This window comes from Amblyraja radiata, chromosome 36 (genome assembly GCF_010909765.2).
Source record: "Amblyraja radiata isolate CabotCenter1 chromosome 36, sAmbRad1.1.pri, whole genome shotgun sequence".
NCBI lineage: Eukaryota > Metazoa > Chordata > Chondrichthyes > Rajiformes > Rajidae > Amblyraja > Amblyraja radiata.
In genome coordinates this window covers 1,146,431-1,290,609 of record NC_045991.1, presented here as the reverse complement: position 1 = coordinate 1,290,609, position 144,179 = coordinate 1,146,431, and the positions used below count along the sequence as shown (strand labels likewise).

Genomic DNA, 144,179 nt, shown 5'->3' with positions numbered 1-144,179 from the left:
CGGGACTTTTGATCTAAACAGTCAGACCTAATAAAGCATTTATTCCTTCCAAACACAGTCGGACTTAATAAAGCATTGCAGTTTCAAGCACAGGCAGGGCAGCAGGCCAAACAACTCATGGCATTGTCATTAAGGGCTAACAAATCATTTATTGCAAGTACATTGCAGACTCACAGTTCAGTTGATTCACAGCTTAGAATGTGAATCGTGGCTTCTCCCTCGCGATCTTGCAGAGTGACTGAGTCACGTCCAGGCATTCAGGGTTTTATAGACCTGGCCCCCCACCCCCACCGGAATCATGGTGATTGACAGGCGAGGGGATCTCAAGGTTTTTTAAACACTCATAACATTTTTATTTTTCATCGATGGGAATAATCCTCGGGGCCTGCTCAGCAGAGGAGGACTGTGAGTAAGATGGCCAAAAATCATAGCGATATATGGTAGCCTTTTTTTTCTAAAATCAATATAATCAAATCAAGATGAGACTTTTAATTATATAGATATAAAATTCTTACGGGATTGGACAGGCTAGATGCAGTAAAAATGTCCCCGATGTTGGGGCAGTCCAGAACCAGGGGCCATATTTTAAGAATAAGGGGTAGTCCATTTAGGACTGAGTTGAGGAAAGTCCTTTTCACACAGAGAGTTGTGAATTTGTGGAAATCTCTGCCACAGAAGGCAGTGGAGGCCAATTCACTGGATGTTTTCAAGAGAGAGTTAGATTTAGCTCTAAGGGCCAACGGAATCAAGGGATATGGGTTATGGGGAGAAGGCAGGAAAACGGGATTAGGAGGCAGAAAGCCATGATTGAATTACGGAGTGGAATCGATGGGCCGAATGGCCTAATCCTATTCCAATATCTTGTGATCTTGTAAACATGAACCGCCTGTTTGAAGACAAAAGGTGATTCTATATCTCCTTCTCATTGAAACAAGATACTATATAAACATCCATGATAGACACAAAGTGCTGGAGTAACTCAGCGGGTCAGGCAGCATCTCTGTGGAGAACGTGGACAGGTACAAAGTGCTGGAGTAACTCAGCGGGTCAGGCAGCGTCTCTGTGGAGAACATGGACAGGTACAAAGTGCTGGAGTAACTCAGCAGGTCAGGCAGCATCTCTGGAGAACGCAGACAGGTACAAAGTGCTGGCGTAACTCAGCTGGTCAGGCAGCATCTCTGTGGAGAACGTGGACAGGTACAAAGTGCTGTAGTAACTCAGCGGGTCAAGTAGCATCTCTGGAGAACGTTGATGGGTACAATGTGCTGGAGTAACTCAGCGGGTCAGTCAGCGTCTCTGAAGAAAAGTAATAGGTGGTGTTTTGGGTCGAGACTCTTCTTCAGACAGAGTCGGGGAGAGGGAAGCGAGATATAGATGGCATAAATGAATGAAAGATATGCAAAAGCAACGATGATCATGTAAAACGTCGAGCCCACAATGGTCCATTGTTGGCTCTGGGGTAGGTGATAACGAGTTATACAGGCAATTAGGATTAGGAGGCAGAAAGCCATGATTGAATTTCTTGCACTAAACATTATTCCCTTATCTTGTGTGTGTACACAGTGGATGGAACTATTGTAATCACGTAGACACAAAAAGCTGGAGTAACTCAGCGGGACAGGCAGCATCTCTGGAGATAAGGAATGGGTGACGTTTCATGTCGAGACCCTTCTTCAGTCTATAGGAAGAGGTTAAGGACGCTAGGATTCTATACTTAGATTTAAGATGAGGGGAGAAGATTTAATGGATCCTGAGGGGTAACTTTTTTTCATGCAGAGGGTGGTGGGTGTATGGAACGAGCTGCCGGAGGAGGTAGTTGGGGCTGGGACCATTGCAACGTTTAAAAAACAGTTGGACAGGTAACATGGATAGGACTTGTTTGGATGGATATGGGCCGAAGTAGGGGAGGTGGGACTGGTGTAGTTGGGGGTTGTTGGCTAGTGTGGGCAAGTTCGGCAAACCGTTGTAAGACTCAATGACTCCAAAGATGTTGCCTGACCCACTGAGTTGCTCCAGCACTTTGTGTTTTAAGGAACGTGAGGAGTGACGATACATAGAGGGAGGCATTGAGTATTTCTGGGTAGAGACACCAATATAAACCAACAATGTCAGGCAGAGGTCAGACAGGCTACATACAGGTAGGGAACACAAAAGATTGTAGATGTGGGCGGCACGGTGGGTAGAGCTGTTGCCTCGCAGCACCAGAGACACGTGTTCGATCTTGACCACCGGTGCCTGTCTGTACGGAGTTTGCACGTTCTCCCCGTGACCTGCGTGGGTTTTCTCTGAGATCTTGAGGATGTGTGTGTGTGAGTGTATGAGTGAGTGAGTGAGTGTGATAGAGAGCGTGTGTGGGTGCGTGTGAGAGAGAATGTGTGTGGTTGAGTGAGTGTGTGTGTTTGAGTGAGTGCGTGTGATAGAGAGAGAGCGTGCGTGTGTGTGTGTGTGTGCGTGATTGTTTGTGAGAGAATGTGTGTGTGAGTGAGTGTGTGTTTGAGTGAGTGAGTGTGTGTGTTTGAGTGAGTGTGTGTGTGTGAGTGAGTGTGTGTGATAGAGAGCGTGTGTGTGTGTGTGTTTGAGTGAGTGTGTGTGTGTTTGAGTGTGTGTGTGTGTTTGAGTGAGTGTGTGTGTGTTTGAGTGTGTGTGTGTGTTTGAGTGAGTGTGTGTTTGAGTGTGTGTGTGTGTTTGAGTGAGTGTGTGTGTGTGTGGTGTGAGTGAGTGTGTGTGTGTTTGAGTGAGTGTGTGTGTTTGAGTGAGTGTGTGTGTGTTTGAGTGTGTGTGTGTGTTTGAGTGTGTGTGTTTGAGTGAGTGCGTGTGAGTGCGTGTGTGTGTGTGTTTGAGTGAGTGTGTGTTTGAGTGAGTGTGACAGAGAGGGCGAGTGTGTAAGAGAGAGTGAGAGGGTGTATATGTTTTAGAGAGCGTGTGTGAGTGATGGTGTTCATGTGTGGGGCAGAGAGAATGTGTATGTGTGTGTGTGAGAGAGGGAGTCTGTGTGCAGGTGTGAGTGAGTGAGTGTTGTGTGTGAGTGAGTGTGTGCGCGGTGAATTCCAGCATTTTTCATGGGCCCATAATCCATCTGCCTTTAGAGACATGCCAGTGTGTGTCTACTCACATTCTACAGTGAGGGTCACATCCCTCTCTGCTGTCCCGTGTTCATTCTCCGCCACACACTGATAGACCCCAGTATCCTGCCGTGTAAGCTGAGGGAACTCCATCCACAGCTCGTTGTTGGAACGTGTTGTGTTCAGCGTGACACCGAGATGTCTCCACGTCAGGTTAGATGCTGGGAAACTCTGGACGGAGCAGAGGATCACTGCAGAGGTTCCTTCCTTTACACTGACCCAGGAACTGTTCACGTCATCGGGGGAAGTGATTGATAGATTCTGGGGGGCGTCTACAAACATAAAATTCAGCAATCAGTTTTGTGGCACTTCCATGATCCTTGGATTGTAAAAGGCTATAGTCTTCAGGCTTTAGAGATACAGTGCGGAAATAGGCCCTTCAGCCCACCCAGTCCGCGCCGACTATCGAACACGCGTTCACACATTAGTCTATGTTTAGGGAAATGAGAGATATAGACAATGGTGTAGAGAGATAAAGAACAATGAATGAATGATATGCAACAAAGTAACCATGATAAAGGAAACAGGCCATTGTTAGCTGTTTGTTGGGTGAGAACGAGAAGCTGGTGCGACTTGGGCGGGGGAGGAAATAGAGAGAGGGAATGCCGGGGCTACCTGAAGTTAGAAAAATCAATATTCATACATCTGGGGTGTAAGCTGCCCAAGCGAAATATGAGATGCTGATCCTCCAATTTGCGTTTAGCCTCACTCTGACAGTGGAGGAGGCCCAGGACATAAAGGTCAGTGTGGGAATGGGAAGGAGAATTAAAGTGTTTAGCAACCGTGAAATCAGGTAGGTCCTGCATCTCTCTACATCATCGTCTATATCTCTCGTTTCTTTTTCCCGTGACTTTCACTCTGAAGAAGGGTCTCGACCCGAAACATCACCCATTCATATAACCATATAACAATTACAGCACGGAAACAGGCCATCTCGACCCTTCTAGTCCGTGCCGAACACGTATTCTCCCCTAGTCCCATACACCTGCGTTCAGACCATAACCCTCCATTCCATTCCCGTCCATATAACTATCCAATTTATTTTTAAATGATAAAAACGAACCTGCCTCCACCACCTTCACTGGAAGCTCATTCCACACAGCCACCACTCTCTGAGTAAAGAAGTTCCCCCTCATGTTACCCCTAAACTTCTGTCCCTTAATTCTCAAGTCATGTCCCCTTGTTTGAATCTTCCCTACTCTCAGTGGGAAAAGCTTATCCACATCAACTCTGTCTATCCCTCTCATCATTTTAAAGACCTCTATCAAGTCCCCCCTTAACCTTCTGCGATCCAAAGAATAATGCCCTAATTTGCCCCATTCCTTCTCTCCAGAGATGCTGCCTGTCCCGCTGAGTTACTCCAGCATTTTGGTGTTGATTTGATTAGTACGGATGTCAGAGGTTATGGGGAGAAGGCAGGAGAAAGGGGTTAGGAGGGAGAAATAGATCAGCCATGATTGAATGGCGGAGTGGACTTGATGGCCTAATTCTGCTCATATCGCCTATGACCTTATGTACCAGCAGTGCTAATGGATTATTGCTGTTCCTGCACAATAAACGATCTCCGTACTTACATTGAACAGCCATTGTGAGGATCTGCTCGGATGAGACAGTTGGGTATGTGACTCTGCAGGTGAGGTTTTGCCCGTGATGTTTGAGTGCTGGGGTCAGGGACAGAACAGAAGTATATGTCAGAGTGTCTCCCCACTGAGTTACGCTGCGTGAGGCTGACGGTGGTTCATCAGCGGGGGTGACCCAGGTTAAGGTGGGGGCTGTTCCATCACATGTGGTGTTGAAGGAGCAGGTCACGTTCACAGGCTGACCTGCCACCATTTCAGCAGGGAATATCGTGGGTTTATCTGTGAAATCTAACACACACAGAAACAGATACTGTTAGTTAAATATAACAGGATACATCAGTTCACATGGTAATCCCAGTCCCACACGAGGAAGGATGTTTTTACAAGGTACAGAAGTGTGAAAACACACACCTCCAGATTATCAAGGACCAGTCTCACCCCCAGTCACTCCCTCTTCCCCCCTCTCCCACCGGGCAAAAGGTACAGAAGTGTGAAAACAAACATAGAACACACACATAGAAGACTAAGGAGGGTCGGTTTGTCAAGGAGGGCTCTGTCTAACTTCTACAGGTGCACAGTAGAGAGCATGCTGACCAGTTGCATCGTGGCTTGGTTCGGCAACTTGAGCGCCCTGGAGAGGAAAAGACTACAAAAAGTAGTAAACACTGTCCAGTCCATCATCGGCTCTGACCTTCCTTCCATCGAGGGGATTTATCGCAGTCGCTGCCTCAAAAAGGCTGGCAGTATCATCAAAGGCCCACACCATCCTGGCCCCACACTCATCACCCTGCTACCTTCAGGTAGAAGGTACAGGAGCCTGAAGACTGCAACGACCAGGTTCAGGAATAAGTTAGACAGCAACAAGGCTACTTCTCCACAGCCATCAGGTTATTAAACCTGGCTCGGACAAAACTTTGATTATTAATAGTAAGATTAAACGAGAACTTACCAGTTTGAAGTTTGATCTTTATTTTATGAGAAGTTATGATGAGGGACTACGTGAAGAACCCCGTACAGCCGCACGTGCGTCAATCTTCAAAGCAGCAGTGTGAAATCATAGATAATAGTGACTGAAGTATAATAGTAAGATGAAAGAAGACTAGAACTACCAGATGACCTTTATGAGGGCTGGGAACGGAGGGCACGTAGTCCCTCATCGTAACTCCTCATAAAATAAAGATCAAACTGGTAAGTTCTCGTTTAATCTTGCTATTTTACTTCGGAGTCACGTGAGTGACTACGTGAAGATTTCAAAGCTCTGTGATTTCATGCCGTGAGAAACAAGTCTACACAACCACAACTGCCCCATTGACAAATGAGGGAAAACATTCATAATGCATACAATCATGACATAGATTTAAACATCTGTTGAATCTGTAGAACATAAATTGATTTTATCATGCAACGGCTGATTTCCCGAGCCACAGGCTGAACCAGCAAGTTACGTTTAAAATAACCATATAAGGTTGCATTAATATTATTATTCCCGACAAATTGGGAATCAAACTACATAGGCCAATCCCACAGCTGGAACCTAAAGCGGGCTCTTGATGACTCTATTTCAAGATCCGACTCATAAAGCAAATATGGAGGAAGACATAAAATACCATTCCTCATGCTTGTAGCTAGAATGTATCGTTCGCCACTGTTATGCCACATATTTTTGCAACCTGTGAATTAGCATGAAAACAATATATCTATATTCGGTGTTGCATTGAATTAGAATTTAATAAATACTGTGGTCCAACACCCATTCTGTGTTGTCATTGACCTGTACTTAATGATACTCCAGTGGCAAATGAGATTATGTACCGTTTACAGGATTACTTGATTGCACCCCCGTGCTTATCATATGCCATCATCATAGTCTATCAACATGAAGTTGAGCATGCAGCTATGCATATTCGCTCAATCACTCTTTAACCCATAAAATGCACGTAGGGTCTATAGATAGTTGATACCAATAACTGAAGAGTTAATAACTCATGCAAATCTCCTCCACCTCCAACTAGAGATGACATTCGCAATTTCCCAACTTAGGCCATTAGCATCATTTTGCAATATAATGACATATTTATTGATCAACTACTGGAGCAATGCTGAATACTGTTTGTCCAGCATAGTGACTTTAGTAGCTTCAGTTGGTAATAGCAAAGGTGTGTTATCAATGACCTTCATGGCCCTTTATAGTTTGCCATTAAGCATACTGTCAGTTCCCCCACTTGCACAGCTGCATCACATCTATTACATTGCCAATTAGTCTAACGAAAAGAAAGCTGCTTTATAACAACAAGGCTGTTCCAGGTTTCTATTGATTCCAATCTGTTGCCCAGGGCGGAGTCACAGGCCAACTATCCATTTGATAACAACTTAATTTAACTGGATAGAGGAGAACAATTTCTCAAGTAGCTTGAGACTGAAACAGTGGATTTTAGCCAAATAGAGCGTCAAAATATTATCCAGACAATACATCACAGGTGTTTTTGAACTCCGAGTAGTCCTTTGAATTATTTATTGTCATCATACTGTTAAATTGCCTCATCATAGCAATTCCTTCAAACATCTCTGATGATCATTGTACATGGAAACACCCTATGAAATCAGTTTGATCACCCTTCTTTCATAATGAACAGGCCACGCCTGCCATCATTTCGTGTCTGCCCTGAACGGCAACTCTCAATCAATCAATTAATCAATCAACCTTTATTGTCATCTTGCAAGCAACAGTTGTACAGTGCAAAATGAAAAGACGTTTCCCAGGGAATAGCGGAGCATCGCACGTGAAATTTAAAACATTTCACACATAATAACACTAAAAACAATCCAGTCCCTGATGGAACAGTATAAATAGTTAAAAGCAGGTAAAACACAACTTTAAAATACAATAAACCAATCATAAAAATGTCCGGGGCAGCTGATTTGAGTGGCCAGTGCCAGTTATTAAAGTGGCCAGTGCCAGTTATTAAAGTGTCCAGTGCCAAGCCGCAGAATCAGGTGACTGTGAGTACAGAGTGACTGTTTAGCAGCCTCACAGCCTGTGGTAGGAAGCTGTTTAGCAGACTTGTAGTCCGGGCTTTGATGCTTCGATATCTCTTGCCTGATGGCAGGAGATCCAGGTGTGTGTGGAGGGGGTGCAGTTTGTCCTTAGCAATTCTCTGAGCTTTTTTCAGACAGCGGCTCTGGAACAGTTCTTGTACCGAGGGTAGGGAGACGCCAATGATCCTCTCTGCTCCCCTCACTACCCTCTGCAGAGCCTTCCTGTCCGAGCAGTTGCAGGTGGAGTACCACGTATTTATGCAGTACGTGAGTACAGACTCCACCGTGCCCCTGTAGAAAGTCCTGAGGATGTTGGTGGGGAGTGAGGCCTGTTTTAGTTTCCTCAGGAAGTGCAGTCGCTGATGGGCCCGTTTGACGGTCCCAGTGGTGTTCCTGGACCAGGTGAGGCTGTCTGTAATTTGCACACCAAGAAACTTTATGCTCTCCACTCTCTCCACTGTGGTGCCACTGATATTGAGGGGTGTATGCTTTGGCTGCGCCCTCCTGAAGTCGACAACCATCTCCTTCGTTTTGTCGACATTTAGTTCTAGATTATTTTCGCCGCACCAGTCCACTAGTTGTTTTACCTCCTCCCTGTACATTGATTCGTCGCCTCCGCTGATGAGTCCCACCACTGTTGTGTCATCCGCGAATTTTATGATCTTATTGTCCCTGAATCTGGCAGCACAGTCATGTGTGAGCAATGTGAACAACAGCGGGCTGAGCACACAGCCTTGAGGGGAGCCGGTGCTCAGCGTGATCGAGCCTGAAGTGTTCTTGCCAACACGGACTGACTGCGGTCTCTCTGTCAGAAAGTCCAAAATCCAGTGACACAGGGTGGTTACCGATAATTCTCACATGTCCCAAGACAACTCTTGCCATAATTCTGACCTTGCCTTGAAAGACAATTCCCCATATCTCCGAGCCTGTCTCGAAGGCAAACCTGGCTAAAATACTGAACCTGGCTCAACACACTTCTGGCCAAATTCCAACCTTCTTGGAATACTAGTAATGTCCAGTTTTACCTGGTTAAAATGCCTCTGAGTAGATGACAATGTCTCAATCATTTGAGTATTGTACAACCAATTGTAAATCTTACTAACTTGTTCGTGGTCACTTAGTTGTAAAGTAACTCTGGTCAGCTTTCATGTTGCCACCAGCTTCAGTGAACCGTTTACTGCCGATGAAGCCGTGGGGTGCATTGTCCTCAAAACTATGAAGCCTTGCTCGTCGTTGGCCTAATTGGTCCAACAGTTTATGCTTCGTCCTTCAGGTTTTGCCTGTGGAATAGGTCTTACCTGAATAGAAGATTCGGCGGGTGGCTCTAACGTTCCCTGATAGTGGTGTTCACTGCATTGTGTTGGGATGGCAACCTTGCTGCCATGAATCGTACCTCTGTCACATGCCCTTCATGCAAAATGAAAACGCTTCTGAAGCTCCATTTACCATTTAAATAATCGTAAACTATCAATGAGTTTTGAAATAAACCTTACTCAGATGCAAGCTAAGGAATGGGATAATTGTTAGCTGTTATTTGGACAAAATTAGGACATTTTATTATTTGCCAAAATATATTTCTCAATGTTTCTTGTTTAAAGCCTGCACAATCAGTAAAATTTATTTCAAAACGCATTGATAGTTTACGATCATTTAAATGGTAAATGGCGCTTAAGAAGCTTTTTCATTTTGCATGTTAAAACCCACCTGAGAACCATGGGCGATTTTGCAATTTTACTGACGGATTTTTCACTTTTAAAACTTTTCATATAACAAATGAATAAAGATAAAACGTCAATAATGCCTTACTTTTGATGAAATGCAGCGAGCAAACGCGATAATTCCCGATATTTTCGATCTTTAAATCTCCACGGCGAATGTCCGCTAACCACCCGCTGTTGTTGCCCCTTCAGCTCCCTCTTGAATTTACCTTAGTTTCTATCTTTTTTTTGGACTGTAAATGTAGGTAGCTGTGCCTCACGGTCACCCCGACTGGCACAGTAAATTGCAGCTCAAAAACTGACCGTTTTCGATGTTTTTAACGGGTGTGAAAGTGCGTGTTTTCCCATTCACTAACATGTACCGGAAGTGACGCATGTACTCCAGTTAAATTTTGCGGTCACGTGTGTGCGGAACTACGCTCCAGTGACCTTTAGTGAAATCACCCTATATGTATATCGGGGGAAATCCTCCCGGCATCTATATTTATATCGGAGGGAAAACGCTCCCGCCACCCGGTCTACTGGAGGTCCCCTCCCCGGGAACCCCAGCATTAATATTCATATCGGAGGGAAAGCCCTCCTGACACCCGGTCTACTGGAGGTCCCCTCCCCGGGAACCCCAGCTTCTTAAGGAAACCCTCCCGACACCCAGAGCGCCTGCAAATCACTGACCACCCCGTCAGCGACCGACTTCACGAAACCCGACATTCTCCAGCTATCCGCTCCCGCGGCGAGAACCGGGTTTCCCCACATCTGGTTCCCTGGTCGGTCGTCGCGAATCCTCCGGCAGGAAACCTCTGGAACAAGAGGTTCCTGCAAGGAACAAAACAGGTGAGAAATACAAACTTACCTGAAGTTGAAACTTACCGCACTGGAGGAGCTCCTGCTGCTTCAACCGGTCGCCTGCACCAATACGCCCGACATAATGACGCAAGTGAGGCTGTACGGGGTTCTTCACGTAGTCACTCACGTGATTCCGAAGTAAAATAACCAATTATCTGTTATTTGCACTTTGTCATTTTATTTATTCATGTGTGCATATATTTATATTATGGTATAAGGACACATTGATCTGTTTTGTAGTAAATGCCTACTATGTTCTGTGTGCTGAAGCAAGGCACGAATTTCATTGTCCTATCAGGGACGCATGACAATAAACTCACTTGAACTTGAACTTGATCACCAGGTTATGAAGGATGAATCTCACCCCGGCCACTCCCTCTTCTACCCTCTCCCATCGGGCAAAAGGTACAGAAGTGTGAAAAGCACACCTCCAGATTCAGGGGCAGTTTCTTCCCAGAGCTGTTATCAGGTAACTGAACCATCCTACCACAACCAGAGAGCAGCCCTGAACTACTCTCTATCTCATTGGTGACCTTCAGACTATCCTTGATCAGACTGCTGGCTTTATCTTGCACTAAACGTTATTCCTTTATCCTGTATCTGTACACTGTGGACAGCTCAATTGTAATCATGTATTGTCTTTCCGCTGACTGGTTAGCACGCAACAAAAGCTTTTCACTGTACCTCGGTACACGGGACAATAAAATAAACTAAACAAGGATGATCCCTGAACAAGGAGGTACAATTGTCAGGGGAGGTTGCAAAGGTTGGGGATCAGGAATGTCATGATGACCTGTGATCGGGAAGATGGGGACAGAATTCTCCCCTAAGGGCAGTAAGGATAAGACAGTCATTGTTTAGTTTAGTTCAGGCTGAGTGAAGTGTAGATGGAGTCGATATTAGGAGCATATATGGGCAATGAAAAGCTGGTAATAACAGGGCAAAAACTGGAAGTGTCACGATGATCCAGAAATGAACTAGAAGGATCCTGATACTGTGGTATGTGTGTGTGTGAATGGCAGGGGCGGAAAACCCCGGGGGGGGGGGGGGAAGAGGGGACACGTCCCCTCCATGTTTTGAGAGGTGGGGGACATCCCCCCCAAGTTTTTGTAATCTGGATTTTAAAACTCGGTGAAAACTCCGCTTTCTGCGAGACAGTGGGGGGTGGGACTGAAGATCGAGGGCGCTGATTGGACGAGAGAGACATCGGTCAGCAGGCAATGGGGGCGGGACATGATAAATCAGCACGATGATTGGAGGAGGGAGGAGTGGGGGGGTGTGCCTGAGGATAGAGTGCGGTGATTGGAGGAGGGAGATGTGGCACAGACCTGCGCTTCATCCCGATCATGTATTGTCTTTCCGCTGACTGGCTAGCACAAAACATAGAAACATAGAAATTAAGTGCAGGAGTAGAGGCCATTCGGCCCTTCGAGCCTGCACCGCCATTCAATATGATCATGGCTGATCATCCCAACTCAGTATCCCGTACCTGCCTTCTCTCCATACCCTCTGATCCCCTTAGCCACAAGGGCCACATCTAACTCCCTCTTAAATATAGCCAATGAACTGGCCTCGGCTACCCTCTGTGGCAGAGAGTTCCAGAGATTCACCACTCTCTGTGTGAAAAAAGTTCTTCTCATCTCGGTTTTAAAGGATTTCCCCCTTATCCTTTAGCTGTGACCCCTTGTCCTGGACTTCCCCAACATCGGGAGCAATCTTCCTGCATCTAGCCTGTCCAACCCCTTAAGAATTTTATAAGTTTCTATAAGATCCCCTCTCAATCTCCTAAATTCTAGAGAGTATAAACCAAGTCTATCCAGTCTTCCTTCATAAGACAGTCCTGACATCCCAGGAATCAGTCTGGTGAACCTTCTCTGCACTCCCTCTATGGCAATAATGTCCTTCCTCAGATTTGGAGACCAAAACTGTACGCAATACTCCAGGTGTGGTCTCACCAAGACCATGTACAACTGCAGTAGAACCTCCCTGCTCCTATACTCAAATCCTTTTGCTATGAAAGCTAACATACCATTCGCTTTCTTCATTGCCTGCTGCACCTGCATGCATACTTTCAATGACTGATGTACCATGACACCCAGGTCTCGTTGCATCTCCCCTTTTCCTAGTCGGCCACCATTTAGATAATAGTCTGCTTTCCTGTTTTTGCCGACTATTATCTAAATTGTGGCCGACTAGGAAAAGGGGAGATGCAGCGAGACCTGGGTGTCATGGTACACCAGTCATTGAAAGTAGGCATGTAGGTGCAGCAGGCAGGATTGATCCCGGCCGGGTCTCCGGCGCTGTCCTGTCCCCTCGCGTGTACCCCCCCCCCCCCCCCAAGTGGCCAGAGAGGTCGTCAGACGGGCGCGGTGCCCCCAGGCCCACAGCCAGCACAGAGAAACAGCGCTAAACCAGCTCACCTCTGCCTGTCCCGCCAGGTGAGCCTATAGCCCTTCCTGGACTTGTGGGACATATGGCCAGCGTGAAGAAGCAGCGCTGGTGTCCCGTCAGTCCAGACAGGACTGCAGTTAACCCGTTGAGACAGGCAGTTGAGCTGTATTTAGCGCTCGATTGAGCCTCCGAAGCCTCGCACGCGTGTGTGTGATAGCGAGTTCCACTCTTGGTGAATGGGGAACGTGTACAGTCCAAAGTCCGATCAAGGATAGTCCGAGGGTCACCAGTGAGGTTGATGGCAGTCCAGCACTGCTCTCTGGTTGTGGTAGGATGATTCAGTTGCCCGATAACAGCTGGGAAGAAACTGTTGAGCGAATGAGTGAATTATACAGAACACTTACCAGTAACACGGAGCTGTGTTACAGGGTGGTAGTTGTAACCATTTCTATTTCCAAAATCAACTCTGAAAAAATAAGAACCCGTATCTTGCTGAATGACGTTGTCTATAACCAGGGAACAGTCGTTGTGTCTCAGGACTCCTGACAGCCGGGTCCGACGCTGAAACTTTCTTGATATTACACTGGGATTCCTGGAGTGGAAGGCTACAGACTGTGTATCACTGTTATACCAGCTTCCAGTCCGTGGTTCATTGTTCAGATACGACGGGTATTTGTAGTGACACGGAATCCGTGCACACAAACCATTCTGCGCTGTCACAGCTCCGGGATTGTCCGCACTCCACTGTCCCGACACCACGGCTGAGGAGAGAAGGAACAATCTTTAGCAGTGAACACCCTGTCAGTTCACTGGACTCACTCTCCACACATTTTATCCTGCGCTGTGGGCCTGGTGTGTACAGAGCGGAGAAGAGCGGCGTGGTGGTGTAGTGGTAGAGCCTCACTCCTCATCCCCCCTCCCACAGTGTGTCACTCCCTCCTCACCCCCCCCCCCCACAGTGTGTCACTCCCACCTCACCCCCTCCCACAGTGTGTGTCACCCCCTCCCACAGTGTGTGTCACTCCCTCCTCACCGCCCCTCCCACCAAAGATCCTATAGCAGAGCAAGATAGGCCACTCCTGCTAAATACAATGGGCTGACGTGTAGTAGCTACGGAGGGGATCCTGGGCATTTTTCCCCGCCCATTTTAGTAACCTGAGCCCACCTGACCCGACCCGACTCGCAGTGTAATCAATGTTGCGGGTCAACAGTTTGTGTGTGTGATATAGGGTTAGATTCATAATTCTGTCAGTTCATAATTCTGTTAATTCTTGTAAAAGAATAAAATGTTTATAAACACACATACATGAATGTGATATAAATGTATATAATCATATAACACACACAACACCGGAAGCAAGATGGCGGAGCAAGATGGCGGAGGCTGGTTGCTAAAATGAGTCCTATAATCACCCATGAATCCGCCCATGAGCGTACTACACGTTTGCGTGAGAGTAACCCATCTTGCTCTGCTATAAGATCTTTGCCTCCCACAGTGCATCACTCCCTCCCACAGCGCATCACTCCCTCCTCACCCCCCCTTCCACAGTGCGTCACTCCCAGGGACCAGTAGAGTGTCCCTAGTAGCCAGGGTCCGGAGGGCAAGAAGCACCGCCACTCCACCTCGGGCCCATAGGGGGAGGAGTGACTCTGCTGTCAGCGACCGAAGGACTGGTGATGGGATCTAGGGAGTTGGCAGGGCCGAAGATGGCCTGGCTGGGTTGCTCCTAGGCCTGGCCAAGCTGGCCATCCGCGAGTCACGGTGCCAGGCGGAAGAGGGCTTTGCCTGAACAGTTGCTTGCATCTTTGCAGTGACCGATTAGGAAAAGGGGAGATGCAACGAGACCTGGGTGTCATGGTACACCAGTCATTGAAAGTGGGCATGCAGGTGCAGCAGGCAGTGAAGAAAGCGAATGGTATGTTAGCATTCATAGCAAAATGATTTGAGTATAGGAGGAGGCAGGTTCTACTGCAGTTGTACAGGGCCCTGGTGAGACCACACCTGGAGTATTGCGTACAGTTTTGGTCTCCTAATCTGAGGAAAGACATTCTCGCCATAGAGGGAGTACAGAGAAGGTTCATCAGACTGATTCCTGGGATGTCAGGACTTTCATATGAAGAAAGACTGGATAGACTCGGCTTATATTCACTAGAATTTAGAAGATTAAGGGGGGATCTTATAGGAACTTACAAAATTCTTAAGGGGTTGGACAGGCTAGTTGCAGGAAGATTGTTCCCGATGTTGGGGAAGTCCAGGACAAGGGGTCACAGCTTAAGGATAAGGGGAAAATCCTTTAAAACCGAGATGAGAAGAACTTTTTTCACACAGAGAGTGGTGAATCTCTGGAACTCTCTGCCACAGAGGGTAGTTGAGGCCAGTTCATTGGCTATATTTAAGAGGGAGTTAGATGTGGCCCTTGTGGCTAAAGGGATCAGGGGGTGTGGAGAGAAGGCAGGTACAGGATACTGAGTTGGATGATCAGCCATGATCATATTGAATGGCGGTGCAGACTCGAAGGGCCGAATGGCCTACTCCTGCACCTATTTTCTATGTTTCTATGTCTATGTTTCTATGTGTGATCTGTAGTCCCATATGAAGTTTGTAATAATGGAGTCTCATTTTTTTAAGACATTTTTTGTTAAGTATGTTGGTATTGATTGAAATAGGCATTTATTCTGCCTAATAAGGACATCGGCAGTGTTTTCCAGAATTTAAACAACGCGTTCAATTTAGTTAATAAAGGCATGAAGTTTGCATTAAATAGTGATTTATATTTTCTAGTCATTTGGATACCCAATTTTTCTGTTGCAATTTTAAAGGGAAATTTTAACAGGTGTGTCGACTCTTGCGGTTTTAGCGTCATAATTTCACTTTTGTTCCAATTTATTCTATATCCTGAAAAGGAGCCAAATTTAGTATATTTGGTATACTAATTTGCGAATTTGTAATGTATATTAATACGTCGTCTGCGTATAGTGAAATTTTATTATTTGAATCTTTGATATTATATCCCCGAATATTCGGATGGCTTCTTATATTTTCTGCTAAAGGCTCTATCACAAGGGAAAATAGCAGGGGTGATAATGCACACCCCTGTCTATTGCCCCTTGATAATTGAAATTTTGAAGATAACATGTTATTAGTCAGTATTCTAGCAGTGTGATCGTAATTAAATAAATTATTGTTGATTAAAAAAAACAGTCCGTCGCTCCCTCATTTGTTGCACTATATTCCATCTGCCACATCCCTTCCCACTCTCCGAACCTGTCCAAGTCCTTCTGCAGAGTCCCTGCTTTCTCTACACAACCTGCCCCTCCAACTATTTCCGTATCATCCACAAACCTGACCACAAAGCCTTCAATCCCCTCGTCCCAATCATTAATATATAACGTGAAGAGCAGTGGTGTGCAGGAAGGAACTGCAGTTGCTGGTTTGAACTGAAGTTTGACACAAAAATAGGGAGAAACTCAGCAGGACAGGCAGCATCTCTGGAGAGAAGGAATGGGTGATGTTTCGATTCAAGACCCTTCTTCAGACTGAATGTCACGGGAAAGGGAAACGAGAGATATAGACGATGATGTAGAGAGACACAGAACAATGATTGAAAGATATGCAAAAAAGTAATGATGGCAAAAAACAAGCCATTGTTAGCTGTTTGTTGGGTGAGAACGGGAATCTGGTGCGACCTGTGTGGGGGAGGGATGGAGAGAGAGGGAATGCCGGGGTTACTTGAAGTGAGAGAAATCAATATTCATACCACTGGGGTGTAAGCTGCCCAAGCGAAATATGAGATGCTGTTCCTCCAATTTGCATTTAGCCCCACTCTGACAGTGGAGGAGAACTAGGACAGAAAGGTCAGTGTGGGAATGGGAAGGGTAATTAAAGTGTTTGGCAACCGGGAGATCAGGTTGGTCCAGGCAGACTGAGCGAAGGAGTTCAGTGAAACGATCGTAGCAGCCCCAGCACCGACCCCTGCGGAACTCCGCTAGTCACTGGCAGCCAACCAGTAAAAGCTTCCCTGCCTGTAAACACTTCCGAGTTGCTGCTGATGGTACCTTGGAGAAGGGAGAGGAGGAAGCACGCTTTCCCGATCATTGTCCAATCCTAGATATCCCGTCAGTTACCCGATCTGGAAGAGAAAGTAATTGCAGTAAAACTCCAGCGACCAATATACATAAAACGAAACGGATGTAATGCTGAGGTTCTACAAGGCAGTGGTCAGGCCACATTTGGAATATTGTGAGCAATTTTGAGCCCCATATCTGATGAAGCATGTGCAGGCTCTGGATGGGATCAGAGGAGGTTTACAGCAATGAGTGGGTTTACATACGATGAGCGTTTGACGGCACTGGGCCTTTTCTCGCTGGAGTTTAGAAGAATGAGGCGGGACCTCAATGAAACTTACCGAATAGTGAAAGGCTTCGAGAGTGTGGATGTGGAGAGGATATTTCCACTAGTGGGAGAGGTCATAGTCTCAGAATTAAAGGACGTTCTTTTAGGAAGGTGGTGGTGAATCTGTGGAATTCTTTGCCGCAGACGGCGGTGGAGGCCAATTCAAGCTTTCAAGGTTAGTTTATTGTCACATGTACCATTTAAGGTACAGTGAAATTCGAATAACCAAAAAAAAGCAACAAGAGACACAACAACATAAAAGTCACCATAAACATCCTCACTGGGACCGAAGGCAATAAATTCCAAACTACTTCTTCCTCTTTCATTCTCCCACGGTCGGGGCAATCGAACCATCCGCAGTCTGGAGATTGAAGCTCCCGCAGCCGGCGGTGGAAGACCCCGCATCAGGGCGATCTAAGACCCCGCATCAGGGCGACCGAAGACCCCGCGTCGGGGCAATCGATGCTCCGCGTTGGGGCGATCGAAGACCCCATGTCGGGGCGATTGAAGACCCCGCGTCGGGGCGATCGATGCTCCCGCGTTGGGGCGATCGAAGACCCCGCGTCGGGGCGATCGAAGACCCCACGTCAGGGAGATCGAAGACCCCACGTCAGGGAGATCGAAGACCCCACGTCAGGGAGATCGAAGACCCCACGTCAGGGAGATCGAAGAACCCACGTCAGGGCGATCAATGTTCTGCATTGGGGTGATCGATGCTCCGTGTCGGGGCGATCGATGCTCCGCGTCGGAGCGATCGAAGACCCCGCATCAGGGCGATCGAAGACCCCGCGCCGGGGCGATCGATGCTCCGTGTCAGGGTGGTGGAAGACCCCACGTCGGGGCGATCGAAGACCCCACGTCGGGGCGATCGAAGACCCCGCGTCGGGGCGATCGATGCTCCGTGTCAGGGCTGTGGAAGACCCCGCGTCGGGGCGATTGAAGACCCCGCATCGGGGCGATCGAAGACCCCACATCGGGGCGATCGAAGACCCCACATCGGAGCGATCGAAGACCCCGCATCGGGGTGATCGATGCTCCGTGTCAGGGCAGTGGAAGACCCCTGCATCGGGGCGATCGATGCTCCGCGTCGGGGTGATCGATGCTCCGCGTCAGGGCGATCGAAGACCCCAAGTCAGGGCGATCGAAGACCCCACGTCAGGGCGATCGCAGCTCCTGCGGTTTGGAGTTTCCCGAAGTCGGTCTCTAACCAGCGACCACAAGCTCCACGATGTTAAAGTCCACAGGCACCCATGGGTGGAGCCCCAAACTTGACCCCGACAGGGATCACAAGCTCCGTGATGGTAAGTCCTGCAGGCACCCAGGGTACAGCTCTCGAAGTCGGTCTCATGCAAATGCCACCAACTCCTCGATGTTAGACCGCAGTGCGGACGGAAATATGATACAGAAAAAAATTGCATCTCCGTTGAGGTAAGTGATTACAAAAAGTTTCCCCCAACTCTCCCCCCACTCCCTACATAAAACAAGCTAAAGAACACTAAAACCATACATTTAACACACACAAACAGACAACAAAAAAGGAAGGGACAGACAGACTGTTGGCGGGGCAGCCATTGCTAGCGCCACCTGGTGGTTAAGTCAGTGGATATTGTTAAGGCAGAGATAGAAAGATTATGAATTAGTACAGGTGTCAGGGGTTATGGGGAGGAGGCAGGAGAATGGGGTTAAGAGGGAGTGATAGACCAGCCATGATTGAATGGGGGAGTAGACTTGATGGGCCAAATGGCCTAATTCTTCTATCACTTATGACCTCATGAGCAATCTAGTTGCCTTCTTTTGGTTTTTAAAAGCTTCCCAATCGTTAGACCTCCTGCTAATCTTTGCCAAGTAACATGATGGCGCACGGTGGCGCAGCGGTAGAGTCCCGACTTTGATCCTGACTACAGGTGCTGTCTGTACGGAGTTTGTACGTTCTCTCTGTGATCTGCGTGGATTTTCTCCGGGGCCTCTGGTTTCCTTCCACACTCCAAAGATGTATGGGTTTGTAGGTTAATTAGACTTCAGTAAAAATAAAATATTTGTCCGAAGTGTGTGTAGGATAGCGTTGGTTACTGGTCAGCATGGGCCGAAGGGCCTGTTTCTGCACAGTATCACTAAACTAAACACAGAACTTGTTTGTGAACGGGTGAGCGCTGGTCGGCACGGACTCGGTGGGATGATGGGCCTGGCTCTAGCCCAAGTGGGAGGAGAGAAGTGAGTCAGAGGGGTGAAAACAATTGAAAAGTAGAGGCCAAGGACAGGCAGACTTTACTCAGAACTGCTGTAGCTTTGGGAGCAACAGCAGCAGGAGCTGAGCAAGAGATACGACTGATTGGCTATAGCCCAAGTGGGAGGAGAGAAGTGTCAGTGGCAGGAAAACAGTTGAAAACTGAGGAATTTGGTTTGTAAATTGGTAAATCAGGCAATTTATCAGTCAATTTAAGCAAGACTGCTCTTGGGGAGCGGCAGTGAGGGAAGTGCCGTGTGAGAAAAGTGTGAGTTTTTGGCGAGGAGGCTGCTGAGGAGAGGAGACCACGCAATACGCTTGAGAGGTAGAGACGAAAGAAGGAGATGTCAGGCAAGCTGATTCAGTGTGATGCTTGCAGTATGTGGGAGGTCAAGGACACCGCTGGTGCCTCTGGCTGCTACAAATGCGAGAAGTGCATCCAGGTAGAGCTCCTGAAGGGCCGTGTTGGGGAACTGGAGAAGTAAGTGGATGGCCTCCGGTTCGTCCGAGAAACGGAGTCGTTCCTCGACAAGTCCTACAGTACGATTGTTACACCTAAGATACTGGAAGAGAGAAGGTGGGAGACAGTGAGAAAGGGAGGGAAGCATGGAATGCCAACGTCCCCGGGTGTTGTACCTCTTGTGAACAGGTTCACCCACTTAGAAGCTGTCGGGACAGAAGACGTGTTTACACTGAGCGGCGGACTGGCTTGCGATGCGAATAGGGCTGTTGAGCCAGAACCAAAAAGGCCTAAGGCAGGCAACGCCATTGTAGTGGGAGACTCCATTGTGAGAGGTACGGACAGGGGTTTCTGCGGCAACAGACGGGATGCGAGGATGGTGTGCTGCCTTCCTGGTGCCAGGATCCAGGATGTCACGGACAGAGTGCAGAAAATCCTCAAGGGCGAAGGTGAACATCCGGAAGTGGTAGTGCATGTCGGCACAAACGATGTCGGAAAGAAGGGGATGAATATTCTGCAGCGTGACTTTAGAGAGCTCGGAAAAATGCTGAAAAGCAGGACCTCCAGGGTTGTTATCTCCGGTTTGCTTCCAGTTCCTCGTGCTGGCGAGAGCAGGAACAGGGAGATACGGGACCTGAACGTGTGGCTGAGGAACTGGTGCACGGGGCAGGGATTTAGATTCTTAGATCACTGGGATCTGTTTTGGGGTAAGGGGGAACTGTACAAAAGGGACGGATTGCATCTTAACAGGTGTGGGACCAGCATTCTGGCAGGCAGGTTTGCCACTGCTACACGGGTGGTTTTAAACTGAATAAGGGGGGTGGGGTGTCGAATGGGATAGTGGAGGATGGAGTTAAAGGGAAAGGGTTTCTTAAATGTGTGAGCGTAGAGACAGAGGGGTGTAAAATGAGGGTAGAAGCAATAGGTAGCAAGGTGAAAAGTAAAAGTGGCAGGCAGACAAAATTAGGGCAAAAATCAAAAAGGGCCACTTTTCAACATAATTGTATAAGGGGTAAGAGTGTTGTAAAAACAAGCCTGAAGGCTTTGTGTCTCAATGCAAGGAGCATTCGTAATAAGGTGGATGAGTTGAATGTGCAGATAGCTATTAATGACTATGATATAGTTGGGATCACGGAGACATGGCTCCAGGGTGACCAAGGCTGGGAGCTGAACATCCAGGGATATTCAATATTCAGGAGGGATAGAGAGAAAGGAAAAGGAGGTGGGGTAGCGTTGCTGATTAGAGAGGAGATTAACGCAATGGAAAGGAAGGACATTAGTTTGTAGGATGTGGAATCGGTATGGGTAGAGCTGCGAAACACTAAGGGGCAGAAAACGCTGGTGGGTGTTGTGTACAGGCCACCTAACAGTAGTAGTGAAGTTGGAGATGGTATCAAACAGGAAATTAGAAATGCGTGCGACAAAGGCAAAACAGTTATAATGGGTGACTTCAATCTACATATAGATTGGGTGAATCAAATTGGCTGGGGTGCTGAGGAAGTGGATTTCTTGGAATGTATGCGGGATAGTTATCTAAATCAACATGTAGAGGAACCAACGAGAGAGCAGGCTATTTTAGACTGGGTATTGAGTAATGAGGAAGGGTTAGTTAGCAGTCTTGTTGTACGTGCCCCCTTGGGCAAGAGTGACCATAATATGGTTGAGTTCTTCATTAGGATGGAGAGTGACATTGTTAATTCAGAAACAATGGTTCTGAACTTAAAGAAAGGTAACTTTGAGGGTATGAGACGTGAATTGGCCAAGATTGACTGGCAATTAATTCTAAAAGGGTTGACGGTGGATATGCAATGGAAGACATTTAAAGACTGCATGGATGAACTACAAAAATTGTTCATCCCAGTTTGGCAAAAGAATAAATCAGGGAAGGTAGTGCATCCGTGGATAACAAGGGAAATCAGGGATAGTATCAAAGCGAAGGATGATGCGTACAAATTAGCCAGAAAAAGCAGCATACCGGAGGACTGGGAGAAATTCAGAGACCAGCAGAGGAGGACAAAGGGCTTAATTAGGAAAGGAAAAATAGATTATGAAAGAAAACTGGCAGGGAACATAAAAACTGACTGCAAAAGTTTTTATAGATATGTGAAAAGAAAGAGATTAGTTAAAACAAATGTAGGTCCCTTGCAGTCAGAAACAGGTGAGTTGATCATGGGGAACAAGGATATGGCGGACCAATTGAATAACTACTTTGGTTCCGTCTTCACTAAGGAAGACATAAATAATCTGCCGGAAATAGCAGGGGACCGCGGGTCAAAGGAGTTGGAGGAATTGAGTGAAATCCAGGTTAGCCGGGAAGTGGTGTTGGGTAAATTGAATGGATTAAAGGCCGATAAATCCCCAGGGCCAGATAGGCTGCATCCCAGAGTACTTAAGGAAGTAGCTCCAGAAATAGTGGATGCATTAGTAATAATCTTTCAAAACTCTTTAGATTCTGGAGTAGTTCCTGAGGATTGGCGGGTAGCAAACGTAACCACACTTTTTAAGAAGGGAGGGAGAGAGAAAACGGGGAATTACAGACCAGTTAGTCTAACATCGGTAGTGGGGAAACTGCTAGAGTCAGTTATTAAAGATGGGATAGCAGCACATTTGGAAAGTGGTGAAAACATTGGACAAAGTCAGCATGGATTTACAAAAGGTAAATCATGTCTGACGAATCTTATAGAATTTTTCGAGGATGTAACTAGTAGTGTGGATAGGGGAGAACCAGTGGATGTGGTGTATTGGACTTCTAGAAGGCTTTCGACAAGGTCCCACATAAGAGATTAGTATACAAACTTAAAGCACACGGCATTGGGGGTTCAGTATTGATGTGGATAGAGAACTGACTGGCAAACAGGAAGCAAAGAGTAGGAGTAAACGGGTCCTTTTCACAATGGCAGGCAGTGACTAGTGGGGTACCGCAAGGCTCAGTGCTGGGACCCCAGCTATTTACAATATATATTAATGATCTGGATGAGGGAATTGAAGGCAATATCTCCAAGTTTGCGGATGACACTAAGCTGGGGGGCAGTGTTAGCTGTGAGGAGGATGCTAGGAGACTGCAAGGTGACTTGGATAGGCTGGGTGAGTGGGCAAATGTTTGGCAGATGCAGTATAATGTGGATAAATGTGAGGTTATCCATTTTGGTGGCAAAAACAGGAAAGCAGACTATTATCTAAATGGTGGCCGACTAGGAAAAGGGGAGATGCAGCGAGACCTGGGTGTCATGGTACACCAGTCATTGAAAGTAGGCATGCAGGTGCAGCAGGCAGTGAAGAAAGCGAATGGTATGTTAGCTTTCATAGCAAAAGGATTTGAGTATAGGAGCAGGGAGGTTCTACTGCAGTTGTACAGGGTCTTGGTGAGACCACACCTGGAGTATTGCGTACAGTTTTGGTCTCCAAATCTGAGGAAGGACATTATTGCCATAGAGGGAGTGCAGAGAAGGTTCACCAGACTGATTCCTGGGATGTCAGGACTGTCTTATGAAGAAAGACTGGATAGACTTGGTTTATACTCTCTAGAATTTAGGAGATTGAGAGGGGATCTTATAGAAACTTACAAAATTCTTAAGGGGTTGGACAGGCTAGATGCAGGAAGATTGCTCCCGATGTTGGGGAAGTCCAGGACAAGGTCACAGCTTAAGGATAAGGGGGAAATCCTTTAAAACCGAGATGAGAAGAACTTTTTTCACACAGAGAGTGGTGAATCTCTGGAACTCTCTGCCACAGAGGGTAGTCGAGGCCAGTTCATTGGCTATATTTAAGAGGGAGTTAGATGTGGCCCTTGTGGCTAAGGGGATCAGAGGGTATGGAGAGAAGGCAGGTACGGGATACTGAGTTGGATGATCAGCCATGATCATATTGAATGGCGGTGCAGGCTCGAAGGGCCGAATGGCCTACTCCTGCACCTAATTTCTATGTTTCTATGTCTCCGCGCTGTATCTCTAAACTAAAGAGAGAACTAGTGTCTGAACGGGTGATCGATTGTCGGCGTGGACTCGATGGGCTGAAGGGCCTGATTCCGCGCTGTGTCTCTAAACTAGAAAACTAAACTCAACTGACATGAACGGCTACTGTTCTGCCATGTGGCTACGTCCCACAAGGTGCCTGGTTCATGAATTAGGGAAGGTATCTGAGGAACAGCCTAGGGTTCTAAGCTGATCATTACTAAAGTTGAAGTAAGAGGCTATTCATACAGAGGTTGATGAGGGGTTGTGTGGATATGTGGAACAAGCTGCCGGAGGAAGTAGTTGAGGCAAGTACAATAACAACATATAATTTAGTTCAGTTCAGTTTAGAGATACAGAGCGAAAACAGGCCTTCGGCCCATCGAGTCCGTGCTGACTATCGATCACCTGTTCACACTCTAGTTCTATGTTTAGTCTAGAGATACAGTGCGGGAACAGGCCCTTCGGCCCATCGAGTCCGTGCTGACTATCGATCACCCGTTCACACTCTAGTTCTATGTTTAGTCTAGAGATACAGTGCGGGAACAGGCCCTTCGGCCCACCGAGTCCACGCTGACTATCGATCACCCATTCATACACTAGTTCTGTGTTTAATTTAGAGATACAGCACGGAAACAGGCCCTTCGGTCCACCAAGTCCGTGCCCACCAGCGATCACCCGTTCACACACTAGTTCTCTCTTTAGTCAGTGGGTGGTGAATCTGTGGAATTCTTTGCCATAGCAGGCTGTGGAGGGCAAGTCAGTGGATATTTTTAAGGTTGAGATAGATAGATTGTTGATTAGTGCGGGTGTCAGGGGTTATGGGGAGAAGGCAGGAGAATGGGGTTAGGAGGGAGAGATAGATCTGCCATGATTGAATGGCGGAGTAGACTTGATGGGTCAAATATCCTAATTCTGCTCCTATCACAAGACTGTAAATATCACCAACAACATACCCTGCATCAACTACATTGAAGCTGTGGTCAATAAAGCACGCTAATGTCTCATCTTCCTCAAAAGATGAAGGAAGTTTGGCATTTCTCCAGTGACTCACACCAACATCAAGAACTCTGTTATGTTGCATCACATCATGGTTTGGGACTCAACAGCACAAGAAATTGCTGAGAGCTTAGTTTAGTTTAGTTCAGAGATGCAGCGCTGAAACAGGCCCCCTCGGCCCACCGAGTCCATGCCGGCCATCGATCACCCGTTCACATACTAGTTATATGTTTAGCTCTTGAGATACAATACAGAAACAGGACCTTCAGCCCACCGAGTCCGTGCTGACCATCGATCACCCATTCACACACTATTTCTGTGTTTAGTTCTTGAGGTACAATACAGAAACAGGACATAGAAACATAGACAATAGGTGCAGGAGTAGGCCATTCGGCCCTTCGAGCCTGCACCGCCATTCAATATGATCATGGCTGATCATCCAACTCAGTATCCTGTACCTGCCTTCTCTCCATACCCCCTGATCCCTTTAGCCACAAGGGCCACATCTAACTCCCTCTTAAGTACAGCCAATGAACTGGCCTCAACTACCTTCTGTGGCAGAGAATTCCAGAGATTCACCACTCTCTGTGTGAAAAATTATTTTCTCATCTTCCCTCTTATCCTTAAACTGTGAGCTCTTGTTCTGTACTTCCCCAACATCGGGAACAATCTTCCTGCATCTAGCCTGTCCAACCCCTTAAGAATTTTGTAAGTTTCTATAAGATCTTCTAAATTCTAGCGAGTCTATCCAGTCTTTCTTCATATGAAAGTCCTGACATCCCAGGAATCAGTCTGGTGAACCTTCTCTGTACTCCCTCTATGGCAAGAATATCTTTCCTCAGATTAGGAGACCAAAACTGTACGCAATGCTCCGGGTGTGGTCTCACCAATACCCTGTACAACTGCAGTAGAACCTCCCTGCTCCTATACTCAAATCCTTTTGCTATGAATGCTAACATACCATTCGCTTTCTTCACTGCCTGCTGCACCTGCATGCCTACTTTCAATGACTGGTGTACCATGACACCCAGGTCTCGTTGCAAGTAGGCATGCAGGTGCAGCAGGCAGTGAATGTTTTATTGCCAAATGTCCCAGATTACAGAATGAAATTTATACTTGCAGCAGCACAACAGAATATGTAAACAGGCAAACTCCGTTCAGAGAAGCACCCAAAGTCAGCATCAAACCAGGGTCTCTAGCGCTGTGAGGCAGTAACTCTAATGCTGCACCACCTTGCTGCCCGAACTTGGATATCGCTCAGTCCATTACACAAAGCAGTCTCCCCATTCCACCCCTGAAGGTCATGTCAGAAAGCATTATATCAGGATGCATCATAGCTTGGTTTGAGAACAGTTCCATCCACACAGCAACAGGCTCTTCGGCCCACCACGTCCATGCCAGCCCTTTTTTGCCCATCGATTGGTATGGTTGTACAATTGCCATGTGTTACAGGATACAGTGTTTGCATGCAACCCAGGTAAGTCGTATATATAAGGTCATAAGTGATAGGAGCAGAATTAGGCCATTCGTCCCATCAAGTCTACTCTGCCATTTAATCATAGCTGATCTTTCTCTCCCTCCTAACCCCGTTTTCCTGCCTTCTCCCCGTAACATCTGACTCCACGACTAATCACAAATCTATCCATCCCTGCCTTAAATACATCCCCTGACTTGGTCTCCACAGTCTTCTGTGGCAAAGCATCCACAGATTCACCACCCTCTGACTAAAGATATTCCTCCTCATCTCCGTCCTAAAAGAACGTTCTTTAATTCTGAGGCTATAATCTCTGGTCCGATACTCTCCCACTAGTGGAAACATCCTCTCCACATCCACTCTATTCAAGCCATTCACTATTCTGTACTTATTCTAAACTCCAGCGAGTACAAGACCAGTGCTCATCATATGTTAACCCACTAATTCTTGGGATTGTTCTTGTAAACCTCCTCTGGACCCTCTCCAGATCCAGCACATCCTTCCTTAGAAACGGGGCCCAAAATTGCTCACAATATTGAGTACAATACAGACTGAGAGTCAGGGGAGAGGGAGACACAGAGATACCTTTCTGACCTTTCTGTCCTGGGCCTCCTCCACTGTCAGAGTGAGGCCCAACGCAAATTGGAGGATTAGCACTCCATATTTCACTTGGGCCGCTTACACCCCAGCGTTATGAATATCGACTTCTCTAACTTCAAGTAACCCTTGCTTTCCCTCTCTTAAGAGGAGTTGAGTATAGGAGCAAAGACGTCCTCCTGCAGTTGTATAGGGCCCTAGTGAGACCACACCTGGAGTATTGTGTGCAGTTTTGGTCTCCAAACTTGAGGAAGGACATTCTTGCTATTGAGGGAGTGCAGCGTAGGTTCACAAGGTTAATTCCCGGGATGGCTGGACTGTCATATGTTGATAGATTGGAGCGGCTTGGCTTGTATACTCTGGAATTTAGAAGGATCAGAGGGGATCTTATATAAGATTATTAAGGGTTTGGACACGCTAGAGGCAGGAAATATGTTCCCAATGTTGGGGGAGTCCTAAAGCAGGGACCATAGTTAAAGAATAAGGGGCAAGCCATTTAGAACGGAGATGAGGAAAAACTTTTTCACACAGAGAGTTGTGTGTGGAATTCTCTGCCTCAGAGGGCGGTGGAGGTTGGTTCTCTGGATACTTTCAAGAGAGAGCTAGATATGGCTCTTAAAGATAGCGGAGACAGGAGATATGGGGAGAAGACAGGAACGGGTCACTGATTGGGGATGATCAGCCATGAGCACATTGAATGGCTGGCTCGAAGGGGCAATATGTTCAATATGTTCATGGCTGATCATCCAAAATAGTAAGATTAAACGAGCTTACCAGTTTGAAGTTTGATCTTGATTTCATGAGGAGTTACGATGAGCGATTACGTGAAGAAGGGCCGTCCGTCTGCGTGCGCGTCAATCTTCAAAGCAGCGGTGTTAAATCACAGATAAAAAGACCTGAGAATAGTAAGATTGTGAAGAAACTAGAACTTCCATATGACCTTGATAGTATGAGGGTGGGAACGGTGGGCACGTAATCGCTCATTGTAACTCCTCATAAAATCAAGATCAAACTTCAAACTGGTAAGTTCTCGTTTAATCTTACTATTTTACTTCGGAGTCACGTGAGTGACTACATGAAGATTTCAAAACTCTGTGATTTTACGCCGGTTACAAATCCAGGCGTCACACACTGAATGGATTGACCATGGATGCGTGTAATCATTAAAGTATTCAGACATTACGTAGTTAAGTAAAGACACTGATGCTTTAAATGAAAGAAAAGTTAAAAAAAAATAGTTATCCCTCCCAACCTTGGGGGGAAACTAAGGGACAGAACTTAAAATGATACGTGCAAACACCCCCAGTCTGGTTATGGGTTTGTTATAAAACTGGTGGACTGTTATTTCATTCGTCCATCCTGCAGCCACTAGGATGTCGTCAAGGGGCACGTCCATAGCTCTTGCTGCTGACGTAGATGCAGCCCTGGTGGAATGAGATTTAACCATATGAATGTTCACTCCTGCTAGCACCATTACCTCCTTTGACCATCTGGAGATGGTTTGAGTTGACACCTTCTGGTGTGGTTTTTTAAGGCTGATGAGGACCGATTGTTCTGAGCCTCTGAAGTTCTCCGTAACTCTCAGATAGTGGTGTTAGTATGTTACCCCACACACAACCGTTGGTCCTCTGGATATGCCAAGAACTGGATCTTCATCCTGGCCTGCTCTGTTTTATCAGGTTCCTGATTACGAATGTTATGTTGTTTATATTGGTGGTCATGTAGTCCAACCGTAGCTTTTGCAGTGTCTGGACTCTTTGTCAGCATACCACCTTCAGGGTTAGTTATAGGCGGTCCCCACTGTCAAAGTAGGGTTAGTACCACGCTCACATCCTATGTGTCCGTGTACCTTGGCCTTGTAGGTATTAAATTGTAAATTCCCTTCATGAATTTTGTTGTAAAGGGGTGCGTTCCTATCGACCCGTGCCTGCTTCCAGCATCAGATAGGAGGAGAGTGCGCCTCTGGCACTATAGATTGCACTATAACTTTGTTTATAGTTATAATACAGAGTTGATAGGAACTCCAAGACATCCGTTATCCGAACTGTGTTGTATTTGTTCGGACAGTCCTATGCCTTGAAATGGCCTCCTCAGAATCTGCAGACCAACAAGTTAATACGTTCATGTAGTGGATGATTGCTCCCTGTAACTGGGTTCGCTAGGAGGTCCCTGCTCTTGGGTACAGCCATAACTACCGGACCCGCTGCATCCAGAGGGTCAAGGGCATCATTAGAGACAGCACACACCCTGGACACTGCCTCTTCACCCTCCTGCCCTCAGGAAGACGATACAGGACACTGAGCGCCCGCACGACAAGACTAAAAAACAGCTTCTACCATAGAGCTGTGACACTACTGAACTCTATCCCCCTCCCACACTGACCCCCCCCCTCTCTCTCACACACACGCTCATACTCCTATATGTTTATAGTCTAATTTTTTAATAGTTCTTTTTTAAATGTATTTTTATACTGATATTCCTGTGCAGCTGGAGGACTGCTCCAACAAAATGTCGTTGTCTTGTACAATGACAATAAAGATCATTATTACTATTATTATTATTATTATTATTAGAGTCTGCAAAAGCCTTGAGACAGGGGCGGAGGTTCACCTTCCAGCAGGACAACGACCCTAAACATACAGCAAGAGCTATAATGGAATGGGTTAGATCAAAGCACATTCATGTGTTAGAATGGCCCAGTCAAAGTCCAGACCTAAATCCAATTGAGAATCTCTGGCAAGAACTTGAAAATTACTGTTCACAGACGCTCTCCATCCAATCTGACTGAGCTTGAGCTATTTTGCAAAGAAGAATGGGCAAAAATTTCAGTCTCTAGATGTGCAAAGCTGGTAGAGACATACCCCAAAAGACTTGCAGCTGTAATTGCAGCGAAAGGTGGTTCTACAAAGTATTGACTCAGGGGAACTGAATACTTTTGCACGCCACACTTTTCAGTTTTTTATTTGAAAACCATGTATCATTTTCCTTCCACTTCACAATTATGCGCCACTTTGTGTTGGTCTATCACATAAAATCCCAATAAAATATATTTACGTTTGTGATTGTAACGTGACAAAATGTGGAAAAGTTCAAGGGGTATGAATACTTTTGCAAGCCACTGTAAATCTAACTCTCTTTTGAAAACACCCAGTGAATTGGCCTCCACTGCATTCTGTGGCAGAGAATTCCATAGATTCACAACTCTGTGTGAAAAAGTGTTTCCTCATCTCAGTCCTAAATGGCCGACCCCTTATTCTTAAACTGTGTGTGACCCCTGGTTCTGGACTCCGCCAACATCAGTAATATTTTTCCTGCATCTAGCCTGTCCAATCCCTTCAGAATTTTATATGTTTGTATAAGATACCCTCTCATCCTTCTAAATTCCAGTGAATGCAAGCCCAGTTGACCCATTCTTTCATCATATGTCAGTCCCGCGATCGCGGGAATTAACCTAGTGAAAATGTGTAGGATAGAACTGCAGATGCTGGTTTAAATTGAAGGTAGGCACAAAATGCTGGAGTAACTCAGCGGGACAGGCAGCATCTCTGGAGAGAAGGAATGAATGATGTTTCGGGTCGAGACCCTTCTTCAGAACTGGTGAACCTACTCTGCACTCCCTCAATAGCAAGAAAACTAAACTAACCCTCCTGAGATGCTGCCTGACCCGCTGAGTTACTCCAGCACTGTGTCTATCTTCGCTGTAAACCAGCATCTGCAGTTACCTTAATACACAAAGTATTTCAGTGATCAGACTCTGTACAAACTCACAATTCAATAAACTGGTCATTGTTTGTGGGAACGAGCGACTGACAGAATTACGTACCTGGGTTCTGTCCGCTGCTCGTCTCTGGAATATCGACTGACAAACTCTTGTTCTCAGTGGCCGTCACTGTGTGGAGAACACGAATGTGTAGAGGGGAAAATTTACATCAAGAAACGGAAATAAAATAAGGAAGTATTCCTTTTTCAGCAAATGGTTAACCCCTTTCATCCCTGATGGGGCATGACTTTGATTTAGTGGAGGGAATGCTGTAATGTGGGAAGAGTCCCTCACTATCCCTGCAAACCTACTCTGGCTCTGAAACTATTCCTGGTCTCTGTAACCCCCTCCCCACCGGCCGCTACTCCCCTCCCTGTCAAATTGGAGGTATTTAATCTAGTGAGTGTGACAGTCTCCTGTTCCACAGTGCTCATTTGAACAAGACTGCACTGATTCAAGAATTGTGTGGGAAAGAACTGTAGATACTGGTTTAAATCGAAGATAGACACAAAATGCTGGAGTAACTCAGCGGGACAGGCAGCATCTCTGGAGAGAAGGAATAGGTGACGTTTCAGGTCTGAAGCAGGGTCTCGACCCGAAACATCACCCATTCCTTCTCTCCAGAGATGCTGCCTGACCCGCTGAATTACTGATTCAAGAATATCTGGAATTGTGCAAGGCAATCCCCGCACGTCCATGTGCCTATCTAAAGGCCACCAAGACACCACTATCATCACTGCCTCCATCATTACCCCTCGGCACCATCACTCTCTGGGTAAAGAAACGATCCCCACACATTTTAGATCTCGTTAAGTTTAGAGATACAGCGCGGAAACAGGTCCTTCGGCCCACCGAGTCCACACCGACCATCGATGCCTGCACAGTAACACCATCCGACACACACTAGGGACAATTGTACTTTTATACCAAGCCAATTAACCTATAAACTTTATTTTTTATTTTATTTTTTTTATTTAACTTTAATTGTCATTCAGGTATACACATAGACACAGTGCACATTGAACGAAATTTCGTTGCATTGACTCTTCAAAGTAGCAGCAGAATATAACATTTATATCAGGCGATCAGTAAAAGTGCTTAGTGTGTCCATAAAAAGTGCTTCATGTGCATAGTTCTGTAAAATAGATATGTAGGAATGTTTTTAAAAGTGGCGATGTATAAGAAAGTTCTAGCCTCGGTTTTATTGTGAGTTCAATAGTCTTATGGCTGGATGTCTTTAGAATGTGGGAGGAAACCGAAGATCTCGGAGAAAACCCACGCAGGTCACGGGGAGAACGTGCAAATTCCGTACAGACAGCACATGTAGTCGGGATCGAACCCAGGTCTCTGGAGCTGTGAGGCAGCAACTCTAACGCTGCACTACTGTGCCGCGCCTTTCAGCTTTCCCCCTCTGACCTTAAGGTTGTTCCTAGTGTATGAGTAAGAGTCATGGAAACAATGAAGTTACAGAGACTTGTGAGGCCCAACGACCTCTTGCTTCATGAGGAAATGGACAGAAGTAGGAACAGGAAACTTATTGCGAAAAATCCTTTATACAGAAGAGAAAATGTATCGAACAGTTCCCCAAAGCTGAGGGTGCAGAACAGTCCTTTTATTAATCAAGAAAGCAAAGTGCTGGAGGAACTCAGCGGATCTGCGGATGGAGTGGACTAGTGTTTGCACAAACAACATTTCAGATTGAGTCCCTTCTTCAGACTGGGGGAATAGAGGGTAGAAAACTGGAAATGCAAAGTCATAGTCATAGAGTGGCACAGTGTGGAAACAGGCCCTTCGGCCCAACTTGCCCACACTGGGAAACATGTCCCAGTTACACTAGTCCCACCTACCCACGTTTGGTCCATATCCCTCCAAACCTGTCCTACCCATATACCTGCCTGTTTCTTAAACATTGGGATAGCCAATGCCTCAACATCCTCCTCTGGCAGCTTGTTCCATGCACCAACCACCCTTTGTGCATAAGTTACCCCTCAGATTCCTGTTAACTTTTTTCCCCCTCTCACCTTAAACCTATGTCCTTTGGTCATCAATTCACCTGCACTGGGCAAGAGACTCTGTGTGTCTACCCGATCTATTCCTCTCATGATATTATACACCTCCATAAGATCACCCATCAACTTCCTACGTTCCAAGGAATAGAATCCCAGCCTACTCATTCCTGGGAACATCCTCGTAAATCTTCTCCGAACGCTTTCCAGCTGAAAACATATTTCCTATCACATGATGCCCAGAACTGAATGCACATATTCTAAATGTGGCCTCACCAACGTCTTATACAACATGACCTCCCAAAGTCTACACTGTGCAAATTGTGTGAACGGGTCAAAGCCTGCCAAGTGATAGGTGGATACAGGTGAGGGGGGCAGATGATTAGACTACACAATAGACAATAGGTGCAGGAGTAGGCCATTCGGCCCTTCGAGCCAGCACCGCCATTCAATGTGATCATGGCTGATCATCCCCAATCAGTACCCCGTTCCTGCCTTTTCCCCATATCCCCTGACTCCGCTATTTTTAAGAGCCCTATCTAGCTCTCTCATGAAAGCATCCAGAAAACCATCCTCCACCGCCCTCTGAGGCAGAGAATTCCACACTCACTACTCTCAGTGAGAAAAAAGTGTTTCCTCGTCTCCGTTCTAAATGGCTTACTCCTTATTTTACTTCGGAGTCACGTGAGTGACTACGTGAAGACCCCGCCAGCACGCATGCCGTAATAGTGTCTCACGCAGTGCAACAGCGACGGGCGGGAGAGCGAGCTCTCCCGCAACAGAGTTTAAAACGGGACCTCCAGGTAAGTAAAACTTATTCTGAGATCGTATTTGAAAAAACCCTTGTTGTGATTTGTCTTCATAGAGAACATGAACAAGGGCAGACAAACGAAGAAGGTCACACCCCGTCCGACTGTGATGGCCCAGGAGGGTTCCAGCAGTGGGGGGCGACCGGCGGCACCTTGACCGCACTCGCTGCGGTCCATAGTCACCGACAGATTTTCTGTAGAGCCGAGCCCAGCGCCGCAAGCTGCTCAGCTCGAACAACCGCAGCGGGTTGGAGGCAAGGCTAAACAGAACTCGTCCAGCCGGTTTACTCCGATGAATCCGGCACGGAAGACACACCACCCGAGAGCGGTAAAGGTGACCGTTTGGCCCGCATGGAGCGGCTAATGGAGCAAATGCTCCAGCGGGATTTGCTCCGGGAGATGGGGCAAGCCCGCCAAGGGAGTGCAAGCACACCCGCCACAGTGCAATATTCAGCACTGGCCATCGCACCTCCCTCAGCGGAGGGGAGCGTTGGCGATCAGGGCTGGGCTGGTCAAGAACAGGGGTCGTTGGCTGAAGACAACAGCAGTATGCTGGGGGTGCAGGAACAGGAAGAGCTGCTGGGTGTGGTAAACCGCTACACTGTAACACCGCGAGCGGGACAGCCGTTGCAGCCTAAACTGGCGGCTAGCATTGACTACCTGTCCTTCAACCCACACCAAGAACAGGTAGTCAATGAGGCGTTGGAATTATACACGCCACCGGAGAATTGTATATCGCTCAATGTACCGGCCGTCAATAACCAAATCTGGGGGGTACATTGGGCTGGGCATTCGAACCCAAGAACTCAAACTCCAAAAAATTCTGAAGCTCCTGACGTCAGCCTTAACTTCATACGCTCGTTCCGTGGACGGTGTCGAAATGACCAATAACCAACAAGACACCATGGCTCTGCTGTGTAATACACAGTGTGAAATCAACAACCTACGGAAAGAAGCCATAAGACCTGCCCTCAACCCCAAATTTGCAGGGTTGTGCAAAACGCCGACCTCACAACCACAAATCCTGCTATTTGGTAAAGACCTGCCAAAGCAGGTAAAAGCTCTGGACGAGGAGTCTAAAGCACTTGGACTCACGAGGGCAGGTCCCAGAACAAGCAAGACCACGCAACCCAGACGGCAGCACCCCTACGCATCCACCAGTAGGCGTCTACAACATGGTACTGGTAAAAGCATGGGGCCCGCATACCATCCCCGGAAGTCTTTTTTAGGACAGGGCCCAGAGTGGACCTCATGGAAAATGCGCCAACCCCACACAGCAACACCTCGACAGATGAAGAGCCGCAGATCCAAGAAATTAATATTCTACCGGTAACATTGGAGGTAGGTGGGTCTGGTTCCTTCCAGAACATAAAAGGTGCAGGGCCTTTGCTAACAGCGGGGAGGTTACACCTGTTTTTGGAAGCATGGAGGGCTATCACTCTCGATAACTATATACTACAAAATATTCAGGGATACAAAATTGAATTTGTTCAAAAAAGTATACCGCCAGTTCAGCATGCACCCCACAGGGAGTTTACCCTCTCACAAAAAGAAAAATGCGAGGGACAGGCAGAACTGGTGAGACTACATACAAAGGGAATCATAGAGAAATCAGAACATGACCCTTTGGAATTTGTATCAAATATCTTTACTAAAACTAAAAAAGATGGTGGATGTCGCATCATCATTGATTTAATGACATTGAATACATTTGTCAAGTATATACATATCAAAATGGAAACATTTGTTACTGCCAAACAATTGATTTCCAGAGGATACTTCATGGCATGCATCGATTTAAAAGCTGCATTCTATTCAGTGCCCATTCATTAGGATCACCGTAGATACCTAAAGTTTAACTGGATGGGGCAACGATGGCAGTATAAAACGTTGCCTAATGGTCTAATTTCAGCCCCAAGACTATTTACCAAGATATTAAAACCAGCCCTGGCAATACTAAGAAAACAAAAACATATTGTCATGGAATATCTTGATGATATTTTGATAGTAGGCAAAACCTTGGAATTAGCTAAATCAGCAGTATTAGCTACCAAACATTTATTTGAAACTCTGGGATTTGTCATACATCCAGATAAATCTAAGTTGACGCCATCCACAACTATGGACTATCTGGGATTCACAATTAACTCAGTGCACATGTCTGTAACGTTGCCAAAAGAAAAAGCAGCAGAATTGGCACAAGCCTGCAACAAATTTATGATTACCAATCAACCAACCATTCGACAAGTGGCAAGAGTAATTGGGAAATTAGTAGCAGCATTTCCAGCTACCCAGCTTGGACCTTTGCATTACCAAAACTTACAAAGAGCAAAGGTGCAAGCGCTAAAACTACATGCAGGTCATTTGGACCGAACCATGAAATTACCAGCTAAAGCAATATCAGAATTACAATGGTGGAAAATGAACATTTGGCATAGTTCCAGCCCCATCGTTATCAATAACCCAACACTCACGATACAAACGGATGTGCTCAAGGCTGGGGAGCTACTAACACTATATCTAGTACGGGTGGTAGATGGAACATACAAGAATCATCACTACTACAGACACTGGGTATAAACTACTTTGAAATGTTGGGTGCGTTTTATGGGCTAAAAGCTTACCGTTCAACTATGCAACATTTGCATGTCCGCCTACAAATTGACAATACCACATTGGTGGCCTATATTAATCATATGGGCGGGATAAAATCGATATCATGTGATAATCTGGTCAACACAATCTGGCAATGGTGTGTCGACAGACATATTTGGCTATCAGCAACTTACCTACCAGGTAAGCTTAATACAGTGGCAGACACCAGGTCACGCAAATTCAATGATAACACCGAATGGATGTTAAACCCCAAAGTATTTGCTGAAATTACAAAGCAATATGGAACACCAGATATCGACCTCTTTGCAACCCATGACTGAATCACCAGGTATCAACATATGTTGCTTGGGAACCAGACCCTGAGGCAGCAGCGATGGACGCATTCTCGCTGAACTGGGGAAAATGGTTCCCTGTGGTCCTTGCCACCCATGACCATTCCCAGGAGACCAGATCTGTTGGTCCACCCTGTCACAGGCGAGAGTCATCCGTGCCATGACAGAAAAAATCTGTTGAATTGCAGAATTTAAAAAGACCATTATTGGACCTGGGACTGTCAAACAGGACCGTGGACATGATGACAGCATCTCACCGACAATCCACCAAGAAACAGTACCTCTCCAGCATCAGGAAGTGGGAAGCGTACTGTTCAAGAACAGGGACAACATATAGAACAGCAACCATAACGAACATACTGGAGTTCCTGTCCAGCCTTCACTACGATGAAGGTCTGAGTTACAGTACAATTAATTGTGCTTGGTGTGCACTGTCAGCCTATCTGTGGCAGGCACCAGGACAACAGTCCATAGGGTCACATCCACTGGTGGCCAAATTAATGAATTGTCGTCCTGTCATATCTAAGGCGATGGTCACCAGCCAGATCCCTCACTCTGGAACTGCTCACCCTGAAAACGGTAATGCTGATGGCTTTAGTCTCAGCCCAAAGGGTCCAGTCCCTGCACCTACTCAGACTGGACAACATGGTCATATCAGCTGACCAAGTTACTTTTACTATCTGGGAGCTGGTAAAACAGAGCAGACTTCAGGACTTCAGAACTTCAGGACTAACTATGGAATTCCAGGCGTACCCACCTGAACCCCGTTTATGTGTCATGACACATTTGCTGCAATATCTCAACATAACCAAAGAACCCCGAAGGAGAGAAAAGGCACTATGGGTCAGCTACAAAAAGCCACATGGTCGGGTGTCGGTACAAACCGTCTCTAGTTGGCTCAGACAGGTATTGGGAGCTGCTGGGGTGGATACTGACATTTACACATCTCACTCCACCAGGGCAGCATCTACATCAGCGGCTAAGAATATGGATGTGCCATTGGACCATATCCTGGTCCACGGAAAGAACTTTCCAAACGTTCTATAATAAGTCGATTGTTAAACCTGTATTATTTGCAGAGAGGATTTTAAATTCTGCAAATATATAATTTAAGCCCGGGGGAATGTTATTTTTTCTTTGTTTAAAATGAATATTGTTATTGTTTTTTAAAAACCTGATTCATGTTTGATTACGATAACATACTTCCTCCCTTGGATGACTTCGGCAGTGAGTGAAGTATGGACTGTTCCACGGTTTGAAATCACAGAGCTTTAAAATCTTCACGTAGTCACTCACGTGACTCCGAAGTAAAATAGTAAGATTAAACGAGAACTTACCAGTTTGAAGTTTGATCTTTATTTTATGAGGAGTTACGATGAGGGATTACGTGCCCTCCGCTCCTACCCTCAATTATAAAGGTCACTATTTTAGTTCTCCTTATCTTTACTATGTTTATTTCAATTACTGTGTTTCTGTGATTCCACACCGCTGCTTTGAATTATGTTGTGCACGCGTGCTGGCGGGGTCTTCACGTAATCCCTCATTGTAACTCCTCATAAAATAAAGATCAAACTTCAAACTGGTAAGTTCTCGTTTAATCTTACTATTCTTAAACTGTGTGTGGCCCCTGGTTCTGGACTCCCCCAACATCGGGAACATGTTTCCTGCCTCTAGTGTGCCCAAACCCTTAACAATGTTATATGTTTGAATGAGATACCCTCTCATCCTTCTAAACTCCAGAGCGTACAAGCCCAGCTGCTCCATTCTCTCAGCATATGACAGTCCTGCCATCCAGGGAATTAACCTTGTAAACCTACGCTGCACTCCCTCAATAGCAAGAATAGGTGGGAGAATCTAAGACCAGAGGTCTCAGCCTCAGAATTGAAGGACATTCTTTTGGGAAGGCGATAACGAGGAATTTCTTGTCAGAGGGTGGTGAATCTGTGGAATTCTTTGCAACAGAAGGCTGTGGAGGCCGTCAATTCATATTTTTAAAGGTACAAAATACACTAGATAGGTTCTTGATTAGTACGATTGTCAGGGGTTATGGGGAGAAGGCAGGAGAATGCTGTTGGGAGGGAAAGATAGACCAGCCATGATTGAATGTCGGTGTAGTCTTGAGGGCCCGAATGGTTTAATTTGGCTCCTATCATAAGGAATAGGAGTAGAAGAACCTCTTTTAATTCTGAGGCTGTGACCTCCGCTCCTAGACTCACCCACTCGTGGAAACATCCTCTTAGCATTCATGTTAGCATTTATAGCAAAAGGATTTGAGTATAGGAGCAGGGTGGTTCTACTGCAGGTGTACAGGGTCTTGGTGAGACCACAGCTGGAGTATTACGTACAGTTTCGGTCTCCTAATCTGAGGAAAGACATGCACCATTATATCCCTGCACCTATTTTCTATGTTTCTATGTTTCTCCACATCCACTCTATCCAAGCCTTTCACTATTCTGTACGTTTCAATGAGGTCCTCCTTCATTCTTCTTAACCCCAGCGAGTACAGGCCCAGTGCAGACAAACGCTCATCATAGGTTAATGTGCTGATTCCAGGGATCATTCTTGTAAACCTCCTCTGGACCCTCTCCAGAGCCAACACATCCTTCCTCAGATACGGGGCCCAAGAAATTGCTCACAATATTCCAAATATTACCAGCGCCTTATAGAGCCTCAACATTATATCCCTGTTTGTGTATAACAGCCCTATTGAAATATATGCTTGCATTGAGTTTGCTCTCTATATTACCATTATCACTATAACTTATGAAGTGGTAGAAACTCGAGAGGGTATGAGGAAGTAGACAGAAGTAGCAGTAGACAGAAGTTGTGACAGGAAATCTAGTGCTAAAAATGAAAATGTTCGTTCACAGAATGAAGGGAAATGTATCACAGAATTCTCCAAAGCTGAGGGTGCATAACACTCCCTTTATTCATCGAGAAAACAAATGCTGGGGGAACTCGGCGGATCTGGGGGTGGTTAGACACAAAGGGCTGGAGTAACTCAACGGGATGGGCAGCATCTCTAGAGAGGAGGAATGAGAGAAATCAATATTCATATCATACCGAGAGCTACCAAACATTTATTTGAAACTCTGGGATTTGTCATACATCCAGATAAATCTAAGTTGACGCCATCCACAACTATGGACTATCTGGGATTCACAATTAACTCAGTGCACATGTCTGTAACGTTGCCAAAAGAAAAAGCAGCAGAATTGGCACAAGCCTGCAACAAATTAATGATTACCAATCAATCAACTATTCGACAAATGGCAAGAGTAATTGGGAAATTAGTAGCAGCATTTCCAGCTACCCAGCTTGGACCTTTGCATTACCAAAACTTACAAAGAGCAAAGGTGCATGCGCTAAAACTACATGCAGGTCATTTGGACCGAACCATGAAATTACCAGCTAAAGCAATATCAGAATTACAATGGTGGAAAGTGAACATTTGGCATAGTTCCAGCCCCATCGTTATCAATAACCCAACACTCACGATTCATACGGGTGCTAGTGCTCAAGGCTGGGGAGCTACTAACACTATATCTAGTATGGGTGGTAGATGGAACATACAAGAATCATCACTACTACAGACACTGGGTATAAACTACTTTGAAATGTTGGGTGCATTTTATGGGCTAAAAGCTTACTGTTCAACTACGCAACATTTGCATGTCCGCCTACAAATTGACAATACCACATTGGTGGCCTATATTAATCATATGGGCGGGATAAAATCGATATCATGTGATAATCTGGTCAACACAATCTGGCAATGGTGTGTCGACAGACATATTTGGCTATCAGCAACTTACCTACCAGGTAAGCTTAATACAGTGGCAGACACCAGGTCACGCAAATTCAATGATAACACCGAATGGATATTAAACCCCAAAGTATTTGCTGAAATTACAAAGCAATATGGAACACCAGATATCGACCTCTTTGCAACCCATGACTGAATCACCAGGTATCAACATATGTTGCTTGGGAACCAGACCCTGAGGCAGCAGCGATGGACGCATTCTCGCTGAACTGGGGAAAATGGTTCCCTGTGGTCCTTGCCACCCATGACCATTCCCAGGAGACCAGATCTGTTGGTCCACCCTGTCACAGGCGAGAGTCATCCGTGCCATGACAGAAAAAATCTGTTAAATTGCAGAATTTAAAAAGACCATTATTGGACCTGGGACTGTCAAACAGGACCGTGGACATGATGACAGCATCTCACCGACAATCCACCAAGAAACAGTACCTCTCCAGCATCAGGAAGTGGGAAGCGTACTGTTCAAGAACAGGGACAACATATAGAACAGCAACCATAACGAACATACTGGAGTTCCTGTCCAGCCTTCACTACGATGAAGGTCTGAGTTACAGTACAATTAATTGTGCTTGGTGTGCACTGTAAGCCTATCTGTGGCAGGCACCAGGACAACAGTCCATAGGGTCACATCCGCTGGTGGCCAAATTAATGAATTGTCGTCCTGTCATATCTAAGGCGATGGTCACCAGCCAGATCCCTCACTCTGGAACTGCTCACCCTGAAAACGGTAATCCTGATGGCTTTAGTCTCAGCCCAAAGGGTCCAGTCCCTGCACCTACTCAGACTGGACAACATGGTCATATCAGCTGACCAAGTTACTTTTACTATCTGGGAGCTGGTAAAACAGAGCAGACTTCAGGACTTCAGAACTTCAGGACTAACTATGGAATTCCAGGCGTACCCACCTGAACCCCGTTTATGTGTCATGACACATTTGCTGCAATATCTCAACATAACCAAAGAACCCCGAAGGAGAGAAAAGGCACTATGGGTCAGCTACAAAAACCAACATGGTCGGGTGTCGGTACAAACCGTCTCTAGATGGCTCAGACAGGTATTGGGAGCTGCTGGGGTGGATACTGACATTTACACATCTCACTCAACCAGGGCAGCATCTACATCAGCGGCTAAGAATATGGATGTGCCATTGGACCATATCCTGGTCCACGGAAAGAACTTTCCAAACGTTCTATAATAAGCCGATTGTTAAACCTGTATTATTTGCAGAGAGGATTTTAAATTCTGCAAATATATAATTTAAGCCCGGGGGAATGTTATTTTTTCTTTGTTTAAAATAAATATTGTTATTGTTTTTTAAAAACCTGATTCATGTTTGATTACGATAACATACTTCCTCCCTTGGATGACTTCGGCAGTGAGTGAAGTATGGACTGTTCCACGGTTTGAAATCACAGAGCTTTAAAATCTTCACGTAGTCACTCACGTGATTCCGAAGTAAAATAGTAAGATTAAACGAGAACTTACCAGTTTGAAGTTTGATCTTTATTTTATGAGGAGTTACGATGAGGGATTACGTGCCCTCCGCTCCCACCCTCAATTATAAAGGTCACTATTTTAGTTCTCCTTATCTTTACTATGTTTATTTCAATTACTGTGTTTCTGTGATTCCACACCGCTGCTTTGAAGAATGTCGCGCATGCGTGCTGGCGGGGTCTTCACGTAATCCCTCATTGTAACTCCTCATAAAATAAAGATCAAACTTCAAACTGGTAAGTTCTCGTTTAATCTTACTATTCTTAAACTGTGTGTGGCCCCTGGTTCTGGACTCCCCCAACATCGGGAACATGTTTCCTGCCTCTAGTGTGCCCAAACCCTTAACAATGTTATATGTTTGAATGAGATACCCTCTCATCCTTCTAAACTCCAGAGCGTACAAGCCCAGCTGCTCCATTCTCTCAGCATATGACAGTCCCGCCATCCAGAGAATTAACCTTGTAAACCTACGCTGCATTCCCTCAATAGCAAGAATAGGTGGGAGAATCTAAGACCAGAGGTCTCAGCCTCAGAATTGAAGGACATTCTTTTGGGAAGGCGATAACGAGGAATTTCTTGTCAGAGGGTGGTGAATCTGTGGAATTATTTGCAACAGAAGGCTGTGGAGGCCGTCAATTCATATTTTTAAAGGTACAAAATACACTAGATAGGTTCTTGATTAGTACGATTGTCAGGGGTTATGGGGAGAAGGCAGGAGAATGTTGTTGGGAGGGAAAGATAGAACAGCCATGATTGAATGTCGGTGTAGTCTTGAGGGCCCGAATGGTTTAATTTGGCTCCTATCATAAGGAATAGGAGTAGAAGAACCTCTTTTAATTCTGAGGCTGTGACCTTCGCTCCTAGACTCACCCACTCGTGGAAACATCCTCTTAGCATTCATGTTAGCATTTATAGCAAAAGGATTTGAGTATAGGAGCAGGGTGGTTCTACTGCAGTTGTACAGGGTCTTGGTGAGACCACAGCTGGAGTATTACGTACAGTTTTGGTCTCCTAATCTGAGGAAAGACATGCACCATTATATCCCTGCACCTATTTTCTATGTTTCTACGTTTCTCCACATCCACTCTATCCAAGCCTTTCACTATTCTGTACGTTTCAATGAGGTCCTCCTTCATTCTTCTTAACCCCAGCGAGTACAGGCCCAGTGCAGACAAACGCTCATCATAGGTTAATGTGCTGATTCCAGGGATCATTCTTGTAAACCTCCTCTGGACCCTCTCCAGAGCCAGCACATCCTTCCTCAGATACGGGGCCCAAGAAATTGCTCACAATATTCCAAATATTACCAGCGCCTTATAGAGCCTCAACATTATATCCCTGTTTGTGTATAACAGCCCTATTGAAATATATGCTCGCATTGAGTTTGCTCTCTATATTACCATTATCACTGTAACTTATGATGTGGTAGAAACTCGAGAGGGTATGAGGAAGTAGACAGAAGTAGAAGTAGACAGAAGCTGTGACAGGAAATCTAGTGCTAAAAATGAAAATGTTCGTTCACAGAATGAAGGGAAATGTATCACAGAATTCTCCAAAGCTGAGGGTGCATAACACTCCCTTTATTCATCGAGAAAACAAATGCTGGGGGAACTCGGCGGATCTGGGGGTAGTTAGACACAAAGGGCTGGAGTAACTCAACGGGATGGGCAGCATCTCTAGAGAGGAGGAATGGGTGACATTTCGGGTCGAGGCCTTTCTTCAGACTGAGAGTCAGGGGAGAGGGAAACGAGAGGTATGGACGGTGATGTATATATAGAACAAATGAATGAAAGATGCAAAATAAGTAACAGGCCGTTGTTAGCGATTTACTATGTGAGAACGAGAAGCTGGTGCGACTTGGGTGGGGGAGGGATGGATAGAGAGGGAACGCCGGGATTACTTGAAGTTAGAGAAATCAATATTCATATCATACCGAGAGGTGGCCAAGGGAGGCGGTGCAAAAGCATCGACATTAGTCAGCAAGTCCGTCTGACAGAACTAAAATCTCTCAGGATGTGGTCTGTTATCACGAGGGTTTACGGTCAAGAGGGTGAATTTAGTTGAAGAAGGAACCGCAGATGCTGGCTTACACCGATGATAGACACAAAAAGCTGGAGTCACTCAATAAGTCAGTTTAATTTAGTTTAGAGATACAGTGCAGATGCAGCGTGGAAACAGGCCCTTCAGTCCTCCAAGTCCGCGATGGCCATCGATCACCCGTTCACACTAGGTATGTGTTTAGTTTAGAGATACATTGCAGAAACAGGCCCTTCGGCTCACCGTGTCCGCGCTGACCAGCGAAGATTCTCTGCATTAGCGCGGCGGTGCGGTAGCATAGTGATTGAACTACTGCCTTACTGAGCGAGAGTCCCAGGCTCGATCTTGGCTACGAGTGCTGTCTGTACGGTGTTTGCACGTTCTCCCCGTGACTGCGTGGGATTTCTCCAGGTGCTTGGGTTTCCTCCCACACTCCAAAGACGTACAGGTTTGTGGGTTAATTGGCTTGGTATAAATGTACAATTATCCTCAGTGTGCGTGGGGCAGTGTTAATGTGCAGGGATCGCAGGTCGCCATGGACGCGGTGGGCAGAAGGGTCTGTTTCTGCGCTGTATCTCTAAGCTAAATGAAACTAACAAATAACATAAACAAATTGCATTTATACATGAACAACAAAAAAAACATATTTAATGTTTTAAATTTAGTTTAGTTTAAAGATACAGCGCAGAAATAGCTCCTTCGGCCCATCGAGTGTGTGCCGACCATCGGTCCCAGCACTATCCTACACACAATAGGGACAATTTACATTTATCAAACGCCAATTGACCTACAAAACTGGTGTGGGAGGAAATTGAAGATCTCGGGGAAAATACACGCAGGTCACGGAGAGAATGTACAAACTCCGTACAGTCAAGCACCTGTAGTCAGGATCGAACCCGGGTCTCTGGCGCTGTAAGGCGGTAGGTAGCTCTACCACTGTTTCACCTTGCCTGCTGACTGAATGCACTGAATGTTTTTACCCAGGGTACGGGATTCAAGAACCAGAGGACTTGTGTTTAAGGTGAGCAGATAAAGATTAAATAGAAACTTGAGGAGCAACGTTTTCACTCACTGGGTGGGAAGGTATGTGGAAGGAGCTGCCATTATATACATGAATAGGCTTGGTATTAAAGTAAAAATCGTTCATAGTGTAGGATAGTGTTAGTGTGCGGGGATCGCTGGTTGGTGCGGACTCGATGGGCCGAAGGGTCTGTTTCCGCGCTGTATCTCTAAACTAAATTAAACCATTAACAGTGTAGGAAGGAACTGCAGATGCTGGTTTAAACCGTAGACACAAATTGCTGGAGTAACTCATTGGGACAGGCAGCACCTCTGGAGAGAAGGAATGTGTGACGTTTCTGGTCGAGACCTTTCTTCAGACTGAATCAAGGGAGAGGGACACGAGAGATATAGACGGTGATGTAGCGAGATATAGAACAAATTAATGAAAGACATGCAAAAAAAGTACTGATGATAAAGGAAACAATGTTGGCTGTGTGTTAGCTGTGAACAAGAAGCTGGTGCGACTTGGGTAGGGGAGGGATGGAGAGAGTGGAAATGCAGGGGTTACTTGAAGTTAGAGAAATCAATAGTAAGATTAAATGAGAACTTACCAGTTTGAAGTTTGATCTTTATTTTATGAGGAGTTACGATGAGGGATTACGTGAAGACCCCGCCAGCACGCATGCGCGGCATACTTCAAAGCAGCGGTGTGGAATTACAGTAATAGTAATTGAAATAAACATAGTAAGATAAGAAGAACTAGGATACCAGTTGACCTTTATAATAGAGTGTGGGAGCGGAGGGCATGTAATCCCTCATCGTAACTCCTCATAAAATAAAGATCAAACTTCAAACTGGTAGGTTCTCGTTTAATCTTACTATTTTACTTCGGAGTCACGTGAGTGACTACGTGAAGATTTTAAAGATCTGTGATTTCAAGCCGTGGAACAAATCCATGCTCATTCACTGTCAAAGTCATTCAAGGGAGGAAGTATGTTATCGTATTCAGACATGTATCAAATTCAAACAATAACAATTTATTTTAACAAAATAATGCTCCCTTGGGCTAAATATATTACAGAATTCAAACTTGTTTCTGCAACACCGCAGGTTTGGTTATTGGCTTATTATAAAAGAATTGGAAGGTCTTTTCTCTAGACCATCCTGCTGTTGCCAGGATATGGTCCATAGGCACTTCCATGTCTCTAGCTGCCGGTGTTGCTGCTGTCCTGGTGGAATGAGATTTAAGATGTCAGTATCCGCCCCAGCTGCTCCCAAAACCATGGTTTGTGCTGATACCCGGCCATTAGGCTGTTTATGGCTGCCCATAGTGCCAATTTACTACCTTTTAAAGTTTTAGTAGTCTTAAGGTATAGTAGAAGGTGTGTCTTTACACACAGTCGGGTGTCAGATGGGTATGCCTGGAATTCCAAATTTTATCCTGATGTTCCTGGTTTATCTTGTTTAACCAGCTCCAAGATGCGAAAGTTATCTTTTCTGGAGATGCCATCATATTGTCCAGTCTCAGTTTATGTAGAGACTGGACCCTTTGAGCTGAGACCAGTGCCATCAGCATACTGTTTTTTAATGTGAGTTTTTCCCCAGGGATAGGGACATTGCTGGTGACCAACCCCTTAGCAATGTAAGTACAACACTGACGTCCCAGATCTGGGAGTACCTCGCTGTAGGAGGGTTGGTGTTGTAAATAACCCTCATAAGTTTGGCAAATAGAGGGTGAGATCCCATGGAGATTGTTGCGGTGCCTACCACCAGTAAGTTGACAGGGCACTCCTAGCGCAATTATAGCGCTGCAGCTCAGTCCTTCATCTACATGAAGTCTGGACAAGAATTTCCAGGACTTTGGTGATTGTAGCTGTATTATACGCTACACCAGTCCTTGAGCAATACGATCCCCATTTTCCCATGTTGGAGAGGCACTGCTTTATTGGTGATTCTTGATAGGCCGCCGTGATCATGTTCATGGTCCTGTCCGTCAGCCCAGATCTTAGCATGATGGACTTATGGTTCAGAGACTATGTCAAGGACCACAGGGACCCATGGCTGAGTAGGCCAATCAGGTACTTCCAAGACACCTGATGCTGAGACCATATGTATTTTGCATAGGACCCGACTGATGAGGCAGGAGGGGAAAAAACATAGTAAACAATTTCCCCCAATTCAGCGAGAAACGTCCATTGCTGCTGACCCAGGTGTGGTTCCCAAACAACATATGTTGGTAACTGATGATTGAGTCTAGATACAAATAGATCAATATCTGGTGTTCATATCTTATAGTAACATCAGCAAACATTTTTGTGGTCCAACAGCCATTCAGTGCTGTCATTGAATTTTCATGACCTGGTGTCTGCCATTGTATTGCGCTTACCTGGTAGGTAAGTTGCTGATAGCCAAATATGTATGTTAACACACCATTGCCAGATTTTATTGGCCAGATTGGCACATGATATCGATTTAATTCCACCCATATGATTAATATATGCCACCACTGTGGATTATCAATTTGTAGGTGGACATGCAGATGGTGCATTGTGAACAGTAGGCTTTTAGCCCATGAAACGCACCTAACATCTCTAAATAATTTATTTTAGTAATGATGATTCCTAATGTTCCATTTACCACCAGTTCTGGATATAGTGTTAGTAGCTCCCCAGCCATGAGCGCTGACCTCCATTTGTAATGTGAATGATGGGTTACTAAAAATGATGGGGCTGGAACTATGCCAAATATTTCCCTTCCACCATTGTAACTCCGAAATTGCTTTGGCTGGTAACTGCATAGGTCGATCAAAGTGACCTGCAAGGTGTTTTAGCTCTTGCACTTTTGCCTTTTTTGAGCTTTAATAATGCAAGGTCCAAACTGAGTAGCTGGAAATGCTGCTACTAGTTTCCCAATTCCTCTTGCCACCTGTCGAATAGATGGTTTATTTGCAACAATTAATTTTGTTGCAGGCTTCCACCAAGTCTGCTGCTTTACTCTTTGGCAATGTTACAGACATGTGGATAATGTTAATTGTAAATCCCAGAAAGTCCACAGTTGTGGATGGCGTCAACTTAGATTTATCTGGATGGAGATGGACCCCAGAGTTTCAACCCAATGTTTGGTAGCTAAAACTGCTGATTTAGCTAGTTCCAGGGTTTTTCCCCCACAATTGATATATCATCAAGATATGCCATGACAATATGTTTTGTTTCCTAAGTATTGCCAAGGCCTGTTTTAATATCTTGGTGAACAGTCTTGGGGTTGAAGTTTAACCCATTAGGCAATGCTATATACTGCCATAGTTGCCCCATCCAGTTAAATTTTAGGTATCTTCAATGATCCCTAGTATGGGGACTGAATAGTATGCATCTTTTGGATCAATGCATGCCATGAAGTATCCCTCTGAAACTAATTGTTTTGGCAGTAACAATGTTTCCACAGTGGTAATAACCTCCATGTCTCCCAAAACAAGTGTAACGTTCCCCTTGCTAGTACAGGTCCTACACCTTTTGTGTTCTGGAAGGAACCAGATATACCTACCTCCCTGGTTGCCGGTGGTACGTCCCCTTCTTCAACTTCTGCCTCTTCTGCGGAAGAGGCGCCGGAGTGCGGGGTTGGCACGTTTTCCATGAGGGTCGCTCTGGGCCTTGGCCTAAAAAGGACCTTTGTGGTTGCTGCGCGGCCCTCATGCTTTCACCAGTGTCCTGGTGTTGATGCCTGCTGGTGGATGCATAGGGGTGCTGCCGTCTGAGGTGTGTGGTCTGCCCGTTGCTGATGACGCTGTCATGAGCCCGATGGCTTTAAACTCTTCGTCGAGCTTTTTTACTTGTTTAGACAAGTTTCCCCTCCAAACAGCAGTATCTGCAGTTGTGTTGCAGCTGTTTCGCACAACCCTGCAAATTTGCGGTTTAGTGCAGGTTTACTGTGCTCTCGCAAGCAATTGATTTTATAGTGGGTTTTGCGGATCAATGTCAGTCCTGCTGAGTGTCCGTCATCTCTGTACCATTGTCTGAACGAGCAACCAATGATATGCCCGCTGTCAGAAGTTTTAGAAACTTCTGTAGTTTGACCTCCTGGGTTTTTATGCTAGTCCCACTGTACCCGCAGATCGCATTGTTTGCTGCCGGCTCTTTTAACAAAGTAAAGTTCACAGGAGGCATATACTTCTCCGTAGTTTTGTTAACCACCTGTTCCTGCAGAGGATGGAAGTACAGGTAAATGATGCTGGCCGCCAGCTTGGTCTGCAATGGTACTCCTGATTTCGGTGATCCGCAAATTTGGTGACCACTCCCAGTAGCTCCTTAGGATCCTGCACCCCCAGCACACTGCCGTTTTCTTCAGCCACGTCCCCTTCTTCAGGACCAGCCCAGCCCTGGTCCACAATGCTCCCCTCTGTCGAGGGAGATGCATTGTTTTACAGCCCTCGATAAGGTGCTGTTATGGGAGTGCGAAGACTCCCATAGTGAGCTTGCTCCATCTCCTGGAGCAAGTCACGCCGCTTTACGTGGGAGAGGTGGAACCTCTGCTGCACTCGGGCAGCGCGTCCTCCCGACTGGACTCAGATGAGTATGATCGGCCTGGCTGACTCCTGATGGGCTTTGCCTCCAGCCTGCAGCGCTGATTTGAGCTGGATTCAGCTTAGCAGAGTTGGAGTTGGTAAGTGGACCTCAGCAACCGCTCCAAACGGTCACTTCGACTGCCCTTGGGCAGCGCGTCCTCCTGGCCAAGCTCCCCGAGTCTATCAGCCGGACCGACTCCCCTCCAGCCCGCTGCGCTGTATCTGGGTATTAACTTGTCTTGTGGACCGCTGCCTGCGGTCCAGGTGCCGCAGGTCGCCCTCGGCTGTCGGCTGTCGGAACTTTCACAGTTCCCCGCAGCCTGCAGTCCCAGTGCCGCTGGTCGCCCCCGGCTGCTGGGCTATTGGAACTTTCACAGTTCCCCGCAGACTTAGAAATGCGATCCGTTTTTTCTTCCCCTTGTCCAAAGTGCTGAAACACAAAGCACAGCAAGGGGAAGAAATATGACTTTACAAAAAAAAATTCTTACCTTCTAGGTCCGTTTTTCAATTTTGCCGTGGGAGCACTCTCCACCCCCGCCCGTCGCTGTTGCACTGCGTGAGATGCTATAGATGCATGCGTGCTGGCGGAGTCTTCACGTAGTCACTCACGTGACTCCGAACTAAAATATTCATACCGGACTGAGAAGGAATGGGTGACGTTTTGGATCGAGACCCTTCTACATTGACAGCATTGATGTGTAGCGGGATCTAGGAGTCCAGGTTCACAGTTCACTGAAGGAGGCAGCACGAATAGATAGGGTGCGTGGCATTGAGAGAAAGCCGGGTTCGGCAGTGACCACTCCGACATTCACAGTAACACGGTGAACTCTGGTGCTTTATTCTATTTACAGTGGCAAAAATGTCCAGGACCACATGGGGGCGCTGTCCCTCACGGTCAGAGCGCATGTGTGAAGATGCTGCCAATCTGTGGCTGAGTGGGTTTGTTGACGACACCAAGATTGGAGGAGTTGCAGACAGTGAGGAAGCTGTCGGAAGATGCTGCGGGATGAAGTTAGATGCATAAAGGGGCGGAGAAATGGCAGTCAGAGTTTAAACCGAGCAAGAGTGCGGTGTTGCACTTTGGGAGGTTGAAGGCACAAAGGCACAAAGAGAGTCCAATAACAGCATTGTTTTTTTTAGCGCAGGAACTGGCCCTTCGGCACACCTAATCCTGACTGACCATCGATCACCCATTCACACACTAGTTCTAGGTTAAGTTTGGAGATACAGTGTGGTAAGAAGCCCTGTGGCCCACCGAGTCCACGCCGACAAGCGATCCCCGCACTATCCCACACTCGCTGGGGACAATTTACATTTATACCAAGCCAATTAACCTACAAACCCGTACGTTTTTGGAGTGTGGGAAGAAACTGAAGATCTTGGGGAAAACACATGCAGGTCACTGGGTGAACGTACAAACTCCGTACAGAAAAACACCCGTAGTCGCGATCGAACCTGCATCGGATATAGACTGGGGATCAACTCGCATGAGCCATGTATTGATGCAGCGCAGCAGAGGGTGAAGCCGGCCGGCCTCAGTCTCATTCTCAAAATATAGGGAGGTTGCAAGCAGTCGAGGTCACGACCCGTGACCTGTACTGTTGCCCCGCAACCCCAACTGGAGTACACGCGATAAACTGCAGGTAAGCACTGACCATGGCTTTCAATGTAACGGACAAGTTAAAAACCGCCAAAATAGTCAATTTTTGCGCTGTAAATAATTATGGAAATCGGGGTAAGCGTGAGAGACATTTATCCTACTTCAGAATTCCAAAAGTGAGGAGAAATGATGGTAGAGAGAAGCGAGAGCTGAAGGGATAACAACAGCTAACAAATTTAGCTTCAGAAGCGGTTTCTTTTTGCATGTAAAAACCCATTTCAAAACCACTTGAGGACAATGGGCGATTTTAAAATTTACAGCCAGATTTATCAATTCTGATACTTTTTAGATACCAAAGGAATCAAGATAAACACAAATAATGCCTTACAATACAATACAATATCGTTTATTTGTCATTTGAACCTCACATGAAGTTCAAACGAAATTTGGTTTTTGCAGTCATACAAGAAAAGAACCAAGACACACACCAACACAATTTACACAAACATCCATCACAGTGAATCTCGTCCTCACTGTGATGGAAGGCAAAGACTTGTCTCTCCCCTGCTCTCCATTCCTCTCCCGAAGTCAAAGTCGAAGCCCCCGGCGGGCGCTAGCAAATCCCACGGCCACTTAAAGCCGCGCCGGGCGATGTAAGGCCCTGCTCCCCCCGATGTTGGAGCCCCCGGCGGGCGCTAGCAACTCCGCGGCCATTTAAAGCTGCGCCGGGCGATGTAAGGCCCCGCTCCAGGTCACTCTCAACCCCGCAATTCGAGCGGGAGAAGTCAGTTGATGAAATGCAGTGAGCAAATGTGATAATTGCCAATATTTTCAATCTTGATATCTGCACGGCCAATGTTCGCCAACCACTTTAGCTGTTGTTGTCCCTTCAGCTCTCGCTTCTCTCTACTGTCATTTCTCCTCACTTTTGGAATTCTGAAGTAGGATAAATATCTCTCACGGTTACCCCGATTTCCACAATTATTTACAGTGCAAATAAAAAGACAATTTCAGCGTTTTTTAACATGTAAGAACGTATGCGTTTCGTGTATTAACAGTACATGCCGGAAGCTGGAGTACATGTACTCCACCTGGATTGAGCTGCTCCGTGCATCACGCCCTTTGACCCGATGACCTTAAGTGCAACCCCCCCCGTATACCAGTGGTGTGAAATGGAAGGTGGAAAGATCTAACCAAGGACCACATGCGCTCTGATGGTGAGGGACAGCGCCCCATGTGGTCCTGGACATTTTGCCGCTGTAAAAAAAGAAAGCGAATGGTATGTTAGCATTCATAGCAAAAGGATTTGAGTATAGGAGCAGGGAGGTTCTACTGCAGTTGTACAGGGTCTTGGTGAGACCACACCTGGAGTATTGCGTACAGTTTTGGTCTCCAAATCTGAGGAAAGACATTCTTGCCATAGAGGGAGTACAGAGAAGGTTCACCAGACTGATTCATGGGATGGCAGGACTTTCATATGAAGAAAGACTGGATAGACTCGGCTTGTACTCGCTCGAATTTAGAAGATTGAGGGGGGATCTTATAGAAACTTACAAAATTCTTAAGGGGTTGGACAGGCTAGATGCAGGAAGATTGTTCCTGATGTTGGGGAAGTCCAGAACAAGGGGTCACAGTTTAAGGATAAGGGGGAAATCCGTTAGGACCGAGATGAGGAAAACATTGGTGAATCTGTGGAATTGTCTGCCACAGAAGGTAGTTGAGGTCAGTTCATTGGCTGTATTATTGGCTGTATTTTTGTGCCTTCCACCACAGTGATGAATGCTGTGGTGGATGTTTGTGTTATATTTTGTGTGTTCTTTATTATTGTATCGCTGCTGACAACCCAATCCTTGCCGGGTCACTGCTCATGCGGTCGACCGGTCGGTGCAGAGAGTAGCTTTGAATGTTTGTCTCTACGTTGACTGTGTCCCTTTCTTTTTTTAAAAAGCTACTGTAATGCGCCCTTTTAAATTGCCCCTCGGGGATGAATAAAGTGCTTGAATTGAATTGAATTGAATTGTATTTAAGAGGAAGTTAGATGTGGCCCTTGTGGCTAAAGGGATCAGGGGTTATGGAGAGAAGGCAGGTACAGGATACTGAGTTGGATGATCAGCCATGATCATATTGAATGGCGGTGCAGGCTTGAAGGGCCGAATAGCCTACTCCTGCACCTATTTTCTATGTTTCTATGTCTAAATAGAATAAAGCAAAGATCCTATAGTGGAGCAAGATAGACCACTCCTGCTAAATGCAATGGGCTGACGTGTAGTACGCAATGGAGCAGAATGTGGGCCTTTTTTTCATCCATTTCAGTAACCCGACCCGACTTTGTATATCCCTCTCGCAGTGTAATCAGCGTTGCGGGGGAACAGTTTGCGTGTGTGATATAGGGTTGGCTCTTCTGGGTGAGATGCTAACTGCATTTCGTTGTCTCTATACTGTACACTGCACAATGATAATAAAGATTGAAAATGAATCTGAATCTGAATCTGTTAGATTCATAATTCTATTCATTCATAATTCTGTTAAATTTTGTAAATGATTAATATGTTAACAAATTATGATTCTGTTAATTGTCTTTTTTAAATTTTTTTTAAAAAGCTTTTCTTTTTAAATGGCTCATGTGCTGTGTTTGAGTTGATTTCTCCATTACTCTTGCACTCTGTAATTCATTCATCTAATCACACTGTTCACAACTGCGGTATTTGGAAAAATAATAGCAATATGAAGATTCCAGTTGCTCTGCTCTTGGAATCTTGAAATGTTCATTAATGTTCCTTAATGTTTTTTTGTGTCTATGGAATTGTTTTTCAACAATAAAATGGGTCTGGTCTTCCCAATAGCCAGAGAGTGGAATGAGATCTATCTGTAACGGTGTGGTTATCTAAATGAAGTATTTCACAAAATAACATTTGTTTTGAGCTAGATTAAAAAATGATGTATAACTTAAGGATGGTTTTATTCAGCGACCATACAACTGATTAGATTGTGTATGAAAGAACACACATACACACGTATATGTTTAAGAAGGAACTGCAGATGATGGAAAATCGAACCCGCACCCAGCTGAGTTTCTGCAGCACTTTTGTCTACACACATATATGAATATGATATAGATGTATATACAGTGGCTTGCAAAAGTTTTCATACCCCTTGAACTTTTCCACATTTTGTCACGTTACAACCACAGACGTAAATGTTTTTTATTGGGATTTTATGTGATAGACCAACACAAAGTGGTGCATAATTGTGAAGTGGAAGGAAAATGATACATGGTTTTCAAATTTTTTTACAAATAAAAAACTGAAAAGTGTGGCGTGCAAAAGTATTCAGCCCCCCTGAGTCAATACTTTGTAGAACCACCTTTCGCTGCAATTACAGCTGCAAGTCTTTTGGGGTATGTCTCTACCAGCTTTGCACATCTGGAGACTGAAATTTTTGCCCATTCTTCTTTGCAAAATATCTCAAGCTCAATCAGATTGGATGGAGAGCGTTTGTGAACAGCAATTTTCAAGTCTTGCCAGAGATTCTCAATTGGATTTAAGTCTGGACTTTGACTGGGCCATTCTAACACATGAATATGCTTTGATCTAAACCATTCCATTGTAGCTCTGGCTGTATGTTTAGGGTCGTTGTCCTGCTGGAAGGTGAACCTCCGCCCAGTCTCAAGTCTTTTGCAGACTCTAACAGGTTTTCTTCCAAGATTGCCCTGTATTTGGCTCCATCCATCTTCCCATCAACTCTGACCAGCTTCCCTGTCCCTGCTGAAGAAAAGCATCCCCACAGCATGATGCTGTCACCACCATGTTTCACAGTGGGGATGGTGTGTTAAGGGTGATGTGCAGTGTTAGTTTTCCGCTACACATAGCGTTTAGCATTTAGGCCAAAAACTTCAATTTTGGTCTCATCTGACCAGAGCACCTTCCTCCACATGTTTGCTGTGTCCCCCACATGGCTTGTGGCAAACTGCAAACGGGACTTCTTATGGCTTTTTTTCAACAATGGCTTTCTTCTTGCCACTCTTCCATAAAGGCCCGATTTGTGGAGTGCACGACTAATAGTTGTCCTGTGGACAGATTCTCCCACCTGAGCTGTGGATCGCTGCAGCTCGTCTAGAGTTACCATGGGCCTCTTGGCTGCTTCTCTGATCAATGCTCTCCTTGCCCGGCCTGTCAGTTTAGGTGGACGGCCATGTCTTGGTAGGTTTGCAGTTGTGCCATACTCTTTCCATTTTCGGATGATGGATTGAACAGTGCTCCGTGAGATGTTCAAAGCTTGGGATATTTTTTTATAACATAACCCTGCTTTAAACTTCTCCACAACTTTATCCCTGACCTGTCTGGTGTGTTCCTTGGGCTTCATGATGCTGTTTGTTCACTAATGTTCTCTAACAAACCTCTGAGGCCTTCACAGAACAGCTGTATTTATACTGAGATTAGATTACACACAAGTGGACTCTATTTACTAATTAGGTGACTTCTGAAGGCAATTGGTTGCACTGGATTTTATTTAGGGGTATCAGAGTAAAGGGGGCTGAATACTTTTGCACGCCACACTTTTCAGTTTTTTATTTGTAAAAAAATTTGAAAACCATGTATCATTTTCCTTCCACTTCACAATTATGCGCCACTTTGTGTTGGTCTATCACATAAAATCCCAATAAAATACATTTACATTTGTGGTTGTAACGTGACAAAATGTGGAAAAGTTCAAGGGGTATGAATACTTTTACAAGCCACTGTAATCATATAACACACACATATACATTTCTCCAGATTTTTATATATAATGATCAACTTTATTTCGGACACAAGGCCCAGACAAGGGACAACATTACATAAAAATACATTGCAAACGTCCCCGCAACTTCACCCTGGCGTCCCAGCCGTGCTGATCCGGGCCAGACTTCCCACACGCTGTGGAAGGAACATAGGCATCTTTTTGCTTTTTATTGTGAGGCAGAAAGAAAATGAATAGATTTTTACCAAAGATGTTTGATTTTTACGAGGGTTTTTCCGTAAGCGGCTTCTGTCTCCCATTGGTATCTTTGGCTGAGACGGAAGCCGGTTATGGAAATGGGGCCGGAATTTACCCATGAATCTGCCCATGACCGTACTACGTCTTTTTCGTCGAGTGGACTATCTTGCTCGCTATAGGATCTTTGGAATAAAGCAGCTGAGTTCACCGTGTTACTGTGAATGTCGGAGTGGTCACCACCGAACCCGGCTTTCTCTCAGTGCCACGCACCCTATCTCCTCATGCTGCCTCTTTCAGTGAACTGTGAACCTGGACTCCTAGATCCCGCTGCACATCAATGCTGTCAATGTAGAAGGGTCTCGATCCGAAACGTCACCTATTCCTACTTGGTCCGGTATGAATATTGATTTCTCTAACTTCAAGTAACCCCTGCATTCCCTCTCTCTCCATCCCTCCCCCAACCAAGTCGCACCAGCTTCTTGTTCCCAGCCAGCACACAGCCAACATTGTTCCCTTTATCATCATTACTTTTTTTCATTCATTTGTTCTATTTCTCTCTACATCACCGTCTATATGTCTCGTTGTCGTCTCCCCTGATTCAGTCTGAAGAAGGGTCTCGACCCGAAACGTCACCCATTCCTTCTCTCCAGAGATGCTGCCAGACCCAATGAGTTACTCCAGCATTTTGTGTCTATCTTCGGTTTAAACCAGCATGTCCCACAGTACAAAGGGCTGCCCGTGTTCATCACAGGAGAGAAGAACAGTTCACTTCTTCCCACAATAACAGTACAGGATCAGTGGGAGTCGGAGTAACAGTCCAGGATAGAAACATAGAAACATAGACAATAGGTGCAGGAGTAGGCCATTCTGCCCTTCGAGCCTGCACCGCCATTCATGGCTGATCATCCAACTCAGTATCCTGTAACTGCCTTCTCTCCATACCCCCTGATCCCTTTAGCCACAAGGGTTACATCTAACTCCCTCTTAAATATAGCCAATGAACTGGCCTCAACTACCTTCTGTGGCAGAGAATTCCAGAGATTCACCACTATCTGTGTAAAAAATGTTTTTCTCATCTCAGTCCTAAAAGATTTCCCCATTATCCTTAAACTGTGACCCCTGGTTCTGGACTTCCCCAACATCGGAAACAATCTTCCTGCATTTAGCCTGTCCAACCCCTTAAGAATTTTGTAAGTTTCTATAAGATCCCCCCTCAATCTTCTAAATTCTAGCCAGATGCAGGAAGTTTATTCCCGATGTTGGGGAAGTCCAGAACTAGAGGTCACAGTTTAAGGATAAGGGGGAAGTCTTTTAGGACCGAGATGAGAAAATCATTTTTTACACAGAGAGTGGTGAATCTGTGGAATTCTCTGCCACAGAAGGTAGTTGAGGCCAATTCATTGGCTATATTTAAGAGGGAGTTAGTTGTCGCCCTTGTGGCTAAAGGTATCAGGGGGTATGGAGAGAAGGCAGGTACAGGATACTGAGTTGGATGATCAGCCATGATCATATTAAATGGCGGTGCAGGCTCGAAGGGCCGAATGGCCTACTCCTGCGCCTATTTTCTATGTTTCTATGTTTTAAATGTCACTCCTGGTATCTGCTTCCACCACCACATTCTGGACACCCTTCTATCTCACCAGGGACTAACTTTACTGAACATTTTTCCTTCCAATATTTAATATGTAAAATAATATTTGTGTGTTTATGATTGTGTTTATAATTTGTTGGGTTGTTTGTTTGTTTGCCTTTTTGCACAAAGTCCGCGAGCATTGCCACTTTCATTTCACTGCACATCTCGTATGTGTATGTGACGAATAAACTTGACTTGACACTCTCTGTGTAAATAACTTTCCCTGTACCGAGTCTCCTTGCAACCTTCCTCCTCTCAGTTTAAAGCTATGGCCTCTAGTCTTTGACATTTCCATCCTGGGAAAAAAGCTCCGACTGTCTACCCTATCTATGCCTCTTACAATGTTTTAATATATTTTTTATATATAGTCTTTCAGGTGATTAGATAGCACACAACAAGTACCTCAGTAGGCATGACAATATACTAAACTTAGCGTTTAGAGTTTTGTTTATTTCTTTTAGGCCTCCCATCAAACTTCCACGCTCCAGAGAAAACTAGATAAGTTTGTTCAACCTCTCCTCATGGCTAATACACTCTAACGCATCAACGGGTCGATGGTTGAAAGGGTCAAGAACTTCAAATTCCTGGGCGTGCACATCTCTGAAGATCTATCCTGGTCCGAGAACACTAACGCAATTATCAAAAAAGCTCATCAGCGCCTCTACTTCCTGAGAAGATTACGGAGAGTCGGATTGTCAAGGAAGACCCTCTCTAACTTCTACAGGTGCTCAGTCGAGAGCATGCTGACCGGTTGCATCGCGGCTTGGTTCGGCAATTTGAGCGCCCTGGAGAGGAAAAGATTACAAAAAGTAGTAAACACTGCCCAGTCCATCATCGGCTCTGACCTTCCTTCCATCGAGGGGATTTATCGCAGTCGCTGCCTCAAAAAGGCTGGCAGTATCATCGAAGACCCACACCATCCTGGCCACACACTCATGTCCCTGCTACCTTCAGGTAGAAGGTACAGGAGCCTGAAGACTGCAAGAACCAGGTTCAGGAATAGCTACTTCCCCACAGCCATCAGGCTATTAAACCTGGCTCGGACAAAACTCTGATTACTAATAACCACTTTCTGTTATTTGCACTTGATCAGTTTATTTATTCATGTGTGTATATATTTATATTATGGTATATGAACACATTTATCTGTTTTGTAGTAAATGCCTACTATTTTCTGTGTGCTGAAGCAAAGCAAGAATTTCATTGTCCTATACAGGGACACATGACAATAAACTCACTTGAACTTGAACTTGAATCCAGGCAGCATCATAGTGAACCTCTTTTACACCCTCTCTAAATCCTCCACTATCATCCTGTAAGGGTGACCGGAACTACACACAACATACCTGCCAACGAGTCCGATTGAATCGTATTTGTTCCGATTTTTAAATTAAAAGTGTGAAAAATCAGAAGTACTATTTTGAAATAAGGAAAAAAAACAGCCAATCAACCGCTGTCTCTAAGGAGGTTGCGTCCAATCACCGACCAGCTTTCCTTAAAATTCCTGTCCAATCAGACGCTGTCTCCAAGGGCATTGTGCCCAATCACAGAATGCGTTGGTCACACGGCGGCCAATCAGACGCTGTCTCCAGGGGCATTGTGCCCAATCACAGAATGCGTAGGTCACTCAGCGGCCAATCAGACGCTGTCTCCAAGGGCATCGTGCCCAATCACAGAATGCGTTGGTCACCCGGCGACCAATCAGACGCTGTCTCCAAGGGCATTGTGCCCAATCACAGAATGCGTTGGTCACCCAGCGGCCAATGAGACGCTGTCTCCAAGGGCATTGTGCCCAAGCACAGAATGCGTTGGTCACCCAGCGACCAATCAGACGCTGTCTCCAAGGGCAATGTGCCCAATCACAGAATGCGTTGGTCACACAGCGGCCAATCAGACGCTGTCTCCAAGGACATTGTGTCCAATCACAGAATGCGTTGGTCACCCAGCGACCAATCAGACGCTGTCTCCAAGGGCATTGTGCCCAATCACAGAATGCGTTGGTCACATAGCGGCCAATCAGACGCTGTCTCCGAGATGCGTTGCAGCCAATCACCGACCAGCTACTCTTACTGATGCAGAACATGACACACAGTGCTGGGCAAAGAGACATTTCAGGTAACATTCTTTGTGAAGCTTTTTTGAAACTGTATAAAGTCATTTATTTCATGAAATATTTATCTTTAAAAAATTTTTTAATTAATTAAAAGAATTTCAGCAAAATGGCACCAAGTAAAAATACCGATTTTCTCAGCAAAATACTGATTTTCAGGTACTAGAATACTGAAATGCTCGGACAAAACTTGGCAGCTCTGAATATATCACGATATCGGCAAACTACTAAAAAACTCCTGAAAATCCAGGAAAATCCCCACCCGTAATGCGCTCCCACTCCGTCATTTTCAAATGTTGGCAGGGATGACACAATACACCAACTACGGCCTGGTCAAAGTTTTATAAAGTTGCAACCTGCCTTTTATATTTGAACACAAGGAAGGACATTATTGCCATAGAGGGAGTGCAGAGAAGGTTCACCAGACTGATTCCTGGGATGTCAGGACTGTCTTATGAAGAAAGACTGGATAGACTTGGTTTATACTCTCTAGAATTTAGGAGATTGAGAGGGGATCTTATAGAAACTTATAAAATTCTTAAGGGGTTGGACAGGCTAGATGCAGGAAGATTGCTCCCGATGTTGGGGATTCCAGGACAAGGGGTCACAGCTTAAGGATAAGGGGGAAATCCTTTAAAACCGAGATGAGAAGAACTTTTTTCACACAGAGAGTGGTGAATCTATGGAATTCTCTGCCACAGAAGGTAGTTGAGGCCAGTTCATTGGCTATATTTAAGAGGGAGTTAAATGTGGCCCTTGTGGCTAAGGGGATCAGAGGGTATGGAGAGAAGGCAGGTACAGGATACTGAGTTGGATGATCAGCCATGATCATATTGAATGGCGGTGCAGGCTCGAAGGGCCGAATGGCCTACTCCTGCACCTAATTTCTATGTTTCTATGTTGGCGCAGCAGTAGAGTTACTGCCTCACAGCGCCAGAGACCCGGGTGCTGTCTGTACAGAGTTTGTACCTTCTCCCCGTGAGTTTTCTCAGAGATCTTCAGTTTCCTCCCACACTCCAAAGTCGGGCAGATTATTGGGTAAATTGGCTTGGTAGAAGTTTAAATTGTCCCTCGTGTGTGTATGGTAGTGTTACTGTGCGGGAATCGCCTCTGGGTACAGACTCGCTGGGCCGAAGGGCCTGTATTGCACGTTGTATCTCCAAACTGAACTAAACTAAGAGCTTTTCACTCTATCTCGGTACACATGACGATAAACTAAACTCAACGAGCCAAGACACGGGAGCACGGAGAATCCTCATGCAGAAGCGACAGAGGTGGGAATTGAACCTGGGTTCCTGGAGCTCTGAGTGTCAGCTTTAATCACCGTAGCTCCCAGCGCAGGCCGGGAACACAATCCCCAACTCGACCAACTTCCATCCGATTGACCCTAACACTCTCCCACGCCGCCGTTTGTCATCTCACTTGTCTCCGAGATGCGTTGTCACGTAGATTGTCATCGCGTGACAGCTTACATAGATGCTGCTGCACCCGCTGAGTTTCTCCAGCATTTCTGTGTACCTTCGATCTTCCAGCATCTGCAGTTCCTTCTTGAACAACATGTTATCTCACTTGATCCGCCAGTTCTTCTGCTCTCCAACAGGGGGCAGCGAGAGGGTTATGTGACCAGATGTGAGATTTGGAATCTGATCAGTTTATTGTCACAAACACACTGGGGGTGAAGTGAAATTCCTCACCAGCAGTCAGCTCAGGGAGTGGACCGTGGATACGCTGATAGATCTCAACGCGTCTACAATACAATACAATTTATTGTCATTTGAGCCTCAGTGAGGCTCAAACGAAATTCTGTTTCCACAGCCATACAAACAAAGACAATTCCTAGACATACACACAATTTAGTTCACACAAACATCCATCACAGTGGACCCACTGTGATGGAAGGCAAAGTCTTTTCTCTCCCCTGTTCTCCATGTCTCTCCCGATGTCCAAGCCCCAGGCGGGCGATGATAAGTCCCACGGCCATTTTAGGCCGCGCCGGGCGATGTACGGCTCCGCTCCGGGTCGTTCCAACCCCGCGACACGGGCTGGAGAAGTCGCGTTGCGGGAGCTCCGGGAAGCGGTCTTTTTGGGGCGCTGTGAGTAGGCTGCCCTGCCAGCAGCGTGTTTGTTATTTCGACTCTTTTGGGGGGTTTTTAGTGTTTCTAATGTTACTTTAGGTGTCTCTTGGTATGTTACTTTAGGTGTCTCTTCAAATCCAGTATTAAAACACATTTATACTCCCCTGGCTTTTGACCATGCATGAGACTTTGCTCCTGCTTGTAGTGTTTTTTAATATTTCTTTATTCTGAATATCTTTACTTACTCCATCTTTTAACTGTTATTATTGGTGTGTATTAACTTTTTTGTCAATGATTAGTGATGTACAGCACTTTGTTGCAACTATGTTTGTTTTTAAAGTGCTCTATAAATAAAATTATTATTATTATTATGTCTTGTGTGTGGGGGTGGTGCCGTGGATCGCCAGAGAAGAGCTCCGACCGCCGGCCTGCGCCTATAACATCCTGAAGCCGCGGTCTCCCGTAGGAAAGTGCTGATTCGGGACCTCCAAACCATGGAGTGTGTTTGACTGTCCCGACGTCGGAGTTTTGATCATCCCGACGAGAGGGGCGGTAGATCGGGCCGTCCGTAGCGGCGACTACAGAGGGATTATGGCCCCGACCACGGGTGTACAAAGGAGGACTGACTGAACTTTGTGCCTTCCACCACAGTGAAGAATGCTGTGTTGGATGTTTGTGTTAAATTCTATTATGTATTGTGTGTTCTTTTTAAGTGTATCGCTGCTGGCAAATTCATTTCACTGCACCTTCGGGTGCATGCGACAAATAATTTTGACTTTGTCTCGCAATAACGTGCGTCCACACTTTCACCGTGTGTGATAGCACCCATGGATGGCGGGATTGGACAAGCACAACGTCTCATCTTGTCTTGGTTCACGTGGCTATAATGTGCTAAAGATAGACACAAGATGCTGGAGTAACTCAGCGGGACAGGCAGCATTCCTGGAGAGAAGGAATGAGTGACGTTTCGGGTCGAGACCCTTCTTCAGAGATGCTGCCTGTCCCGCTGAGTTACTCCAGCATTTTGTGTTGATCTTTCGTTTAAAGCAGCACCTGCAGTTTCTTCCCACACAATAATGAACGGAACTGCGTTGTAAAATCAGTCGGATGACAGCGGACTGGGCAGGCAGGATTCCCGGAGGCTGTTCACGATGATAAGATGTTGAATGTCTGAGCAGAGAGGGGAGGGAGAGGGCAGAGAGGAGGAGGGAGGGCGCAGAGAGGAGGAGGGAGGGGGAGAGGTGGAGGGAGCGGAGAGAGGAGGAGGGAGAGGGCAGAGAGGAGGAGGGAAGGGGCAGAGAGGAGGTGGGAGGATGAGAGAGGAGGAGGGAGGGGCGAGAGGAGGAGGGAGGGTGAGAGAGGAGGAGGATGGAGGGGGTAGAGGAAGGAGTGTGAGGAATGATGGGGAGGAGAGAGTGTGGGGGAGAAAAGGGGAGAGATTGGGAGGGGGAGAGAGGATGGAGGGAGGGAGAAAGGATGTAGGGAGAGGGGATGGAGGGGAGGGATAAAGGGGGAGAGAGAGAGGATGCAGGGAGGGGGGAAGATGGAGGGGGAGGGAGAGAATACAGAGGGAGTGCGTGCAGGGAGGGGGAGAGATGTGTGCAGGGAGGAGACAATACATAAAAAAGCAGTGGGTGAGAGACTACAGGGAGAATGGAGGCAGTGGAGATGGTTTTGTTTATTGACACGTGTACCGAGGTACAGTGAAAAGCTTCCGTTGTGTGTATAGATATATGATAAGGGAATAACGTTTAGTGCAATGTAAAGCCAGCAAAGGCCGATCAAGAACAGTCCTCGGGTCACCCCTAGATATTAGTTCAGCGTACACAAAAATGCTGGAGAAACTCAGCGGGTGCAGCAGCATCTATGGAGCGAAGGAAATAGGCAACATTTCGGCCCGAAACATTGCCTATTGAGTCTGAAGAAGGGTTTCGGCCCGAAACGTTGCCTATTTCCTTCGCTCCATAGATGGTGCTGCACCTGCTGAGTTTCTCCAGCATTTTTGTGTACCTTTGATTTTCCAGCATCTGCAGTTCCTTCTTAAACTCAGATATTAGTTCAGGACTGCTCTGTAGTTGTGGCAGGATGGTTCAGTTGCCTGATAACAGCCGGGAAGTAACTCTCCCTGAATCTGGAGGTGTGCGTTCGTTTTCACACTTCTGTACCTCTTGCCCGATGGGAGAGGGGAGAAGAGGGAGTGGCCGGGGTGAGACTGGTCCTTGATTTTGCTGCTGGCCTTGCCGAGGCAGTGTGAGGTGTAGATGGAGTCGATGGAAGGGAGATTGGTTCGTGTGTGATGGTCTGGGCTGCTGGCCTTGCCGAGGCAGCGTGAGGTGTAGATGGAGTCGATGGAAGGGAGGTTGGTTGGTGTGCGATGGTCTGGGCTGCTGGCCTTGCCGAGGCAGCGTGAGGTGAAGATGGAGTCGATGGAAGGGAGATTGATTATAGAGAGTAAGGAAAGAGAGACATGGGCAGAGAGAAACGTCAGAGAAAGTGGGCAGAGTGGACGGTGCGCACAGAGAGGGGTTGAGCAGAGGCTCATTTGTATCTGGGCTTGAGCTCGCTGTACAGATCATGGTCGCCGAGATGCAGCTCCTGTGAGGAAAGAAATTCACAGGTTATAGGAGTAGAATTAGGCCATTCAGCCCATCAAGTCTACTGCGCCATTCAATCATGGCTGATCTCTGCCTCCTAACCCTATTTTCCTGCCTTCTCCACATAACCCTTGACACCCGTTCTAATCAAGAATTTATCTATTTCTGTCTTAAAAATATCCACTGACTTGGCCTCCACAACCCTCTGTGGCAATGAGTTCCACTGATTTTTTTTTAAATGTGTTTATTTTATTAGAAGTTAATACAGTACAAAACAGTACAGTGGAACCTAATTTTAGGTGCCAACTATGTCATACCGTAATCCATTCTATGTACAACCTCTAGTTTTATGTTATGAGAAGGAAGTAAGCAAGACAAGAAAAAGAAAACAATAGAAAGGGGAAAAAGTGGTAAAAATAGATGGTAGAGAGTAGAAAAACGTGAAGTGTGGATATAAAAAAGAAAAAAAAAGAAAAAAGAAAAGGTGGAAAGTAGAAATAGAAGAGAAGGCCCCTTAAAAGAGAATTTTTCAAATCTATATTCGGAGATGTAGATCTATCCACGTCATGAACTGAAATCAGCAATCCTTATGGTACCGCTGCATCACATGATTCCAAAAAGTTGATGAAAGGAGACCAACTCCTTAAGAATTGGTCATATTTATCTATTAGTCGGAGTCTCATTTCTTCAAGGCGTGCTATGTCCATCATATTCCTAATCCACATTTTAACAGTTGGTATGGTTGTATTTTCCCAAAATTTAAGTATCAATTTCTTTCCAATTATGAACCCATAATTAAAAAAAACATTTTGGTCTTTATTTAAATTGGTATCTTCTCCTATTATTCCAAATATAATCCATTCCATTTTGGGTTCTATTCTTGACTTGAAGAGCTTTGTAAATATATCAAATATATTCCACTGATTAACGACATTCTGGCTAAAGAGGTTCATCCTTTCGAAAAGAGCGCCCTTTCATTCTGATGTTGTGCCCTCTGGTCTTAGACTCTCCCACCAGTGGAAACATCCTCTCCACATCCACTCTATCCAGGCCTTTCACTATTCTGTACGTTTCAATAAGGTGTCCCCTCATCCTTCTAAACTCCAGCGAGTACAGGCCCAGTGCCTCTGGCACTCATCATATGCTAACCCTCTCATTCCTGGGATCATTCTTGTAAACCTCCTCTGGACCCTCTCCAAGAAACAGGAAGGGGCTGGAGGGGAGGGAGGTCGTTACAGAGATAGTGAGGGAAGAGGAGATACAGAAATAGGGGGGGGGGGTATAGGGGCTGGATGGGAGGAGGTTAAACAGACAGGGAGGGGTGTAGGGACCGAAGGGGAGGGGTAACAAAGTTTGGGGGTGGAGGGACTTTCACTGAGCCTGGGGAGGGGTGGGGGGGTACATGGGAGTGAATGGGGTTAGGTTAGGTAAGGGGGAGGTGCAGCGAGACCTGGGTGTCCTTGTACACCGGTCACTGAAAGTTGGCGTGCAGGTACAGCAGGCAGTGAAGAAAGCTAATGGAATGTTGGCCTTCATAAGAAGAGGATTTCAGTATAGGAGTAAAGAGGTTCTTCTGCAGCTGTATAGGGCTCTGGTGAGACCACATCTAGAGTATTGTGTACAGTTATGGTCTGCTAATTTGAGGAGGGAGATCCTTGTGATTGAGGCAGTGCAGCGTAGGTTCACGTGATTGATCCCTGGGATGGCGCGACTGTCATATGAGGAAAGATTGAAAAGACTAGGCTTGTATTCACTGGAGTTTAGAAGGATGAGGGGATATCTTATAGAAACATATACAATTATAAAAGGACTGGACAAGCTAGATGCAGGAAAAATGTTCCCAATGTTGGGCGAGTCCAGAACCAGGTGCCACAGTCTTAGAATAAAGGGGAGGTCATTTAAGACAGAGGTGAGAAAAAACTTTTTCACCCAGAGAGTCGTGAATTTATGGAATTCTCTGCCACAGAGGGCAGTGGAGGCCAAGTCACTGGATGGATTTAAGAGAGAGTTAGATAGAGCTCTAGGGGCTAGTGGAGTCAAGGGATATGGGGAGAAGGCAGGCACGGGTTATTGATAGGGGACGATCAGCCATGATCACAATGAATGGCGGTGCTGGCTCGAAGGGCCGAATGGCCTCCTCCTGCACCTATTTTCTATGTTTCTATGAATGTTGGGGTGTGGAAGGCACATGATAAGGTTCTAACCGCTGGGGAGTGGGGCAGGGATAGGGTCGGTGATGTTGAGTACGTGGAACAGGACCGAGCGAGGAGGTGGAGTCTGAGAATGTTTCTACTAGTTGGGTGACCAGAGGTCACAGCCTCAGCATTATAGGACGTTCCTTCATGAAGGAGATGATGCGGAATTTCTTTCATCAGAGGGTGGTGAATCTGCGGGGTTCATTACCACAGATGGCTGTGGAGGCCATGTCAGAGGATTAAGGCAGAGATAGATAGATTCGTGAATATTTTGGATGTTAGGGGTTATGGGGATAAGGCAGGAGAATGGGGTTAGGAGGGAGAGATAGATCAGCCATGATTGAACGGTGGAGTGGACTAGACTGGCCAAATGGGCCAATTCTGCTCCCATCACCTATGAACATCGTGGGGCCAGTCTCAGTGGGCAGAGTGGGATGTGACGTATGGATTCAATGTGCTGAGGGTGAGGGGGGGGGGTCAGTATCCTCGGGCAGAGACGTTGACGGGTGGGGATGGTGATTTTGGGAGGCAAAGGTTCAGCGGGCAGGAGTGTGGGGGGGGGGGGGGGGGGGGGGGGGGGGTGGTTATATACATAGAATCATAGAAAATCTTCTAAATTCTAGCGAGTACAAACCAAGTCTACCCAGTCTTTCTTCATATGAAAGTCCTGACATCCCAGGAATCAGTCTGGTGAACCTTCTCTGTACTCCCTCTATGGCAAGAATGTATTTCCTCAGATTAGGAGACCAAAACTGTACGCAATACTCCAGGTGTGGTCTCACCAATAACCTGTACAACTGCAGTAGAACCTCCCTGCTCCTATACTCAAATCCTTTTGCTATGATCCTTTTGCCGCATCAGCAAAAACTACATCATCTGGGAACAATCTCCGTGCTGTTACCAATCCTTCACTCCCACTGTCCCCACTCCACATGGACCAAAACTCCAACCCCAATCTATCTCACTATCCACACTCCCAATTGACCCATCTCCTCCCCATTTCCTCCCACCATGGAGCAAAACTCTCTCCCACTCCCCACACTGCCTATAGACCCAATCTCCTCCCCACTCTCTCCTCATGGATCCAACCCCTTCCCACATGTGACAATAAACTAAAGAGTAACTAAACTCTCCCCCATCCCAGCGTCGGGATGTCAGGACTTTCATATGAAGAAAGACTGGATAGACTCGGCTTGTACTCGCTAGATTTTAGAAGATTGAGGGGGGATCTTATAGAAACTTACAAAATTCTTAAGGGGTTGGACAGGCTAGATGCAGGAAGATTGTTCCCGATGTTGGGGAAGTCCAGAACAAGGGGTCACAGTTTAAGGATAAGGGGGAAATCTTTTAGGACGGAGATGAGAAAAACATTTTTCACACAAAGAGTGGTGAATCTGTGGAATTCCCTGCCACAGAAGGTAGTTGAGGCCCGTTCATTGGCTATATTTAAGAGGGAGTTAGGTGTGGCCCTTGTGGCTAAAGGTATCAGGGGGTATGGAGAGAAAGCAGGTACAGGATACTGAGTTGGATGATCAGCCATGATCATATTGAATGGAGGTGCAGGCTCGAAGGGCCGAATGGCCTACTCCTGCACCTATTGTCTATGTTTCTATGTCTATGGATGAGATATAAATATCAGGTCCAGGATACTTGGGCAATCTGCCCTGCCCCTCTCCCAAACACAGTGGTAGCGGTGGGGAGAGGGAGGGGGGGGGTTATGATTGGAGAGGGCCCTGATTTTAGGCTGACGCAGTGTGTACCTCCCCTCTTTCTCGTTCTGGTGAGTAAATGGCAGTGAAGACATTCGGACAGCTTCCAGATCATCCCGCACCTCATTTGTTGCGAAAACACGCTGCCCAGACGATTACAGGAACGACGCCAAGGATGACGGCAAGAACGATCAGGGCCACGAGGCATTTCCAGGTCTTTTCCGAGCCACGTACTGAGGGGTGGAGAAAGGAGTTAATGTGAGCCTAGCTCTGAGAAACAGACACGACAACTTAACCTCAACTCCAGCCCAGACCGAGTAGCAAAAAGGATTCTCCAGCTCGCACCACACTATCTGGAATTACAGAACAGAAACAGGCCATTCAGCCCATCTTGCCCTACTGACCCTACTTTCCTCATCTATCAGAATGTCCTACCTCCCTCTAAATCTACTTCTACTGTGGCCTCAACCCATCCCGAGGGCAGTGAGATCCACCACTCACCTCTCTGAGCAAAGCCATGTCCCTCTGAGGTCCCAACGGCTGTTTACTGATGATGGCCTCCACTTCTGCACATCCCCACATCCATTCCATCCTAACCCTTCATCGTTTCAGAGTCGTGCATTGGTACAGCACGGAAACAGGCCATTCTGCCTAACTCGTCCAAGACATCCCATCTAAATAAGTCCCATTTGGCCCATATCTCTCTGAACCTTTCCTCACCATGTATCTGTCCAAATGTTGTTATTGCACAACTTTCACTGCATCCTCTGGCAGTTCCTTCCCAGATACCAACCACCCTTTGTGTGAAAAAGTTGCCGCACAGATTCATATTGAATCATTCCCCTCTACCTTGACCTGGGTGTCATGGTACACCAGTCATTGAAAGTAGGCGTGCAGGTGCAGCAGGCAGTGAAGAAAGCAAATGGTATGTTAGCATTCACAGCAAAAGGATTTGAGTATAGGAGCAGGGAGGTTCTACTGCAGTTGCACAGGGCCTTGGTGAGAACATACCTGGAGTATTGCATACAGTTTTGGTCTCCTAATCTGAGGAAGGACATTCTTGCCATAGAGGGAGCACGGAGAAGGTTCATCCGACTGATTCCTGGGATGTCAGGACTTTCATATGAAGAAAGACTGGATAGACTTGGCTTGTACTCGCTAGAATTTAGAAGATTGAGGGGGGATCTTATAGAAACTTACAAAATTCTTAAGGGGTTGGACAGGCTAGATGCAGGAAGATTGCTCCCGATGTTGGGGAAGTCCAGAACAAGGGGTCACAGTTTAAGGATAAAGGGGAAATATTTTAGGACTGAGATGAGAAAAACATTTTTTACACAGAGAGTGGTAAATGTCTGGAATTCTCTGCCACAGATTGTAGTTGAGGCCAGTTCATTGGCTATATTTAAGAGGGAGTTAGATGTGGCCCTTGTGGCTAAAGGGATCAGGGGGTATGGAGAGAAAGCAGGTACAGGATACTGAGTTGGATGATCAGCCATGATCATATTGAATGGCGGTGCAGGCTCGAAGGGCCGAATGGCCTACTCCTGCACCTATTTTCTATGTTTTTCTAGTTCTCGACTACCCTATCTTTACTCACCTTTATAAGACCCCCCCCTTCCCCCCCTCCCCAGCCTCCTGTGCTCAAAAGAATAAGGTTTGTGCCTGCCTAACCTATCTCTATCGTTCAGTCCCTCAGGTCCTAGTCGCATCTTTGAAAATCTTCTCTGCACTCTTTCCAGCTTAATGGCGTATTTCCTGTAGCCGGGCGACCAAAACTGAACAGGCTGAACACAAATTGGAGGAACAGCATTTCATATTTCGCTTGGGCATCTTACAGCCCAGTGTATGTATATTGATTTCTCTAACTTCAATTAACCCCAGCAATCTCTTTCTCTCCACCACCCAAGTTGCACCAGCTTCTTGTTTTCACCCAACAAACAGTAAACTATGGCCCGTTTCCTTTATCGTTACTTTTTTTGCATATTTTTCAATCATTGTTCTTTATCTCTCTCTCTACATCATCTTCTATATCTCTCGTTTTCCTTTCCCGCGGCTTTCAGTCTGAAGAACGGTCTCGACCTGAAACGTCACCCATTCCTTCTGTCCAGGGATGTTGTTGGTCCCACTGAGTTATTTCAGCTTTTTGTGTCTATCTTCGGTTTAAAACAGCATCTGCAGTTCCTTCAGAAACAATTACACACCAGCGGTATGAACATTGACTTCTCCAAACCTTGCTTTCCCTCTCTATCCGTGCCAGTTCTCCCACCAGTCTTACTGTCTCCGACTACATTCTTTCTCTGTCCCGCCTACACCCCTGACATCAGTCTGAAGAAGGGTTTCTACCCAAAACGTCACCTATTCCCTCTCTCCAGAGATGTTGCTTGTCCTGCTGAGTTACACCAGCATTTTGTGTCTATCATCGTTTTAAACTAGTATCTGTAGTTCCTTCCTACACATCTCAACATTCTCCGAGCTCCCTTTACCCATTCTTCTTAAAACTGTGTCCACCCGACACTACCGCTTTGAATCAGATCTCATAGAAACATAGAAACATAGAAAATAGGTGCAGGAGTAGAGGCCATTCAGCCCTTCGAGCCTGCACGGCCATTCAATATGATCAAGGCTGATCATCCAACTCAGTATCCTGTACCTGCCTTCTCTCCATACCCGCTGATCCCTTTAGCCACAAGGGCCACATCTAATTCCCTCTTAAATATAGACAATGAATTGGCCTCAACTACCTTCTGTGGCATGGAATAGTAAGATTAAACGAGAACTTACCAGTTTGAAGTTTGATCTGTATTTTATGAGGAGTTACAATGAGGGATTACATGAAGACCCCACCAGCACGCATGCGCGACATACTTCAAAGCAGCGGTGTGGAATCACAGAAAACACAGTAATTGAAATAAACATAGTAAAGATAAGGAGAACTAAGATACCAGTTGACCTTTATAATTGAGGGTGGGAGCGGAGGGCACGTAATCCCTCATCGTAACTCCACATAAAATAAAGATCAAACTTCAAACTGGTAAGTTCTCGTTTAATCTTACTATTTTACTTCGGAGTCACGTGAGTGACTAGGTGAAGATTTTAAAGATCTGTGATTTCAAACCGTGGAACAGTCCATACTTCACTCACTGCCGAAGTCATCCAAGGGAGGAAGTATGATATTGTAATCAAACATGAATCTTTTTTTTTTAAAACAATAACAATATTTATTTTAAGCAAAGAAAAAATAACGCTCCCCGGGCTTAAATTATTTATTTGCAGAATTTAAAATCCTCTCTGCAAATAATACAGATTTAACAATCGGCTTATTATAGAACGTTTGGAAAGTTCTTTCCGTGGACCACCCCGCTGTTGCCAGGATATGGTCCAAAGGCACGTCCATATTCTTAGCCGCCGATGTAGCTGCTACCCTGGTGGAGTGAGGTGTGTAAACGTCAGTATCCACCCCAGCAGCTCCCAATACCTGTCTGAGCCATCTAGAGATGGTTTGTACTGACACCCGACCATGTGGCTTTTTGTAGCTGACCCATAGTGCCTTTTCTCTCCCTCGTGAATCTTTGGTTGTGTTGAGATATTGCAGCAAATGTGTCATGACACATAAACGGGGGTCAGGTGGGTACGCCCGGAATTCCATAGTTAGTCCTGAAGTCTGCTCTGTTTTACCAGCTCCCAGATAGTAAATGTGACTTGGTCAGCTGATATGACCATGTTGTCCAGTCTGGGAAGGTGTAGGGACTGGACACTTTGGGCTGAGACTAAAGCCATCAGCATTACCGTTTTCAGGGTGAGCTGTTCCAGAGTGAGGAAAGTGGCTTTTTTGTGGCCGACCCATCGTGCTTTGTGTCTCCCTCGGGAATTTTAGGTTGTGTTGATATATTGTAGAAGGTGAGTCATGACACATAACGGTGGTCAGGTGGGTACGCACGGAATTCCGTAATGAGTCCTGAAGTTCCTGGGCTACTCTGTTTTACCAGCTCCTGATATTTGGTCTGATGTTACGACCATATTGTCCAGTCTGAGTAGGTAAAAGGACTGGACCCTTACGCTGAGACTAAGCCATCATCATGGCCGTATACAGGGTAGCTGTTTTCAGAGTAAGGGATCTGGCTGGTGGCCATCCCTAGGTATGTCAGGACAACGCTGACATCCCAGATCTTGGTATATCTAGGTCTAGGGGGTTTTGAATTGAAGGTACCTCTCATTAATTTGTCCACCAGTGGATGAGACCCTATGGTCTGTTTCCCTTGGTGCCTGTCTTAGATAGGCTGACAGTGCACTTCTAGCACATTTGATAGTGCTATAGCTCAGACCTTCATCGTGGTAAAGGCTGGCCAGAAACTCCGGTACATAGATATGGTGGTTGATTAGTAGGTTGTCTCTGTTCTCGAGCTGTATGTTTCCCATTTTCTTATACTGGAGAGATAGTGTTTCTTGGTGGAAGTCGGTGAGATGCTGTCATCGTGTCCATGGTCCTATTTGACAATCCCAGGTCCATCAAAAGGTTTTTTTGGAATCTGCAACCCAGTAAGCTTATTCTGTCATGGCATGGGTGACTTTGGCCTGATACAGGGTGGATCAGTGGATCTGGTCCGCTGGGAATGGTCATGGATTTCAATGACCCTGTCAAGGACCACTGGGAACCATGGCTGTGTAGGCCAGTCGGGTATTACCAAAATGTCCGAAGCAAAGTTCATCTGTATTTTGCGTAGTAGCTGACTGATGAGGCAGAAAGGGGGGAGAAAACATAGAGATTAGTTCCCCCCAGTTCAGCGAGAATGTATCCATCGCCGCTGCCTCAAGGTCTGGTTCCCAAGCGACATACATCGGTACGTGGTGATTCAGTCGGGATGCAAAGAAATCGATATTTGGTGTTCCATATTGCTTTGTAATTTCAGCAAATACTTTGGCGTTTAACATGTCTGCCACAGTATTTAGCTTACCTGGTAGGTAAGTTGCTGATAGCCAAATATGTTTGTCGACGCACCATTACCAGATTGTGTTGATCAAATTACCACATGATATCGTTTTATCCCGCCCATGTGGTTAGTATAGGCCACCACTGTGGTATTGTCAAATTGTAAACGAACATGCAAAATGGTGCACTATTGAACAATATGCTTTTAACCCATAGAACGCACCCAACATTTCCAACTAGGTTTTATGTCCAGTGTCTGTAGTAGTGATGACTCTAGATTAGTCCATCTACCACCTGTTCTGGATATGGGTTATTTGTTTAAGACGCTAGCACCTTTGCTCTAATGCAAAGGTCCAAGCTAAGTAGCTGGTAATGCTGCTACTAATTTCCCAATTACTTTTGCCACTTTGTCGAATGGTTGGTTGATTGTTAACCATTAATTTGTTACAGGTTTGTGCCAATTCTGCTGACTTTTCTTTTGGCAACATTATAGACATGTGGACTGAGTTAATTGTGAATACCAGATAGTCCATAGTTGTGGATGGTGTCAACGTAGATTTATCTGGATGTATGACAAAGCCCAAGGTTAAATAAGTTTTTAGTAGCTAATGCTGCTGAATTAGCTAATTCCATGGTTTTGTTTATTATTAAATATCATCGAGATATGCCATGACAATATGTTTCCTTAATAGTGTCCGGGCTGGTTTAAATATCTTGGAAAACAGTTTTGGCTCATGTTAGGCCATTAGTCAATAATTTATACTGCCATAGTTACCCCATCCAGGTACATTTTTAGGTATCTCCGATGATCTTGATGAATGGGTACTGAATAGTATGCATCTTTTAAGTCGATGCCTGCCATAAAGTATCCTTAGGAAGTCCATTGTTTGGCAGTTACAAATGTTTTCCATTAAAGTGTGTATACTTGATGAAAGTATTCAATGTGGTTAAGTCAATGATGGTGTGACATTCACCATCTTTTTTGGTTTTAGTAAATTTAATACGAATTCCAAAGGTTCATATTTAGATTACTCTATGACCCCTTTGTATGTAACTTCTCCAGTGCAGCTTGTCCCTCATGTTTTCTTTTTAGTGAGAGGGTAAAACCCCTTTGGGGTGCATGCTGAACTGGTGGCAAGTTTTTCTTGAATTCAATTTTTATCCTTGAATACTTTTTGGTATATAACGACCAAGTGTGATAGTTCTTCATGCTTCCAAAAACAGGTGTAGTTTCCCCCCCTGTTAGCACAATCCCCCCACCTTTTATGTGATGGTAGGAACCAGACCCACCTACCTCCACTGTTGTTTGGTGGTGTGTTCACTTCTTCGGTTTCTGGTTCCTTGTCTGTCGGGGTGGTGCTGTTGGGGGGTGGTGCATTTTCCATGGGGCCCGATCTGGGCCCTGTCCCGAAAGACTTGCGGGGATGGTATGCGGGCCCCGAGCTTTCACCAATACCATGAAGTAGACGCCTACTGGTGGATGCGTAGAGGTACTGCCGTCTGGGTTTGCGTGGTTTGCTCGTTCCAGGTCCTGCCCTCATGAGGCCAAATGCCTTGGATTCTTCAACCAGATATGGCTTGATTTGGTAATTCTTTGCCAAATAGCAGGATCTGTGGTTCTGAGGCCGGCATTCTACACAGTCCTGCAAATTTTTGAGGTTGAGGGCAGGTCTTATGACCTCCTTCCGGAGGTTGTTAATCACATACTGTGTTGCACAGTAGAGCCAGGGTGTTTTGGCATGTGAACCCTGTCCATATGAAGTGGGTATCAACATTTTTTGCAATTTTAAGTTTTTGGGTTTAAATATCCTGCTCAATGTACCCCCAGTAATGGCAGGCACATTGAGCAAATTAAATTTTGGGGAGGCGTGATATAGTCCAACGCCTCAATGACCACCTGTCTTGGAGAGGTTTAAAGGACAGGTAGTAAGCTGGCCGCCAGTTTAGGCTGTAACGTGGGAGTGTTTGTGCTCCCTTGGCGATCTTGCCCCATCTCCCGGAGCAAGTCTCGCTGGAGCTTTTGCTCCATGAGCCTTTCCATAAGGCTTGAAACAGTCACCTTTTGCCGCTCTCGGGCGGTGAGTCTACCGTGCCAGGCTCTTCTGAGTGAACCGGCCGGTCCAACTTCCGATGTGCCTTACATCCAGCCCGCTGCGGTTGGTCGCCAACGCTCCCTTTTGAGCTATGCTAGCGGCGCTGGACTCAGCTCGGAATGATGTCGGTGACTGTGGACCGCAGCGTTGTGCGGTCCAGGTGCCGCCGGTCGCCCCCCACTGCTAGAAACCTCCTGGTCCATTGCAGTCCGACGGGAACGACCTTCCTTGGTGTTTTCCCTGTTCAATTTCTATTTAAAAATAAAACAGAACAGGGTTTCGAAAACATCATGTCCTCAGAGTAAGTTTGCTTACCTGAAGGTCCGTTTTCAAATTGTTGCGGGAGAGCTCGTACTCCTGTCCGTCGCTGTGCACTGTGTGAGACGCTATGGCGTGCATGCGTGCTGGACGGGGTTTTCACGTAGTCACTCACATGACTCCGAAGTAAAATTGTCGAGAGTGATAGCCCTCCATGCTTCCAAAAACAGGTGTAACCTCCCCTCTGTTAGTAAAGGCCCTGCACCTTTTATGTTCTGGAAGGAACCAGACCCACCTACCTCCATTGTTACCGGTAGAATATTCATTTCTTAGGTTTTCGGCTCTTCATCTGTTGTGTGGGGGTGGCGCATCTTCCATGGGGTCTGCTCTGGGCCCTGTCCTAAAAAAGACTTCCGGGGATGATATGCGGGCCCCATGCTTTCACCAGTACCATGTTGTAGACGCTTACTGGTGGATGCGTAGGGGTGCTGCATTCTGGGTTGCGTGGCCTTGCTCGTTCCGGGGCCTGCCCTCGTGAGTCCAAGTGCTTTAGACTCCATCGTCCAGATCTTTTACCTGCTTTGGCAGGCCTTTACCAAATAGCAGGATTTGTGGTTGTGAGGTCGGCGTTTTGCACAACCCTGCAAATTTGGGGTTGAGGGCAGGTCTTATGGCTTCTTTCCGTAGGTTATTGATTTTGTACTGTGTATTACACAGCAGAGCCAGGGTGTCTTGTTGGTTGTTGGTCATTTCGACACCGTCCACGGAATGAGCGTATGAGGTTATGGCTGACGTCAGGAGCTTCAGAATTTTTGGAGTTTTAGTTCTTGGGTTCGAATACCCAGCCCAATGTACCCCCAGATTTGGTTATTGACGGCCGGTACATTGAGCGATATACAATTCTCCGGTGGCGTGTATAATTCCAACGCCTCATTGACTACCTGTTCTTGGAGTGGGTTGAAGGACAGGTAGTCAATGCTAGCCGCCAGTTTAGGCTGTAACGGCTGTCCCGCTCGCGGTGTTATGGCGTAGCGGTTTACCACTCCCAGCAGCTCTTCCTGTTCCTGCACCCCCAGCATACTGCTGTTGTCTTCAGCCAATGACCCCTGTTCTTGACCAGCCCAGCTCTGATCGCCAACGCTCCCCTCCGCTGAGGGAGGTGCGATGGCCAGTGCTGGATATTGCACTGTGGCGGGTGTGCTTGCACTCCCTTGGCGGGCTTGCCCCATCTCCCGGAGCAAATCCCGCTGGAGCATTTGCTCCATTAGCTGCTCCATGCGGGCCAAACGGTCACCTTTACCGCTCTCGGGTGGTGTGTCTTCCGTGCCGGACTCATCGGAGTAAACCGGCCGGACGACTTCTGTTTAGCCTTGCCTCCAACCCACTGCGGTTGTTCGAGCTGAGCAGCTTGCGGCGCTGGGCTCGGCTCTACAGAAAATCTGTCGGTGACTATGGACCGCAGCGAGTGCGGTCAAGGTGCCGCCGGTCGCCCCCCACTGCTGGAACCCTCCTGGGCCATCACAGTCGGACGGGGTGTGACCTTGTTCGTTTGTCTGCCCTTGTTCATGTTCTCTATGAAGACAAATCACAACAAGGGTTTTTTCAAATACGATCTCAGAATAAGTTTTACTTACCTGGAGGTCCCGTTTTAAACTGTGTTGCGGGAGAGCTCGCTCTCCCGCCCGTCGCTGTTGCACTGCGTGAGACGCTATGTCGCGCATGCGTGCTGGCGGGGTCTTCACGTAGTCACTCACGTGACTCCGAAGTAAAATTCCAGAGATTCACCACTCTCTGGGTAAAAAATGTTTTTCGCATCTCGGTCCTAAAAGATTTCCCCTTTACCCTTAAACTGTGATCCCTTGTTCTGGACTTCCCCAACATCGGGAACAATCTTCCTGCATCTAGCCTGTCCAACTCCTTAAGAATTTTGTACGTTTCTATAAGATCCCCCCTCAAACTTCTAAATTCTAGTGAGTATAAGCCGAGTCTATCCAGTCTTTCTTCATATGAAAGTCCTGACATCCCGGGAATCAGTCTGGTGAACCTTCTCCTTAATGTCTTTCCTCGGATTAGGAGACCAAAGCTGTACGCAATACTCCAGGTGTGGTCTCACCAAGACCCTGTACAACTGCAGTAGAACCTCCCTGCTCCTATACTCAAATCCTTTTGCTATAAATGCTAACATACCATTCGCTTTCTTCATTGCCTGCTGCATCTCATCCCTTTGGTTCCTTTCAACTAACATCGCTGGATGTTACAGTTTGCAGCCTTGTCTCTATTTGACCATGGACTCTGTAACCTTCTCCAATCCGCTTGGGATTAAATTCGATTAACCATTCCTCAGCCCATCTCAACTGATGAAGATCCTGCTACAATTTTTGCCAGCCATCTTCATCATCTTTTGTGTCGTCTGCAAGCTTGCCATGTACATTCTCAGTCAAATCATTGATACAGGTGACAAACTGCAGTGGGCCCAGCACCGAACCCTGAGGCAAACCACTAGTCACAGCCGCCAGTCTGAAAAACAACCTTCCACCATCACCCTCTGCTTCCTTCCATGAAGCCGATTTTCTCAACCCGAAACATCACCCATTTCTTGTCTCCAGAGATGCTGTCTGCCCTGCTGAGTTACTCCAGCTTGTTGTGTCTATTTTCTATCCATTCATCTGTCTCTGCCACAGGAGGCAGTGGCGGTCAAGTCAGTGGATATATTTAAAGCAGAGATAGATAAATTCCTGATTAATATGGGTGTCAAAGGGTATGGGGAGACGGCAGGAGAATGGAGTTAGGAGGGAGAGACAGAACGGCTATGACTGAATGGCGGAGTCGACTGGATGGGCCGAATGACCGAATTCTGCTCCTATCACTTATAGAAACATAGAAACATAGAAAATAGGTGCAAGAGTAGGCCATTCGGCCCTTCGAGCCTGCACCGCCATTCAATATGATCATGGCTGATCATCCAACTCAGTATCCTGTACCTGTCTTCTCTCCACAAGGGCCACATCTAACTCCCTCTTAAATATCGCCAATGAACTAGCCTCAACTACATTCTGTGGCAGAGAATTCCAGAGATTCACCACTCTTTGTGTGAAAAGTGTTTTTCTCATCTCAGTCCTAAAAGATTTCCCCTTTATCCTTAAACTGTGACCCCTTGTTCTGGACTTCCCCATCATCGGGAACAATCTTCCTGCATCTAGCCTGTCCAACCCCTTAAGAATTTTGTAAGTTTCTATAAGATCCCCCTTCAATCTTCTAAATTCTAGCGAGTACAAGCCGAGTCGATCCAGTCTTTCTTCATATGAAAGTCCCGACATCCCAGGAATCAGTCTGGTGAACCTTCTCTGTACTCCCTCTATGGCAAGAATGTCTTTCCTCAGATTAGGAGACCAAAGCTGTACACAATACTCCAGGTGTGGTCTCACCAAGACCCTGTACAACTGCTCCTATACTCAAATCCTTTTGCTATACAATAGATGACAACATCTATGGTCTCCAATTTTTAAATCCTCTTCTCTGGGAAATATCCTGTGTGTGCTCATTGTATCCATGCCCCTGATGATCTTGTCACTTCAATTATCACTTATCACCCTTCAGCCTCACACACCTCAAAGAAAAAAATGTCAACCAATCCAACCATTTCCAATAAGTCAAACCTGCAAACACAGGTAACGTCCAGCTGAATCTCTTCTGCATCCTTTCCAATTGAATGGCACTCTTCCAATAGCTGGGTGACCAGAACTGCACAGATTACTCCAAGTGTGGTCTCACCAACAACATGCACAGCTACATCCCAATGTACCACTCTTTGTACTCAATACCCCTCAGGACTCCTGAGAATCCTGAATATCCTCGACTAATAGAACTTCAGGGATTTTAGGAGGTATAGGGACTGTTAGTTTCCTCCAAATGTGGCTTAACCAGCGCCTTATAGAGCCTCAGCAATATTTTGCTTGGGCAGCTTGCAGCCCAGTGGTATGAATATTGATTTCTAAACAAACACAATGTTTTGCATTAGACAACAGGTGCAGGAGTAGGCCATTCGACCCTTTGAGCCAGCACCGCCATTCAATGTGATCATGGCTGATCATCCCCAATCAGTAACCCGTTCCTGCCTTCTCCCCATACCCCCTGACTCCGTTATCTTTAAGAGCCCTATCTAGCTCTCTCTTGAAAGCATCCAGAGAACCTGCCTCCACCGCCCTCTGAGGTTTCCTCGTCTCCGTTCTAAATGGCTTACTCCTTATTCTTAAACTGTGGCCCCTGGTTCTGGACTCCCCCAACATCGGGAATATGTTTACTGCCTCCGGCGTGTCCAAGCCCTTAACAATCGTATATGTTTCAATGAGATGCCCTCTCATCCTTCTAAACTCCAGAGGGTACAAGCCCAGCTGCTCCATTCTCTCAGCATATGACAGTCCCGCCATCCCAAGAATTAACCTTGTAAACCTACGCTGCGCTCCCTCAATAGCAAGAATGTCCTTTCTCAAATTAGGGGACCAAAATTGCACACAATACTCCAGGTGTGGTCTCACTATGGCTCTGTACAACAGCAGAAGGACCTCTTTGTTCCTATATTCGATTCCTCTTGTTATAAAGGCAAACATGCCATTCGCTTTCTTCACTGCCTGCTGTACCTGCATGCTTACTTTCATAGACTGATGAACAAGGACCCCCGATCCCGTTGTACTTCCCCTTTTCCCAACTTGACTCCATTTAGATAGTAATCTGCCTTCCTGTTTTTACTACCAAAGTGGATAACCTCACATTTATCCGCATTAAACTTCATCTGCCATGCATCTGCCCACTCCCCCAACCTGTCCAAGTCACCCTGCATTCTCGTAGCACCCTCCTCACAGTTCACACTGCCACCCAGCTTTGTGTCATCTGCAAATGTGCTAATTTTACTTTGAATCCCTTCATCCAAATCATTGATGTAAATTGTAAATAGCTGCGGTCCCAGCTCCGAGCCTTGCGGTACCCCACTAGTCTCTGCCGGCCATTCTGAAAGGGACCCGTTAATCCCTACTCTTTGTTTCCTGTCTGCCTACCAATTTTCTATCCATGTCAGCACTCTACCCACAATACCATGTGCTCTAGTTTTGCCCACTAAACTCCTATGTGGGACCTTATCAAATGCTTTCTGAAAGTCCAGGTACACTACATCCACTGGCTCTCCCTTGTCCATTTTCCTAGTTATATCTTCAAAATATCCCAGAATATTAGTCAAGCATGATTTCCCCTTCGTAAATCCATGCTGACTCGGACCGATCCTGTTACTGCTATCCAAATATTCGGCTATTTCATCTTTTATAATTGACTCCAGCATCTTCCCTACCACCGATGTCAGGCTAACTGATCTATAATTCCCTGTTTTCTCTCTGCCGCCTTTCTTAAAATGTGGGATAATATTAGCTACCCTCCAAACCACAGGAACTGATCCTGAATCTATAGAACATTGGAAAATTATCACCAATGCATCCACGATTTCTAGAGCCACTTCCTTAAGTACCCTGGGATGCAGACCATCAGGCCCTGGGGATTTATCAGCCTTCAGTCCCATCAGTCTATCTAACACCATTTCCTGCCTAATGTGGATTTCCTTCAGTTCCTCCCTCACCCCAGATCCTCTGGCCACTAGTACATCAGGAAGATTGTTTGTGTCCTCCTTAGTGAAGACAGATCCAAAGTACCTGTTCAACTCATCTGCCATTTCCTTGTTCTCCATAATAAATTCACCTTTTTCGCTCTTCACGGGTCCATCTTTGGTCTTAACTAATTTTTTCCTCTTCACATACGTAAAGAAGCTTTTACTATCCTGTTTTATATTCTTGGCTAGCTCACCTTCGTACCTCATCTTTTCTCCCCGTATTATCTTTATGGTTATCTTTTGTTGTTCTTTAAACATGACCCAATCCTCTTGCTTCCCGTCCATCTTTGCTACGTTGTACTTCATCGCTTTAAATGTTATACTTTCCCTGACGTCCCTTGTCAGCCATGGTCGTCCCTTTCTCCCCTTGGAATCTTTCTTCCTCCTAAGAATGAACTGATCCTGCACCTTCTGTATTATTCCTAGAAATACCTGCCATTGTTGTTCCACTGTCATCCCAGATAGTGTATCTTTCCAGTCAACTTTGGCCAGCTCCTCCCTCATAGTCCCCTTCATTCAACTGCAACACTGACACCTCCGATCTACTCTTCAAATGGCTTGAGGTCCTTATCAAATCCGGTTCATTACATAACACTAAATCCAGAATTGCCTTCTCCCTGGTAGGCTCCAATTCAAGCTGTTCAAAGAATCCATCACAAAGGCACTCTACAAAGTCCCTTTCTTGGGGTCCAGTACCAACCTGATTTTCCCAGTCTACCTGCATGTTGAAATCTCCCATAACAACCACAGCATTACTTTTGCTACTTGCCAATTTTAACTCCTGATTCAACTTGCGCCCTATGTCCAGGCTACTGTTTGGGGGCCTGTAGATTTGTCCCATTAGGGTCTTTTTACCCTTACAATTCCTTAGTTCTATCCATACTGACTCCACATCTCCTGTTTCAAAGTCACCCCTTGCAAGGGACTGAATTTAATTCCTCACCAACCCCACCCCCTCTGCCCACCTGTCTGCCTTTTCGATAGGAGGTATATCCTTGAATATTCAGTTCCCAGCCCTGGCCCTCTTGCAGCCATGTCTCAGTAATTCCCACAACATCATACTTGCCAGTTTCTAACTGAGCCTCAAGCTTGTCCACTTTATTCCTTATACTTCGCGCATTCATATACAGCACTTTGACATCCGTATTCACTTCCCCCCTCGCAATAGGCCCTGACCTTACTCTGTTGTCCATTCTCGAGCTTTCCTTCCCCTTAATTCGGGAATCTTTTGAAATTTTTCCTGTAGCCACTTCCCCTTCAACTCCATCTTTACACTTCAAATTTGTCAATCCCTCCCCCCCACTATTTAGTATAAACCCACACGTATAGGCCGAGCCCTTTTGTATAGGTCACCACTACCCCAGAAGAGATCCCAGTGGTCTGTAAATCTAAATCCTTGCTCCCTGCACCAGCCCCTCAGCCACACATTCAGATCCCCTATCTCCCTGCTCCTGTCCTCACTAGCACGTGGTACTGGAAGCAATCCAGAGATAAGCAACCAAGAAGTCTGGCATTTCAGTCTTCTTCCCAACTCTGAAGTCATGTTGGAGAACCTCCTTCCTCTTCTTCCCGATGTCGTTTGTGCTTACGTGTACAATTGAATTGAATATGTTTATTGTCATTGCACAAAACTGAGCAACGAAATTCCATTTGCTTCTCCTCCGTTAAAAGAAATACAACACGACAACCAATACACATATGTACAGTTAATAGTAAAATAACAAATACATTTTTAAAAGAGTTTAAAAGAATTTAGCGGTATTCCTCGTACTGTTACTGTTACTTCTTGCTTCCCAGTGTTCACTAGTGGAGTTAAGCTCTTTTATCGCACATGGGTAGAAACTATTTTTTAGTCTACCGGTGCGAGCCTGCAGAGACCTGAGTCACCTCCCAGAGGGTAGCAGAGTAAAAAGGTGGTTGGCAGGGTGGGATGTGTCCTTCTCGATATTTATGGCCCTGCGCAAGCATCGGGCCTTGTATATGTCATCCAAGGAGGGCAGGTTAGCGTTTGTAATGCGCTGCGCAGTTTTTATAATTCCCTGCAGTGCCCTCCTCTCAGCCACAGTACAGCTAGCAAACCACACCAGGATTCCATAGGTGAGGATACTTTCCACGGCGCATCGGTAGAAGGACAGCAGCAGCGGCTGTGAGACGTTAGCTCTCCGTAGAGACCTCAGGAAATACAGCCACTGATGAGACTTCTTCAAGAGAGTGACGGTGTTCATTTGCCATTTGAGGTCCTGGGAGATGTTTATTCCCAGGAACTTAGTCATTGACTCTCTCCAACATGTCTCCTTTGATGTATAAGGGAGCAGGTTCCTCTCTCCTCTTCCTCCTGAAGTCAACGACAAGTTCTTTTGTCTTTGATGGGTTTAGTACCAGGTTGTTTTTGGTACACCAGACGGACTTCATCCCTGTAGGCTGACTCGTCATCGTTGTTTATCAGTCCCACCACAGTCGTGTCGTCCGCAAACTTGATGATCCAACTACTGTCAGCTGTTCACCTTCTCTCTCTCTCTCGGATGTTCAGAATTCGGCTTGTGACATCCTGAATCCTGGCACCAGGGAGGCAACAGACCATCCTCGTATCTCGTCTGCCGCCACAGAATCTCCTGTCCGCTCCTTGGACAATGGAGTCACCCACCACTAAGGCTCTGCCTGACGTCGGTCTCGCCGGTCGAGTCCCATCTCTAGGATTGGAGCCACTGATGTGTTCGCCGCTCGGACTAGAAACAACGTCTCCCTGGACAGTTCCCAAGAGGGCGTACCTGTTTTCATTAGGCCCAGTCACCTGAGTCTTCTGCACTCCACTATTTCCACCCTTTCTCTCCGTCACACACCTTGGTTCTTCCCGTATCCTCGGCATGACTATCTCACTGTAGGTCCTGTCCAGGAAACTGATTTCCCAGATGGCCCTGAGGTCATCCCGCTGCTTCTCCAGTGCCCCAACACGATCCTTTAGGAGCTGAAGCTTAAAGTAACTTCTCAAACTTAAAGTAACCCCGGCATTCCCTCTCTCTCCATCCCTCCCTAGTTACACTTGTTTCTCGTTTTCCACCCAACAAACAGCTAATAATGGCCTGTTACCCATTCCTTCTCTCCAGAGATGCTGTCTGTTTCGCTGAGTTACTCCAGCCTTTTTTTGTCTATCTTCGCTTTCCACCAGCATCTGCAATTGCTTCCTACACAGAACTTTCTCAATCCCTGGTTTAAAATTAATACTGACCTCTAATCCGTGCTGCATTCTGGTAAAAACCTTCAAAGCCTGCACATCCTTCCAGTAATGGGGTAATCAGGACCACACATAATACTCCAAATAACCTTATCTGATATTGAATATTGACTTCTCTAACTTCGAGTCCCGTGAGATTGGAGAATACGCCCCAATCTCCATTTACGGTGAAAGTGTGGAGAGAGTGTCCAGCTTTAATTTCTGGGCACTCACATTTCAGAGGACCTCACATGGTCCACCAGCACCGCTGCGCTGGTCAAGAAGGCACAGCAACGACTGTTCTTCCTGACGACACTAACAAAGACTGGTCTGCCCCAACAGCTGCTGACAACCTTCTACCGCTGCACCACAGAGAGCATATGGCATCTCTGTGTGGTATCTCAGCTGCACGGAGGCGAGAGGAGAGCTCTTCAGCGCATCGTCCACAGAGCGCAGAGGATTATTGGGACACAGCTACCAGTCTTGGCGGGCATCTACCACACACGGTGCCTCAGGAAGGCCGTCAACATCCATAAAGACTCATCACACCCCTGTAACGGACTGTTTGAACTACTTCCCTCCGGCAGACGTTACAAGGCCTTCTACGCCCGAACCTCCAGACTCAGAAACAGCTTTATTTCCAGAGCTATAGCGGCTCTGAACCGGCCCTGCTGAGTGCCCCCACTCCCACTGGACTGTCTCCCTCGGATGGTCACGTCACACAGCTTATTTATTTATTTTACTTTTCTTTTACATCGGTTGGAAGCTGCATACTAAATCTCGTTGCAGTGACGTGCAATGACAATAACATATATTATTATTATTATTATTATTATTATTATTATTATTATTATTATTATTATTATTATTATTATTATTATTATTATTATTATTCAAGTAACCCTTGCTTTCCCTCTCTCTCCAACCCCTCTCCCCTTCCCAGTTCTGTGACTAGTCGGATTGTCCTCGATTATATTTTATCTTTGATTTGTTGTCACCTTCTCCTAGCTAACAATTCTACATTTTTTCTGTCCCCTTTGTCTCCTTTTCACACCTTGCACTTCCTTATCTCTGTATCCCCCTCTCCCCTGACTCGGTCTGAAGAAGGGTCTCGACTTGACACGCTACCCCTTCCTTCTCTCCAGAGATGCTGCCTGTCCCGCTGAGTTACTCCAGCTTTTTGTGTCTAACCGTATCTAATCTTCATCTTACAAGAGGAGAGAGTGTGGGAGAGAGGCAGTTATACAATAATATCCCGGTAAAACACGATATATTCCACTGACTTCTCATTTATGTTCACAGAGACGTGACATGTGTCTACTCACATTCTATGATGAGGGTCACATTCCCCTTCCCTGTCCCGTCCATCTTTGCTACGTTGTACTTCATCGCTTTAAATGTTATACTGTCCCTGACGTCCCTTGTCAGCCATGGTCGTCCCTTTCTCCCCTTGAAATCTTTCTTCCTCCTAAGAATGAACTGATCCTGCACCTTCTGTATTATTCCTAGAAATACCTGCCATTGTTGTTCCACTGTCATCCCAGATAGTGTATCTTTCCAGTCAACTTTGGCCAGCTCCTCCCTCATAGTCCCCTTTATTCAACTGCAACACTGACACCTCCGATCTACTCTTCAAATGGCTTGAGGTCCTTATCAAATCCGGTTCATTACATAACACTAAATCCAGAATTGCCTTCTCCCTGGTAGGCTCCAATTCAAGCTGTTCAAAGAATCCATCACAAAGGCACTCTACAAAGTCCCTTTCTTGGGGTCCAGTACCAACCTGATTTTCCCAGTCTACCTGCATGTTGAAATCTCCCATAACAACCACAGCATTACTTTTGCTACATGCCAATTTTAACTCCTGATTCAACTTGCGCCCTATGTCCAGGCTACTGTTTGGGGGCCTGTAGATTTGTCCCATTAGGGTCATTTTACCCTTACAATTCCTTAGTTCTATCCATACTGACTCCACATCTCCTGTTTCAAAGTCACCCCTTGCAAGGGACTGAATTTAATTCCTCACCAACCCCACCCCCTCTGCCCACCTGTCTGCCTATTCGATAGGAGGTATATCCTTGAATATTCAGTTCCCAGCCCTGGCCTTCTTGCAGCCATGTCTCAGTAATTCCCACAACATCATACTTGCCAGTTTCTAAATGAGCCTCAAGCTTGTCCACTTTATCCCTTATACTTCGCGTATTCATATACAGCACTTTGACATCCGTATTCACTTCCCCCCTCGCAATAGGCCCTGACCTTACTCCGTTTCCATTCTCGAACTTTCCTTCCCCTTAATTCGGGAATCTTTTGAAATCTTTCCTGTAGCCACTTCCCCTTCAACTCCATCTTTATACTTCAAATTTGTCAATCCCTCCCCCCCACTATTTAGTATAACCCCACACGTATAGGCCGAGCACTTTTGTTTAGGCCACCACTACCCCAGAAGAGATCCCAGTGGTCTGTAAATCTAAATCCTTGCTCCCTGCACCAGCCCCTCAGCCACACATTCAGATCCCCTATCTCCCTGTTCCTGTTCTCACTAGCACGTGATACTGGAAGCAATCCAGAGATAAGCAACCAAGAAGTCTGGCATTTCAGTCTTCTTCCCAACTCTCTGAAGTCATGTTGGAGAACCTCCTTCCTCTTCTTCCCAATGTCGTTTGTGCTTACGTGTACAATTGAATTGAATATGTTTATTGTCATTGCACAAAACTGAGCAACGAAATTCCATTTGCTTCTCCTCCGTTAAAAGAAATACAACACGACAACCAATACACATATGTACAGTTAATAGTAAAATAATAAATACATTTTTAAAAGAGTTTAAAAGAATTTAGCGGTATTCCTCGAAGTTACTTCTTGCTTCCCAGTGTTCACTAGTGGAGTTAAGCTCTTTTATCGCACATGGGTAGAAACTATTTTTTAGTCTACCGGTGCGAGCCTGCAGAGTCCTGAGTCGCCTCTCAGAGGGCAGCAGAGTAAAAAGGTGGTTGGCAGGGTGGGATGTGTCCTTCTCGATATTTATGGCCCTGCGCAAGCATCGGGCCCTATATATGTCATCCAAGGAGGGCAGGTTAGCGTTTGTAATGCGCTGCGCAGTTTTTATAATTCCCTGTAGCGCCCTCCTCTCAGCCACAGTACAGCTAGCAAACCACACCAGGATTCCATAGGTGAGGATACTTTCCACGGCGCATCGATAGAAGGACAGCAGCAGCGGCTGTGAGACGTTAGCTCTCCGTAGAGACCTCAGGAAATACAGCCGCTGATGAGACTTCTTCACGAGAGTGACGGTGTTCATTTGCCATTTGAGGTCCTGGGAGATGTTTATTCCCAAGAACTTAAAGTCATTGACTCTCTCCACCATGTCTCCTTTGATGTATAAGGGAGCAGGTTCCTCTCTCCTCTTCCTCCTGAAGTCAACGACAAGCTCTTTTGTCTTTGATGGGTTTAGTACCAGGTTGTTTTTGGTACACCAGACAGTCAGTTTTTGGACTTCATCCCTGTAGGCAGACTCGTCATCGTTGTTGTTTATCAGTCCCACCACAGTCGTGTCGTCCGCAAACTTGATGATCCAACTACTGCCGGCTGTTCACCTTCTCTCTCTCTCTCTCTCTCGAGGATGTTCAGAATTCGGCTTGTGACATCCTGAATCCTGGCACCAGGGAGGCAACAGACCATCCTCGCATCTCGTCTGCCGCCACAGAATCTCCTGTCCACTCCTTGGACAATGGAGTCACCCACCACTAGGGCTCTGTCCGATGTCGGTCTCGCCGGTCGAGTCCCATCTCTAGGATTGGAGCCACCGATGAGTTCGCCGCTCGGACTGGAAACATCGTCTCCCTGGACAGTTCCCAAGAGGGCGTACCTGTTTTCATTAGGCCCAGCCACCTGAGTCTTCTGCACTCCACTATTTCCACCCTTTCTCTCCGTCACACACCTTGGTTCTTCCCGTATCCTCGGCATGACTATCTCACTGTAGGTCCTGTCCAGGAAACTGATTTCCCAGATGGCCCTGAGGTCATCCCGCTGCTTCTCCAGTGCCCCAACACGATCCTTTAGGAGCTGAAGCTTAAAGTAACTTCTCAAACTTAAAGTAACCCCGGCATTCCCTCTCTCTCCATCCCTCCCTAGTTACACTTGTTTCTCGTTTTCCACCCAACAAACAGCTAATAATGGCCTGTCACCCATTCCTTCTCTCCAGAGATGCTGTCTGTTTCGCTGAGTTACTCCAGCCTTTTTTTGTCTATCTTCGCTTTCCACCAGCATCTGCAATTGCTTCCTACACAGAACTTTCTCAATCCCTGGTTTAAAATTAATACTGACCTCTAATCCGTGCTGCATTCTGGTAAAAACCTTCAAAGCCTGCACATCCTTCCAGTAATGGGGTAATCAGGACCACACATAATACCCCAAATAACCTTATCTGATATTGAATATTGACTTCTCTAACTTCGAGTCCCGTGAGATTGGAGAATACGCCCCAATCTCCATTTACGGTGAAAGTGTGGAGAGAGTGTCCAGCTTTAATTTCTGGGCACTCACATTTCAGAGGACCTCACATGGTCCACCAGCACCGCTGCGCTGGTCAAGAAGGCACAGCAACGACTGTTCTTCCTGACGACACTAACAAAGACTGGTCTGCCCCAACAGCTGCTGACAACCTTCTACCGCTGCACCACAGAGAGCATATGGCATCTCTGTGTGGTATCTCAGCTGCACGGAGGCGAGAGGAGAGCTCTTCAGCGCATCGTCCACAGAGCGCAGAGGATTATTGGGACACAGCTACCAGTCTTGGCGGGCATCTACCACACACGGTGCCTCAGGAAGGCCGTCAACATCCATAAAGACTCATCACACCCCTGTAACGGACTGTTTGAACTACTTCCCTCCGGCAGACGTTACAAGGCCTTCTACGCCCGAACCTCCAGACTCAGAAACAGCTTTATTTCCAGAGCTATAGCGGCTCTGAACCGGCCCTGCTGAGTGCCCCCACTCCCACTGGACTGTCTCCCTCGGATGGTCACGTCACACAGCTTATTTATTTATTTTACTTTTCTTTTACATCGGTTGGAAGCTGCATACTAAATCTCGTTGCAGTGACGTGCAATGACAATAACATATATTATTATTATTATTATTATTATTATTATTATTATTATTATTATTATTATTATTATTATTATTATTATTATTATTATTATTATTATTCAAGTAACCCTTGCTTTCCCTCTCTCTCCAACCCCTCTCCCCTTCCCAGTTCTGTGACTAGTCGGATTGTCCTCGATTATATTTTATCTTTGATTTGTTGTCACCTTCTCCTAGCTAACAATTCTACATTTTTTCTGTCCCCTTTGTCTCCTTTTCACACCTTGCACTTCCTTATCTCTGTATCCCCCTCTCCCCTGACTCGGTCTGAAGAAGGGTCTCGACTTGACACGCTACCCCTTCCTTCTCTCCAGAGATGCTGCCTGTCCCGCTGAGTTACTCCAGCTTTTTGTGTCTAACCGTATCTAATCTTCATCTTACAAGAGGAGAGAGTGTGGGAGAGAGGCAGTTATACAATAATATCCCGGTAAAACACGATATATTCCACTGACTTCTCATTTATGTTCACAGAGACGTGACATGTGTCTACTCACATTCTATGATGAGGGTCACATTCCCCTTCCCTGTCCCGTCCATCTTTGCTACGTTGTACTTCATCGCTTTAAATGTTATACTGTCCCTGACGTCCCTTGTCAGCCATGGTCGTCCCTTTCTCCCCTTGAAATCTTTCTTCCTCCTAAGAATGAACTGATCCTGCACCTTCTGTATTATTCCTAGAAATACCTGCCATTGTTGTTCCACTGTCATCCCAGATAGTGTATCTTTCCAGTCAACTTTGGCCAGCTCCTCCCTCATAGTCCCCTTTATTCAACTGCAACACTGACACCTCCGATCTACTCTTCAAATGGCTTGAGGTCCTTATCAAATCCGGTTCATTACATAACACTAAATCCAGAATTGCCTTCTCCCTGGTAGGCTCCAATTCAAGCTGTTCAAAGAATCCATCACAAAGGCACTCTACAAAGTCCCTTTCTTGGGGTCCAGTACCAACCTGATTTTCCCAGTCTACCTGCATGTTGAAATCTCCCATAACAACCACAGCATTACTTTTGCTACATGCCAATTTTAACTCCTGATTCAACTTGCGCCCTATGTCCAGGCTACTGTTTGGGGGCCTGTAGATTTGTCCCATTAGGGTCATTTTACCCTTACAATTCCTTAGTTCTATCCATACTGACTCCACATCTCCTGTTTCAAAGTCACCCCTTGCAAGGGACTGAATTTAATTCCTCACCAACCCCACCCCCTCTGCCCACCTGTCTGCCTATTCGATAGGAGGTATATCCTTGAATATTCAGTTCCCAGCCCTGGCCTTCTTGCAGCCATGTCTCAGTAATTCCCACAACATCATACTTGCCAGTTTCTAAATGAGCCTCAAGCTTGTCCACTTTATCCCTTATACTTCGCGTATTCATATACAGCACTTTGACATCCGTATTCACTTCCCCCCTCGCAATAGGCCCTGACCTTACTCCGTTTCCATTCTCGAACTTTCCTTCCCCTTAATTCGGGAATCTTTTGAAATCTTTCCTGTAGCCACTTCCCCTTCAACTCCATCTTTATACTTCAAATTTGTCAATCCCTCCCCCCCACTATTTAGTATAACCCCACACGTATAGGCCGAGCACTTTTGTTTAGGCCACCACTACCCCAGAAGAGATCCCAGTGGTCTGTAAATCTAAATCCTTGCTCCCTGCACCAGCCCCTCAGCCACACATTCAGATCCCCTATCTCCCTGTTCCTGTTCTCACTAGCACGTGATACTGGAAGCAATCCAGAGATAAGCAACCAAGAAGTCTGGCATTTCAGTCTTCTTCCCAACTCTCTGAAGTCATGTTGGAGAACCTCCTTCCTCTTCTTCCCAATGTCGTTTGTGCTTACGTGTACAATTGAATTGAATATGTTTATTGTCATTGCACAAAACTGAGCAACGAAATTCCATTTGCTTCTCCTCCGTTAAAAGAAATACAACACGACAACCAATACACATATGTACAGTTAATAGTAAAATAATAAATACATTTTTAAAAGAGTTTAAAATAATTTAGCGGTATTCCTCGAAGTTACTTCTTGCTTCCCAGTGTTCACTAGTGGAGTTAAGCTCTTTTATCGCACATGGGTAGAAACTATTTTTTAGTCTACCGGTGCGAGCCTGCAGAGTCCTGAGTCGCCTCTCAGAGGGCAGCAGAGTAAAAAGGTGGTTGGCAGGGTGGGATGTGTCCTTCTCGATATTTATGGCCCTGCGCAAGCATCGGGCCCTATATATGTCATCCAAGGAGGGCAGGTTAGCGTTTGTAATGCGCTGCGCAGTTTTTATAATTCCCTGTAGCGCCCTCCTCTCAGCCACAGTACAGCTGGCAAACCTCACCAGGATTCCATAGGAGAGGATACTTTCCACGGCGCATCGATAGAAGGACAGCAGCAGCGGCTGTGAGACGTTAGCTCTCCGTAGAGACCTCAGGAAATACAGCCGCTGATGAGACTTCTTCAAGAGAGTGACGGTGTTCATTTGCCATTTGAGGTCCTGGGAGATGTTTATTCCCAGGAACTTAAAGTCATTGACTCTCTCCACCATGTCTCCTTTGATGTATAAGGGAGCAGGTTCCTCTCTCCTCTTCCTCCTGAAGTCAACGACAAGTTCTTTTGTCTTTGATGGGTTTAGTACCAGGTTGTTTTTGGTACACCAGACGGACTTCATCCCTGTAGGCTGACTCGTCATCGTTGTTTATCAGTCCCACCACAGTCGTGTCGTCCGCAAACTTGATGATCCAACTACTGTCAGCTGTTCACCTTCTCTCTCTCTCTCGGATGTTCAGAATTCGGCTTGTGACATCCTGAATCCTGGCACCAGGGAGGCAACAGACCATCCTCGCATCTCGTCTGCCGCCACAGAATCTCCTGTCCGCTCCTTGGACAATGGAGTCACCCACCACTAGGGCTCTGTCCGATGTCGGTCTCGCCGGTCGAGTCCCATCTCTAGGATTGGAGCCACCGATGTGTTCGCCGCTCGGACTGGAAACATCGTCTCCCTGGACAGTTCCCAAGAGGGCGTACCTGTTTTCATTAGGCCCAGCCACCTGAGTCTTCTGCACTCCACGATTTCCACCCATTCTCTCCGTCACACACCTTGGTTCTTCCCGTATCCTCGGCATGACTATCTCACTGTAGGTCCTGTCCAGGAAACTGATTTCCCAGATGGCCCTGAGGTCATCCCGCTGCTTCTCCAGTGCCCCAACACGATCCTTTAGGAGCTGAAGCTTAAAGTAACTTCTCAAACTTAAAGTAACCCCGGCATTCCCTCTCTCTCCATCCCTCCCTAGTTACACTTGTTTCTCGTTTTCCACCCAACAAACAGCTAATAATGGCCTGTTACCCATTCCTTCTCTCCAGAGATGCTGTCTGTTTCGCTGAGTTACTCCAGCCTTTTTTTGTCTATCTTCGCTTTCCACCAGCATCTGCAATTGCTTCCTACACAGAACTTTCTCAATCCCTGGTTTAAAATTAATACTGACCTCTAATCCGTGCTGCATTCTGGTAAAAACCTTCAAAGCCTGCACATCCTTCCAGTAATGGGGTGATCAGGACCACACATAATACCCCAAATAACCTTATCTGATATTGAATATTGACTTCTCTAACTTCGAGTCCCGTGAGATTGGAGAATACGCCCCAATCTCCATTTACGGGGAAAGTGTGGAGAGAGTGTCCAGCTTTAAGTTTCTGGGCACTCACATTTCAGAGGACCTCACATGGTCCACCAACACCGCTGCGCTGGTCAAGAAGGCACAGCAACGACGGTTCTTCCTGAGGACACTAACAAAGACTGGTCTGCCCCAACAGCTGCTGACAACCTTCTACCGCTGCACCACAGAGAGCATATGGCATCTCTGTGTGGTATCTCAGCTGCACGGAGGCGGAGAGGAGAGCTCTTCAGCGCATCGTCCACAGAGCGCAGAGGATCATTGGGACACAGCTACCAGCCTTGGAGGGCATCTACCACACACGGTGCCTCAGGAAGGCCGTCAGCATCCATAAAGACTCATCACACCCTTGTAATGGACTGTTTGAACTACTTCCCTCCGGCAGACGTTACACGGCCTTCTACGCCCGAACCTCCAGACTCAGAAACAGCTTTATTCCCAGAGCTATAGCGGCTCTGAACCGGCCCTGCTGAGTGCCCCCCACCCCCCATAGACTGTCTCCCTCGGATGGTCACGTCACACAGCTTATTTATTTATTTTACTTTTCTTTTACATCGGTTGGAAGCTGCATACTAAATCTCGTTATACAATTAAATATATTATTATTATTATTATAATTATTATTATTATTATTATTATTATTATTATTATTATTATTATTATTATTATTATTATTATTATTATTATTATTATTTTTATTATTATTATTATTATTATTATTATTATTATTATTATTATTCAAGTAACCCTTGCTTTCGCTCTCTTTCCAACCCCTCTCCCCTTCCCAGTTCTGTGACTAGTCGGATTGTCCTCGATTATATTTTATCTTTGATTTGTTGTCACCTTCTCCTTGCTAACAATTCTACATTTTTTCTGTCCCCTTTGTCTCCTTTTCACACCTTGCACTTCCTTATCTCTGTATCCCCCTCTCCCCTGACTCGGTCTGAAGAAGGGTCTCGACTCAACACGTCACCCCTTCCTCCTCTCCAGAGATGCTGCCTGTCCCGCTGAGTTACTCCAGCTTTTTGTGTCTAACCTTATCTAATCTTCATCTTACAAGAGGAGAGAGTGTGGGAGAGGCAGATATACAATAATATCCCGGTAAAACACGATATATTCCACTGACTTCTCATTTATGTTCACAGAGACGTGACATGTGTCTACTCACATTCTATCATGAGGGTCACATTCCCCTTCCCTGTCCCGTGCTCATTCTCCGCCACACACTGATAGTCCCCAGCGTCCTGCCGAGTCACTTGAAGGATTTTCAACCACAGCTCGTTGCTGGATCTTGTTGTGTTCAGTGTGGCACCGAGATGTCTCCACGTCAGGTTAGATGCTGGGAAACTCTGAACGGAGCAGAAGAACTCTACAGAGTTTCCTTCCTTTACATTGACTCCGGAATTATTCACGTTGTCGGGGGAAGTGATTGATTGATTCCGTGGTGCATCTAAAGACAAATGAAGATTTAAATGTGAGTTTTACAGTGCACAGCAGGACTCCACGTGCCAACCACCTGTGTGAAGTCTGCAAGCATTTCTGTACCTTGTTCCCATTAAGACAAGATGTCAACATCCATGATAGACACAAAATGCTGGAGTAACTCAACGGGACAGAAAGCATCTCTGGAGAGAAGGAATGGGCGACTTTTGGGTCGAGACCCTTCAGACACTTTATAGTAAAGGGTGTGCGTGTGTGTGTGCACATTTACATGTGTGTGCGTGTGTGTGAGCACATTTACATGGCTGATCATCCCCAATCAGTGCCCTGTTCCTGTCTTCTCCCCATATCCCCTGACTCTGCTATTTTTAAGAGCCCTATCTAGCTCTCCCTTGAAAGCATCCAGAGAACCTGCCTCCACCGCCCTCTGAGGCAGAGAATTCCACAAACTCACCACTCTCTGTGAGAAAAAGTGTTTCCTCGTCTCCGTTCTAAATGGCTTACTCCTTATTCTTAAACTGTGCCCCCTGGTTCTGGACTCCCCCAACATCGGGAACATGTTTCCTGCCTCTAGTGTGTACAAGCCCTTAACAATCTTATATGATTCAATGAGGGGCCCTCTCATCCTTCTAAACTCCAGAGTGTACAAGCCCAGCCGCTCCATTCTCTCAGCATATGACAGTCCCGCCATCCCGGGAATTAACCTTGTAAACCTACGCTGGGCTCCCTCAATAGCAAGAATGTCCTTCCTCAAATTAGGGGACAAAAACTACACACAATACTCCAGGTGTGGTCTCACTAGGGCGCTGTCCAACTGCAGAAGGACCTCTTTGCTCCTATATTCGATTCCTCTTGTTAAGAAGGCCAACATGCCATTCGTTTTCTTCACTGCCTGCTGTACCTGCATGTTTACTTTCATAGACTGATGTACAAGGACTCCCAGAACTCGTTGCACTGCCCCCTTTCCCAACTTGACGCCATTTAGTGCTATCGCCTCCACGTACCATTTTGAAACTATATTGGCTGAGTTGCCAATATAAAGCGTGTGACAGCTAATGTCATATAGAAAACCCGGACTGGTGTATAGACCGGATGTCAAATACTAAGCTGATCCGATCAGCTTTCGTAATTGATCTACAAACTCCTTCTTACATTTGAGGCATGGTTAATAAGTAAATATGATAAACTATGACACTACAATGATATCGATATAAGCACCAATAACTACGTTCAAGCATAGGAGGATGCATGCAATGACATGAATAAAGAAGCAATGCCAAATCATGAATCGGTTTAAAGTCCAAGGTAAATGTTTAAACCCAGTCTTTGTATTTGGGGTTTGGTTTGCAAACCCGTCCTACACGTGAGCGGTATAGACCTTCTGTCCCCTTTTCAGGTGACTTCATGAAAGGTGATGGTACAATTGGCAAGGGCTTTACTGTTGACCTTGCCATTGGCCTTGGCACGTTATTGACTTGTGTTGAGATCCATTGTGGATCAGTAGTTTCCTCTTGGACCTAAGGCTGGTATATCTGTATAATTGTGTAGATACTGTTGAGATGGCACAGGCTCATCTTCTGTTACGCCTGTAGATGCCTCCATCCGATTCGATCAGGTAAGATCAGGTTCAGTGCAGGACTCCGTAGTTCCAGCCGGTTGTAGCCTTTCGCTGTCTGCAAACGGATTCTTGGCCATCTGAAAGTGGCCGAAGGGGGCTGCTGGTCTTGTCGTAGTAAACTTTCTGAGCGTTGCGCTGGTGCTGCAATCTAATTTGCACAGCTAGTGGCTCGTGGACTTGAGGTCGTAGCAGTTGTTTGGCAACGGGAAGGGTCGTTCGTGACCTCAACCATTGTGCAGACGAGCCCAGCACAGGGTCCGGGAAACGTTGCAGAGATTAAGTCGATTTTGAAATACATCGGAGTTGGCCCTGTTGGATCTTTTCATAACTTGTTTGGCACTGTGGACTGCTCGTTCCACCAGCCCACTGGAATGCGGGTATTCAGGGCTGTTGGTGATGTGTTGAAAATCCCAGTGCCTGGCAAAGTCTTTGAAGCATTGGTTGGTAAATTGTCTGGCGTTTTCCGACATAGGGGTGAAGGGAACCCCATGGACTGAGAAGAGCCATGCCAACTTTTCTACGGAGGAAGAGTTGCGAAGCAAATCTGTTTCGAACCATCCAGAATACGAATCAACTAAAACGAGGTATTGCTTACATAGAAACATAGAAAATAGGTGCAGGAGTAGGCCATTCAGCCCTTCGAGCCTGCACCGCCATTCAATATGATCATGGCTGATCATCCAACTCAGTATCCTGTACCTGCCTTCTCTCCATACCCCCTGATACCTTTAGCCACAAGGGCCACATCTAACTCCCTCTAAAATATAGCCAATGAACTGGCCTCAACTACCTTCTGTGGCAGAGAATTCCAGAGATTCACCACTCTCTGTGTGAAAAATGTTTTTCTCATCTCGGTCCTAACAGATTTCCCCCTTATCCTTAAACTGTGACCCCTTGTTCTGGACTTCCCCAACATCAGGAACAATCTTCCTGCATCTAGCCTGTCCAACCCTTTAAGAATTGTGTAAGTTTCTATAAGATCCCCCCTCAATCTTCTAAATTCTAGCGAGTACAAGCCGAGTCTATCCAGTCTTACTTCATATGAAAGTCCTGACATCCCAGTAATCAGTCTGGTGAACCTTCTCTGTACTCCCTCTATGGCAAGAATGTCTTTCCTCAGATTAGGAGACCAAAACTGTATGCAATACTGTACCCAAAACTGTACGCAATACCATGCCAGTCGAAGATGTCAGTGTCGACCGTGGCCCATGGCAAGTCAGGGACTGGAGGTGATAAGAGCGGTTCGTTGGGTTGATGTGGTAACAGGATGTTACAAACTGCCCACAATTGTACTTTCTGGCCCACATACTCAGCCATGGCTGGCCAGAAGAACATGCTTATCTCTCTTTGGATCGTCGCCTCCACACCGGGGTGGCCTCTATGCATAGTGTCAAAATACTCTTTCAGTAGCGAAACTGGGATCACCGCCTTGTGCCCATTAACAATTATCCCGTTCTGGATCACTACCTCGTCACATGCTGGGGAATATAGCCGCATCGGGAGTGGGAGCTTGTGTTGCTTTTCTTGCCAGCCTTGTCGAATGATAGAAGCAAGTAGTGTTAAAGTGTTGGTGTTCGCTGTGTGCGCTGCCATCATGTCTAGGCATGAGAAGTGAATGTAGTTTACCATCATGACGACGAAACCGTCTTCTTCAGCATGGTGCCCCTCGACCGCTTTTCTGGGTGAGTGGAACAATGTGTCAGAAAAGCACATGTCCTTCCCCCGTTTGTATACCAGGGTGATGTCGTATCTTTGTAGTTGGAGCATCATCCGTTGCAGGCGAGCTGGGGCAGCGTGAATAGGTTTATTGAGAATAGTGACCAACGGCTGGTGGTCAGTTTCGATAGTGACAGTCTTACCGAAGATGTAGTCGCAAAATTTTGCACAACAGCCAGCAGTTCCTTCTCAATCTGGGCATAGCGTTGTGCCGTTTCAGTCATAGTCCGTAATGCACAGGCAACAGATTGTCCATCTTGATGGCAGGTAGCACCCAGACCATCCTGCGAGGTGTCACAGGTCAGCGTAATTGGTCGATTAATATTGAAGTAAGATTAATATTGAAACCATTTGTTGCTATTCGCACCAAAACCAGACTGTGTTCTTGTGTGTCAGTTGCCGCAAAGGGGCTGAGAGCTCACTGAAATTCGGAATGAACTTGCCAAGATAATTCACCATGCCCAGGAATCTTTGTAGACTGGTCACATCCGTAGGTGTGGATATGTCACCGAATGCTATCGTTTTGGCAGAGACCCTTATTGGTGAACATGGGACCCACATAGTTGACTTCTTCGACTCGGAATTTAAACTTGAGGGGGTTGAGTTTTAGATGTATTTCTCTGGCATGATCCAATGTTTTCTTTAAATTGGCGTCATGCTCCTGCATATCTTTCCCCTCCACAATTATGTCATCAAAGTATAATGGCACATGGGTACCCAGCGAAAAATTGTTCCATAGTGCATTAGACACCACGCTAGCAGAGTTAATACTAAACGGCATACGTAAAAATCGGTAGTGTCCAAAGGGTGCGCTAAAAGTGGTCAACATAGACCTTTTGTAATCCTGGGGAATTTGGCAGAATGAGCTTTTGACATCCCGCCTCCACACATTGCCTTCCTTACCCATGTGTGCAGTCACTTCCTCTAGTGCACATGGGATGGTGAGGTCGCTTGATAGCGGTATTTATATCTCTCGGGTTGATGCCTATACAAATTTCTTGTTTGATTTTCTTGCTGGCTGTCACCATAGAAGATACCCAGTCAGAAGGGTCTGTGATGGGAGTGAAGACCTCTAGAGCCTCCATCCGGTTCAGATCCGCTTGAACACGGTCACACATAGCGACAAGGGATGCGGTGAGCGTGGCGGCCAACACATCTCACATCTGGATCAATGATAATTTTGTATTCGAGTGGCAGCTTGCCCAGTTCATTATTGAAAAGATCGTTATAGCTCATGAGAATATGTTGCGTGGAATCCTGGGTGGGTGCTACCTGGTGCACTGTCTTGCAAAAACAGACCAGACCCAGGCGTCAATACCGAGTAGGGACATCGCGTCGCCTTTGATGATGAAAAAATCCAGTTTGTAAAAACGTGCAGCAAGGTAGCACTGTAGTTCTACAATACCGATGGGCAGCATCTCTCCACCACTGTGCATTGCAGAAGTTGTGATAAGTTCAGCATTTAGGAATTTCTGAAACTGGGAGAGCGACATAACATTGCATCGAGCACCAGTGTCTATTTCGGCAACAACGGCCACATTGTTGATAAGTACCATTGGGTTGCGGTGTTTATCAGATTTGTTCCCCAGAGAATGTGTTGAGGCTAACGACGTCTACTGCAGGCAAGTTCTCAGGGATGCTCGCTGTGTTATCATCAGATAAACTACGAGAAGATTCTGGTTGTAGCAGGTGCACTGCTTGTTTGGTCTGGAATTTGTTAGAGCGGGAATGGCAGCATCTCCAGAAATGATATCTACGATTGCAAATGTGGCAATTCTTTCCGAAAGCTGGGCACTTTTCCCTTTAGGCAATGTGAGAGCCACTACAATTAGTACATTCATCAATAAACCGTTCCCCAGACCTGCCTGGCATACCCAATCCAATGATCGTTGGAGTGTTTTAAAATATGTCCCGGCAGCATCTACATTGAAAGTAGACTGGGATGCAGAGCTCAGTGCTTTATATTGAGCACCCGTGACCTTGTGAATACGACAGGTCTGCTCAGCTTTGATTAGAGTCAGATCTAAGTCGCATAACAGATCCCTTTAATTTATCGTTAAGGACACCATATACGAACCTGTCCCTGATAAGCACTACACAGAGTTCTCCAATCCAACAACTGCTGGCAATGTGTTTCAGCGAGTTGATGGATGCCTCGATTGGTTCACCTGGTTTTTGGCTACTTGTAAAAAAACTTGTTGCACTCCATAATGAGATTGGTCTGTGGTTCGCAAAGCTGCCAAAACTTGTTCTTCAGGCATATAGGGCCGTAAATTGTTTCCGCAGGTGTAACGACAGCACCAGCTGCATCCAACACAGCATCAGCATAGGCAAACAGCTTCACCTGTCGAATGGATTCTGGAACAGCCAAGTTGAGTAGTATTGATGCCTGTAACACGAGGAGTCTTCTCTGATTGAGCAGCATCCATGTAGACATCGTATTCTTCCTGGAATATGCGCCAACATTTCCCGATAGCAGCATCAAACACTAACGGATCAGTAGAGAGTCAGCCACAGGAAAATGGTGAAAATGTAGAAATGACATGTTACGACTGGTGGAGTTGGTCCTTTAACTCTGACACCATGTAAAGCATTCAATAATGTGGAGTCAATAGATTCAAATGCGAGTTCTTCATTGTCAAGTACATACAGAGGAACCACATTATAGTTCTATCATGTGTGGAAATCCGGGTGGGGGGGGGGGGGGGCACACCCCTCCCATGTTTTGAGAGTTGGGGGACAATCCCCCCCATGTTTTGTAATCCAGATTTTGAAATTCGGTGAAAAAAAATCTAATAAAATCTCCGCTTTCCGCCTGACAGTGGGGGTGTCACTTTTAAGCGCTTGTTAAATGTCACTATTAACATCGTATTAACACGATGTGTCACCAATTGTGTTTTGACCTTCACGGACGAAGGTAGTCACGGAGAATTTCTTAATGCCATCTGATGCGGGTACAGTTACCATTTGAACTAATTGGATGTATTGGTCGATGGGAAAGATTTAAACGGGTATCAGATTTAAAACTGGTCAGGTCATTAAGGGCTCCGGTCGAACGGGTTTCCTGGCTGGCTTGCAGGTAAGTCCCTCATTCACGTCACTCACATTATTTAGTATTTTTTTCCCATCTCTCTCTCTCTCTCCCCCCCCCTCCAAGGTTGGTTCTTCTGTTTGCCTTTATTTGCTTCAGTTTTATTTGTTTAAGTATTATTTATCATTTTGTAGCTTTTGAAATATTCAAGCAAGTATCAGACACTTTCTAAAGGCTGAATGAGCCTGTTTGCGGGGCCTTTCATCGCCCGGCTTAAAATCAATCTGCTGTGTTGAGGCTGCCGATGTTGAATATCCCCCGCCGGCCGATTCAATGGGCCAATTCAAGCCCCACGATTCGGGGCGGCCGAAGCTGCTGTTGCTAGAGTTTGGAGTCGGTCACCAACCAGGTCAGCTCCCGATGTTACCGTCCACAGGGCCCATGGCTGAAGCCTCACACGGTGTGGGTGTGTGTGCACGGCCATCAAGAAATTGTGGCCCCCACAGATTGTGTACCTCCCATGTTTTGATAGCAATTACTGGCTCTAGCATACCATATTGAAACTAAGGGCCTGTCCCACGAGCATGCGACTGCAAGCTGCGAGCACGACCAAACCGGAAGCGGAGGTCGCATGGAGGTCGAGTGATCCCGTACGAGGATGTGAAGTTCGAGCGAAGTCCACGAGAAGTTTGCGCGTGACGTACGGCATCACGATGCTGCGCACGCCCGTCGAGGCGGTGCATACAGCCTCAATGCGGCTGCGGGCCGCAAATATTTGGACAGTGTCTGTTTTTCGGAGCCCCGTGCGATGTCAGGACCAGCTCCGCACAACTCCATACGGCTCCGGCGATCGAAGTGGGACCGGCCCAGCCAATATAAAGTGTGTGACAGCTAATGTCATATAGAAAACCCGGACTGGAGGTCTAATACTAAACAGATCAGATCAGCTTACGTGATTGATCTTTAGAGAGTGTGAGGGAGACTGAAACAGAGAAGGGAGTTCGGAAGGAATGTGAGTGTGTGTGTATGGGTGTGAGAGTGTGTGTGGTTGTGCGTGTGTGTATGAATGCATGCGGGTGTGAGGGATGTGCAAGTATGTGCGAGTGAGTGCATGTGGATGTGTGTGAGTGTGTGAGTGTCTACAGGTATATAAATATGCGTAGGCATGAAGGGTGTGCAAGTGAGCGTATGTGAGTACGTGTGTGAGTGAGAGAGAGAGAGAGAGTGTGTGAGAGAGTGATGTGTGTATGTGGGAAAGTGTGTTTGAGTGTGCATGTATATGTGGGTGAGTGAGTGTGCTTGTGGATGTGTGCGAGAGGGAGTCTGGCTGTATGTCTGGATGTTAGAGTGTGTGTTTATGTGGGAGTGTGTGTGTGTGCGCGCATGTGCGTGTGCATGTGTGAGAGTATGGGTGTGTATGAATGTGTGAGTGCATGTGGATGTGTGTGAGTGCATGTGTGTAAGACTGTGTGTGTACATGTGAATGTGTGTGTGCATATTAATGTGTGTGAATGTGTGTGAGTGCGTGTGGACGTGTGTGAGTGTGCATGTAGATTGTGCGAGTGTGTTTGTAGATGTGTGTGAGTGCATGTGAACTGTAACCTATTGCGTTCTATCTGTGTGTGTTTCTATCACTGCCGTTGTGAGGGTGTGTGTTTGAGGGTGTGTGCATGAGTATTTGTGTGTGAGACAATGAACACTTATGTGTGTGTGTGTGTGTTTGAGTGTGTATGCATTTGTGAGAGAGAGTGTGTGTGCGTGAGTGAGTGTATGTGAGACAAAGATGCAGAGGCCACTCTTCACTCCTCGCCCATTGGGCAAAAGGTACAGGAGTGTGAAAACGCACACCTCCGGATTCAGGGACAGTTGCTTCCCAGCTGTTATCAGGCAACTGAATGTGTGTGAGTGAATGTGTAGCGATGAAGAGGTGGGGCCTCGTGGACAGCGCCTCCTGCGAGTGTGGGGACCCAACACAGACAGTGGAGCACATAGTCACCAGATGCCCCAAACACCGGCCACCGAATAGTGAACGAGGGTACACAAAATTGCTGGGGAAACTCAGCGGGTGCAGCAGCATCTATGGAGCGAAGGAAATAGGCGACGTTTCGGGCCGAAACCCTTCTTCAGACTGATGGGGGGGGGGGGGGGGGGGGGGAGAAAGAAGGAAAAGGGGAGGAGGAGGAGGAGGAGCCCGAGGGCAGGTGGATGGGAGGATGGGAGGGTGGGAGGAAACAGCTAGAGGGTTAAGGAAGGGGAGGAGACAGCAAGGGCTAGCAAAATTGGGAGAATTCAATGTTAATGCCATACGGACGCAAGGTCCCCAGACGGAATATGAGGTGCTGTTCCTCCAATTTCCGCTGTTGCTCACTCTGGCAATGGAGGAGACCCAGGACAGAGAGGTCGGATTGGGAATGGGAGGGGGAGTTGAAGTGCTGAGCCACCGGGAGTTCAGGTAGGTTATTGCGGACTGAGCGGAGGTGTTCGGCGAAACGATCGCCCAACCTACGCTTGGTCTCCCCGATGTAAATCAGCTGACATCTAGAGCAGCGGATGCAGTAGATGAGGTTGGAGGAGATACAGGTGAACCTTTGTCGCACCTGGAACGACTGCTTGGGTCCTTGAATGGAGTCGAGGGCGGAGGTGAAGGGACAGGTGTTGCATTTCTTGCGGTTGCAACGGAAAGTGCCCGGGGAGGGGGTGGTGCGGGAGGGAAGGGAAGAATTGACGAGGGAGTTGCGGAGGGAGCGGTCTTTGCGGAAGGCAGACATGGGGGGAGATGGGAAGATGTGGCGAGTGGTGGGGTCACGTTGGAGGTGGCGGAAATGGGGGAGGATTATGTGTTGTATTTGCCGGCTGGTGGGGTGAAAGTTGAGGACCAGAGGGACTCTGCCCTTGTTGCGAGTGCGGGGATGGGGAGAGAGAGCAGTGTTACGGGGTATGGATGAGACCCTGGTGTGAGCCTCATCTATGATGGCGGAGGGGAATCCCCGTTCCCTGAAGAACGAGGACATTTCCGATGCCCTGGTATGGAATGTCTCATCCTGGGAACAGATGCGGCGTAGGCGGAGGAATTGGGAGTAGGGGATGGAGTCTTTACAGGGGGCAGGGTGGGAAGACGTGTAATCCAGATAGCCATGTGAGTCAGTGGGTTTGTAATGTATGTCGGTCATGAGTCTGTCCCCTGCGATGGAGATGATGAGGTCAAGGAATGGTAGGGAAGTGTCGGAAATCGTCCAGGTGTATTGGAGTGCCGGATGGAAGTTGGTGGTGAAGTGGATGAAGTCAGTCAGTTGTGTGTAGGTGCAGGAGGTGGCCCCAAAGCAGTCGTCAATGTAACGGAGGTAGAGGTCGGGGATGGGGCCCTGGTACGTCTCGAACAAGGATTGTTCAACGTACCCGACAAAGAGGCAGGCGTAGCTGGGGCCCATGCATGTGCTTGTGAATAGTGAACGAGGTCTGATTGATCTGGACGATGACACGTTGGCCTGGCTCGCCTCAACGGAGCTGCAGGTCTAAAAGACATACGACAGAAGAAGAAGAAGGCAACTGAACCATCCTACCACGACCAGAGAACAGTCCTGAAATACTATCGGACTATCTTTGATCGGACTTTACTAGCATTATTGCACTAAATGTTATTCCCATATCGTGTACAGTAACTGTACAATGTGCATGACAGTCCACGCCGACCATCGATCACCCGTTCACACGCGAGTTTTGTTTAGTTTAGAGATACAGCGCAGAAACAGGACCTGCAGCCCACCGAGTCCACACCGAATATTGATCACCCATTCACACACTATGTTTAGTTTAGAGATACAGCCTGGAAAAAGACCTTTCAGCCCACCTTTGCCTGTGTGTGAATGTGTGTGAGTGATTGGTGGTGGTCGGAGGGGCCGTAGGCGCAGATTGGCAGCCATGCTTCCGTCAGTCTGCCCCAGGGCAGCTGTGGCTACAGAAGTAGCTTACCACCACCGAGTGTGACTGAGGAGTGAATGAATAATGCGATGTAAAGCGCCTTGAGTATTAGAAAGGCGCTATATAAATCCCATCCATTATTATTATTATTACCTAGTCCGCACCGACTAGCCATTCCTGCACAAAACACTATCCTACATAAACTAGAGACAATTTAAAAATATAACAAACCAATTAGCCTACAAACCTGGATGGCTTTGGAGTGTGGGAGGATACCGGAACACCAGGAGAAAACCCACGCGGTCACGGAGAGAATGCACAAACTTTGTACAGACAGCGCTCATAGCTGGGATCGAACCTGGGTCTATGCTGCTGTGCCACCGTGCTGCCACATTTCTCCAACCACCCTCCCCCTTCTCCAGCACCCACCACAGTTCCCCTTGTCGTCACCCCCCCCCCCCCACTTTCCTGTCCCCGTCAACCCTTTCCTCCTGATTTCAATTTGCCTTTGTCTCCTTTTCATCTCTAGTCTTTTGTCACCACCTCCACCCACCTGCTAAACAGTCCCATCCCCCCAACCTGTATCCACCTATCACTAGAAGATGTAGACAAAATGCTGGAGTAATTCAGTGGGAAAGGCAGCAATTCTGGAGAGAAGGAATGGGTGAGGAGGAATCCTTCTCTCCAGAGATGCTGCCTGTCGTGCTGAGTTACTCTGGCTCGTGTGTTAATTTGATTAGTACGGGTGTCAGGGGTTATGGGGAGAAGGCAGGAGCATGAGGTTAGGAGGGAGAGATAGATCAGCCATGATTGAATGGCAGAGTAGACTTGATGGGCCGAATGGCCTAAGTCTGCTCCTATCACTTATGACCTTATGTAATGGGTTGGAGATTGCAACCTTCATGTGGTCCGCCCTGTTTCGACGAATGCAATCAACCTGGCGTGAACAATCAAATAGGATCAAATAGAACAAGTTGTCTTACAACCTTAGGTTGTGCACGCCATACGCAAGAAGACGAAAGCCTTATGTACCAGCAGTGCTCATGGATTATTGCTGTTCCTGCACAATAAACGATCTCCGTACTTACATTCAACAGCCATTGTGAGGATCTGTTCGGATGAGACAGTTGGGTATGTGACTCTGCAGGTGAGGTTTTGCCCGTGATGTTTGAGCGCTGGGGTCAGGTACAGAACAGAAGTATATGTCAGAGTGTCTCCCCACTGAGTTACGCTGCGTGAGGCTGACGGTGGGTCATCAGCGGGGGTGACCCAGGTTAAGATGGGTGCTGTTCCATTACACGTGGTGTTGAAGGAGCAGGTCACGTTCACAGGCTGACCTGCCACCATTTCAGCAGGGAATATCGTGGGTTTATCTGTGAAATCTAACACACACAGAAACAGATACTGTTAGATAAATATCACGAGATACATCGGTTCACATGGTAATCCCAGTCCCACGGGGAAAATAATATTTTTACAAGGAATAGAAGTGTGAAAATGCACACATCCAGATTATCAAGGAGCAGTCTCACTCCCTCTTCTCCCTTCTCCCCTCTCCCATCGGGTAAATGGTATAGAAGTGTGAAAACACACACCTTAAAATTCCAGGGACAGTTTCTTCCCAACTGTTATTAGGCAAATGAACCATCCTACTACAACCTGAAAGCATTCCTGAACTACTATCTACCTCATTGGTAACCCTCGGGCTGTCTTTGATCGGACTTTTGCTGGCTTTACCTTGCACTAAACGCTATTCCCTTATCATGTAGCTAAACACTGTAAACGGCTCGATTGTAATCAGGTATTGTCTTTCCACTGACTGGCTAGCATGCAACAAAAGCCTTTCACTGTGACAATAAACTGAAAAAAATTGACTATCATCACATGCATCGGTTCAAATAGAAATTCCACACCTACAGGATACAAGAAGTTTACAAGGATGATCCATGTACTGGAGGTGTAATGGTCAGGGGAGGTTGAAAAGCCCAGGGGTCAGTAATGTTATGTGTAGAAAGGAGCTGCAGATAGATGCTGGTTTCAACCAAAGATGGACACAAAAACTCAGCGGAACAGGCAGCATCTGTGGAGAGAAGGAATGGGTGATGTTTCAGATCGTAACTCTTCTTCGCATGTTGTTCCATTGTTTAAAAAGGGGTCTAAGAGTAAACCTAGCAATTATAGACCTGTTAGTTTGACGTCAGTGGTGGGCAAATTAATGGAAAGGATACTTAGAGATAATATATATAAGCATCTGGATAAACAGGGTCTGATTAGGAACAGTCAACATGGATTTGGGACTGGAAGGTCATGTTTGACTAATCTTCTTGACTTTTTTGAAGAGGTTACTCGGGAAATTGATGAGGGTAAAGCAGTGGATGTTGTATATATGGACTTCAGTAAGGCCTTTGACAAGGTTCCTCATGGAAGGTTGGTTAAGAAGGTTCAATGGTTGGGTATTAATGGTGGAGTAGCAAGATGGATTCAACAGTGGCTGAATGGGAGATGCCAGAGAGTAATGGTGGATGGTTGTTTGTCAGGTTGGAGGCCAGTGACTAGTGGGGTGCCACAGGGATCTGTGTTGGGTCCACTGTTGTTTGTCATGTACATCAATGATCTGGATGATGGTGTGGTAAATTGGATTAGTAAGTATGCAGATGATACTAAGATAGGTGGGGTTGTGGATAATGAAATAGATTTTCAAAGTCTACAGAGAGATTTATGCCAGTTGGAAGAGTGGGCTGAAAGATGGCAGATGGAGTTTAATGCTGATAAGTGTGAGGTGCTACATCTTGGCAGGACAAATCAAAATAGGACGTACATGGTAAATGGTAGGGAATTGAAGAATGCAGGTGAACAGAGGGATCTGGGAATAACTGTGCACAGTTCCCTGAAAGTGGAATCTCATGTAGATAGGGTGGTAAAGAAAGCTTTTGGTGTGCTGGCCTTTATAAATCAGAGCATTGAGTATAGAAGTTGGGATGTAATGTTAAAATTGTACAAGGCATTGGTGAGGCCAATTCTGGAGTATGGGGTACAATTTTGGTCGCCTAATTATAGGAAGGATGTCAACAAAATAGAGAGAGTACAGAGGAGATTTACTAGAATGTTGCCTGGGTTTCAGCAACTAAGTTACAGAGAAAGGTTGAACAAGTTAGGGCTTTATTCTTTGGAGCGCAGAAGGTTAAGGGGGGACTTGATAGAGGTCTTTAAAATGATGAGAGGGATAGACAGAGTTGACGTGGATAAGCTTTTCCCACTGAGAGTAGGGAAGATTCAAACAAGGGGACATGACTTGAGAATTAAGGGACAGAAGTTTAGGGGTAACATGAGGGGGAACTTCTTTACTGAGAGAGTGGTGGCTGTGTGGAATGAGCTTCCAGTGAAGGTGGTGGAGGCAGGTTCGTTTTTATCATTTAAAAATAAATTGGATAGTTATATGGACGGGAAAGGAATGGAGGGTTATGGTCTGAACGCAGGTATATGGGACTAGGGGAGAATACGTGTTCGGCACGGACCAGAAGGGTCGAGATGGCCTGTTTCCGTGCTGTAATTGTTATATGGTTATATGGTTATATGGTTCAGACAAAGTCAGGGGAGAAGGACATACGGTGATAAAGATGTGTAAGGTGTAAAAACGAGACAAAGGGGACGGAGATCACGGAAAATGTAGAAAAGATAATTGTTAAAGAAGGAACTGTAGATGCTGGAAAATCGAAGATAGACAAAAATGCTGGAGAAACTCAGCAGGTGCAGCAGCATCTATGGAGCGAAGGAAATAGGCAACGTTTCGGGCCGAAACCCTTCTTCAGACTGCTCTATGGAGCGAAGGAAATAGGCAACGTTTCGGGCCGAAACCCTTCTTCAGACTGCTCTATGGAGCGAAGGAAATAGGCAACGTTTCGGGCCAAAACACTTCTTCAGTCTGAAGAAGGGTTTCGGCCCGAAACGTTGCCTATTTCCTTTGCTCCATAGATGCTGCTGCACCCGCTGAGTTTCTCCAGCATTTTTGTGTACCTAAAGATAATTGTTAGCTCGGAGCAGGTAACAACCAAAGATTATAGAGCGGATCTTTGGTAACAATTAAGCAAAGACAAATAAAATGGAAACGAGGACAGGCAGACTGGTCGGAGAACTGGGAAGGGGAGGGGATGGAGAGAGGGAAAGCAAGGGTTACTTGAAGTTAGAGAAGTCAATATTCACACTGCTGGGGTATAAGCTGCCCATGTGAAATATGAGGTGCTGTTCCGCCAATTTGTGCTGGGTCTCACTCTGACAGTGGAGGAGGCCCAAGACAGAAATGCCTGTTATGATGGCCTTTGATCAGGTAGATGGAGACAGAGTTTTCCACTTAGGGCTGTAAGGATAAGACAGTCATTGTTTAGTTTACTTTATTGGCACGTGTACCAAGGGCAGAGGTGGTAATAACAGTGCAAAAACTGGAGGTGTCACAATGATCAAAAATGAACCAAAAGGATCTGATGCTGTGGTGTGTGTGTGTGAATATGCCGGAGGGAACGTGCACAGTCGTTTCTCCCTACTCACTGCTGAACATCTATTTCAGTTTAGGTTTTTGTCACGTGTACAGAGGCACAGTGAAAAGCCTTTGTTGCACGCTACTGCATGTCCTCGGTCTCCTCCACTGTCAGAGTGAGGCAAAACGCAAGTTGGAGGAACAGCATCTCATAGAAACATCGAAAATAGGTGCAGGAGTAGGCCATTCGGCCCTTCGAGCCTGCACCGCCATTGATCATGGCTGATCATCCAACTCAGTATCCTGTACCTGCCTTCTCTCCATACCCCCTGATCCCTTTAGCCGCAAGGGCCACATCTAACTCCCTCTTAAATATAGCCAATGAACTGGCCTCAACTACCTTCTGTGGCAGAGAATTCCACAGATTCACCACTCTCTGTAAAAAATGATTTTCTCATCTCGGTCCTAAATGACTTCCCCCTTATCCTTAAACTGTGACCCCTTGTTCTGGACTTCCCCAAGATCGGGAACAATCTTCCTGCATCTAGCCTGTCCAACCCCTTAAGAATTTTGTACGTTTCTATAAGATCCCCCCTCAATCTTCTAAATTCTAGCGAGTACAAGCCGAGTCTATCCAGTCTTTCTTCATATGAAAGTCCTGACAACCCAGGAATCAGTCTGGTGAACCTTCTCTGTACTCCCTCTATGGCAAGAATGTCCTTTCTCAGATTCGGAGACCAAAACTGTAATGACAATGATATTAAAGTGACCAGTTTTTACACAGCACATATGTAATATTGCACAAACATGAAATTTAAATGTCAAGTAGAAATTTGTAAAATGCAAAAGTCCAAGATATGGGATGTGCAAAGATGGGGTGGGGGGAGTAAGTCTACCGCACTACAGAAGGGGCAGGAGCTGTACAGTCTGATCAAGACTAGTCCGAGGGTCACCAAAGAGATAGATAGTAGTTCAGGACCGCTCTCTGGTTGTGGTAGGATGGTTCAGTTGCCTGATAACAGCTGGGAAGAAACTGGGAAGAAATTATACGGCGCACTTACCAGTAACATAGAGCTGTGTTGCAGGCTGGTAGTTGTAATCATTTTGGCCGTCGAGGAAATCGACCCTGAAAAAATAAGGACCTGCATCTTCCTGAGTGACCTTGTCTATAACCAGGGAACAGTCGTTGTCTCTCAGGACTCCTGACAGCCGGGTCCGATGCAGAAACTTTGGTGATACCGTGATGTAACCCTCGGAGAAAAAGGCTACAGACGAAAAGTCCAGCGTCTCACTGTTAAACCAGATTCCAATCCGTGGTTTACTGTTCAGAGTCGACGGGTACTTGTAGTGACACGGAATCTGTGCACATAAACCATTCTGTGCTGTCACAGCTCCGGGATTGTCCGCACTCCACTGTCCCGACACCACGGCTGAGGAGAGAAGGAACAATCTTTAGCAGTGAACACCCTGTCAGTTCACTGGACTCACTCTCCACACTTTTATCCTGCGCTGTGGGCCTGGTGTGTACAGAGCGGAGAAGAGCGGCATGGTGGTGTAGTGGTAGAGCCTCACTCCTCATCCCCCCTCCCACAGTGTGTCACTCCCTCCTCACCGCCCCTCCCAGTGTGTCACTCCCTCCTCACCGCCCCTCCTACAGTGTGTCACTCCCTCCTCACCCCCCCTCCCACAGTGTGTCATTCCCTCCTCACCCCCCTCCCACAGTGTGTCATTCCCACCTCACCCCCTCCCACAGTGTGTCATTCCCACCTCACCCCCCTCCCACAGTGTGTCACTCCCTCCTCACCGCCCCTCCCAGTGCGTCACTCCCTCCTCACCGCCCCTCCCAGTGTGTCACTCCCTCCTCACCGCCCCTCCCACAGTGTGTCACTCCCACCTCACCCCCCCTCCCACAGTGTGTCATTCCCTCCTCACCCCCCTCCCACAGTGTGTCATTCCCACCTCACCCCCCCTCCCACAGTGTGTCATTCCCTCCTCACCCCCCTCCCACAGTGTGTCATTCCCACCTCACCACCCCTCCTCACAGTGTGTCATTCCCACCTCACCCCCTCCCACAGTGTGTCATTCCCTCCTCACCCCCCCCCACAGTGTGTCATTCCCTCCTCACCCCCCTCCCACAGTGTGTCATTCCCACCTCACCACCCCTCCTCACAGTGTGTCATTCCCACCTCACCCCCCTCCCACAGTGTGTCATTCCCTCCTCACCCCCCCCCCACAGTGCGTCACTCCCTCCTCACCCCCCCCCCCCCCACAGTGCGTCATTCCCTCCCACAGTGCGTCACTCCCTCTCACAGTGCGTCACTCCCACCTCACCGCCCCTCCCACAGTGCATCACTCCATCCTCACCCCCCCTCCCACAGTGTGTCACTCCCTCCCACAGTGTGTCACTTCCTCCCACAGTGTGCCACTCCCACAGTGCGTCACTCCCTCTCACAGTGTGTCATTCCCTCCTCACCCCCCTCCCACAGTGTGTCATTCCCACCTCACCACCCCTCCCACAGTGCGTCATTCCCACCTCACCCCCCTCCCACAGTGTGTCATTCCCACCTCACCCCCCCTCCCACAGTGCGTCATTCCCACCTCACCAACCCTCCTCACAGTGTGTCATTCCCACCTCACCCCCTCCCACAGTGTGCCACTCCCTCCTCACCCCTCCCACAGTGCGTCACTCCCTCCTCACCCCCCCCCACAGTGCGTCATTCCCTCCCACAGTGTGCCACTCCCACAGTGTGTCACTCCCTCTCACAGTGCGTCACTCCCACCTCACCCCCCCTCCCATAGCTCGGAGGTGCGTGGATCGGAGCTCTCGCGAAAACACACAAGTTCGTTGTTTGAAACATCTTTGGGTAGTTGGAGGAGGTACAGTGGTATCTATAAACATCTCATGTATCACTGCAACTCTGCAGAAAATTATTTTAAGAGATGTCTGCGTGTTTTGGGCTGTGTGCGGTGTTATCAGCAAACTGCGTAGTTCCCACTACGGTGGCTGGCAGCCTGCCAGGAAAGTGTGGTGCAAAAAGGGGGAACACAATGTTTTCTGGACTTGACAGCTGTGTCCAGGACAACCAACTCTTATTACTGTCGTTACTGACCGGGCCGGTCTGGGTTTGTGTGGTGTGGGAGGAATTCTACACCATCTCGACCTTCCGCAGCCTTGGAACCTGGAGCTGCCGGAGCCTCCTTTCTCTCAACAAGATCAGGGGAGTTAAGGGGATTCCACCAACAGGCAGCAGAAATCCCTTTTGTTGCTGCAGGAGCAGCAAAGACCAGCGCTAGAGTCTGCAGCTCGCCAAGGAACACTGGAGAGCCGAGATAGCTGGGCTGAAGAGGTGCTGACGCAGCAGCTTATGGGAGTCACCATTACCGGACACTTTCATCGTTTGAGGTAACATCACTCCCTCCCTCAAACTGCAGTTCCCTTACCGCCACAACAGATCAACGGTGGATGCGATCTCGCTGGCCCTCCACTCTGCTCTGGACCACTTGGACACCAAAAACTCATATGTCAGGCTGTTATTCATTGATTACAGCTTGGCATTTAACACAATCATCCCCTCCAAGCTGGTTACCAAACTCGCAGAACTGGGTCTCTGCGCATCCCTCTGCAATTGGATCCTCGACTTCCTCATTCACAGACCACAGTCTGTTCGTATTGGTGGAAATGTGTCAGCCTCGATAACAATCAGCACAGGAGCACCTCAAGGCTGCTTGCTCAGCCCCCTGCTGTACTCACTCTATACTCATGACTGCGTAGCCGGTCACAGTGCGAACTCCATCATCAAGTTCGCTGACGACACCACTGTTGTGTGATGTGTCACTGATGGGGATGAGTCAGAGTATAGAAGAGTATAGAAGTATAGACTGTCCATATGGTGCCAGCACAATAACCTGGCCCTCAACACCAGAAAAACCAAGGAACTGATTGTGGACTTTGGAAGGAGTAGGAGGGGGACCCACAGCCCCATTTATATCAACGGGTCGATGGTTGAAAGGGTCAAGAGCTTCAAATTCCTGGGCGTGCACATCTCTGAAGATCTTTCCTGGTCCGAGAACACTAATGCAATTATCAAGAAAGCTCATCAGCGCCTCTACTTCCTGAGAAGACTAAGGAGGGTCGGATTGTCAAGGAAGACTCTCTCTAACTTCTACAGGTGCACAGTAGAGAGCATGCTGACCAGTTGCATCGTGGCTTTGTTCAGCAATTTGTGCGCCCTGGAGAGGAAAAGACTACGAAAAGTAGTAAACACTGCCCAGTCCATCATCGGCTCTGACCTTCCTTCCATAGAGGGGATTTATCGAAGTCGCTGCATCAAAAAGGCTGACAATATCATCAAAGATCCACAACATCCTGGCCACACACTCATCTCTCTGCTACCTTCAGGTAGAAGGTACTGGAGCAACAACCAGGTTCAGGAATAGCTACTTCCCCACAGCCATCAGGCTATTAAATCTGGCCCGGACAAAACTTTGATTATTAATAGCCAATTATCTATTTGCACTTTATCATTTATATATAAATGTGTATATATTTTTATTTATTTAGCGAATGCAAAGTCCTTTAGCCAAGCAGTTGCCTCTTGATCTGCTGTATGAAGGGTGACAAGTCCTCCTTTGAGTCTTTGTTGAGGGCATGCTTCAATGATGTGTTGCATTGTTTGCTGCTCTCCACAAGCCCACCGTGAAGTTGGGCTGCTGCCCCATTTGTGAAGGCTGGCCAAGCAGGGGCCATGTCCAGTCCTGAATCTATTCAGCGTCGTCCACTGCTTCCTTGGGAGATTGGTGCCAGGGACCGGTAGGGTGGGGTCTGACACCAGATGTTTATTTGGGACGTCCTTGGACTCCCATTCCTTTTTCCAAGCTGATTGCATGGTGAAATCAGCTGGTGGTGGGTTCTTCCAAATTGGTCGTCTAGATGGAAGTCAAGCAGTGGGTGGGTTGAGTGGGAAAAGCTTATCCACGTCAACTCTGTCTATCCCTCTCATCATTTTAAAGACCTCTATCTAGTCCCCCCTTAACCTTCTGCGCTCCAAAGAATAAAGCCCTAACTTGTTCAACCTTTCTCTGTAACTTGGTATCTTGGTAAACAGTCTTGGGACTGATGTTAGGTCATTAGGCAACGATTTGTACTGCCATAGTTGCCCCATCCAGTTAAAATTTAGGTATCTACGATGATCCTTATGAATGGGTACTGAAGTGTATGCATCTTTTAAGTCGATGCTTGCCATAAAGTATCCTTTGGAAATCAATTGTTTGGCAGTTACAAATGTTTCCATTTTAAAGTGTATATACCTAACAAAAGTATTCAACGTGGTTAAGTCAATGATGATGTGACATCCACCATCTTTTTTGGTTTTAGTAAATATATTTGATACGAATTCCAAACGTTCATGTTTAGATTTCTCTATGATTCCCTTTGTATGTAACCTCACCAGTTCTGCTTGTCCCTCGCGTTTTTCATTTAGTGAGAGGGTAAATCCCCTTTGGGGTGCATGCTGAACTGGTGGCATACTTTCTTGAATAAATTCAATTATATATCCTTGAATATTTTTTAGTATGTAATTGTCAAGTGTGATAGTCCTCCATGCTTCCAAAAACAGGTGTAGCCTCCTCCCTGTTAGCAAAGGCCCCCCACCTTTTATGTACTGGTAGGAACCAGACCCACCTACCTCCATTGTTATTGGTAGAATGTTCACTTCTTGGGCTTCTGGTTCCTCGTCTGTCAGGGTGGTGATGTGTGGGGGTGGCGCATCTTCCATGTGGCCCGCTCTGGGCCCTGTCCTAAAAAAGACCTCCGGGGATGATATGCGGGCCCCGAGATTTCACCAGTACCATGAAGTCGACGCCTACTGGTGGATGCGTAGGGGTACTGCCATCTGGGTTGCGTAGTTTTGCTCGTTCCGGGGCCTGCCCTCATGAGTCCAAATGCCTTGGACTCTTCATCTAGATCTTTCACTTGCTTTGGTAGGTCTTTGCCAAATAGCAGGATCTGTGGCTGTGAGGTCGGGGTTTTACACAGTCCTGCGAATTTTGGGTTGAGGGCAGGTCTTATGGCCTCCTTCCGGAGGTTGTTGATCTCATACTGTGTGTTGCACAGCAGAGCCAGGGTGTCTTGTTGATTGGTTGTCATGTCAACCCCGTCCACGGAACGAGCATATGAAGTTATAGCCGACGTCAGGAGCATCAGTATTTTTTGTAATTTGAGTTCTTGGGTTCGGATACCCTGCCCAATGTACCCCCAGATTTGACTGTTAACAGCTGGTAAATTAAGCGATATGCAATTTTCGGGAGGCGTGCAAAGATCCACGCCTCATTGACTACCTGTTCTTGGAGTGGTTTAAAGGACAGGTAGTCAATACTGGCCGCCAGTTTGGGCTGTAACGGCCGTCCCGCTCGCGGTGTTGCCACGTAGCGGTTCACCACTCCCGGCAGCTCTTCCTGATCCTGTACCCCCAGCACACTGCCGTGTTCTTCAGCCAGTGATCCCTGTTCTTGACCAGCCCAGTCCTGGTCGCCAACGCTCCCCTCTGCTGAGGGTGATGCGATGGCCAGTGCTTGGTAATGCACTGGAGCGGGAGTGCTTGTGCTCCCTTGGCGAGCTTGCCCCATCTCCCAGAGCAAGTCTCGCTGGAGCATTTGCTCCATGAGCCTTTCCATGCGGCGCAAACAGTCACCTCTGCCGCTCTCGGGCAGTGAGTCTTCCGCACCGGACTCGTCCGAGTAAACCGGCCGGTCCGACTTCCGTTTAGCCTTGCCTCCAGACCGCTGTGGTTGTTCGAGCTGTGGTGCTAGCAGCGCTGGGCTTGGCTGTACAGAAATATTGTCGGTGACTGAGGACCTCAGCGTATATGCGGTCCAGGTGCCGCCAGTCGCCCCCCACTGCTGGAACCCTCCTGGTCCATTGCAGTTGGACGGGGTACAACCTTCTTTGGTTGTCTTCCATATAACCATATAACAACTACATAGAAACATAGAAACATAGAAACATAGAAAGTAGGTGCGAGAGTAGACCACCAGGTCCGTCGAGCCCGCACCGCCATTCGCTCATGGCTGAACACTAAACAGACACACTTACCCACAAACAGTAGACACAAGACACAGAACACAAGACACTACCCTCCCCTTTATACCGCTATCACCCCTCTCCACCCCAAAAACCTCATGATCTCCTGGGAGAGGCAAAAAACCGGATAAAAACCCAGGTCCAATTCGGGAAAAAAATCCGGGAAATTCCTCTCCGACCCCAATCCAGGCGATCGACACTTGTCCAGGAGATCACTCAGGTCTTTCTATACTAACCATACCTAGGTCCATATCCCTGCCCTCTCCCCGTAGCCCCTTATCCCCTTGGCAGCTAAAAACCATCTATTTTAGTCTTAAATATATTTAAAGTTTCTGCTTCCACTGCTCCCTGGGGCAGTGAATTCCATAAATTAACCACCCTCTGGGTGAAGAAGTTCTTCCTCATCTCCGTTTTAAAAGAGCCCCCCCTTATTCTGCAACTATGTCCCCTAGTTCTAGTTTCCCCGATCATTGGGAACATCCTCGGTGCATCCACCCGATCAAGGCCCCTCACGATCTTATATGTTTCAATGAGATCGCCTCTCATTCTTCTAAACTCCAAAGAGTAGAGTTCCAGCCTACTTAACCTTTCCTCATATGTCAATCCCCTCATTGCAGGAATTAATCTTGTAAACCTTCGCTGCACTGCCTCCAGGGCTAGTACATCCTTTCTTAAGTATGGACCCCAGAACTGTACACAGTATTCCAAATGTGGTCTCACTAATACTGTGTACAGCTGCAGCAAGACCTCCGTGTTTTTATACTCAATCCCCCTAGCAATAAAGGCCAAAACTCCATTGGCCTTCCTGATTGCTTGCTGCACCTGCATACTAACTTTTAGTGATTCATGTACTAATACCCCTAGATCCCTTTGCGTTGCATTACAACGCAGCTCCTCCTCATTTAGAAAATAACTTGCCCTATCACTTTTTTTCCCAAAGTGAATGACTTCACATTTATTAGTATTAAACTTCATCTGCCAAGTTGTTGCCCACTCACCTAGCTTATCTATATCCTTTTGCAGACTCTTCCTATCCTCCTCATCCCCTACTTTTCCTCCCATTTTTGTATCGTCCGCAAATTTTGATATATTACACTTGGTTCCCTCCTCCAAATCATTTATATAAATTGTGAACAACTGGGGTCCCAGCACCGACCCTTGCGGAACCCCGCTAGTTACCGGTTGCCATCCGAGTATGAACCATTTATCCCCACTCTCTGCTTCCTATTTGTTAGCCAATCCTCTACCCATGCTAATATATTACCCCCAATCCCATAATTTTTTATTTTTAGCAATAGTCTCTTGTGTGGCACCTTGTCAAAAGCCTTTTGGAAGTCCAAGTATACCACATCCACCGGTTCCCCTTTATCCACCCGGGTTGTTACTTCCTCAAAGAATTCGAGCAGATTCGTTAAACAGGACTTCCCCTTCACAAAACCATGCTGGTTCTGTCCGATGAAGTCATGTTTATCCAAGTGCCCCGTTAGTGTTTCTTTAATAATTGTCTCTAACATTTTACCCACCACCGATGTTAGACTAACCGGTCTATAGTTACCCGCCTTCTGTTTACTTCCTTTTTTAAATATAGGTGTTACATTGGCCATTTTCCAATCCACTGGGACCGTTCCTGCCTCCAGGGAGTTTTGGAAAATTATCACCAATGCATCCACAATCCCCACCGCTATCTCCCTCAAGACCCTTGGATGTAATCCATCAGGCCCAGGGGATTTATCCTCCTTCAGTCTCATTAATTTCCCTAATACCACCTCCTTGGTGATCTTAATAGTATTTAGCTCCTCCATTCCTACCGCCCCCTGTTTATCCAGCGTTGGAATATTTTTTGTGTCTTCTATGGTGAAGACTGATACAAAATACTCGTTTAATGCCTTTGCCATTTCCATGTTCCCCACCAACAACTCTCCAGTCTCACCCTCCAATGGACCAACGTTCACCTTAGCCACCCTTTTTCTTTTTATATAGCTATAAAAACTCTTACTATTAGTTTTTATGTTGTTTGCTAATTTCCTTTCATAATCTATTTTCCCCGTCTTAATTAATCTCTTAGTTATTTTTTGCTGACCTTTAAATGCTTCCCAATCCTCTACCCTCCCACTATCTCTGGCTACCTTATATGCCCTTGCCTTCAGCCGAATACTATCCTTTATAGTACAGCACGGAAACAGGCCATCTCGACCCTTCTAGTCCGTGCCGAACACGTATTCTCCCCTAGTCCCATATACCTGCGCTCAGACCATAACCCTCCATTCCTTTCCCGTCCATATAACTATCCAATTTATTTTTAAATGATAAAAACGAACCTGCCTCCACCACCTTCACTGGAAGCTCATTCCACACAGCTACCACTCTCTGAGTAAAGAAGTTCCCCCTCATGTTACCCCTAAACTTCTGTCCCTTAATTCTCAAGTCATGTCCCCTTGTTTGAAACTTCCCTACTCTCAGTGGGAAAAGCTTATCCACGTCAACTCTGCCTATCCCTCGCATCATTTTAAAGACCTCTATCAAGTCCCCCCTTAACCTTCTGCGCTCCAAAGAATAAAGCCCTAACTTGTTCAACCTTTCTCTGTAACTTAGTTGCTGAAACCCAGGCAACATTCTAGTAAATCTCCTCTGTACTCTCTCTATTTTGTTGACATCCTTCCTATAATTAGGCGACCAAAATTGTACCCCATACTCCAGAATTGGCCTCACCAATGCCTTGTACAATTTTAACATTACATCCCAACTTCTATACTCAATGCTCTGATTTATAAAGGCCAGCACACCAAAAGCTTTCTTTACCACCCTATCTACATGAGATTCCACTTTCAGGGAACTGTGCACAGTTATTCCCAGATCCCTCTGTTCACCTGCATTCTTCAATTCCCTACCATTTACCATGTATGTCCTATTTTGATTTGTCCTGCCAAGATGTAGCACCTCACACTTATCAGCATTAAACTCCATCTGCCATCTTTCAGCCCACTCTTCCAACTGGCATAAATCTCTCTGTAGACTTTGGAAATCTACTTCATTATCCACAATCCCTTGTTCATTGCGCTGTAACGAGAAGCAGAAGAAGGATTTCCAAAACACGACCTCAGAGTAGTTTACTTACCTGGAGGTCCCGTTTTTAAACTTGCTGCGGGAGAACTCATTCTCCTGCCTGTCGCTGTGCACTGCGTGAGACGCTATGGCACGCATGCGTGCTGGCGGTGTCTTCACTTAGTCACTCACGTGACTCCGAAATAAAATGTAGAGAGATATAGAACAAACGAATGAAAGATGCAAAAGAAGTAACGATGATAAAGGAAACAGGCTACTTGTTGGGTGAGAACGAGAAGCTGGTGCGACTTGAGTCGGATAGGGATAGAGAAAGAATACTTGAAGTGAGAGAAATCAATATTCATACCACTGGGTTGGAAGCTGCCAAGCAAAATATGAGATGCTGTTCCTCTCATTTGCATTTGGCCTCACTCTGACAGTGGAGGACAACCATATAAACCATATAACAATTACAGCATGGAAACAGGCCATCTCGACCCTTCTAGTCCGTGCCGAACACGTATTCTCCCCTAGTCCCATCTACCTGCGCTCAGACCATAACCCTCCATTCCTTTCCCGTCCATATAACTATCCAATTTATTTTTAAATGATAAAAACGATCCTGCCTCCACCACCTTCCCTGGAAGCTCATTCCACACAGCCACCACTCTCTGAGTAAAGAAGTTCCCCCTCATGTTACCCCTAAACTTCTGTCCCTTAATTCTCAAGTCATGTCCCCTTGTTTGAATCTTCCCTACTCTCAGTGGGAAAAGCTTATCCACGTCAACTCTGTCTATCCCTCTCATAATTTTAAAGACCTCTATCAAGTCCCCCCTTAACCTTCTGCGCTCCAAAGAATAAAGCCCTAACTTGTTCAACCTTTCTCTGTAACTTAGTTGCTGAAACCCAGGCAACATTCTAGTAAATCTCCTCTGTACTCTCTCTATTTTGTTGACATCCTTCCTATAATTAGGCGACCAAAATTGTACCCCATACTCCAGAATTGGCCTCACCAATGCCTTGTACAATTTTAACATTACATCCCAACTTCTATACTCAATGCTCTGATTTATAAACTAGGACAGAAAGGTCAGTGTGGGAATGGGAAGGGTAATTAAAGTGTTTGGCAACCGGTAGATCAGGTAGGTCCAGGCGGACTGAGCGAAGGTGTTCAGCAAAACGATCATAGCGGCCCCAGCACCGACCCCTGCGGAACTCCGTTAGTCACTGGCAGCCAACCAGTCAAAGCCCCCTCGCCCATAAATACTTCTGAGTTGCTGCTGATGGTACCTTGGAGAAGGGAGAGGAGGAAGAATGATCTCCCGATCATTGTCCGATCCCAGATATCCCGTCAGTTACCCGATCTGGAAGAGAAAGTAATTGCAGTAAAACTCCAGCAACCAATCTAGTTGAATTGCTGTGCAGGAAGAAACTGCAGATGCTGTTTTTTCCTAAACCATAGACACAAAATGCTGGAGAAACTCAGCGGGACAGGAGGCATCTCTGGAGACAAAGAATGGGTGACGTTTCAGGTTGAGACCTCAGATTCATTATCGTCTTGTTGAATCTCATTGTCTGCAACTCGTTATCACCTTGCCCACAACTAACAATGGCCCATTTCCTTCATCATCCTTACTTTTTTTGCATAACTCATTTTTTTTTTAGTTTATAGAGATACATCATGGAAACATGCTCTTCGGCCCACCGAGTCCACGCTCAACACTGACGCTATCCTACACATGCCAGGAACAATTTTACACTTATAACAAGCCAATTAACCAACAATCCAGTACGTCTTTGGAGTGCGGAAGGAAACCGAAGATAACCATATAACCATATAACAATTACACCACGGAAAACAGGCCATCTCGGCCCTTCTAGTCCGTGCCGAACACTTATTCTCCCCTAGTCCCATCTACCTGCACTCAGACCATAACCCTCCATTCCTTTCCCGTCCATATACCTATCCAATTTATTTTTAAATGATAAAATCGAACCTGCCTCCACCACTTCCACTGGAAGCTCATTCCACACAGCTACCACTCTCTGAGTAAAGAAGTTCCCCCTCATGTTACCCCTAAACTTCTGTCCCTTAATTCTCAAGTTATGTCCTCTTGTTTAAACCTTCCCTACTCTCAGTGGGAAAAGCTTATCCACGTCAATTGTCTATCCCTCTCATCATTTTAAATACCTCTATCAAATCCCCCCTTAACCTTCTGCGCTCCAAAGAATAAAGACCTAACTTGTTCAACGTTTCTCTGTAACTTAGTTGCTGAAACCCAGGCAACATTCTAGTAAATCTCCTCTGTACTCTCTCTATTTTGTTGACATCCTTCCTATAATTTGCCGACCAAAATTGTACACTATATTCCATAATTGGCCTCACCAATGCCTTGTACAATTTTAACATTACATCCCAACTTCTATACTCAGATCTCGGAGAAAACCAACATCTGTTGTCCCAACTTACAAACCGAGGTCACTGCCTCCGAGAGGAGTGCAACAGTACTGGAACGTTCAACCTAGGCCGCCAAGGAGCCGAGATAGCGGCCTGCAGAGTCGGCCTGGGAAGTCGAGTATGAGAACGGAACTGGCGGCTCCGGACAGAGTTCCAGAACCCCAGCCGCATGGGACAAATTCGACCCGCCGATCGGCCGTGGAATTCCCGATGAGGTTGAGATCGGCTGGGGTTCTCAAGTCATGTCCTCTTGTTTAAATCTTCCCTACTCTCAATGGGAAAAGCTTATCTACGTCAATTGTCTATCCCTCTCATCATTTTAAATACCTCACCCAGCCTAGGCGCCACATTTTCGTGGGTATTTTGGGAGAGGGGGCGGGGGTGGAATTTCAAGTGCGTTCTCATAATTTTGTCCGAATTCCAGGAGGTTCCGACAAACAGTCGCCCAGCGGTAGAGTTGCTTCTTTGTAGCACTTTCAGCGCCAGAGACCCAGGTTCGATCCTGACTACGGGTGCTGTCTGTACGAAGTTTGTACGTTCTCCCCGTGACCTGTGTAGGTTTTCTCCGAGAACTTTGGTTTCCTCCCACACTCTATAGACGTGCAGGTTTGTTGGTTAATTGGCTTGGTATAAGTGTAAATTGTCCCTAATGCCCCTGTCCCACTTAGGGGGGAAACCTCTGGAGACTTTGCGCCCCACCCAAGGTTTCCGTGCGGTTCCTGGAGGTTTTTTGTCAGTCTCCCTACCTGCTTCCACTACCTGCAATCTCCGGCAACCACCTGCAACCTCCGGGAACCTTGGGTGGGGCGCAGAGTCTCCAGAGGTTTCCGTTCAGGTTTCCTAAGTGGGACAGGGGCATAAAATGTGTGTAGGATAATGTTAATGTGCGGTGATCATTGACTCGGTGGGCCGAAGGGCCTATATCCGCGCTGTATCTGTAAACTAAACTAAAATTGATGGTGAGCCTCTGTTATGCATCTCAGCATCTAACTGGTTTATAAAAGTCCTCAGACTTCCCGCTAATCTTTGCCATGTAATACGAATTCTCTTTAAGTTTCTCGCTGACCGTATCTCTTTGAATTCCCTTGTCAGCCATGGTCGCCTCATTGTCCACTCATTGGGTTTAAATGATCCTGACAGACAACCAGAAGAAGCCCCTTTATTCCCACTCTCTGGGAAAAAGAGATTAGTACTCATTGGGATAAAATTCGAATTCAATCATGGCCGATCTATCTTTCCATCTCAACCCCATTCTCCTGCCTTCTCCCCCTAACCCCTGACACCCGCACTAATCAAGATACTGTTTATCTCTGCCATAAAAATATCCACTGGCTTAGCCTCCCCAGCCTTCTGCGGCAATAAATCCCAGATTCACCACCCTCTGCGGCAAGAAATTCCTCCTCATCTTTCAAAAGCTGCGTCCTTTTATTCTGAGGCCCTACCCTCTGGTCCAAGACTCTCTCACTAGTGAAACTTCCTCTCCACTTCCACTCTATCCAGGCCTTTCACTATTTTGTGAGTTTCAATGAGGTGGCCACTCGTCCTTCTAAACTCCAGCGAGTACAGGCCCAGTGCCGACAAACGCTCGTCATGGAAATTATTTTCGTAAACTCTTCTGGACCTTCTGGGGGAGGTGGGTGGGATTTCAAATGCGCTGTTGTAATTTTGTCCGGATTAAAGGAGGTCCCAGACCAACCCCTGCCAGAAAATCAGTAATGGACCTGTATTAATGACAATTCACTGTATGAGTGATTAGTGTATTTTTACCAATGTGTTGATTTGTGCGGACTCGGTGGGCCAAAGGGCCTGTTTCCACGCTGTATCTCTAAACTAAACATAGAACTAGTGGGTGAACGGGTGATCGATGATCGCCGTGGACTCTGGGCCGAAGGGCCTGTTTCCGTGCTGTATCTCTAAACTAGAAAAGTTCCACAAGGTGCCTGATACATGAACTCAGGAAGGTGACCGAGGAACTCTAAGCTGATCATTACTAAAGGAGAAGAGGCTATTGATACAGAAGTTGGTGAGGTGTTGGGTGGGTATGTGGAACAAGCTGCCAGGGGAAGTCTTTGAAGCAAGTACAATAATATTTAATTTAGTTAATTTAGAGATACAGCGCGCCAACAAGCCCTTCGGCCCACCGTGTCTGCGCCGACCATTGATCGTCCGTTCACACACTAGTTCTGTGTTTAGTCTAGAGATACAGCACAGAAACAGGACCTTCATGCGGTGTAGGGGGCGCTCCTCTGTGTGCAGCCATGTCAGCAGCGCGTCAGTTTTTCCAGCTTTTTTTTATTTTTTAGTATGTTTTAAAGTGTGTATTTTGTGTGTCTTTGTGTGTTTTGTGTGGGGGGTGGTGTGGGGGGGTAAGGGGGAAACCGCTTCGGTCGCCTCCTCCATGGAGAGGCGACTTTTCCCAGGTCGCCTCCCCCGTGGCCTAACATCAAGGATCGACGCGGCCTTTCCCGGAGACGCGCCCGGGGCTTCAGCAGCAGGCGCAGCGTGGACTCTCGGCGTGGAGCGGGTGAGCCCTCGCTGGAGGGGAGCGCTCCGTTTCGCTGGCCCGGGGCAGCCGGCAGCCTGAAGTCGCAGCCTGAAGCCGCGGTCTGCAGAGCTCCAGCTGGTGCGGCGTCTACAGCCCGGGATCCCTCGTGGGGGACCCGGGGGAAGAAGAAGCCATCACTGCCGGCCCGCGGCCAACCTCTACCGCGGGTCCGGCATGGACTTACCATCACCCCTGGAGGGGAGCTTCGACCGCCGGCCCTGCAGTCTACGGTGCTTCTGGCTGGGGACTTTAAATCTCGACCGCCGGCCTGCGGCCTACACCGTCTTAAAGCCGCGGTCTCCGGTGAGGAAGAGCCGATCCTGGACTGACTCTGGACTCTGGTCCTGTACACGGGGGGGAAATGGAGGAGGACTGGCCAAATGTTGTGCCTTCCACCACAGTGATGAATGCTGTGGTGGATGTTTGTGTTACAGTTTTATTGTGTGTTCTTTATTATTGTACTGCTGCTGACAACCCAAATTTCCACTAACCCTGGTTGTGTGGCAATAAATTATATCTATCTATCTATCTATCATTGAATCCACGCTGACTATCGATCACACGCTAGGGGCAATTTATACTTATACCTGGTTAATTAACCTACAAACCTGGACAGTAGGTGGAAACCGAAGATCTCGGTGGGGGCGGGAGGGGTTGTGGGTGAAGAGGGGTCGTGGGGGCAGGGGGCATGTTGTTGGGGGGGTGGGCGTAGGGTTATGGGGGGGGGGTGTGGGAGAGGGGGATTGTGTGGGCGGCGGGGTGTGTGGGGTGTGTGGGGGTGTATGGGGTGTGTGGGGTGTGTGGGGTTTGTGGGTTGTGTTGGGGGTAGGGGGTGTTGTGTTTATGGGGGTGTGTGGGGTCGTTGGTTGGGTGTATTTTTTTGTATTGGGTTGTGTGTGGGGTGTGTGGGTGTGTGTGGGGGTATATGGGGTGTGTGGGGGTGTGTGGGGGTGTATGGGGAGTGAGGGGTGTGGGGTGTGGGAGGTGTGGGGAGTTGTGTGTGTGGGGGGGTGTGTGGGTGTGTGTGTGTGTGGGAGTGTGTGTGTGTGGGGAGGTGTGTGGTGTGTGTGTGAGGTGAGTGGGGTGGGCGGGGTGTGTGGGGGTAGTGGTGTGTGTGGAGGGGGGGGTGTGGGGGTGGTGTGTGTGTGGCAGTGGTGGTGTGTGTGTGTGGGGGTGTGGTGTGTGGGGGGGGGTGGTGTGTGGGTGTGTGTGGTGGGGGGGGGGGGGGTGGGTGTGGGTGGTGTGTGTGTTATTGTGGGTGGGGGGGGAGTTGGTGTGTGGTGGGTGTGTGTGGTGTGTGTGGTGGGGTTGGGGGGTGTGGGGGGGGGGGGTGTGGGGGGGGGGTGTGGGGGTGGGTGGGGGGGGGTGGGTGTGTGGGGGGGGGGGTGTGTGTGTGTGTGGGGGTGTGGGGGGGTGGGGGTGTTGTGTGTGTGGGGAGGGTTGTGTGTGTGGGGGGGGGGGTTGTGTGTGGGGGGGGGGGGGTGGTGGGTGTATGTGTGTGGGTTAGTGGGGGTGGTGTGTGAGGGGGGGTGGTGTGTGGCGGGAGGTGTGTGTTTGGGGGTGGGGTGAGTGGGGGGGGGTGGGGTGTGTGTGTGTGGCGGGAGGTGTGTGTTTGGAGGTGGGGTGAGTGGGTGGGGTGTGTGTGTGTGTGTGTGATACATCTTAGCCAATTATAATAGCATTAAACATCACATAAACATCAGATAAACATCACAGGAAACATTATGTCACAGCAAGGTTTAAACCCAAGATACACAACATTGTATTCATGTGTTGCCTTTCTGCTGACTGGTTAGTATCTGCAGGAGTAGGCCATTCGGCCTATCCAGCCAGCACCGCCATTCTATATGATCATGGCTGATCATCCAAAATCAGTACCCCGTTCCTGCTTTCTCCCCATATCCATTGATTCCGTTAGCCCTCAGAGGAAGTTGCTCGGACTGCTATCTGATGAAGAAAATCCGTTCTGCGAGCCCGCCCCCATTTAAAAAAAAGTTGCTGGGCGATTGTGTCGCTGGATTGAATTTAAACGCAACTAAAAACGCCTTCAACATCATGGATCTCAAGTGCAGGACAAAACAAAAGGTATGTCATTTATTTAACATATTATCTTGCCTTTTGGTGTTGCTTCATTTTAACCTTATGATGCGCAAAATGTTATTTAGGCCCCGATACGAATTGGCTGCGACTTGCGTGCCGATAGGGCCTTAAATCATGCCAGCGGCCACATTCCAATCGACCACATTCCAGAAACATCCAGTCTCAAGATAATCAAATTCATTAATTTTTTGCAACATCATATCATAAGAACATCTAAATAATCTATATTTTGTGTTATTGTCTATCCATGATCATTATTTTCATATTAAATATCCACAATACAGTTTTAGTCAGATGTATTGCGCAAAAAATAATGATTTGGATCATTTCGAGAGTGGATGTTCCTGGATTAATTTATGGGAATTAAGCATAACATTCCTTCCATTTGGCATATAAATTCATGACAAAGAGAGATTTAAAAATCATGTTATATTGTGAATTCTTGTGTGGTTGGGATCAGTTTATTATTTGTTATTTGGATACTTGGGGTATTTAAAAATCTTAGCTTTTTCTTAAGAAATGGATAGATGTTTAGATCTAATAATTGAATTTAGATGAATTTAATTGATTAGATGAATTGATTTCATGAAACTGATGAACATGTTTTTTTTGTCAGGTATTTACTATTTGTTTTAACGTTTAACTTTATTATTTCTACTTTTTTTCCCTAAAACTGCAAATAATAACTTATTTCTGTTAATGCTGGTCAGTGTTTTTTTTACTTCACATTTTCAACAGATGTCTCCAAAGAAGAAATGCAAAATTGTCAATCCTAATGCCCAGCAAAAGAGACTGATTTAGACAGCATTCGCAGAGATTATCCGAATTTGGACTTCTCCAAATGTGATGATCTACAGGACATTCTTAATGGAAAAGTGATGGACAGAAAGGCATGTCATGTGTGGTTTGAAGAGCAAAAACTTGTAGTTTACAATGCCAAGATTGAAAAGTTGAGGAAAAACAAGGTGTACAGAGTTGTCTATTGGTTGCAATCTGAGGAGTATGATGATGCTACTGATTATGATATGCCAATGTACCAGCTAGTAGCTGATCTTCTCCATAAAGGCGTGGTCTATTGCTAGAAATTGTAATTTCTTTACAGCATATAATACAATAATATTAAAGTTCTGATCTTGAGAATATCACATTTTTGAATTTTCAAGGCAGTCTGGGTGTTTATTACTATTTCCGTCACAACGGTCGATTTTGTAATCAACTACAATTAGATAACTAACTAATTATATGCTATAATTTCAGGTCATCCAAGTAAGATGTTTTATATTTGTTTCAGAATGCTTCAATCTATAATAACTAAAATTTCATTCAGTTCTCTTGATTTTTAAGAAAGTTATGGACTTTTATGTCAATTGACTGTCCTCGATCACAGCTTTTGTGTTAAATCAATGGAAAAGCACTAGGGAATAAGATACTAATTTCCGAGTGTGAAAATGACCATAACTTTTTAATACTGAAGATATGAAAGTGAATTAGGTATCAAAGTAAAATTCTTTTCATGTTTTATCTGATGGGATAAATTACAGGCTTGATTTTTTAAATCTCCAAATTTTGTAACATTCCTAATGTGTGCAAGAGGTATTACAATAGAGAAAGAAAGCAGAGTGTAGAATATAATTTTACAGCTGCTCCTAAACCCCTCCCTATGTAACTCACTCTGTTCCCTATACTCCTTCTTGTCTCTGTAACCCCTTCCCCTCCGGTCCCTCCACCCCTCCCTTTATGTCACCCTCTCCACTCCGGCCCCTACACCCCTTCCTGTCGAATTGAAGATATTTAATGGAAAGGGTGTGACTGCCTGTTCCACAGTGCATGGTTAGGTTGCTTGTTTAGACAAGTCTGCAATTATTCAAGAATGTCTGGATTTGCACGTTTGCCCAACTGGTGCCGCAGAGTCTTTTTTAATGAATTAACAATCTTTCATCATTTGTCAGTCCTACCATCCCAGGAATTAACTTGGTGAGCCTGCCTTAATAGCAAGAAAACTAACTCTCCAGAGATGCTGCCTGTCCCGCTGAGTTACTCCATTGCTTTGTGTGTATCTTCAGGAGACAGTGCCCTCGTCCTCAGCGGCCGTCACTGTGTGGAGAACACGAATGTATAGAGGGGTAGATTTACATCGGGAAACGGGAGTAAAATAAGCAAGCTCAGTCTTAAGAAGGGTCTCAACCCGAAACGTCGCCCATTCCTTCTCTCCAGAGTTGCTGCCTCACACGTTGAACCAGCATTTTGTGTCGACCTACGATTTAAACCAGCATCTGCAGTTCTTCCTTACACATAAAATAAGCAAGTATACCTTTATCAACAGGTCCACAAAAATACTGGAGAAACTCAGCGGGTGCAGCAGCATCTATGGGGCGAAGGAGATAGGCAACGTTTCAGCCCGAACCGTTGCCTATCTCCTTCGCTCCATAGACGCTGCTGCACCCACCCAGTTTCTCCAGCATTTTTGTGTACCTTCGATTTTCCAGATTTTCCAGTTCCTTCATTAACACTTTACCTTTATCAACAAATGGTTACCCCTTTCATTCCAGATGGGGCATGACTTTGATTTAGTGGAGAGAGTGCTGTACTGTGGGAAGATTCTGTCCCTCTCTCTGCAAACCTATTCTGGCTGTGAAACTATTCTTGGTCTCTGTCACCCCCACTGGCCCCTCCATGTCTTTGTAACCCCATTCCCTCCTCTCCAGCCCGGACACCCTTACCTGCCTCTGTAACCATATAATAACCATATAACCATATAACAATTACAGCACGGAAACAGGCCATCTCGACCCTTCTAGTCCGTGCCGAACACGTATTCTCCCCTAGTCCCATCTACCTGCGCTCAGACCATAAACCTCCATTCCTTTCCCGTCCATCTAACTATCCAATTTATTTTTAAATGATAAAAACGAACCTGCCTCCACCACCTTCACTGGAAGCTCATTCCACACAGCCACCACTCTCTGAGTAAAGAAGTTCCCCCTCATGTTACCCCTAAACTTCTGTCCCTTAATTCTCAAGTCATGTCCCCTTGTTTGAATCTTCCCTACTCTCAGTGGGAAAAGCTTATCCACGTCAACTCTGTCTATCCCTCTCATCATTTTAAATACCTCTATCAAGTCCCCCCTTAACCTTCTGCGCTCCAAAGAATAAAGCCCTAACTTGTTCAACCTTTCTCTGTAACTTAGTTGCTGAAACCCTCTCCCCTCAAGCCCCTAAGCCTCTCTCCCAGTCTCTGTAACTCCCTGCCTTCCGGCCCCCACACCCAGTCTCTGTAACTCCCCCCCCCCCCCCCCCCCCCTCTGGATCTACACCCCTCTCCCTGTCTCTGTGACTACCTGCCCTCTGGCCCCCACACCTCCCCCATCCTCTGTAACTCACTCCATTCCGGCCCCTACACTCCCTCCCTGTCTCTGTTAACCCCTACCCCACCGGCTCCTACACTCCCTCCCTGTCAAATTGGAGGTATTTAATCTAATGGGTGTAACTGTCTCCTGTTCCACAGTGCATAGTTAGGATGCTTGTTTAGACAAGAACGCACTCATTCAAGAATGTCTGGATATGCACATTTGCCCAACTAACCGCTACGTTTAAAAAAAAATGAATTATCATTCTTTCATAATATGGCAGTCCCACCATCCCGGAAATTAACCTGGTGAGCCTATTCTGCACTCCCTCAATAGCAAGAAAACTAAACTAAACCCTCCTGAGATGCTGCCTGACCCGCTGAGTTACTCCAGCACTGTGTCTATCTTCGCTGTAAACCAGCATCTGCAGTTACCTTAATACACAAAGTATTTCAGTGATCAGACTCTGTACAAATTCACAACTCAACTAAACAGGTGGTTGTATGTGGGAACGAGCAACAGACACGGAATTACGTACCTGGGTTCTGTCCGCTGCTCGTCTCTGGTGTAACGGTTGACAAACTCTTGTCCTCAGCGGCCGTCACTGTATGGAGAACACGAATGTGTAGAGGGGAAAATTGACATCAGGAAACGGAAGTACTAAGCAAGTATTCCCTTATAAACAAATGGTTAACCCCTTTCATCCCAGATGGGGCATGACTTTGATTTAGTGGAGGGAATGCTGTAATGTGGAAAGAGTCCCTCACTATCTCTACAAACCTATTCTGGCTCTGAAACGATTCCTGGTCTCTGTAACCCCCTCCCCACCGGCCCCTACACCCCTCCCTGTCTTTCTAACCCCCTCCGGCCTCTACACCCATACCTGCCTCTGTAACCCTCTCCCCTCCAGTCCTCCCTTTCCAATTGGAGATATTTAATCCAATAGGTATGACTGTCTCCTATTAGGTTGCTTGTTTAGACAAGACTGCACTGATTCAAGAATGCCTGGATCTGCACGTTTGCCCAACTCATTCCGCAAAGTTTTTGAATGAATTAACAGGGGGTCGGAACCAAGAAAAGAGAACAGCACAGCACAGGAACAGGCCCTTCGGCCCACAATGTCTGTGCCGAACATGATGCCAAATTAATCTCCTTTGCCTGTACATAATCTGGAACTCTGCATTCCCTGTATATCCCTGTGCCTATCTGAATGCCACCAAAACACCACTATCATAGCTGCCTCCATCACCACCCCTAGGCACCACCACTCTCTGTGTAAAAAACGCTCTCCACACATTAAGTCTGGAGATACAGCGCAGAAACAGGCACTTTGGCCCAACGACTCTGTACCCACCATCGATCACCCATTCACACACTCATTGTATGTTTAGAAACATAGAAACATAAAAAATAGGTGCAGGAGTAGGCCATTCGGCCCTTCGAGCCTGCACCGTCATTCAATATGATCATGGCAGATCATCCTGTACCTGCCTTCTCTCCATACCACCTGATCCTTTTAGCCACAAGGGCCACATCTAACTCCCTCTTAAATATAGCCAATGAACTGGCCTCAACTATCTTCTGTGGCAGAGAATTCCACAGATTCACCACTCTCTGTGTAAAAAATGTTTTTATCATCCCAGTCCTAAAAGATTTCCCCTTTATCCTTAAACTGTGACCCCTTGTTCTGGACTTCCCCAACATCGGGAACAATCTTCCTGCATCTAGCCTGTCCAACCCCTTAAGAATTTTGTAAGTTTCTATAAGATCCCCCCTCAATCTTCTAAATTCTAGCGAGTTTTTGTTTAGATATACTGCATGGAAACAGGCCCTTCTGCCCACCGAGTCCGTGCCGCCCATCGACCCCCTGTCCACACACACTAGTTCTATGTTTCCATTAGAGATACAGCGCAGAAACAGTCCCATCGGCCCAGCGAGTCCACGCCGGCCAGCGAAGATTCTCTGCGTTAATGCGGCGGCGTGGTAGCTTAGCCATAGAACTACTGCCATAGAGTGCGAGAGATCCTGGTTCTATCCTGGCTACGGGTGCTGACTGTACGGCGTTTGAACGTTCTCTCTATGACTGTGGGGGTTTTCTCCAGGTGCTTCGGTTTCCTCCCACACCGCAAACTCCAACAGGTTTGTAGGTTAATTGTCTTGGTATAAATGTAAAATTGTCCCCAGTGTGTGTGGGGTAGCGTTCATGTATGGGGACCGATGGTCGGCGCGGCCTTGTTTGGCCGAAAGGCCCGTTTCCGTGTTGTATCTCTCAACTAAACTAACAAATAATAGACAAATTGCTCACATTTATACATGAACATCAAAAATAAGTTGTTAAATGTTATTAATTCACAGTATGAGGAGCCATCTTGGGGAATGGCTGCTAACCAGCAGCCGTCCGTTTAATTCCGTTTTTTCAGTTTTTAGTTAGTTTTGTTCGTCGTTTTTTCGGAGAAATTGACTTTTTAATGTGGGGGGTAATTATACTTCTAGGTCCCTACCTGGTCGGTGAGGCAGCTTTTTCTCCGGGCTGCCAGCGGGCATGGAGCGCCGTTTCCTGGCGGGGACCTCCCAGCACCTCGGCTTCGGTGGCGGCACAGCGCTGGAGCGCTATCGTGGAGCGGAGTGGGCGATGCCTTGCCTGGGTCGCCGCGCTGGATCGACGCGCTGGAGCTCCGGTGAGCTGTGACCGACGAGATCAACACCTCCGGGCTGCGGGGCTGCGGAGCGGAGGGGGCGGCGCCTACTTTAACATCGGGAGTCTGGGAGCTCCAAACCGCGGTCCCCAGTTAGGAAGCGGCCGTTCCAGGTGGCCCAGCCGCTGTGAGGACTCTCCCGACGCCGGGGCAACACCACCCAGCTAGAACGGCCAGGAACATCGGGCCTCCGTTGAGGCAATTGCGGAGGCCTCAATAGGCCTGACTTTTGGGAGAACTGGGGATGGGGACTGGACTTTGTGCCTTCCCCCACAGTGGTAACCACTGTGGGATGATGATTTTTCTGTGTGTAAGGTACTTTGTTAGTCTGTGTCCAAGGTGGCTGTCGGAAGAGAGAGTGGACACTGGCGCGCTTTAACTGCCGCTGCTCTCTCTTCACATTGTGTTTTTAAAATTTTTTTATTTTGTGTCTTTGGAGCGATTTCTATCCTTAATTTGTGTATTGATGATGTCCTTATTATTTATTTTTCTCCGACTATATGTTTTTTTTATCTTCTGTTTAATCTTTGTAAGGTGACCTTGAGATTTGAAAGGCGCCCGAAAATAAAATGTATTATTATTATTATTATTATTATTATTATTATTAATTTAGTTTAGTTGATACAGCGCAGACACAGGCCCTTCGTCCCACCGAGTCTGTGCTGACCAGCGATCCCTGCACTACCTACACACAGTAGTGACAATACCAAGCCACTTAACCTGCAAACCTGTTTGTCTTGGGAGTATGGAAGGAAACCGAAGATCTCGGAGAAAACCCACGCAGGTCACGGGGAGCACGAACAAACTACGTACAGACAGCAGCCATGGTCGGGATCGAACCCGGGTCTCTGGCGCTGTAAAGCAGTAGCTCTACTGTTGCGCCACATTGCCTCCTGCCCGAATACACAGAATAGATATGTGAAGAGGAAAAGATTAGTTAAAACAAATGTAGGTCCCTTGCATTCAGAAACAGGCAAATTGATCATGGGGAACAAGGACATGGCAGACCAATTGAATAACTACTTTGGTTCTGTCTTCACTAAGGAAGACATAAATAATCTGCCGGAAATAGCAAGGGACCGGGGTTTAAATGAGATGGAGGAACTGAGTGAAATCCAGGTTAGTCGGTAAGTGGTGTTGGGTAAATTGAATGGATTAAAGGCCGATAAATCCCCAGGGCCAGATAAGTTGCATCCCAGAGTGCTTAAGGAAGTAGCCACAGAAATAGTGGATGCATTAGTGATAATTTTAAAAAACTCTTTAGATTCTGGAGTAGTTCCTGAGGATTGGAGGGTAGCTAATGTAACCCCACTTTTTAAAAAGGGAGGGAGAGAGAAAACGGGGAATTACAGACCAGCTAGTCTAACATCGGTAGTGGGGGAAATGCTAGAGTCAGTTATTAAAAATGGGATAGCAGCACATTTGGAAAGTGGTGAAATCATTGGACAAAGTCAGCATGGATTTATGAAAGGTAAATCATGTCTGACGAATCTTATAGAATTTTTCAAGGATGTAACTAGTAGATTGGATAAGGGAGAACCAGTGGATGTGTTATATCTGGACTTTCAGAAGCCTTTCGACAAGGTCCCACATAGGAGATTATTATGCAAACTTAAAGCACACGGTATTGGGGGTTCAGTATTGATGTGGATAGAGAACTGGCTGGCAGACAGGAAACAAAGAGTAGGAGTAAACGGGTCCTTTTCAGAATGGCAGGCAGTGACAAGTGGGGTACCGCAAGGCTCAGTACTGGGACCCCAGCTATTTACAATATATATTAATGATCTGGATTAGGGAATTGAATGCAACATCTCTAATCTCGGATGACACGAAGCTGGGGGGCAGTGTTACCTGTGAGGTGGATGCTAGGAGGCTGCAAGGTGACTTGGATAGGTTGGGTGAGTGCGCAAATGCATGGCAGATGCAGTTTAATGTGGATAAATGTGAGGTTATCTACTTTGGTGGCAAAAACAGGAAAGTAGACTTTTATCTGAATGGTGGCCGATTAGGAAAGGGGAGATGCAACGAGACCTGGGTGTCATGGTACACCAGTCATTAAAAGTAGGCATGCAGGTGCAGCAGGCAGTGAAGAAAACGAATGGTATGTTAGCATTCATAGTAAAAGGATTTGAGTATAGGAGCAGGGAGGTTCTACTGCAGTTGTACAGGGTCTTGGTGAGACCACACCTGGAGTATTGCGTACAGTTTTGGTCTCCTAATCTGAGGAAAGACATTCTTGCCATAGAGGGAGTACAGAGAAGGTTCACCAGATTGATTCCTGGGATGTCAGGACTTTCATATGAAGAAAGACTGGATAGTCTCGGCTTGTACTCGCTAGAATTTCGAAGATTGAGGGGGGATCTTATAGAAACTTACAAAATCCTTAAGGGGTTGGACAGGCTAGATGCAGGAAGATTGTTCCCGATGTTGGGGAAGTCCAGAACAAGGGGTCACAGTTTAAGGATAAGGGGGAAATCTTTTTGGAATGAGATGCGAAAAACATTTTTCACACAGAGAGTGGTGAATCTCTGGAACTCTCTGCCACAGAGGGTAGTTGAGGCCAGTTAATTGGCTATATTTAAGAGGGAGTTAGATGTTGCCCTTGTGGCTAAGGGGATCAGGGAGTATGGAGAGAAGGCAGGTACAGGATACTGAGTTGGATGATCAGCCATGATCATATTGAATGGCGGTGCAGGCTCGAAGGGCCGAATGGCCTACTCCTGTACCTAATTTCTATGTTTCTATGTCTATGTTTCTATGTACAGGGCCCTGGTGAGACCACACCTGGAGTATTGTGTGCAGTTTTGGCCTGTTGGCCTTCATAACAAGAGGAGTTGAGTATAGGAGCAAAGAGGTCCTTCTGCAGTTGTACAGGGCCCTGGTGAGACCTCACCTGGGGTATTGTGTGCAATTTTGGCCTGTTGGCCTTCATAGTGAGAGGATTTGAGTCTAGGAGCAAAGAGGTCCTACTGCAGTTGTACAGGGCCCTGGTGAGACCACACCTGGAGTATTGTGTGTAGTTTTGGTCTCCAAATTTGAGGAAGGACATTCTTGCTATTGAGGGAGTGCAGTGTAGGTTCACCAGATTAATTCCTGGGATAGCGGGACTGACTTATAATGAAAGATTGGATCGACTGGGCTTATATTCACTGGAATTTAGAAGGATCAAAGGCAATCTTATAGAATTCTTAAGGGATTGGACTTGCTAGATGCAGGAAACATGTTCCCGATGTTGGGGGAGTCCAGAACCAGGGGCCACACGCAGTTTGAGAATGAGGGGTTGGCCATATAGGACTGAGATGAGGAAAAACTTTTTCCACCCAGAGAGTTGTGAGTGGAAGTATCTGGAGGCCGAATCACTGGATGTTTTCAAGAGAGTTAGATTTAGATATAAGGGCTAACTGAATCAAGGGATATTGGGAGAAGGCAGGAACGGGGGTGATACTGATTGTGGATGATCAGCTGTGAGCATATTGAATGGTGGTGCTGGCTCAAAGGGCCGAATGGCCAACTCCTGGACCTTTTTTTCTATGTTTCTAAGCAGTGTTCCCAAACCAAGCTGTGATGCAGTCTGTCAATATGCTCTATATGGTGCATCTGTGGAAGTTTGTAAAAGCCACTAAAGACATACTAAATCTCTACGGGATGTAGTGGTATTGGTGTGGCTTTTTGGGTGTAGATTCATTGTGATTGGGTCATGATAGATCGGTGATGATATCAGAGTCTGTTTTGGGAACAGCTCCATCCAAGACAGAGAGTTGTGGACAGTTGCAGCCCAGACCATCACTCACACACACAAACCATCCTCCTTCCCATCGCCTCCATCCACACCTCACGCTGCCTCGGCAAGGCCAGCAGCACAATCAAGGACCAGTCTCACCCCGGCCACTCCCTCTTCTCCCCTCTCCCATCGGGCAAGAGGTACAGAAGTGTGAAAACGAACGCACACCTCCAGATTCAGGAACAGTTTCTTCCCGGCTGTTATCAGGCAACTGAACCATCTTCTCACCAACTAGAGAGCGGTCCTGACCTACTATCTACCTCATTGGTGACCCTCGGACTATCTTTGATCGGACTTTACCTTGCACTAAATGTTATTCCCTTTATCCTGTATCTGTACATTGTGGACGGCTCGATTGTAATCATGTATTGTCTTTCCGCTGACTGGTTAGCACGCAACAAGAAAGCTTTTCACTGTACCTCGCTACACGGGACAGTAAACTCCACTGAACTAAACTACCCTGGACTACAAAGTCTGCAGAAGAGTCCCTATCTGAAACAGGCCCAGCGATAAAGTTGTTGCGTACAGCGCTTACAGCGCCAGAGACTTCCGGTGGCGCTGGTGCCAGCAGCCTCCACCTACAGCCCGGTATCTTTTTGTTTTTTTGTTTATTTAGTTATGTAAAAGTGTGTTTTTTTGTGTTTTTTTTGTGTTTTGATGTGGGGGAAGAGGGCACAGTGCGGGGGATACCGTCCTTCAGCCGCTTCCTGGTGAAGACGCGACTATTATTCGAGTCGCGTCCTCGCCCCCCCCCAGCGGCCTACCTACTGGATTGGCGTGGACTTTCCTGCCGGGATCGACCAGAGCTCCAGCAGCGGCGGGACAGCGCTGTAACATCGCGAGGCTGGCGATGCCTTACCGGGGATTGCCGTCTGGAGCCCGGAGTGCTGGACCTGCGGCACCGACATCATGGAGCTGCGGTTTGCGGGTTTGCGGAGCTCCCAACGCGGGCGGCGCTGATGGACAGCGCGGGGTACTGCGACTCTGCCCGGCTCGGCCTGCGGACTCGGGAGCTGCGGACTCCGGCTGCGGGAGGCGGCTGATCGGGAGGTCCGGGCCGCTGAGGAGGAGGATGTTCACCGTCGGGGTTCGGCGTCGGCGTTCCACCAGCCCGGCGTGAGGGCCTGAACATCGGGCCACCCGGGGCGGCGACTGCGGGTGCTAGGAAGGCCCAGACCACGGATGAACATCTGGGAAGAACGGAGTGGAGGCTGGCTGGACTATGGTGCCTTCCTCACCTTGGTGCCACTGTGTTATGTTGTGTCGTGGACTTTCAGTGTTTGTGCTTTTTTTTTAATTCTATTTTATTTTTAATATGTTTTATTATTTATTATTATTTTTATTTTTTTATTTTTATGATACTGCCTGTAAGGGAAATTCATTTCGTTGTCTCTAACTGAGACAATGACAATAAATTTGAATACAATACAATACAAAAGACCCAGGTTTGATCCCGACCACAGGTGCTGTCTGTATGGAGTTTGTATGTTCTCCCCGTGACCTGCGTGGTTTTTCTCCGAGAACTTTGGTTTCCTTCCACACTCCAAAGACGTCGTTATGTAGTTAAATTGCCTTGGAGTAAGTGTAAATTGTCCCGAGTGTGGGTGTAGGATATTGTTAGTGAGAGGAGATCGCTGGTCGGCACGGACTCGGTGGGCCGAAGGGCCTGTTTCCACGCTGTATCTCTAAACTAAACTAGTGTGTGAATGGGCGATCGCTGGTCGGCATGGACTCAGTGGGCCAAAGGGCCTGTTTCCACGCTGTATCTCTAAACTAAACGGAACTTAAACCATGCTGTATGTCCCTAATCAACTAGGCTGGTTAGGAGGGGGGGGAGAGAGAGGGAGGGAGAGATGGAGGGAGGGAGAGATGGAGGGAGGGGGGGAGAGAGAGGGAGGGAGGAAGAGAGGATGCAAATAAGAGGGTGAGAAGGAGGGTGGGAGGGAGGGAGAAAGAGGGCGGGAGAGAAGGAGGGAGGGAGAGAATGGGGTTTGGAGGGAGAGATAGATCAGTCATGATTGAACGGCGGCGTAGACTTGATGGGCCGAATGGCCTAATTCTGCTCCTGTCACTGATAAACATACTGGTTAAAGATGGCAGTTGTTTCAATCAGTTCTATTTTCCCCTCCGACTCCCCTCGCAAGCAGGAACCAGCGACAGACCACAAACTGTGTGAGAAGACTTCAAACATGAACAGATGGAGGTGAGGTGAAAGTGCCTGAACGTTGCAAGTCCCTTGGCACAAATATTAAATCTTGTTTTGTTTGTTGTCACGTACACTGAGTTACAGTAAAAACTATTTTCAGCTGCAGGCTAACCAGCCAGCGGAAAGACTGTACATGATTACAATCTAACGCCCACCCGCCCTCAGAGTTTGGTTCAGTTCAGAGATTCAGCGCGGAAACAGGCCCTTCGGCCCACCGAGTCTGTGCCGACCAGCGATCGCCCGTTCACACACTAGTTTAGCTTAGAGATACAGCGCGGAAACAGGCCCTTCAGCCCACCGGGTCCGTGCCAGCCAGCGATCCCCGCACACTAACACTATCCCACACACACACACACACACTAGGGGACAATTTGCAATTTTACCAAATCTAATTAACCTACAAGCCCGCACATCTTTGGAGTGGGAGGAAACCAGAGCGCCCGGAGAGAACCCACGCAGGTCACGGGGAGAACGTACAAACTCCGTACAGACAGCACCCGTGGTCGGTATGGAACCCGGATTTCTGGTGCAATGGGGCAGCAGCTCTACCCGCTGCACCACCCTGACCGCCCACTACACGTTGGGCAGCCGGGTAGAAACTGTCCCTGAATCTGGAGGTGTGTGCGTTCGTTTTCACACTATTGTACCTCTTGCCCGATGGGAGAGGGAGTGACCGGGGGTTAGACTGGTCCTTGATTATGCTGCTGGCCTTGCCAAGGCAACGTGAGGTGTGGATGGAGGCGAGGAGAGGGAGTGACTGGTGTGAGACTGGTCCATGATTATGCTGCTGCCCTTGCCGAGGCATCTAACCCTTGTTGGACAAATAGGATTGTTTTCTCTGGAGCGTCGGAGGCTGACGGGAGACCTGATGAGAATGTTCGCGTTCTCCAGAGATGCTGCCTGACCCGCTGAGTTACTCCAGCACTTTGTACCTGTCCCCGTTCTCCATAGAGATGCTGCCTGACCCGCTGAGTTACTCCAGAAATTTGTGTCTTTATTTTGGTAAACCAGCATCTACAGTTACTTGTTTCCATTTCTTTGAGTAAGCTGGGACTCTATTCCTTGGAGCGCAGGAGGATGAGGGGTGATCTTATCGAAGTGTACAAAATCATGAGAGGAATAGATCGGGTAGACGCACAGAATCTCTTGCCCAGAGTAGGTGAATCGAGGACCAAAGGACATAGGCTCAAGGTGAAGGGGAAAAGATTTAATAGGAATCGTGGGGGTGACTTTTTCAACGTTTAAGAAACAATTGAACAGGTACATGGATAGGATAGGTTTGGAGGGATGTAGGCCAAACGCGGGCAGGTGGGTCTAGTGTAAATGGGGCATGTTGGCTGGTGTGGGCAGGTTGGGCTGAAGGGTACTGTTTTCACGCTGTATCACTCTATGTCTCTAAGACTATGGCTCTATGAATTACTCCAGCATGTTGTGTGTGTTTCGTATCTGACGCTGGGAGGAAGTGTGTTCACTGAGCCTTTGAGTCAGGTTTCCTCCGAGATTCTCTGTTCTCTGAAGAAAGTTATAAATGTTTTGTTGACGAGCTTTTAGTGAGCCGTAATTAGTGTTGCCAACTGTAACGGCATTAGCCGGGACATTCCGTACAATGGCCTATAAATTGGTTTGTCCCGTACGGGACCGCCTTGGCCCGTATTTGACTCGAGGGGCCGGAGCTACAGGGAGAGGTTGAGCAGGCTGGGTCTCTATTCCTTGGAGCGCAGGAGGATGAGGGGTGATCGAGGACCAGAGGACATAGGTTCAAGGTGAAGGGGAAAAGATTTAATAGGAATCTGAGGGGTAACTTTTCCACAGTGGGTGTATGGAATGAGCTGCCGGTGGAGGTAGTTGAAGCTGGGACTATCCCAACATTTAAGAAACAAACTGGTACAGGGATACACACAAAAAGCTGGAATAACTCAGCGGGTCAGGCAGTATCTCTGTGGAGAACGTGGACAGGTACAAAGTGCTGGAGTAACTCAGCGGGTCAGGCAGCATCTCTGGAGAGAAGGAATGGGGGAGTTTTCAGGTGTATAGTTTTGTGTACCGTTTTGGTCTCCTAGTTTGAGGAAGGACATCCTTGTGATTCAGGCAGTGCAGCGTAGGTTCACGAGATTGATCCCTGGGATGGCGGGACTGTCATATGAGGAAAGATTGAAAAGACTAGGCTTGTGTGGAGTTTAGAAGGATGAGGGGAGATCTTATAGAAACATATAAAATTATAAATGGACTGGACAAGCTAGATGCAGGAAAAATGTTCCCAATGTTGGGCGAGTCCAGAACCAGGGGCCACAGTCTTAGAATTCTTAAATTCTTAAAGTCTTAAATTCCCTGCCACAGAGGGCAGTGGAGGCCAAATCACTGGATGGATTTAAGAGAGAGTTAGATAGAGCTCTAGGGGCGAGTGGAGTCAAGGGATATGGGGAGAAGGCAGGCACGGGTTATTGATAGGGGACGATCAGCCATGATCACAATGAATTGCGGTGCTGGCTCGAAGGGCCGAATGGCCTCCTCCTGCACCTATTTCCTATGTTTCTATGAGACCCTTCTTGAGACTGGTCAGGGATAAGGGAAACGGTGATGTGGAGAGATAAAGAACAATGAATGAAAGATATGCAAGTCTGAAGTAGGGTCTCGACCCTAAATGCCACCCATTCCTTCTCTCCAGAGATGCTGCCTGTCCCGCTGAGTTACTGCAGCTTTTTGTGTCTATCTTCAGTTGAAACCAGCATCTGCAGTTCCTTCTCACAAGTACATGGATAGGACGGGTTTGGAGGGATATGGACCAAGTGCAGGCAGGTGGGACTAGTGTAGATGGGGCATGTTGGCCGGTGTGGGCAAGCTGGGCCGAAGGGCCTGTTTCCACTTGGCTTGCCAACTGTCCCGTGTTAGCCGGGAGATCCCGTACATTGGCCTATAAATTATTTTGTCCCGTACAGGACCACCCTTGTCCCCTATTTGACCGCTACTACTCGAGTCGAGGGGACTGTCGGGTCGGAGCGCCGTGTCAGGCCCCGCCTCACCTGTCCCCGATGTAGTGCAGCCCATGGAGTGCAGCAGCAGCATCGCCTCGGCCGACTCCACCACCACCACCACTCCTCCTCATGGGCCGATCATCGGTTCACGAGTTGGACAGGGCACCGGACTTTGCCCCCCCCGGGCAAACACTCCTCAGCTGGCCCGCCGGCTGGGCTTTGTGTGCAGTCCAGCACCCGGGCCAACTCATCATTCACCCAGCCATGGCCGAGTCGGCCAACAAATTGCCGTGGGGAATTTGTCCCGTATTTTGACCTTTTGTCCCTTATTTGGGAGTGAGAAAGATAGCCGTGATGTTTTAGGACTCTTCATTGACTCACGGCAGTCCCAAGATAGTTGGGATGTACATGGTAAATGGTAGGGAATTGAAGAATACAGTTGAACAGAGGGATCTGGGAATAACCGTGCATAGTTCCTTGAAGGTGGAATCTCATATAGATAGGGTGGTAAAGAAAGCTTTTGGTATGCTAGCCTTTATAAATCAGAGCATTGAGCATAGAAGCTGGGATGTAATGTTAAAATTGTACAAGGCATTGGTGAGACCAAATCTGGAGTATGGGGTACAATTTTGGTCGCCCAATTATAGGAAGGATGTCAACAAAATAGAGAGAGTACAGAGGAGATTTACTAGAATGTTGCCTGGGTTTCAACAACTAAGTTACAGAGATAGGTTGAATAAGTTAGGCCTTTATTCTCTGGAGCGCAGAAGGTTAAGGGGGGACTTGATAGAGGTCTTTAAAATGATGAGGGGGATAGACAGAGTTGATGTGGACAAGCTTTTCCCTTTGAGAATAGGGAAGATTCAAACAAGAGGACATGACTTCAGAATTAAGGGACAGAAGTTTAGGGGTAACATGAGGGGGAACTTCTTTACTCAGAGAGTGGTAGCTGTGTGGAATGAGCTTCCAGTGGAAGTGGTGGAGGCAGGTTCGTTGGTATCATTTAAAAATAAATTGGATAGGCATATGGATGAGAAGGGAATGGAGGGTTATGGTATGAGTGCAGGCAGGTGGGACTAAGGGAAAAAAGTTGTTCGGCACGGACTTGTAGGGCCGAGATGGCCTGTTTCCGTGCTGTAATTGTTATATGGTTATATGGTTATATAGTTGGTGTGGCATTGACGAACGATGGCTCTTTGGAGGCAATGATTCCTGCCTTCCCTTTCCATCCAGTTGAGTTTATTGTCACGTGTAGCGAGGTACAGTGAAAAGCTTTCTTGTTGCGTGCTATCCAGTCAGCGGAAAGACTTACATGATTACAATCGAGCCGTCCACAGTGTACAGATACAGGATAAAGGGAATAACGTTTAGTGCAAGGTAAAGATGTCGGTGAGGCCACATGTAAAGTGTTATGTTCAGTTCTGGGCACTGTGTTAGAGGAAAACAAAGTTTAGTTTGGTTCAGTTCATTTTAGTTTGGAGATACAGAGCGGAAACAGGTCATTTGCCCCTTCATGCCCCTTGGTGTATGGGCCTGTACTCGCTGGAGTTTACAAGAATGAGTGGCTGGGGAACCTCATTGAAACGTACAGAATAGTGAAAGGCCCGGATAGAGTGGATGTGGAGAGGATGTTTCCACTAGTGGGAGAGTCTAGGACCAGAGGGCACAGCCTCAGAATCAAAGGATGTTCCTTTAGGAAGGAGATGAGGAGGAATTCCTTTAGCCAGAGGGTGGTGAATCTGTGGGATTCTTTGCCACAGATGGCGGTGGAGGCCACAAGTCAGTGGATATTTTTAAGACAGAGATAGATAGATAGATTCTCGATTAGCACGGGTGTCAGGGGTTATGGGGAGAAGGCAGGAGAATGGGGTTAGGAGGGAGAGATGGATCAGCCATGATTGAATAGCAGAGTAGACTTGATGAGCCGAATGGCCTAAATCTGCTCCAGAAGGCTGTGGAGGCCACAAGTCAGTGGATAAATTAACGTCCAGTAAGCCCAGTAATGTCCGATCAAAGATAGTCCGAGGGTCTCCAATGAGGTGGATGGGAGGTCAGGACCGCTCTCTAGTTGGTGAGAGAAGGGTTCAATTGCCTGATAACAGCCTGATAATTTTTGTGTGGCCCTTGGTTCTGGACTCCCCCAACATCGGGAACATGTTTCCTGCCTCTAGCCTGTCCAATCCCTTAATAATCTTATATGTTTCAATGTGTCTCATCCTTCTAAACTCCAGAGTGTACAAGCTCAGCCGCTCCATTCTCACAGCATATGACAGTCCTGCCATCCCAGGAATTAACCTTGTTAGGGGAGGAGAGGGAGTGAGCGGGGGTGAGACTGGTCCTCGATTATGCTGCTGGCCTTGCTGAGGCAGCGTGAGATGCAGCTTGAGTTATCGAAGCGTTTCGTAGACTTGTTTACCACTAAAGTATGTGGAAAATGTTACACAAGACGTGTCAGCCTTGTAAGGGCTGGCTGTTATCTTATCTACATGTGGTCTGTGTTGTTCTGAGATATAAAGAGATTCCATCTGAACCCAGAGATGACTTCCTTCTCTGCAGAAGAGTTTCTCCCCTGCAAGATATCGTTCTGAAGCTCGCCCACCCACCACCCCACACACACACTAACCTGTTCCCATATCACAACTTCCTATAAGATTTAGTTTAGTTAAGTTCAGTGCAGTTTAGTTTAGAGAT

At 46.7% G+C, this 144,179-nt stretch overlaps 2 protein-coding genes and 1 long non-coding RNA gene across 4 annotated transcripts in view; all 3 read right to left on the bottom strand.

Annotated features, from left to right (window-relative positions):
- LOC116966303 (sialic acid-binding Ig-like lectin 12) overlaps positions 1–16,786 on the bottom strand; it is a 21,981-nt gene extending 5,195 nt beyond the window's left edge. The window contains exons 1-3 of the mRNA XM_033012413.1: positions 16,747–16,786; positions 13,095–13,451; positions 4,697–4,990 (exon numbers count right to left, since the gene is read on the bottom strand). Coding sequence (XP_032868304.1) covers positions 4,697–4,990; positions 13,095–13,451; positions 16,747–16,786 — 691 coding nt within the window. The remainder of the gene's footprint in view (positions 1–4,696; positions 4,991–13,094; positions 13,452–16,746) is intronic.
- A 14,187-nt stretch (positions 16,787–30,973) lies between these two features.
- LOC116966304 lies at positions 30,974–44,875 on the bottom strand. The gene is made up of 3 exons (XR_004409986.1): positions 44,626–44,875; positions 34,328–34,332; positions 30,974–31,062 (listed from the first exon to the last, which is right to left on the bottom strand). It is a non-coding gene; the product is annotated as an uncharacterized LOC116966304 (long non-coding RNA).
- A 19,082-nt stretch (positions 44,876–63,957) lies between these two features.
- LOC116966302 (sialic acid-binding Ig-like lectin 12) lies at positions 63,958–130,676 on the bottom strand. Of its 2 annotated transcripts, none has more exons than XR_004409985.1 (7): positions 130,372–130,676; positions 120,674–120,747; positions 110,325–110,693; positions 105,881–106,174; positions 94,238–94,519; positions 68,172–68,353; positions 63,958–64,217 (listed from the first exon to the last, which is right to left on the bottom strand). XR_004409985.1 is itself a non-coding variant. In XM_033012412.1 (7 exons), exons 2-6 carry the CDS (start codon positions 120,711–120,713, stop codon positions 68,244–68,246), a joined length of 1,095 nt encoding a protein of 364 aa, XP_032868303.1. In that variant the 5' UTR covers positions 120,714–120,747; positions 130,372–130,676; the 3' UTR covers positions 63,958–64,217; position 68,243. The 2 variants fall into 2 exon arrangements, 1 of the variants encoding a protein (XP_032868303.1); XM_033012412.1 differs by having other exon boundaries at positions 68,243–68,353.
- Positions 130,677–144,179: the final 13,503 nt, after the last annotated feature.

Coding starts and splice junctions, on each gene's coding strand:
- LOC116966302 (XM_033012412.1), bottom strand. CDS start 120,713: ATGATCGGGAGATCATTCTTCCTCCTCTCCCTTCTCCAAG. Junction 110,694..120,673: donor CCTCCTCTCCCTTCTCCAAG/GTACCATCAGCA, acceptor TTCTCTCCTCAG/CCGTGGTGTCGGGACAGTGG. Junction 106,175..110,324: donor AACACAGCTCTATGTTACTG/GTAAGTGCGCCG, acceptor TGTGTGTGTTAG/ATTTCACAGATAAACCCACG.